Source organism: Coregonus clupeaformis, chromosome 8 (genome assembly GCF_020615455.1).
Source record: "Coregonus clupeaformis isolate EN_2021a chromosome 8, ASM2061545v1, whole genome shotgun sequence".
NCBI classification, from domain to species: domain Eukaryota; kingdom Metazoa; phylum Chordata; class Actinopteri; order Salmoniformes; family Salmonidae; genus Coregonus; species Coregonus clupeaformis.
Genome location: NC_059199.1, coordinates 48,067,321 through 48,211,499, shown reverse-complemented (window position 1 = coordinate 48,211,499; position 144,179 = coordinate 48,067,321). Strand labels below are relative to the sequence as shown.

Below are 144,179 nucleotides of genomic sequence, written 5' to 3'. Positions count from 1 at the left end.
TGTAGATTTCAAAGAATGTGCAAAAGCTGCAGCTGCTGATGACGATGACAATGATACTTGAGTTATGGGACAATATCACTTTGGAAGGTTTCCTTTCAACAATACAGAGTTGATAAGTAGACACCCTTAGTGAACTGTAATGTTTAAGTGCTGATCAGTGATATCGCTGTTTACGGTCATGGCATGAAAGGATCTATTCATTTCAGTTACAGGTTATTCTTATTACTTCTTTGCTGAGTAAGAGACATGAGAGGGATCATCTAATGTTGCAATGTCTACATTTACTACCATGCTTACATTTGACTTATTATTTACATTTTATTCTGAATAGTCACAATGTTTCACCTCTAAAAGACTAATAACATATTCATAAGTGGCAAAAACGACAGTAAAAAAAAATATCATATGGAATAAGGTTTTGAAGTGTCTGTCCTATATGTTTTTTTGGACACATATTTAACCCCTTATTTTTGTTGGCACAAAACTACCTCCATACTTCCATTCGTTTGAATGGGTTACCTTACCTGGGAATGTTTCCTCAAGAATCAGGCATGCCTTTTTTAAATATTTTGTTTTTCTCTTCCTTGATCTTTTTGGTAACCTGAGATATATATATATATATATATATATATATATACAGTGTGGGAAAAAAGTATTTGATCCCCTGCTGATTTTGTACGTTTGCCCACTGACAAAGAAATGATCAGTCTATAATTTTAATGGTAGATTTATTTGAACAGTGAGAGACAGAATAACAACAAATAAATCCAGAAAAATGCATGTAAAATTTTTTATAAATTGATTTGTATTTTAATGGCAAAGCACGAGGTGTTGCAATTTTGATTGCTATAAATATCCATTTTGTTACATCAGAAACCATTGTAGACCCAAATCGTCGTTATGTTATTGTTAAAGGTACTTTACAGAGTAACCAATTTACTCTAGCTAACATACAGTATAGGCTCCCAACTGGGATGATCATATGTTTAAATCTAGAATAATCCCTTTATTGTCTGATCCACCTTCAAGTAATCTTATTCTGGGCAGAGACTTAAAATGCATTTTGGATCCAGTTCATGACAGATCAAGCAACAAGCAAGCTACATTGAGTAAATCAGCCACTGACCCATGGCGATTCTTACATCCAACAAGTAATTAATACTCTTATTTTCTCTTCTGTACACCACACTTATTCGCGAATTGACTTATTTTTATTAGACAATCGACTCCTACCCAACATCCAGGCATGTTCATATGAGGCCATTGTGATTTCGGACCATGCCCCTCATATGATGACCCTCAAGTTGCTTAGACCGAGCAGTCCCTCTAATTCATGGCTTCTTAACCTTCTGACCTTAGCAGATGACGAATTTGTAAAAGTCGTCGCCAATCAAATTAATCTATTTTTAGAAATAAATACTTCTCTATCTCCAATGGAACCCTGTGGGAGGAAGGAATCCGAAAAACAAATACTGAAATCTAGATATAAACATTAGGAATCTGGAGAAAAAAACTAGCTCACCAACTACCGTCGATCAGCTGTATCGCATACAATTGGACAAATAAATGACAGTGATGGTATGCCCACCTGTGACAACAATGAAATAAACAGAATGTTTAAAAACTTCTATCAATCAGAATCCATTGGAAACACTCCCCTAATTGAATCATTCTTGAACAACCTCCCATTACCCACTCTTGATTCTAGAGAAATAGATACAGAGGTTGTAATATCATTAGATGCCGAAAAGGCATTTGATCGTGTAGAGTGGGATTACCTCTTTGCAACGTGAGGAAAATTTGGAGTTGGCTGCAATTTCATTTCCTGGGTAAGATTATTGTATGCTTTACCATGTGCTTCAGTAAGAACGAATGGCTACGAATCACAATATTTCTCACTAAAACGTGGAACTAGGCAAGGGTGTCCACTCTGAGGGCTTTTATTTACCATTGCGATAGAACCCCTAACCATCTCCATCTGGGCTAATGAAAATATTAGTGGAGTGAAAAGAGAAGACCGAGAACAGAAACTGTCTCTATGCAGACGACTTGCTTTTATACATTTCAGACCCGGTTGCTTCCATTCCTCTGGTGCTTAATATTTTAACTACATTTGGGAACATCTCAGGATACAAACTAAATTACAGCAAAACTGTACCCAACTGTACCCAATTACAAAAACTGCTCTCTCTAATACTATTCCTATTTCCCATTCAAAATTGTTACAGATCTTTTAGATATTACTGTTAGGAATTACTGTTACGCGTTCCCCTTCCGACTTGCTGAAAGAAAATCTCATGCAGAAATTGGAAAAGACTAAGAAAGATCTGATACAATGGTCAACCCTGCCAATATCACTTATGGGTCGAATAAATTCCATTAAAATTCCTCAATCTTTTCCGGTGTATCCCAATTGCTATACCTAAAACGTTTTGATCTCAGAGTTTATATAGTATACTAAAAAGCAACGGATCCGTAAAGCCATACTGCAAAAAAACAAAAGATCTAGGGGGTTTTGGGGGTTTTGGGGCTCCCTCATTTTCGCAAATATTATTGGGCTGCAAACAATTGTAATATCATGTTTTGGATTCAGCCTCCGGAGTGGGCAATCATAGAATCAAAATCCTGTATGACCACATCGTTAAGAGCTATCGTATGCTCTCCCCTTCTAGCTCCATTCGCTACCTTCAATAAGAATGACCTGGTCAGACAGATATGGAATAACCTAAGGCTGAACCTACACTGAACAAAAATATAAACGCAACAATTTCAAAGATTTTACTGAGTTACAGTTCATTTAAAGAAATAAGTCAATTGGAATAAATTCATAAGGCCCTAATCTATGGATTTCACATGACTGGGAATACATATATGCATCTGTTGGTCACAGATACCTTTTTAAAAAAGTATGGGCGTGGATCAGAAAACCAGTCAGGTCTGGTGTGACCACCATTTGCCTCATGCAGCGCGACACATCTCCTTCGCATAGAGTTGACCAGGTTGTTGATTGTGGCCTGTGGAACGTTGTCTTAAACTTTTGACCGGTAGTGTGTATATATACAGTCGTGGTCAAAAGTTTTGAGAATGACACAAATACTAATTTTCACAAAGTCTGCTGCTTCAGTTTTGATGATGGCAATTTGCATATACTCCAGAATGTCATGAAGAGTGATCAGATGATTTGCAATGAATTGCAAAGTCCCTCTTTGCCATGAAAATGAACTTAATCCCCCCAAAACATTTCCACTGCATTTCAGCCCTGCCACAAAAGGACCAGCTGCCATCATGTCAGTGATTCTCTCCTTAACACAGGTGAGAGTGTTGACGAAGACAAGGCTGGAGATCACTCTGTCATGCTGATTGAGTTAAAATAACAGACTGGAAGCTTTAAAAGGAGGGTGGTGCTTGAAATCATTGTTCTTCCTCTGTTAACCATGGTTACCTGCAAGGAAACACGTGCCGTCATCATTGCTTTGCACAAAAAGGGCTTCACAGGCAAGGATATTGCTGCTAGTAAGATTGCACCTAAATCAACCATATTTATCGGATCATCAAGAACTTCAAGGAGAGAGGTTCAATTGTTGTGAAGAAGGCGTCAGGGCGCCCAAGAAAGTCCAGCAAGCGCCAGGACCGTCTCCTAAAGTTGATTCAGCTGCGGGATCGGGGCACCACCAGTGCAGAGCTTGCTCAGGAATGGCAGCAGGCAGGTGTGAGTGCATCTGCACGCACAGTGAGGCAAAGACTTTTGGAGGATGGCCCGGTGTCAAGAAGGGCAGCAAAGAAGCCACTTCTCTCCAGGAAAAACATCAGGGATATACTGATATTCTGCAAAAGGTACAGGGATTGGACTGCTAAGGACTAGGGTAAAGTCATTTTCTCTGATGAATCCCATTTCCGATTGTTTGGGGCATCCGGAAAACACCTTGTCCGGAGAAGACAAGGTGAGCGCTACCATCAGTCCTGTGTCATGCCAATAGTAAAGCATCCTGAGACCATTCATGTGTGGGGTTGCTTCTTAGCCAAGGGAGTGGGCTCACTCACATTTTTGCCTAAGAACACAGCCATGAATAAAGAATGGTACCAACACATCCTCCGAGAGCAACTTCTCCCAACCATCCAAGAACAGTTTGGAGACGACCAATGCCTTTTCCAGCATGATGGAGCACCTTGCCATAAGGCAAAAGTGATAACTAAGTGGCTCGGGGAACAAAACATAGACATTTTGGGTCCGTGGCCAGGAAACTCCCCAGACCTTAATCCCATTGAGAACTTGTGGTCGATCCTCAAGAGGCGGGTGGACAAACAAAACCCCACAAATTCTGACAAACTCCAAGCATTGATTATGCAAGAATGGGCTGCCATCAGTCATGATGTGGCCCAGAAGTTAATTGACAGCATGCCAGGGCGGATAGCAGAGGTCTTGAAAAAGAAGGGTCAACACTGCAAATATTGACTCTTTGCATAAACTTAATGTAATTGTCAATAAAAGCCTTTGACACTTATGGAATGGGGGGGGAGTGCTGCATCAGATGACCTGGCCTCCACAATCCCCCGACCTCAACCAAATTGAGATGGTTTGGGATGAGTCGGGCCGTAGAGTGAAAGCAGCCAACAAGTGCTCAGCATATGTGGGAACTCCTTCAAGACTGTTGGAAAAGCATTCCAGGTGAAGCTAGTTGAGAGAATGCCAAGAGTGTGCAAAGCTGTCATCAAGGCAAATGGTGGCAATTTGAAGAATCTCAAATATAAAATATATTTTGATTTGTTTAACACGTTTTTGGTTACTACATGATTCCATATGTGTTATTTCATAGTTTTGATGTGTTCACTATTATTCTACAATGTAGAAAATAGTAAAAAAATTAAGAAAAACCCTTGAATGAGTAGGTGTTCTAAAACTTCTGACCGGTAGTGTATACTGAAATATCTTGAGTCAATAAATATTCAACCCCTTTGTAATGGCAAGCCTAAATAAGTTCATGAGTAAATAATGTGCTTAACAAGTCATATAGGTTGCATGGACTCACTCTGTGTGTAATAATAGTGTTTAACATGATTTTTGAACAACTATTTCATCTCTGTACCCCACACATACAATTATCTGTAATCTTATCCAGAGCGACTTACAAATTGGTGCATTCACCTTATAGCCAGTGGGATAACCACTTTACAATATGTTTTTTTTATTTTTTATTTCTTTGGGGTGGGGTAAGGGGGGGTAGAAGGATTACTTTATCCTATCCCAGGTATTCCTTAAAGAGGTGGGGTTTCAAGTGTCTCCGGAAGGTGGTGAGTGACTCCGCTGTCCTGGCGTCGTGAGGGAGCTTGTTCCACCATTGGGGTGCCAGAGCAGCGAACAGTTTTGACTGGGCTGAGCGGGAACTGTGCTTCCGCAGAGGTAGAGGGGCCAGCAGGCCAGAGGTGGATGAACGCAATGCCCTCGTTTGGGTGTAGGGACTGATCAGAGCCTGAAGGTACGGAGGTGCTGTTCCCCTCACAGCTCCGTAGGCAAGCACCATGGTCTTGTAGCAGATGCGAGCTTCAACTGGAAGCCAGTGGAGTGTGCGGAGGAGCGGGGTGACGTGAGAGAACTTAGGAAGGTTGAACACCAGACGGGCTGCGGCATTCTGGATGAGTTGTAGGGGTTTAATGGCACAAGCAGGGAGCCCAGCCAACATCGAGTTGCAGTAATCCAGACGGGAGATGACAAGTGCCTGGATTAGGACCTGTGCCGCTTCCTGTGTAAGGCAGGGTCGTACTCTCCAAATGTTGTAGAGCAGGGGTGTCAAACGTCCGGATCAGGCCCGCAAACAGGTTTAATCCGGCCCGCAAGATGATTTTGAAAAAAATATATATATATATTATTTTTTTTGTGTGTGGAAAGTATAAAAATGCGCCGCAATTTTTCAATAAAATAAACTGCTGTTCCAATTGCGTCCACTGGATGGTGCAATAGCAATTGTGTTAAGCAAGCAAACTGTTTATACCGGGGCAGAGCAAGTAGGTCAAGCACGTGCAGCCAATGAGCTACTTTGTTTTGCCCGCGATATTTATTACGGCTTCTACTTTTAACATTATGTGCTTTGGCACCCTCATTGCCCCAATTTGTCTCTGTCAAAAAAGAGAAAAGTGGACGCAGAGTGCAGAGTGTTCCAAGAAAAATGGTCATCCTATTTATTCACGGAATTGAATGGGAAAGCTGTATGTTTGGTGTGTTCAGAGCATGTTGCAGTGCTGAAAGAATATAACCTTCGTCGCCACTATGTGAGTCTTCATGCCGACAAATATGACAACTTTTAAGGACAGCGGAGATGAGAGAAGGTGAATGAACTGTTGGCGGGTCTGAAGAAACAGCAGTCTGTGTTTACTCACAGCCGAGACATCAGTGACGCTGCAGTGAAAGCTAGCTACCTCATTGCTAATGAAATCGCAGTGGCTTCAAAACCATTTAGTGAGGGTGAATTTGTAAAAACATGCATGATGAAGGCAGCGGAGATTGTGTGCCCTGAAAAGCGGCAGGCTTTTGCAAATATCAGCCTGACAAGAAACACAGTTGCAGACAGGATTTCCGATCTTTCAGTGGATTTGGACAGCCAGTTGAAGCAAAAAGTAAAGTCATTTATTGCGTTTTCGGTTGCAATTGATGAAAGCACGGACATTACAGATGTTGCACAACTGGCCATTTTCATCCGCCGAGTTGATGACACATTGACCGTCACCGAGGAGTTCGTGGAGTTGGTGCCGATGACAGATACAACGACAGCAGCTGATATTTTTACCGCACTCGTTGGCGCGCTGGACAGGGTCGGAGTGGACTGGTCCCGCGCTGTCAGCATGGCTACAGATGGTGCGCCCTCAATGATCGGGAAAAAAGCAGGCGTTGTGACAAAGTTCAGAGAGAAAGTGCAATCTGCAAATGGAGGACGTGATTTTTTGACTTTTCACTGTATTTTGCACCAGGAGGCTTTGTGTTGCAAGTCATTAAAGATGGATAACGTCATGAAGGTGGTCATCCAAACTGTTAATTTCATCCGATCCAGAAGCCTGAATCACCGTCAGTTTGACAGCCTTCTCAGAGAGAAAGACCACATCTATGGCCTGCCATACCACACTGAGGTAAGATGGTTAAGCCGAGGTGCTGTGCTGAGGCGTTTCTTTGATTTACGAGAAGAAATTGAACAGTTCATGGAAGAAAAGGGCAAACCAGTGTTAGAATTTCATTCCGCAGAATGGATGCCGGACCTTGCATTTATGGTGGATGTTACAGAGCACCTGAATAACTTGAACAAACAGCTGCAAGGGCGCAACAAAGTTGTCACGCAGTATTATGACAGCATACGTTCTTTCAAGTTGAAGCTGTCATTGTGGGAGACGCAACTTGCCGGTGGTGATGCAGCTCACTTCCCCTGTCTGAAAAATGTGTGCGCGACCCAACATGTGGCAGACATGAAGCGGTTCAAAGATAAAATAACGGGACTGTTACGGGAGTTTGAGCAACGCTTTCAGATTTATGTTTATGTTTTTATGTTGATGTGCCATTGTTTTTAATTGATTTTATTTTATTTGTATATTTTTAACCTATTCTTGACTTTGTGGTTCTTGCACTTGTTTGGGGAACAGGATTTCATTATTTTTATCTACATTTCTGCCTGAGAAATGACACCCTGATATAGTTCTGTGATCTGTGATATACTTCTGTGAATCACTGAGGCATTGTGTGTTTGTGTGTTCTTTGTCCTCAGAACTTTCAAATAACTTGAGGTGTTTTATGATTAATAGTGATGTTGTGCTTTTGGACACTGTCCTCAGGCTCCAGCTTTATGTTTATATGTTTTTATGTTGATGTGCTATTGTTTTTAATTGATTTTATTTTATTTGTATATTTAACCTATTATTGACTCTGTGGTTCTTGCACTTGTTTGGGGAACAGGATTTCATTATTTGTATCTACATTTCTGCCTGAGAAATGACACCCTGATATAGTTATGTGATCTGTGAAACAGTTCTGTTAATCACTGAGGCATTGTGTGTTTGTGTGTTCTTTTTCTTTAAAATTTTCAAATAAACTTGACGTGTTTTATGATTAATAGTGATGTTGTGCTTGTACTATTTTGGACACACTGTCCTCAGGCTCCAGCTTTATGTTGTATGTTGATCGTATTAAAACAAAGAAAACAATCTGAAGTTGTTGTTTTTAAGTTATATATACCATGATTTTTCCGGTCCGGCCCACTTGGGAATAGATTTTCCTCCATGTGGCCCCTGAGCTAAAATGAGTTTGACACCCCTGTTGTAGAGCATGAACCTACAGGATCGGGTCACCGCCTTGATGTTAGCGGAGAACGACAGGGTGTTGTCCAGGGTCACGCCAAGGCTCTTCGCACTCTGGGAGGAGGACACAACGGAGTTGTCAACCGTGATGGCGAGATCATCGGCAAGACGGGAGGAAGAGCAGCTCCGTCTTGCCGAGGTTCAGCTTGAGGTGGTGATCCGTCATCCACACTGATATGTCTGCCAGACATGCAGAGATGCGATTCGCCACCTGGTTGTCAGTAGAGGGAAAGGAGAAGATTAGTTGTGTGTCGTCTGCGTAGCAATGATAGGAGATGCCATGTGAGGATATGACAGAGCCAAGTGACTTGGTGTATAGCGAGAATAGGAGAGGGCCTAGAACTGAGCCCTGGGGGACACCAGTAGTGAGAGCACGTGGTGCGGAGACAGATTCTCGCCATGCCACTTGGTAGGAGCAACCGGTCAGGTAGGACGCAATCCAAGAGTGAGCCGTGCCGGAGATGCCCAACTCGGAGAGGGTGGAGAGGAGGATCTGATGGTTCACAGTATCAAAGGCAGCAGACAGGTCTAGAAGGACAAGAGCAGAGGAGAGAGAGTTAGCTTTAGCAGTGCGGAGAGCCTCCGTGACACAGAGAAGAGCAGTCTCAGTTGAATGACCAGTCTTGAAACCTGACTGGTTTGGATCAAGAAGGTCATTCTGAGAGAGATAGCAAGAGAGTTGGCTAAAGACGGCACGCTCAAGAGTTTTGGAGAGAAAAGAAAGAAGGGATACTGGTCTGTAGTTGTTGACATCAGAGGGATCGAGTGTTGGTTTTTTGAGAAGGGGTGCAACTCTCGCTCTCTTGAAGACGGAAGGGACATAGCCAGCGGTCAAGGATGAGTTGATGAGTGAGGTGAGGTAAGGGAGAAGGTCACCGGAGATGGTCTGGAGAAGAGAGGAGGGGATAGGGTCAAGCGGACAGGTTGTTGGGCGGCCGGCCGTCACAAGTCGCAAGATTTCATCTGGAGAGAGAGGGGAGAAAGAAGTCAAAGCATAGGGTAGGGCAGTGTGAGCAGGACCAGCAGTGTCATTTGACTTAACAAACGAGGATCGGATGTCGTCAACCTTCTTTTCAAATTGGTTGACGAAGTCATCCACAGAGAGGGAGGAGGGGGGAGGGGGAGGAGGATTCAGCAGGGAGGAGAAGGTGGCAAAGAGCTTCCTAGGGTTAGAGGCAGATGCTTGGAATTTAGAGTGGTAGAAAGTGGCTTTAGCAGCAGAAACAGATGAAGAAAATGTAGAGAGGAGGGAGTGAAAAGATGCCAGGTCCGCAGGGAGTCTAGTTTTCCTCCATTTCCGTTCGGCTGCCCGGAGCCCTGTTCTGTGAGCTCGCAATGAGTCGTCAAGTCACGGAGCAGGAGGGGAGGGCCGAGCTGGCCGGGAGGATAGGGGACATAGAGAGTCAAAGGATGCAGAAAGGGAGGAGAGGAGGGTTGAGGAGGCAGAATCAGGAGATTGGAGGGCGAAGGATTGAGCAGAGGGAAGAGATGATAGGATGGAAGAGGAGAGAGTAGCAGGAGAGAGAGAGCGAAGGTTGCGACGGCGCATTACCATCTGAGTAGGGGCAGAGGGAGTAGTGTTGGAGGAGAGCGAGAGAGAAAAGGATACAAAGTAGTGGTCGGAGACTCGGAGGGGAGTTGCAGTGAGATTAGTAGAAGAACAGCATCTAGTAAAGATGAGGTCAAAAGAGGAGAGGAGTGGAAAGAAGGAGGCAGAGAGAAATGAGTCAAAGGTAGACGTAGGGAGGTTGAAGTCACCCAGAACTGTGAGGGGTGAGCCATCCTCAGGAAAGGAACTTATCAAGGCGTCAAGCTCATTGATGAACTCTCCAAGGGAACCTGGAGGGCGATAAATGACAAGGATGTTAAGCTTGAATGGGCTAGTGACTGTGACAGCATGGAATTCAAATGAGGAGATAGACAGATGGTTCAGGGGATAAAGAGAGAATGTCCACTTGGGAGAGATGAGGATTCCTGTGCCACCACCCCGCTGAGCAGATGCTCTCGGGGTATGCGAGAACACATGGTCAGACGAGGAGAGAGCAGTAGGAGTAGCAGTGTTTTCAGTGGTTATCCATGTTTCCGTCAGCGCCAAGAAGTCGAGGGACTGGAGGGTAGCATAGGCTGAGATGAACACTGCCTTGTTGGCCGGAGACCTGGAACTCCACGTGGGTCATGCGTGCAGGGACCACCAGGTTAGAGAGGCAGCAGCCACGCGGTGTGAGGCGTTTGTATAGCCTGTGCGGAGAGGAGAGAACAGGGATAGACAGAGGCATAGTTGACAGGCTACAGAAAATGGCTACAATAATGCAAAGGAGATCGGAATGAAATGAACTAAACATCTGGGAAAGCGAGAGAGCGGGGCCTCCCTCACTTACGTTTCACTGAAACACTCAAATATAACTCCCAACTTCCACCTCAGAAACTATAATTGTTGTAAACTACAGCGGTTCAATGTTTTCTAGGAATAGACTAACTTCGTTTATTCAGCTAGCTAACTTGGTACAGTATTCTTCCGTGAAAACCGTCCAGGGCACCTAGTCATATGATGCCACAGCCAACTAGCATGCCGGCCTCCAACAACACGGTTTAGCACCAATACTCAGCCACAACAAACCACCAGTGTGTCAACACGCCAAGCAGATCATTCGTGTCCGTGTCTAACGTTGTGGGTTAGTCCCGACAGCTTGAGCGAGTCCGTCGTCAACTTATTCAGCCAGTTAGTTAGCTAGAATAGTTAGCATACTAGCTAGCCATTGCTTTCTGCCAACGAAGCCATTGCTTTCTGCAATTCACCTTTCAGCAGCACAATAACCTAAAACACAAGGCCAAATCTACACTGGAGTTGCTTACCAAGAAGACAGTGGCTGAGATACAGTTTTGACTTAAATCTACTTGAAAAATCTATGGCAAAACCGGAAAATGGTTGTCTAGCAATGATCAACAACCAATTTGACAGAGCTTGAAGAATTTTGAAAAGAATAATGGACAAATGTTGTACAATCCAGGTGTGGAAAGCTCTTAGAGACTTACCATAAAGACTCACAGCTGTAATCGCTGCCAAGGTGCTTCTACAAAGTATTGACTTAGTGGTGTGAATACTTATGTAAATGAGATATTTCTGTATTTCATGGAAGGCTGGGTGGGAGGAAGAGAGGGATTTGGACACATGGTAAATAAAAATTTTAAAAAGATCACTATTTATTACTGGCATCTTATAGTAGATACTAATGCTCTGCCATAAGTGACTATCCAGTTTTTTTCTCTTTCATTTCTTGAATGCTAAGCCATCTTGGAACACATCAGTTGGGCTGCGTTTGGACGGGCGGCCCGATTCTGGTCTTTTTTTCACTGGTTGGTCTTTTGACCAAGCAGATCAGCTCTGAGAAAGATCTGATGTGAAAATGTCTGGTGTGGTTGGTCTGGGGACTGATTTGTGGAAAGGATATCAGAATTGGACTACCTATGTAAACGCAGCCTTTGTATCTAACTATTTATGTTGATATTATACATTGTTTATATATTTTGTTTTTGTAGCAGCTCTTCTACATACATATACAGTGGGGAGAACAAGTATTTGATACACTGCCGATTTTGCAGGTTTTCCGACTTACAAAGCATGTAGAGTTCTGTAATTTTTATCATAGGTACACTTCTACTGTGAGAGATGGAATCTAAAACAAAAATCCAGAAAATCACATTGTATGATTTTTAAGTAATGAATGTGCATTTTACTGCATGACATAAGTATTTGATACATCAGAAAATAACTTAATATTTGGTACAGAAACCTTTGTTTGCAATTACAGATATCATACGTTTCCTGTAGGTCTTGACCAGGTTTGCACACACTGCAGCAGGGATTTTGGCCCACTCCTCCATACAGACCTTCTCCAGATCCTTCAGGTTTTGGGGCTGTCGCTGGGCAATACGGACTTTCAGCTCCCTCCAAATATGTTTTATTGGGTTCAGGTCTGGAGACTGGCTAGGCCACTCCAGGACCTTGAGATGCTTCTTACGGAGCCACTCCTTAGTTGCCCTGGCTGTGTGTTTCGGGTCGTTGTCATGCTGGAAGACCCAGCCACGACCCATCTTCAATGCTCTTACTGAGGGAAGGAGGTTGTTGGCCAAGATCTCGCGATACATGGCCCCATCCATCCTCCCCCTCAATACGGTGCAGTAGTCCTGTCCCTTTTGCAGAAAAGCATCCCCAAAGAATGATGTTTCCACCTCCATGCTTCACGGTTGGGATGGTGTTCTTGGGGTTGTACTCATCCTTCTTCTTCCTCCAAACACGGCGAGTGGAGTTTAGACCAAAAGCTATATTTTTGTCTCATCAGACCACATGACCTTCTCCCATTCCTCCTCTGGATCATCCAGATGGTCATTGGCAAACTTCAGACGGGCCTGGACATGCGCTGGCTTGAGCAGGGGGACCTTGCGTGCGCTGCAGGATTTTAATCCATGACGGCGTAGTGTGTTACTAATGGTTTTCTTTGAGACTGTGGTCCCAGCTCTCTTCAGGTCATTGACCAGGTCCTGCCGTGTAGTTCTGGGCTGATCCTTCACCTTCCTCATGATCATCGATGCCCCACGAGGTGAGATCTTGCATGGAGCCCCAGACCGAGGGTGATTGACCGTCATCTTGAACTTCTTCCATTTTCTAATAATTGCGCCAACAGTTGTTGCCTTCTCACCAAGCTGCTTGCCTATTGTCCTGTAGCCCATCCCAGCCTTGTGCAGGTCTACAATTGTATCCCTGATGTCCTTACACAGCTCTCTGGTCTTGGCCATTGTGGAGAGGTTGGAGTCTGTTTGATTGAGTGTGTGGACAGGTGTCTTTTATACAGGTAACGAGTTCAAACAGGTGCAGTTAATACAGGTAATGAGTGGAGAACAGGAGGGCTTCTTAAAGAAAAACTAACAGGTCTGTGAGAACCGGAATTCTTACTGGTTGGTAGGTGATCAAATACTTATGTCATGCAATAAAATGCAAATTAATTACTTAAAAATCATACAATGCGTCTCTCACAGTTGAAGTGTACCTATGATAAAAATTACAGACCTCTACATGCTTTGTAAGTAGGAAAACCTGCAAAATCGGCAGTGTATCAAATACTTGTTCTCCCCACTGTACCTCCCGAGTGGCACAGTGGTCTAAGGCACTGCATCGCAGTGCTAGCTGTGCCACTAGAGATCCTGGTTCGTATCCAGGCTCTGTCGTAGCAGGCCGCGACCGGGAGACCCATGGGGCGGCGCACAATTGGCCCAGCGTTGTCCAGGGTAGGGGAGGGAATGGCCAGCAGGGATGGACAGTGGGGGGAAAAAGTATTTAGTCAGCCACCAATTGTGCAAGTTCTCCCACTTAAAAAGATGAGAGAGGCCTGTAATTTTCATCATAGGTATACGTCAACTATGACAGACAAAATGAGAAGAAAAAAAATCCAGAAAATCACATTGTAGGATTTTTAATGAATTTATTTGCAAATTATGGTGGAAAATAAGTATTTGGTCAATAACAAAAGTTTCTCAATAATTTGTTATATACCCTTTGTTGGCAATGACACAGGTCAAACATTTTCTGTAAGTCTTCACAAGGTTTTCACACATTCCTCCATGCAGATCTCCTCTAGAGCAGTGATGTTTTGGGGCTGTCGCTGGGCAACACGGACTTTCAACTCCCTCCAAAGATTTTCTATGGGGTTGAGATCTGGAGACTGGCTAGGCCACTCCAGGACCTTGAAATGCTTCTTACGAAGCCACTCCTTCGTTGCCCGGGCGGTGTGTTTGGGATCATTGTCATGCTGAAAGACCCAGCCACGTTTCATCTTCAATGCCCTTGCTGATGGAAGGAGGTTTTCACTCAAAATCTCACGATACATGGCCCCATTCATTCTTTCCTTTACACGGATCAGTCGTCCTGGTCCCTTTGCAGAAAAACAGCCCCAAAGCATGATGTTTCCACCCCCATGCTTCACAGTAGGTATGGTGTTCTTTGGATGCAACTCATCATTCTTTGTCCTCCAAACACAACGAGTTGAGTTTTTACCAAAAAGTTCTATTTTGGTTTCATCTGACCATATGACATTCTCCCAATCCTCTTCTGGATCATCCAAATGCACTCTAGCAAACTTCTGGACATGTACTGGCTTAAGCAGGGGGACACGTCTGACACTGCAGAATTTGATTCCCTGGCGGCGTAGTGTGTTACTGATGGTAGGCTTTGTTACTTTGGTCCCAGCTCTCTGCAGGTCATTCACTAGGTCCCCCTGTGTGGTTCTGGGATTTTTGCTCACCGTTCTTGTGATCATTTTGACCCCACGGGGTGAGATCTTGCGTGGAGCCCCAGATCGAGGGAGATTATCAGTGGTCTTGTATGTCTTCCATTTCCTAATAATTGCTCCCACAGTTGATTTCTTCAAACCAAGCTGCTTACCTATTGCAGATTCAGTCTTCCCAGCCTGGTGCAGGTCTACAATTTTGTTTCTGGTGTCCTTTGACAGCTCTTTGGTCTTGGCCATAGTGGAGTTTGGAGTGTGACTGTTTGAGGTTATGGACAGGTGTCTTTTATACTGATAACAAGTTCAAACAGGTGCCATTAATACAGGTAACGAGTGGAGGACAGAGGAGCCTCTTAAAGAAGAAGTTACAGGTCTGTGAGAGCCAGAAATCTTGCTTGTTTGTAGGTGACCAAATACTTATTTTCCACCATAATTTGCAAATAAATTCATTAAAAATCCTACAATGTGATTTTCTGGAGAAAAAAATTCTCTATTTGTCTGTCATAGTTGACGTGTACCTATGATGAAAATTGCAGGCCTCTCTCATCTTTTTAAGTGGGAGAACTTGCACAATTGGTGGCTGACTAAATACTTTTTTCCCCCACTGTAGCTCAGTTGGTAGAGCATGGCGTTTGCAATGCCAGGGTTGTGGGTTCGATTCCCACGGGGGGAGGGCCAGTATGAGAAAAAAAAATAATAATAATAATGTATACACTCACTAACTGTAAGTTGCTCTGGATAAGAGATAAATGACTAAAAATGTAAATGTAAAATATAAATGATTGTACCTTTTGTATGACCTTATCATAAAATAACATGTATTTTTTTAAATAAATAAAAATCAAATGGAAAGGTTACATGCATACATTTATAAGAGGGTATAACTAATCACATTAGAGACTTGAATTAATTTCCAGGTGTCCAGGTGAATCATCATTAAAACAAGCAGTACTATGCATTATAACCTGTAGGTGTCACTGTGTGTTTAAATACGGGTTTCTGAAAGGCCCTTCACTATTTTATTAAACTTATTGATGGGGAACAGACCCTTAGACAGAGCCAAGCACAGATTTTTCAGTAACCATCAGATTAGTTTATTCCAACTGCAACATGTAAAAGTTTTGCTTTCCTATTTAAACATGCAGTTAATATACAAAATACCACATAGTAGACAATTGTTTTACTGTTTGAAGGGAAGATTTGAGATTGTATTTATTGTTGTGGGGTTTTAGATGTGATTCTTCTTTACTGAGGTTGATTGGACAATAATTGCTTTTTAAAATCTCATTAATGTTTTTCATGGCATCTCTTCTTTATTTTTCCATTAGGCTCCTTGGGCTCCCCTTGGGGTTCAGGCCCAGGTCCTGCTGGTTCAGACTCTGCTGGTTCAGACTCTGCTGGTTCAGACTCTGCTGGTTCAGGCTGTTCTGGGTGTTCAGATGAACCACTTCCTGTTTATCTCAATGATGTTCTGGATGAGGTTTGGACTGGGAAAGTCCATGCTGATTACCCCCAAGCAGTCTGGTTTGTTAGAGCCTGTTTGTAGTTCAACTATGAGCTTATTGAGCTGACCATTAACCACTTTGGCCACAGTTTTAGGGCTTTTGAAAATGGCTGTGGCGGAGGAATTGGTCAGTGCCATTGCATGACCACAATTCCCTTCAGCTTCTTTCAGATGTTTTGTGATCTTCTTCATTTTGTTTTCAATGTCTTTGAATGTGTCGTCGCCTGTGACAAAAGTGTTATGGTTAAGGATTCCAACATTGAAATTGGTACTCTGCACAAAGATGATCTTCCCCCTTGCCTCTTGCATTTTGGGGACAAATATCTTTGACCATACTTTATCTTCAGAATTCTCAATCAATGTTTTGATCAATTTTCCAGCTTTTTTCATGCTCATTCCTTGCAGCGTCACTCTCAAAAGCACAGACTCACTTCCATGTTTGTCCAAGAACTCCCACAGAATGTTCAGCACCTCATGGAACTTGGTGTGTTTTAAATGCCCATCCATGACATCAAGGATGTCGTGGAACATACTGGCCTCTACACGTATATATCAAAGTACCGCAATCCTGCTTTCAGCTGGTACTCCAAGGTCCAAGCCTGACACTGTATAAGTGGTCCACCGTACAAAGTTAGGCTCTCATGAGTTCCGGGGATAGTAACAGCTGAAAGGAGTTTGTCATCAGGTATAGACTCCATCCACTTTTCCTTATAAGAGTTTTTATTAAGCTTTGAGTCGTCACTAAAACCTGAACCTGAACCACAAGCAGTTGTGAAAATCCTAAAAGGGAAGAGACATCATAACATCACATTTTTGTCAACCTACATTAATTAAATTATAATGTAATTTTGCTTTCTATGAAGAACAAATAACTTACTTACAAAGGGAGAAGACATAGGCATAGAGGGAAGCCCATGGTTGTGGTATTCCCAATAAAGCCAATCTGGGAAAGGAAAGAGTGGATGCACTTGTCCCATGAACTGTATAGTAATGACAAGCACCATACAAAAAGTTAATTTACAAAACATGCATCTTTTAATAACCATATCCCATTTTAAAATCCAAACTATATCCCATTCAAAAGCTGTTACAAACACTATGAAAGTAATCTGACTTATTAAAATATCCTGCTCAGTAATTTTCAATCAGCCAATTTGTCCATGATATATACTGAGTGTACAAAGCATTAGGAACATCTTCCTAATATTGAGTTGCACCCCCTTTTGCCCTCAGAACAGCCTCAATTCGTCAGGGTATGGACTACAAGGTGTCAAGTGTTCCACAGGGATCATGTTGATTCCAATGCTTCCCAAAGTTGTGCTGATAACCTAATACACACTGGAATGGAGTAAGGTTAGTGGAGGAGTGAGTTTTGGGCCATCTCTGCCCAGGGGAGGAAAACCGACCACTCCCCCCACCGGTCCTGGCAATACGACCTCAGAAACCTACCCACCTCCTGGTTGACTCTCTCCACCTGCCCGTTACTTTCGGGGTGAAACCCTGAGGTCAGGCTGACCGAGACTCCCAGACGTTCCATGAACGCCCTCCAAACCCTCGAGGTGAACTGGGAACCCCGATCAGACACTATATCCTCAGGTAACCCATAGTGCCGGAAGACGTGTGTAAATAGGGCCTCAGCAGTCTGTAGGGCCGTAGGGAGACCGGGCAGAGGAATGAGGCAGCAGGACTTAGAAAACCAATCCACAACGACCAGGATCGTGGTATTCCCTTGTGAGGGAGGAAGATCCGTCACGAAATCCACTGATAGGTGGGACCACGGTCGTTGTGGAACGGGTAGGGGTTGCAATTTCCCTCTGGGCAGGTGTCTAGGAGCCTTACACTGGGCGCACACCGAGCAGGAGGAAACATAAACCCTCACGTCCTAAGCTAAGGTGGGCCACCAGTACTTCCCACTGAGACAATGCACTGTCCGACCGATACCAGGATGACCAGAGGAGGGTGACGTGTGAGCCCAATAGATCAACCGATCGCGGACCTCCAGCGGGACGTACACACGACCCTCTGGACACTGGGGAGGAGTGGGTTCGTTACGCAACGCCCGCTCGATGTCCGCGTCCACCTCCCACACCACCGGTGCCACCAGACACGACGCCGGAAGTATGGGAGTGGGCTCCACGGAATTCTCCTCCGTGTCATACAGTCGGGACAGAGCATCTGCCTTAGCATTCTGGGAACCTGGCCTGTACGAAAGGGTGAGAAACATTGACCACCTTGCCTGGCGAGGGTTTAATCTCTTCGCCGCCCGGATGTACTCCAGATTGCGGTGGTCAGTCAAAATGAGAAAAGGGTGGTTAGCCCCCTCAAGCCAATGTCGCCACGCTTTCAGGGCTTGGACCACGGCCAACAGCTCTCGGTCCCCCACATCATAGTTGCGCTCCGCCGGACTGAGCTTCTTAGAAAAGAACGCACAGGGGCAGAGCTTGGGTGGTGTGCCCGAGCGCTGGGAAAGTACAGCACCTATCCCAGCCTCCGACGCGTCCACCTCAACCATGAAGGCCAAGGAGGGATACGGATGAGCCAGCACTGGAGCCGAGGTAAACAGGTTCTTCAGATGATTGAACGCCCTGTCCGCCTCAGCTGACCACCGCAGACGCACCGGTCCCCCCTTCAGCAACGAGGTAATGGGAGCCGCTACCTGACCAAAGCCCCGGATAAACCTCCGGTAGTAATTGGCAAACCCCAAAAATTGCTGCACCTCCTTCACCGTGGTTGGAGTCGGCCAATTCCGCACGGCCAAAATGCGGTCACTTTCCATTTTCACCCCAGACGCGGATATGTGGTACCCTAGGAAGGAGATGGACTCCTGAAAGAACAGGCATTTCTCCGCCTTGGCATACAGGTCATGCTTCAACAGTCATCCAAGTACTTTACGCACCAGGGACACATGCTCGGCCCGTGTAGCGGAGTATATAAGAATGTCATCAATATACACCACTACACCCTGTCCATGCAGATCCCTGAAAATCTCATCGACAAAGGCTTGGAAGACTGATGGAGCATTCATCAACCCGTATGGCATGACGAGGTACTCATAGTGTCCTGAGGTATTGCTGAAAGCCGTCTTCCACTCATCTCCCTCCCGAATACGCACCAGATTGTACGCGCTCCTGAGATCCAATTTCGTGAAGATGCGTGCCCCGTGCAGTGATTCCGTCATACATGCTATCAGAGGTAAGGGATAGCTGTACTTGACAGTGATCTGATTAAGCCCATGGTAATCAATGCACGGGCGTAACCCACCATCCTTCTTCTTCACGGAAAATAAACTTGAGGAAACAGGTGAAGTGGAAGGCCGAATGTATCCCTGTCTCAGAGATTCGGAGACATATGTTTCCATAGCCTCCTTCTCCGCCTGTGACAGAGGATACACGTGACTCCAGGGAAGTGCAGAGCCTACCTGGAGATTTATCGCACAATCCCCCGGACGATGGGGTGGTAATTTAGTTGCCCTCTTCTTACTGAAGGCGAGAGCCAAATCGGCATACACTGCAGAGACCTGGTTTGGACTCTCCACCGTAGTAGCCCCCAAGGAAACCCCTACACACCTCCCTGAGCACTGACTGGACCATCCCTTGAGAGCCCTCTGTTGCCAGGAAATAGTGGGATCATGAGTGGTTAACCAGGAAGTCCCAACACTACAGGATACGCAGGAGAATCAATCAGATAGAGACTAATCCTCTCCTCATGACCCCCCTGCGTCCTCATTAAGAGTGGAGCGGTAACCTCCTGATTAGACCTTACCCTAGCGGGCGACTATCTAATGCGTGGACAGGGAAGGGCACATCAACACGAACAGTAGGAATCCTAACTATGAGAATATTGACGATCAATAAAATTCCCAGCTGCGCCTGAATCTACTAGCGCCTTATGCTGGGAATGAGGAGAAAAACTCTGGAAACACAACCTCTATACACAACTGACCAACAGGGAGCTCTGGGTGAGTCGGGTGCCTACTCACCTGAGATGGTCGACCAGTGCTCTGTTTACTGCCTCGACTCCCTGGGGACCCTCCCCAGCACCGACCCACAGTGTGTCCTCTGCGGCCACAGTTGGTGCAGGGGATGGCCCCTCTCCTGGTCTCCCTAAGCGCAGCACCTCCGAGCTCCATGGGGGTAGAGTCGGAGGTGCTGGGGGATGGAATGAATGGGCCCTGATCAGAACGTCCGTGGGTCTCCAACAGGTTATCCAGCCTGATGGACATCTCCACCAGTTGGTCCAGGTTGAGATTGGAATCCCTGCAGGCCAGTTCCCGCCAAACGTCCTCCCTTAGGCTGCACCAATAGTGGTCGATCAGGGCCCTCTCATTCCTTCCGGCGCTGGCTGCCAACGTCCTGAACTCCAGCGCAAAATCCTGGGCGCTCCTCCTCTCCTGTCGTAGGTGGAACAGACGCTCGCCTGAAATCCTTGTAGCGGACCGATGCAGCGTCAATTCCTCCCCACTCGGCGTTGGCCCACTCGAGTGCCTTCCCCGACAGACAGGAGATGAGGGCGGACACGCTCTCGTATCCCGAGGGCGCCGGGTGAATGGTTGCCAGGTAGAGCTCTACCTGGAGAAGGAAACCCTGACACCCGGCTGGTGTACCGTCATATGCCCTCTGGAGCGAGAGCCGAATCCCACTGGGCCCAGGTGGAGAAGGGGTGGACTGTGGTATGGGTGGTAGAGTGGTTGGAGGAGGTGTGGAAAGGCCACCTCTCTCCCAACGGTCCATAGTATTCATCACCCTCTCCATGGCGGTGCCGAGCGCCTGGATGATACTCTCCTGTCGTTGAAATCGTTCCTCCATCGAGTCGGGCTGTACCTGCTGACTCCATAGATGGTGCGTGGTTCTGTAACGAGTGTCAGTGTAATGCGGTGGATCGAAGTCAGGCGCAGGACACAGAACTCGAAGAAACGTACTTTACTGAAAATGAGTAAAGAAAACAACACAGAAATACCTCCAAACAGGAAGGAACTAACCTGCTCACCAATGACACACGAAAAGAAAAACAACCACGCACAAAACACATTGGGAGCCACTGGGTTAAATAGGGAAGGCGTGATTACTATAATGGGCAACAGGTGTGTGACATTAGACAACAGGTGCAACATAGAAACATAGAACATAGATCGGCAGTAGCTAGTATTCCGGTGACGACGAACGCCGCAGCCTGCCCGAGCAAGGAAGAGGGGCAGCATCGGCAGAATCCGTGACACATACATATTCCATGTCTCAATTGTCTCAGGTTAAAGAAGGATTTTTATGCCTTCTCTCCTCCCCTTCATCTACACTGATTGAAGTGGATTTAACAGGTGACATCAATAAGGGATCATAGCTTTCACCTGGATTCACCTAATTTTTTGTCTGTGACATTTCCTTACCTGTAAAGGGTGTTTTATAGTCCTCTAATCCCCCAGTTTGTAGCAAAGGTTGACTGTGATCCTGTTTGTGAAACCGTCTCTTGGATAACTGACTGTAAGACTATTAGGAGTAAACCCACACTGCTCTGTGGCTCACAAATGTACATAAAATATATTAGGAATGTGCATCATTCACTGTACATGTCCCGCCCTAAGTCACACACTAATACGTTCCATGATACTGTACTGTAATAAATTAATATCAGTTCCAAAGAATGCATAAATGATGACTATGAGAGAGTTGTGGGACAATATGACTTTGGAATGGTTCCTTTTAGCGATACAGAAACATGATGAGTAGACAAAATAATTAAACTGTAATGTTTGAGTGCTGATCTCCCCTTTTATGATCATGGAAATACGAGCCAGTCATGAATGCAAGTATTTTCATATTGTAACACAGCCATCAGTGGCATGAAAGAAGCTATTCATTGCAATGTTTGATTTCAGTTTATAAAACTTTTCTGGTCATTCTTATGACTCCTCAACAACAGGGACCATGCTTATATTCAACTTGTATTTTATATTTCGAATAGTCACTATTTATAAGTAACAGTTTTTTTTTTAGGTTTGGCTAGATCAGCCCCCACCAGATAATGTCCTGTCAAAAAATTATCTCAATGGACAAATTTGTTTCAAAGGGCATATCATGCTATAAGAAAGCTGGATCATGGAAAGGTTAACCTCGTCCCCAGAGCAGGCTGGTGGGCGAGATTATGGAAAGGTTACTTGCTTCAGTGTTAGACTGCGTTATCATTTTTAACCTATATTACCAGTAAGTACATCAACCGTAATGTGTGGATTTTCATCCAAATATTGTTCAAAATCCTAGTTGTAACCACAGAGATCCTATGTAATTATATGGTTGTAACCAGCTCTGGTTGTAATCACTGGAAAGATGGTGGTTGGGCTATGATGTGGTTCAATTTGTCTGATTGGTTGTGTTCTGCTGTGCCACGTGATTTTGAGCGAATCAAGTAGCTACCTGTCATGCGCACATGCTCAATTTGTGATTGAAGAGGTTGAAGAACCCACCGACCACCTGGATTAAGCTAATTTAAACGGTCGATTTTAGCCTTTTGACATTATGCATTTACTACAAGGTTAGCAGATAGATAGTTATCCACAGTCTCAGTACAGCACGGTACACCAATACAGAAAGGGAGCTAGCTAGCTAGCTAATCCTCTGTTTCTACAAGATGTCTATGAGGACACTTCCTCTGGTTTTTATTAACCTCGGTGGAGAAATGCTCTATATTCTGGACCAACGTCTTCGGGCTCAGAATACCGCCGATGATAATACACAGAAAGGTAATCTGTAACTAGATTAGCATAGCTAGCTACTGAAGTCATGTTAGCAGCCCACACAGTAGGCTGGCAATTAATCCTGACCCTTTCTAATTAGCCTAACTAGTTAGATGACTACCCTCAACCACAGTAGTCACAGATTAATAGGGGAAACGTATTCATCTGTGCCGGGGTAGGCAACCCTGGTCCTGGAGTGCCGCACTTCATGTTTTGATTTAACCAACCTGGAATCTTTGAACTGATCAATTAGCTCAGTTGGTCAGGTGTGGTGCCTCGTTAAATCCTGCAGTACCTGCGGCCCTCCAGGAACAGCGTTGCCTACCCCAGATCTGGGCAATTCGGTAACAGAGTGATGCTGAGACTCAGATGTTTCACTTTTAAAATGTATGTCAAACAAAAACCAATGATTGCAAAGTTAAACAAACAGTAAAGCTCTATGCACAATGACTACTGTTAACAATTTCAACAGAACATTTTACAAAAACACATTTACTTAAAGAACAGTGCAGATGCAAAGTTTGGTAACAGAATTATGGTTTGGGCTGCCATTCTGTTACCAACCTTTGCATCTGCACTGTTCAAGTAAATGTTTTTTTTTAAATAGTCTCAGCATCACTCTGTTACCATGTCACTCTGTTACTTTGCCCATCTTTAAACCTATGAGTTAATTAAAGTATATTTGGTGTAGTAGCAGTTTGAATTTAACCATCTTCCCCCCCTTAACATATTATATTTGTCCCCTCCTTGACATGTGTATTTCCCTAAACATCACTTTATTGCAGGTGTATGGTCAGAGGACGACAGAAAAAGAGGTATCGTCCTAGCCAGTCAGATCCCTCTCCCCATGTATCCTAGCTGTAGCCTATATCCTGTACTACTGTATTATTAGTCAGTGTAGCCTAGGTCCAATACATTAGTGAAAGATGTGACTGGTTCAGAAAGCTTGTCATACAAGACAGCACTGCAATTATATGATGTTCAACAATCTTATATATTGGACATGCGTTGAATTTATAAAATTAATTATTGCTGTGTCACATTTGCTCAATTTTAGATTCCTTTCTGTACCTCCATTTTATCACCTTTTTTTAATCACCTAAAATGCATTCATAACCAAATAGTTTAACTTTTTTTTTTTTTTTTTATCCTTCATAAATTAACTGTGTTTCTGTCTCTGTCCTATCATGTCTATAGTTATGAATGACATTGTTGCCACCATGTTCAATAAGGCCTTTATGGAGGAACTGCTGAAGCCTCAGGACCTCTACAGTCATGGGGCTCTGAGAAGAGTGCTAACACGACTAGCCCATGCCTCCATCATGAGGCTCAACCCCCGCCAGCATGGATAGGGTAGGCAACATACTGTAGACTATAGCCCCTAATTCGAATAATCAAAGCTTAGAAATTACTTGGTGATTTAAAGCCTCCATGCAGTCTGTTTTAATGTAATTTTTAAATAATCGCTGTATGGCTAATAAATAACTTTATTTCATGAAAATAACGGCAAATTTATTTTCATTTTTTGACATTTAAATGCTTAGTCTGATCGTGTGGCCTTGTTGATACAAATTTAAATATATTTACATACACAGCCCTGATTGGCGGATAGAATTGACCCTACCCAGCTATCCCCTTCAAAGTAGGAGGATACATATGCAAATAAAAGATGACTGGTCATTGGTCAGAATAATCAGATCAGATTGTGATGTCATGCTATGGACCAAAAACCCCATCCCACCTGAACAAGCTGAAATTCCAGGAATTATTTTCAAAAAGCTCTTGCATTAAAAGGGCATTATCATTTTCACAATTTCAGAGTGTTACGTCGACCTCAGAGTGTAAATAATATATATAATAATCAAACAGGAAAAATACGTTTTTCACTGCACTGCCCCTTTAAATCAGCTGTGTAGTGCTAGGGGAAAAACTAAATGTGAAACGCTGCGTCATATCCCTTTTAGCCTCGACCCCTAGGCCCGTCAACAGGCCCCTTTCAAATATGAGGAAATTAGAAAGATACTATTCATCATATTTTGCATTTAACATGCTGTCATTTGTGTTTTCTGTTATCTGCTGTTTTCTGTAGCTTTATGAATTGATGGTGATGGCTTTCAAATACCAACTCCTGCTATGTCCACGTCCCAGAGACCTGCTGATTATTTCATACAATCACATAGACACCATCCGGGAGTTTGTGAGAGACACCCCCAGTGTTCTCAACCAAGTGGACGAGACACACCGAAAGATCATTGAGGTAGGGGCCTGTCACTGGCACTCTATTCCCTATATAGTGCACTACTTTTGATGAGGGCCCATATAGCCATTTTTTTTTTTACAAGCAAGTGTCATGTTCGAGTGATCTGTGTGCATGCTCGCAACAAAAAGCCCTGTAGCAGATAGCTATACACTGATGTCGGGACCTTGACAAACTTAGCACTGAGTGAGTGATGACCATGAGAACACAAGACTGATGGCTATAGCTATGCTCAACAAGTATTTTATTCTTCTGGCTTATCAAGCTCTATTTGTGATATTTTGCCTCGCTAGATTGCTAGGTAATCAATCCTCTGATTACATCTGTGATGTTGTAGACGATAACCATCTGATTACATGTTTCAAAACTTGCATGAGCTGCATCTGGAGTCAGATGTGATCTTATTTACTTCTATGTAAACAAAAATGGTTTCTGAACCGGAACTGCACACTCAACTTTTCATGACACGGCTGGGAAATGGGTCTATAGGGCTCTGGTCAAAAGTAGTGCACTATGTAGGGAATTGGGTGCAGCCTGATTCATTGTGCTCCCGAGTGGCGCAGCGGTCTAAGGCACTGCATCTCAGTGCTTGAGGCGTCACTACAGACCCCCTGGTTCTATTCCAGGCTGTATCACAACCGGCCGTGATTGGGAGTCCCATTGGGCGGCGCACAATTGGCCCAGCGTTCTCTGGGTTTGGCCGGTGTAGGCCGTCATTGTAAATAAGAATTTGTTCTTAACTGACTTGCCTAGTTAAATAAAGATATAAAAAAAGAAATGGTGACAGATTACATGCATGCTTTACCTAAACTACAGAAAGATGATGGCCTTCATCTGCTGTCTCACCCACGTCCTGCTTGTGATGCCAAGCTAAGTCTGATGTACCCTTTTTTTCTACTCTTCCTGTTTGCTAAAGGTGTACACACCCTTGTCTGATGGGGAATTTCAACTCCTCCGACAAACGCTTCTCATATTCCTTCAAGACATGCATGTCAGGGTAAGTCCCTTTTTATCTTTATCGGCTGTTGAAAACTAAAGAATGTTATTTCTGTATAAAATACAATTATTTCCATGCAAATAGAGTATTTTGACCGATTCTGCTGTTGAAAAAAACGAACGGAAAAAACATGAGTATTGTCTCTACCAGGTATCACTTTTCCTCAAGAATAAAGTACAGAATCCCAATGGACGCTTTGCTCTCTCGACCACAGGCCCAGTGCCCCATGGGATAGAAGTCCCTGGGTTAATCAGGTAATCTACTTAGCAGTAGCCAATGTGGAGTCGCCAGAAAACGCTAAGATCTGGTTTTCAGGGATATAGAATTTTCAACCTAACTTCCATTTCCCCTGAAAAACGGAAGTGGGAACTCCGCTCAGGCTTCTTTCCACACCTGCTACGTTAGGTTAACTTGGCAGTAACGCGACAAGGGGGTGTTAAACATATTTGAACCACTAGTTAACGGATCAACTCTATCTGGTCTCCATGAGTAGTGTTATGATGAGTTTCTCAGGTATCAAGTAATTTAGAATGTAAGGATATACTTATACACTTTTGGTGGGGAGGTCATATAAGATATTTAATAGGTACCATGGTTCGTTATAACAGAAGACATAGCTTTGCCTCTTGCTATTCCGAACTCACCTAGAACAAAGAACATATCTCAGCTTATATACACTCTGTTACACGTTTCTTCACGAACATCTGGTACCCATCAGTGGGCACTCCCTCCTTTGATGTTATTACCCTTTACCCCAAGTCAGTGTATCCTGTCCATCAATCATTCTAAGATCAACATCAGTAATCTCCTTTGACATAAGGAATGCAGACTCTGTGGCACCAAGTCACTTATCCACTAACTCTAACCTTGTTTCCCATAACACTATAAAAACCTCATCAAGTAGTGACTGAGAGGTCATATAGAAATGCATGTAAAGGCCAAGAGGAATTTTATTGACGGTCATGCATTGCATGCTACAGTTAGTGGTAGTATTTTTGATAGTCTGTTCCTTTTTCTACTAGCTCCCTTTTTTAGATGCGTTTCAACCTGAAGACATCAATGTAACCAATCTGAATTCAGGGTTTCATCTCTGACTTCCTGTTATCACAGGATGTTTAGTAGTAATGGGAAGGAGTGGAAGAGATGGGAGTTCCCCACTGGAGGCAGTTACACCAGCTCCATCCGAGTGGGCTCCTTTGAGCGGTTTGGGGATAGAGTCATCCGAATTGGGACAAATATGTAAGTAGCTACCTACTTCACCTGGCATGGAGGCTCGACCATTAAAATGCCTCAAAAAGCCTGGGTAGGGAGTTGGAAATCTATATTGGCTGTTTGTTTTAAAACCGATATGTATCTGTTGAATTCTAACAGGTACAGTGTGACTCAACCAGAAGAAACTCACACATCCGAGAACTATTCTCAAAAGGTAGAACCCTGAACACACTTCATTCAACTTAACATGCCCTCATTTTTGTCATCAGGGACAGTATGTATAATGTATCTGAGTAGGGGTGCTGATTTAGGATCAGTTTAGCCTTTTAGGACCTGATCCTAGCACTCCTACTCTAAAAGGCTTGATCCATACAGCCCCAGGTATGCATGCTTACAAGCACAGTAAAGACTGCTGCCCTCTTAAGGCACTAGCACTTACTGTACAATTATTTTACTTTTTCATACTGGTCCACCTTGGGAATTGAACCCACAACCCTGGCATTGCAAGGGACATGCTCTACCAACTGATTCACACGGGACTTACTCTCCATGGGGGGCAGTAAGCCCAAGTAACCCAGGATGCATCCCAAATGGCATCCTATTCCCTATATAGTGTCATTTGGGATGCATCCCCACTATATATATATATATATATATATATCTCTCGAACGAAAAAATTAAGAGACCACTGTAAAAATATGTTTCTCAGGTTTTACTATTTATAGGTATGTGTTTGGGTGAAATTAACAATTTTGTTTTATTCTATAAACTACTGACAACATTTCTCCCAAATTCCAAATAAAAATATTGTCATTTAGAACATTTATTTGAAAGAAAATGAAAACTGGTCAAAATAACAAAAGATGCAGTGTTGTTAGACCTCGAATAATGCAAAGAAAATAAGTTCAGGTTCATTTTAAACAACACAGTACTAATGTTTTAATTTAGGAAGAGTTCAGAAATCAATATTTGGTGGAATAACCCTGATTTTCAATCACAGCTTTCATGCGTCTTGGCATGTCTCCACCAGTCTTTCACATTGATGTTGGGTGACTTTATGGCACTCCTGGCAGAAAAATTCAAGCAGCTCGGCTTTGTTTGATGGCTTGTGACCATCCATCTTCCTCTTGATCACATTCCAGAAGTTTTCAATGGGGTTCAGGTCTGGAGATTGGGCTGGCCATGACAGGGTCTTGATCTGGTGGTCCTCCATCCACACCTTGATTGACCTGGTTATGTGGCATGGTGCATTGTTCTGCTGGAAAAACCAATCCTCAGAGTTGGGGAACAATGTCAGAGCAAAATGAAGCAAGTTTTCTTCCAGGACAACCTTGTACGTGGCTTGATTCACAAATACAAATCTGCCCGACTCCAGCCTTGCTGAAGGACCCCCAGATCATCACCGATCCTCCACCAAATTTCACAGTGGGTGCGAGGCACTGTGGCTTGTAGGCCTCTCCAGGTCTCCGTCTAACCATTAGACGACCAGGTGTTGGGCAAAGCTGAAAATTGGACTCCAGTCCTCTAAGGTCAAATCCTTATGGTATTTTGCAAACCTCAGCCTGGCTCTTCTTTGCTTCTCATTGATGAAGGGCTTTTTTCTAGCTTTGCACGACTTCAGCCCTGCCCCTAGGAGCCTGTTTCGAGCCGTCCCTCGCCGTGCACTTCACCCCAGCTGTCGTTTGCCATTCTTTTTTGTATGTCACTTGATGTCATCCTACGATTGTTGAGTGACATTCGAATGAGTTGGCGGTCATCCCGGTCAGTAGAGTCGTTTTCACCCTCTGCCAGTCTGTAGCTTTGTTGTCCCTAATGTCTGCTGCTTGACCTTGTTCTTATGAACCGCCGTCTTTGACATTTTAAGGATGGAAGCAACCTGACGCTCACTGTATCCCTCTGCCAGTAAAGCCAGAATTGAACCCTTCTTTTCCTCACTCAAAACTTTCCTTTTCAACTCTTTTGGCATGGTCAAAAGTAATTTTTTGATTAATATTACTTTTGAGGTACTATTAGCACTGTTTTTTCCATCCAGCTGGTCCTATTGCAAGAGGATAGTGATGACCACAGCAGTGGTTTTTATACATTTCCTTGTTAAATAAGATTTGGTTCAGGTGATCACCTAATCATTACCTAATTCAGTAGAATGAGGTGTGCCTGTGTTGGAATTCAACAGACACTGGAATGGCTGTCATGCATGTAGAGATGCTGATTTAAGAAACATTTGCAGTGGTCTCTTAATTCTTTCCAGATATACAGTGAGGGAAAAAAGTATTTGATCCCCTGCTGATTTTGTACGTTTGCCCACTGACAAAGACATGATCAGACTCTAATTTTAATGTAGGTTTATTTGAACAGTGAGAGACTGTCACACTCTGGTTCTAGGACTGTGTGTTAGAGCCAGGGTGTATCTCATTTGGTGGTGTTGGGGTTGGGTGAGTTTCATTTTGTTTGTGTTTAGTGGTGATTGGTCAATGACTCCCAATCGGAGGTAACGAGTGTCAGCTGTCGGCTCGTTATCTCTGATTGGGAGCCATATATATACTGTTGTGTTTCACTGTTTGTTTGTGGGTTTTTGTTCTATGTTCAGTCTATGTACTGAGGACGTTACGGATCGTGTTTTTGTTTTGTCGTTATTTCAACATTAAAGTCATGTTCACTCCCAACGCTGCGCTTTGGTCGTATTTCATAGGCGATCGTGACAGAAAAACCCACCAAGACCAGACCAAGCAGCGTGTCCAGGAGCTGAAGGGCGATAATTGGAAACAGAGGAGCGAGAATTGGGCGAGAATGATGGAGGCCTGGTCCACGGAGAGGAGAGACCCCCAGAAAATTTTTTAGGGGGGCTCACGACGTCGGGGCAGCAGGTGTACGGGTTGGAGGAGTGCAGGAGGTTGGCAGATATGGCCGCCAGTTTAAGGGGGCCACTGGTTACGAAGGGGATGGAAAGTGTGGAGGCACGGCGAGAGGTACTGGGGGTGTTTCCAGTCCGGTCCGGCCCGTTCCTGATCCCCGTGTAGGGCCAGGGGTGTGTGTCCCCAGTGCGGTTCTGCCTGTCCCTGCTCAACGCACCGAGCCTACGGGGTGCGTCGTCAGCCCTGTCCAGCCAGAGCCGTCCGCCAGACAGGATCAGCCAGAGCCTTCCGCCAGACAGGATCAGCCAGAGCCTTCCGCCAGACAGGATCAGCCAGAGCCTTCCGCCAGCCATGAGCAGCCAGATCCTTCCGCCAGCCATGAGCAGCCAGATCCGTCAGCCAGCCACGAGCAGCCAGATCCGTCAGCCATCCACGAGCAGCCAGATCCGTCAGCCAGCCATGAGCAGCCAGATCCGTCAGCCAGCCATGAGCCGGCCAGCCAGGATCCGTCAGAGCCGTCCCAGCCAGGATCCGCCAGCCGTCCAGCCAGGATCCGCCAGAGCCGTCCAGCCGGGATCCGCCAGAGCCGTCCAGCCGGGATCCGCCAGAGCCTTCCAGCCAGGATCCGCCAGAGCCGTCCCAGCCGGGATCCGCCAGAGCCGTCCAGCCGGGATCCGCCAGAGCCTTCCAGCCAGGATCCGCCAGAGCCGCCCAGCCGGGATCCGCCAGAGCCTTCCAGCCAGGATCCGCCAGAGCCGTCCCAGCCGGGATCCGCCAGAGCCGTCCAGCCGGGATCCGCCAGAGCCTTCCAGCCGGGATCCGCCAGAGCCGTCCAGCCAGGATCCGTCAGAGCCGTCCAGCCGGGATCCGTCAGAGCCGTCCCAGCCGGGATCCGCCAGAGCCTTCCAGCCAGGATCCGCCAGAGCCGTCCAGCCGGGATCCGCCAGAGCCTTCCAGCCAGGATCCGCCAGAGCCGTCCAGCCGGGATCCGCCAGAGCCGTCCCAGCCGGGATCCGCCAGAGCCTTCCAGCCAGGATCCGCCAGAGCCGTCCAGCCAGGATCCGTCAGAGCCGTCCAGCCGGGATCCGCCAGAACCGTCCAGCCGGGATCCGCCAGAGCCGTCCAGCCAGGATCCACGCACCAAGCCAGGGGCGCGTGTCGTCAGTCCGGTTCCGGCCAGCGGGGCTAGACAGGCCCAGGGGTACTTTGGGGGGTTGGAGAGGAAGTGGGGAGGAAGCCCGGAGCCGGAGCCGGAGCCGAGGAGGAATGCCCACCCAGCCCTCCCCTGTTTGCTTGTAGTTAGGCGCGGTCGCAGTCCGCGCCTTTGGGGGGGGGTACTGTCACACTCTGGTTCTAGGACTGTGTGTTAGAGCCAGGGTGTATCTCATTTGGTGGTGTTGGGGTTGGGTGAGTTTCATTTTGTTTGTGTTTAGTGGTGATTGGTCAATGACTCCCAATCGGAGGTAACGAGTGTCAGCTGTCGGCTCGTTATCTCTGATTGGGAGCCATATATATACTGTTGTGTTTCACTGTTTGTTTGTGGGTTTTTGTTCTATGTTCAGTCTATGTACTGAGGACGTTACGGATCGTGTTTTGTTTTGTCGTTATTTCAACATTAAAGTCATGTTCACTCCCAACGCTGCGCTTTGGTCGTATTTCATAGGCGATCGTGACAGAGACAGAATAACAACAACAAAAATCCAGAAAAACGCATGTAAAAAATGTTATAAATTGATTTGCATTTTAATGAGGGAAATAAGTATTTGACCCCTCTGCAAAACATGACTTAGTACTTGGTGGCAAAACCCTTGTTGGCAATCACAGAGGTCAGACGTTTCTTGTAGTTGGCCACCAGGTTTGCACACATCTCAGGAGGGATTTTGTCCCACTCCTCTTTGCAGATCTTCTCCAAGTCATTAAGGTTTCAAGCCTGACGTTTGGCAACTCGAACCTTCAGATCCCTCCACAGATTTTCTATGGGATTAAGGTCTGGAGACTGGCTAGGCCACTCCAGGACCTTAATGTGCTTCTTCTTGAGCCACTCCTTTGTTGCCTTGGCCGTGTGTTTTGGGTCATTGTCATGCTGGAATACCTATCCACGACCCATTTTCAATGCCCTGGCTGAGGGAAGGAGGTTCTCACCCAAGATTTGACGGTACATGGCCCGTACATGGCCCCGTCCATCGTCCCTTTGATGCGGTGAAGTTGTCCTGTCCCCTTAGCAGAAAAACACCCCCAAAGCATAATGTTTCCACCTCCATGTTTGACGGTGGGGATGGTGTTCTTGGGGTCATAGGCAGCATTCCTCCTCCTCCAAACACGGCGAGTTGAGTTGATGCCAAAGAGTTCAATTTTGGTCTCATCTGACCACAACACTTTCACCCAGTTCTCCTCTGAATCATTCAGATGTTCATTGGCAAACTTCAGACGGGCCTGTATATGTGCTTTCTTGTGCAGGGGGACCTTGCGGGCGCTGCAGGATTTCAGTCCTTCACGGAGTAGTGTGTTACCAATTGTTTTCTTGGTGACTATGGTCCCAGCTGCCTTGAGATCATTGACAAGATCCTCCGGTGTAGTTCTGGGCTGATTCCTCACCGTTCTCATGATCATTGCAACTCCACGAGGTGAGATCTTGCATGGAGCCCCAGGCCGAGGGAGATTGACAGTTCTTTTGTGTTTCTTCCATTTGCGAATAATCACACCAACTGTTGTCACCTTCTCACCAAGCTGCTTGGCGATGGTCTTGTAGCCCATTCCATCCTTGTGTAGGTCTACAATCTTGTCCCTGACATCCTTGGAGAGCTCTTTGGTCTTGGCAATGGTGGAGAGTTTGGAATCTGATTGATTGATTGCTTCTGTGGACAGGTGTCTTTTATACAGGTAACAAACTGAGATTAGGAGCACTCCCTTTAAGAGTGTGCTCCTAATCTCAGCTTGATACCTGTATAAAAGACACCTGGGAGCCAGAAATCTTTCTGATTTGAGAGGGGGTCAAATACTCATTTCCCTCATTAAAATAAACCTACCATTAAAATTATAGACTGATAATTTCTTTGTCAGTGGGCAAATGTACAAAATCAGCAGGGGATCAAATACTTTTTTCCCTCACTGTGTGTATATATATATATATATATATATATATATATACACACACACTCATTGTTCCACAGGTGAACTCCGAACCCAACCTCCTGGCTAAAGAGGAGCTGAACCTGCTGGCTCGACTGCTGGGTGGAATGGAGGTTCAGAACCGAAACACTGAAACAGGGTTCCAGGTCAACCTCTTTGACACAGACCAAGAAGAAGAGGCGTGAGTTCTATCTCTCACTACTAGTGCCTTAGTTCTTTGTTTAACAGTGATTGTGATACACATTGCAGCATCTTGATCATCTATAATTTGGTTTGATCAGAGCAAGTAATTGGTATGTGTGAAGGTATGATATTTGTCTTCTTCTACAGCGGAGCATCAGGAGGGAATGGGGATCAGTCATTCGAAGTGATTAATATTCAAGCAACACAGGTATGATGGTATTGAGTGATTTCATAGCTATTACACACACCGCACCAAACGCGATCTGCTGTTCATCTGGCGTTTTGTTCGCCGCAGTGTGTTTTAGGGACTGCTGACATTTTCGAGCGATTCTACATGTCGATCGGTTTGCACTCGGTTTGTAAATTACGGCTGGCACTCTGTTCAGAGGTGCTAAGTACTCTCGGCCAGCAAACGCTACCTGTGTGTCCGTGCCTTAAGTTATTATAACATATCTGTGGTGCACAAAATAGCCCGGCAACCTAGCATCAGACTGACAAACCAAAGATCACCATGTCATTGGTGTGTATTCCTGCTCAGCTCTCTTACAATCTCCACTAAACCCCATTTAAGCTAAACAGCATATCTGTATCAAGCAACAATTGTAGTTCATTATCGTACTGCTTATGCATCAAATTACGTTTTTTTTTTTTCTTCCTCTCAGGATGTACAGGTCAACACAGAACTGGCTCGGATCGCGGGAGAGTTTACCGGGGAGCCTGAACAGACTGAATCGCCGGAGGGACCAAGCAACAAGGGGGACGACCTGCTGGCCATGATGGATGAACTTATTGAACTATAATGTTGATTATGATGAGGTTTTGGTGGGTGGAGCTATACAATCAGTATTGTAGTTTGGGCAAGATACCTAATGTAGTTTGGGTGCCTAATGTTACTGTGGGTATCCACTATACTGCTGCTGGTCAATCAATGCTTACATACACAAACTCAACATTACCTCTTATGCCCGTTGTTGGACCAAAGTTTAATAATGTATTACTTTAGTCAACCTTTTCATCCATCTGGTGGTGCTATTCTGGTTTGTAGATTATATTTATACCGTATAATATTATATTGAGTGCAAAACCAAAAGTGAAGCATGAGGCTGTAAAAATAAATGAAAATTATTGTAGATATGAATAGCTGTTATGTTGTACATATCTCTGTATATTTGTAATGTAGATGATTCTATGAAGAAAATCTTGTGTGTGTGTGTATATATAGAATATTTATATATATAGTATGTATGAAAGTTTTATTTTCGTAATCAGTGGCACCAGTTTATTTTGGGGAATTATCTACCAGTCATTGAATATAAGAAGCAGTTGTCTTCAATAAACCAACACTCAAGCCTATTTTTCCACATTAGTATTTTTGTAGATTTTCACAGATCATGTTTTTTTCTGAAGGATCCTCAGATCGCCAGCAGGGGGAGTAGTAACATGCCAGCCCAGCAGAGCTATGTATTTCTAAATAAAAAATTTGTTCTTGTAAAGTCATGTTCTTATAAACACAGTTGGTGTTACAGTACAAAACAGCCTTTGTTTGTTACAAAAACAAGTGTAAATGCTTAAAATTGTGTTTGCTTGGTGTGGATGTAAAACTACTCATATGTTAGGAAACAGATGAGTAGTTTTACATCCACACCAAGTGCCTATAATTCTTTTTTTAAAATGTGTGCGTGTTCCTTTAGTAGGTGTGAGTCTCAGAGCTCTTTGAGAAAGTCACCCCACTGAGGTTTTTCCTGGTCTTCCAGCCAGTGTGGGGGCAAGGTAGATTTGACACTTGGACTGCCCTTCATCATAGCGTGGTATGCTCCAAGTTTGGGGTAACGCTCTGCTGACAGCCCAGAGTGGAAGGAGTAGGCAATGGTTGGGAAAACAAGGACATCAGCCAACGAGAAGGCTTTTCCTGACAGGTAAGAGCCTGCCTCCATCTTCTGAAAGTATCCCTCCCACAGTTTAATTTCAATGGCAAGGTTATCTTTGTTCCTCTTGATAGCAGAGTCGTGTCTCTTTCCCTTAGGGACATAATACTCATAGTAGACCACATCACTAAGTTTATCGTAGAAGGTTTGGCCCTCAAACATGCGTTGGTACATCAGGGCCTGTTTGGCTATATCCCCTCAGGGATCATCTGGGTCCCCTGGGACCTGAACTGGTTTTCCAAGTACATGCATGCTCTGATACTGCCCACACTGTAGCAATACATGCCCCACGGTCTCTGTTTCCTGACAATAATCACACTTTCCTGTTGGATGCTTTCCTATCACATTTAATGTCTTATTCAACTGGCTATGTCCCACCCTTAATCTTGTAAAAATAGCCTCCTCTCTTCTGTCCCTTCCTGCCGTCCTCCCCGACCTTCCTCTGTACTTGAATTAAATGCTTTCCCTTATTATCTCTATTCCACTGCTCCTGCCATCTCTGCACCATCACTGTATATATCAGTATTTTTGCCTCTGCCTTGCTCATTGAAACTTCAACATCAACATCCCCACTACTAAGTGCTTGTTTAGCCTGTTCATCTACTGCCTCTTTCCCCTCCACCCCCACATGGACTGGGACCGAAGATTGTTCAAGACCTTTGCAAGTTTCTAAATACATGGGCCCTGCATGCCAGTTGGTGGTGACTTAAACACAGCGGTGAAACGTCATCAAAATGCTCCGGCAGTTTACTTTCAAGTTTGTTGTGTTGACATGATTAGCTGCGAAGTTCTTCTCTAGGTACAGTTAACCTTGGTTTCTCCTGAATGTAAACGAATCAACCAAAATGTACGTTCGTTTGTTAGCTTTGATAAGCTTTGTGTAAAGTCCGTGCATGATATGTACGTTATCCAGCTTATTTTGCTAGCTAGTGAGCTAGCTGGCGTGTACCTCTGGTCCATCGCGCCACGACAACGAGTTATTTAGCTTTGTCCCCTTCCGTTTATCATTTTAGGGGATTTTTCTCTATGTTTAGTGACTTGACTTATATATACTTTAGTAACCCACCAAAGTAAAGATGTTGTTGTGCTGTACCGTGAGAACTGATTTCTTTGTGCGCACGGTGTCACGTTTTTCCAAAATACTAGCTCTGGTCCGCGCGCATGCGTCAGATGGGCATGCAGTTCGTTCGTAGTGCAGAGCCAACGCGTGCGACAGAGCCTTCTATTTAGAAATATATGATATGATAGGTCTACCCATAATGCCGTTTTTGCTAAATACGTTTTGGAAACGAATCAATATCAAGTTCTTACATTTTATCCACAAACCCTTTCCTCCCTCTCCATAGTCTTCCCTGGCTGTATCCTCAACCTAAGCAGGACCAATGGAGGTGTCTCATTCGATCAGGGAGCGGACCATAGCAGAGAACAGCCTGGTGATCCTTCTCCAGGGGCTTCAGGGGGAGGTGACCAACGTGGACCTGAGGGATGAGAGCACAGCGCAGGGACGTGTGGTCAATGTGGATGCCTTCATGAACTTGCGTCTGGAGGAGGTGAATGATTGGTTGATTTTGGGGTAAAACTGTTTTTTACAGTTAGAAACAATAATGTTAAAGTACAAATAACCCCAGAGGATGACACATGGAAGCGTTAAATACACGTATTTCCAATGTTCACTCCTCATAGTGATGTTGATATGTGTTGCACGATTTGATTTGATTTTATGTATTTATTTATTCTATGTGGAAGCAGCAGCACACTCTTCAATTGTCCAAGACGAATTTCCCCTTGGGGACAATAAAGTATATCCTAATCCTTCCAATGTGGTCCTCAACCACAGGTGCTGTACCGGGACCGTCGCGGCCGGCTCAGTCAGCTGGCCGATCTGTTTATCACGGGCAGGAACGTGCGCTACGTCCACATCCCCGACCACGTGGACATCATGGAGACCATACAGACCCAGCTGACCAGGATCAGACGCGTTCGCAACTTTGCCAGCGAGAAAGGGGGCAGGAAGGAGTATCTAAAGAAAAAGAACTGAACTTGGAAGTGTGGAGGACGTTGTGTTGGCCCCAAGGGGCTGACCTTCTCTAGCCTGAGTTTCAGCTCCTTGTCACTCATGGTAATGCCAAACGTGTGGCTTGACAATGAGCAATGGAGTTGGCAAGCGCACAAACAGATCTGGGACCAGTCTATACTGAATTTATAAAATTACTGAACTTGAAGGGTGGTAATCTCGTCCACCAGCCGTCTTTCGCTCTCTGTCTATATGCAGTCAGCTAGCAATTGAGCCTGGGGACGAGATTAGAAGGATGGAGTTTGTGTTGCCCCAAGGAGCCTTCCGTCACCGCTCATTTCAAATTGTGCATTTTCTCCTTGTTTCATTAATGACTTGTGACTCCAGAACAGAAGAATACAAATTTGAATCGATTCTCACAAGTTACAGGTGTCGTCCTTGCGTCTTTATGTTCTTAATTCTTTAACATTATAGTTTAGAGGGTGACAGGTTCTCCTCTTTGATTTTGTAGAAAAAAACAAGAATCCAAGGAAAGAAAACAACAAAAGTTTAAGAATGTCAATACTTGGCATTGTAAAGACTTTTCTTTGGTAAATAAAGACAATTATTTTGGACGCTTCAGAGTTCTTGATTCTCGTTTTGCTCAGGCCTTGTTCAAATACTTTGAATAAACTTTCCCTTTTTAAAGAAATCATTGCATTTTCAGAAAACAAAACTAATTGAATAATTCCAAGCCATGTAGTCTTAAGATGACAAGATGTGCTATATTTTGTTGGTTTGATGTGAGGTTGGCCTTTTGTCTTGGGGAAAACTGGTTTTGATATAGGCCCAATGCAATTTGGTTTATTGTGCATCAATCAATCAAATGTATTTATAAAGTCATTTTTACATTAGCAGATGTCACAAAGTGCTAGACAGAAACCCAGCCTTAAACCCAAAACAGCAAGCAATGCAGATATAGAAGCACGTCATGTAGGTTAGGCCTATGTATACCATTATTTCATTACGTATACCCTTCGTCCCTTCCTTGAAGTGATCACAGATGGTTGATCCTGTAAGCTACAGTACCAGCCAAAGTTTGGACACACCTACTCATTCCAGGGTTTTTCTTTATTTTTACTATTTTCTACATTGTAGAATAATAGTGAAGACATCAAAACTATGAAATAACACATATGGAAACGTAGTAACCAAAAAAGTGTTAAACAAATCAAAATATATTTTATATTTGAGATTTTTCAAATAGCCACCTTTGCCTTGATGACAGCTTTGCACACTCTTGGCACTCTTTTGGTTACTACATGATTCCATATGTGTTATTTCATAGTTTTGATGTTTTCACTATTATTCTACAATGTAAAGAATAAAGAAAAACCCTTGAATGAGTAGGTGTGTCCAAACTTTTGACTGGTAGTGTATGTATTGGAGTCCTTGCTTTCACCTATCCAACTGTGTTAGAGCCGTATTAATACATTCAAGGAAGCAAGGAAATGTTTTAATTGTGTAGAATTTGAACAGGACCCAGTACATACACTACACCACAGTGAGGGTGTGGTTGTGTGGGGGCAATGTTTTCTCTACTGGGCATGAACATGTTCTGTGTCCCAAGTGGCTCCCTATGTATTGCACTGAAATGCAATATCCCTATGAGCCCTGGTCAAAAGTAGTGCACTATAAAGGGAATAGGGTGTCATTTGGGACGCGAACATGGCCAGGAGCCTCGGCTTGGCATAGACCACAATGCACATCAGTCTGAGGAACCAGCTCTAAGTTCACGACTGGGCCGGTCTCCCTCCCTATCCACAGGCCAGCCAGGGAAAAGATTCCTCATGATCAATACCAGTCTGGAGGAGAGAAAAACAAACAGGGCTGTTTCCAAGGCTTAGCTCTCCCTCTCACAAATAGAACCCACTCATAAAAGCCTTTTGGATTACTTCACCGTGATTGGTGGACTGGCAGTCACAGAACCAGGATGGAACTTCTTCGGGCCAATGTCATGAGCAGACAAACTAAGAAGTGTTTCCCTTGGAAATGGCTATCCTAAATGTTCCGATGGTGTTTGGGATTTTGAGGAATTTCTGAAGGGGTATGTTATTTCTTAGCAGTGTCAGGAAGAGGACAGGTCTGTTGGCTGGAGAAGAAGATGAGTTCCACCATGACCAGTCTGTATAGACTACAAAGGGGTGGAGTTGAATTCAGCTGGGGTCAATATGTCCCTACAGAATGTGGTATATAAAGAATGTAGTTACGCCACTGCATCTCAGGAATTTCCCTATGCCGTTCCATTATTGTTAGTCGGGGACCTGTGGTATGATTTTGGTTTTTAACCTTCTTTTAAAAAACACATATTTTCTCTAAGACCAACCTTGAGAAACCTCTCAGTGACACAACCACATAATAGCTGCTTTTGAATACCACTGGACTGACTGCCACATCAACACTGTTTAGCTCAGAATAGTTCTTTACAGAGGAATTCAAAATAAACATTTTGGTTGTAAAAGCCCCTTGGAATAATAAGAAACAATGGTTGTTTACCCCACTGATCTGAAATATGTGGACAAACCACTATGGTTTACACAACAAACACAATTAGAACCGCATAAACACAATTTTATGATTTTAACAACTGGTTTAAATATTTTCCATCTGACTGTACCTGCTACACACTGGCGTGGTGTGAAACTGTTTATTTAAACCTTGCTAGGGACATATTGTTGAAGTCGATCCCTAAAACCCTGTGCCTGTCTTAAATGGCACCCTATACCGTACATAGTGCACTACTTTTCACTAGGGCCCATAGAGCTTATGTCAAAAGTTGGGCACTATATAGGGAATAGGGTGCCATTTGGAATGCAACCCTGAGATCACAACACATAGAGCTTAATTAATCCCCAGTCAGTCCCTCCTTTAGCAGCACACCAGAGCCCTGTGCCCACAGCAGTCTACTAGCTATTTCCTGTTCCACCCTCCTGGCTTAACACTGAACAGAGCTTCCACACTGTGGCATGGCCCAGAGCTAGAGATAACCTGGCCTCTGTGTGTGTGAGCTAACAGGACACTCACTACATCACAAGTATACCTCAGACTGAGTGTAAGTGTGCAGTGCATGTATGAAGATTTGGGAAAGGCAATTAATGGTGTTTTGGGGTTTACTTGCAGTACATTTTAGGGGTGTTTTGGGTTTCTGTCATGTCATTAATGTTACAGACTTGTGAATTTATATGCCAATGGTAAATGCTAATCAAGCTCATCACTCCTCTCTCTCTGTCTCTCTGGAAACAAACACCTCCCTTTTGACAGCGTGTCTCTCTCTCTCCTACCTCTCTGGAAACACCTCCCTTTTGACAGCCTCTCTTGGCCCAGGTTTGGCCGGTCCTCTCTCTCTGAGTAGAGGGAGTGGTGGTGTAGCACAGTTGATGTTGAGGAGAGAGGCAGCACATGTGAAGGCTGTTCTCTAACTGACTGTCTCCAACTTTACAGAGAGGCCAGGTCAAGCACCGCTGAGCCTTGGATCTTTCCCATCTTAACCAGGAGTACAACAGCCTGATCGGACTAACTGTTCCTACTCCTCTACGCCTCTGAGATCCTATAATATCTCCTCCACTTTTTTTCACAGCCTGTGGCAATATTTGCTTTACACATAGATGGACATAGAATCATTGTTGGATCTGTGGATTGACTGTGAAGCCACAAATTCAACTGACTTTATCAAGATTAAGGTGAGTGAGTGTGAGATTAACTTTGTTTCAATTCACTTGTGTTGTTGAATAGTGTTGTCACTATTTCTGTCTGTAGGACCTACTGTTGATGTCCTCACAAGTGATAAGGATGTGTTCTCTTGCCTTTTTACGTGTTATGTTTTCTGTGGAAGAGATTGATTTCCTAACAATTTAGGAAATAAATTTGAGTTTACCTAATAAAGTGATCATGTACTCTGAAAGTAACAAGATGACATGGAAGTTTATTAGTAGAGACTGTTCCTCTTATTAATGTCTGTACTTCATAATGCCACAGACTATAACACTCTTTATAGGCACAGTAGCGGCAACAGAAGCAGAGACCCAAACCACCTCTACATCCTCACTTTAACACGATCAGAGCAGTCTGTCTCCCAGCCTGTCACACATGTACAGTTGAAGTCAGAAGTTTACATACACCTTAGCCAAATACATTTAATCTCAGTTTTTCACAATTCCTGACATTTAATCCTAGTAAAAATTCCCTTTCTTAGGTCAGTTAGGATCACCACTTTATTTTAAGAATGTGAAATGCCAGAATAATAGTAGAGAGAATTATTTATTTCAGCTTTTATTTCTTTCATCACATTCCCAGTGGGTCAGAAGTTTACATACACTCAATTAGTATTTGGCAGCATTGCCTTTAAATTGTTTAACTTGGGTCAAACGTTTTGGGTAGCCTTCCACAAGCTTCCCACAATAAGTTGGGTGAATTTTGGCCCATTCCTCCTGACAGAGCTGGTGTAACTGAGTCAGGTTTGTAGACCTCCTTGCTCGCACACGCTTTTTCAGTTCTGCCCACACATTTTCTATAGGATGAGGTCAGGGCTTTGTGATGGCCACTCCAATACCTTGACTTTGTTGTCCTTAAGTCATTTTGCCACAACTTTGGAAGTATGCTTGGGGTCATTGTCCATTTGGAAGACCCATTTGCGACCAAGCTTTAACTTCCTGACTGATGTCTTGAGATGTTGCTTCAATATATCCACATAATTTTCCTTCCTTATGATGCCATTTATTTTGTGAAGTGCACCAGTCCCTCCTGCAGCAAAGCACCCCCACAGCATGATGCTGGCACCCCCGTGCTTCACGGTTGGGATGGTGTTCAACCGGCTTGCAAGCCTTCCCCTTTTACCTCCAAACATAACAATGGTCATTATGACCAAACAGTTCTATTTTTGTTTCATAAGACCAGGACATTTCTCCAAAAAGTACGATCTTTGTCCCCATGTGCAGTTGCAAACCCTTATTCTGGCTTTTTTATGGCGGTTTTGGAGCAGTGGCTTCTTCCTTGCTGAGCGGCCTTTCAGGTTATGTCGATATAGTACTTGTTTTACTGTGGATACAGATACTTTTGTACCGGTTTCCTCCAGCATCTTCACAAGGTCCTTTGCTGTTGTTCTGGGATTGATTTGCACTTTTCGTACCAAAGTACGTTCATCTCTAGGAGACAGAACGCGTCTCCTTCCTGAGCGGTATAATGGCTGCGTGGTCCCATGGTGTTCATACTTGCGTACTATTGTTTGTACAGATGAACGTGGTACCTTCAGGCGTTTGGAAATTGCTCCCAAGGATGAACCAGACTTGTGGAGGTATACAATTGTTTTTCTGAGGTCTTGGCTGATTTCTTCTGATTTTCCCATGATGTCAAGCAAAGAGGCTCTGAGTTTGAAGGTAGGCCTTGAAATACATCCACAGGTACACCTCCAGTTGACTCAAATGATGTCAATTAGCCTATCAGAAGCTTCTAAAGCCATTACATCATTTTCTGGAATTTTCCAAGCAGTTTAAAGGCACAGTCAACTTAGTGTATGTAAACTTCTGACCCACTGGAATTGTGATACAGTGAATTATAAGTGAAATAATCTGTCTGTGAACAATTGTTGGAAAAATTACTTGTGTCATGCACAAAGTAGATGTCCTAACCAACTTGCCAAAACTATAGTTTGTAAACAAGAAATTTGTGGAGTGGTTGAAAATCGAGTTTTAATGACTCCAACCTAAGTGTATGTAAACTTCCGACTTCAACTGTATGTTGTTAAAGACCACTTGCGCTTCTGGCAGTTTTGTTGTCACTATGTTTGTTGTATTATGACAACAACAACCTTATCCCTTAAAGTTACTGTGTTGTTGGATGATATCTGTTTTAAGGCACCAGTGACAAGAATAATACTTACGGGCAATTCCACGGTAACAGAGTGACATTGAGATTTTAACAGAATGATGGTTTGTGCTGTTGGTGCCGTCATTCTGTTACCAAACTTTGCATCTGCACTGTTCTTCAAGTAAATGTGTTTTTGTAAAATTTTCTGTGGAAATTGTTAAACGTGTTCCTTGTACATAGAGTTGTATGGTTTGTTTAACTTTGAAGGTTTTTGTTTGGCATACATTTCAAAGTGAAAAATCGGAGTCTCAGCATCACTCTGTTACCGTAGAATTTCCCTTAGGCATTCAAATGTTTAAAATGTCATTGTTTTAATCTGATTGCTTTATCTAAGCAGGAAATGTGTAGGGTTGAAGGCAGTGTTTAATGAGGTATATAAACACGCATGTCCACGGTTAATTCCAGGAGTTATTGAACTTGTCTGGTGTTAATGCTGTCCGTCTTAGAATTTGTTGACCAGAACTGTGTAACTTAAAGATCACCAGTTACCGCCAGTATGTAGCCTGCAGATATGTGCTTGAAGGAGAATGTGCTTGAAAGGGATTTAATTTCGAGATGCCAACAAGTAGGCTATAAACACACAAAAACCCTTTTCAATGTGCCTGACTCATGGGGAGGAAACTCCATCGTGATAATTTGTAGGATTTGGGAAATGAAAAACGAGGCCAAGCAAGGCCTAATTAAATGAAAATATTGTTTGTCTTTAAATGAACTGAAAACAAAATTACTCACAGCACTTATGTCATTAAAGCCTGAAGAAAAAAAACGAGGATGGAGTTGGTGAGCTATTTCCTTCCAAAAGTCAAATCAATTATCTAGCCAAGAGAACTATAAGCAGAGAACCCAGGGCCCTGATGGGGCAAGGCCCACCATCTCCCATGAGTCTGTGAGCCAACAAAGCAGCAACGCTGCCAATGGCGGCCACCATTTAATTGGCAAAATGTGCTTTTGAGAGTGAACAGGGTCAGGGTCTGCTGCCAAGAGTCAGTGGGATAAAGATCAGGGTGGGAAAACACAGGGGCCTGATGGGCCTGATGATAGCTGGCATGATTTTAAACTCCCCAGAGGAAAGAAGCAGCGAAAGAGCAACATTCTGCCAGTGCTTCGACTGTTGTTGAATTGCATGCAAGCGACTGACTGTTGTAAGGGAGGAAATCAGTCAGCAGTCATTGGATTTATGACTGAAACCATGGGATTTCATCAACACTTCGTTGTCCTATTCCCTCCCCCCAGTTCCAGTTTCACTCTCAACCTCTGTAACACTGTATAGTGTTGTATTTTTGTCTTCTAGATCTCTCCTTCCCTTTCTCTTTGGCTCCTCCTCTCTGTGAGACTCCACACAGACAGACTGTTAGTATGCATGAGGAGACTCCACACAGACAGACTGTTAGCATGCATGAGGAGACTCCACACAGACAGACTGTTAGCATGCATGAGGAGACTCCACACAGACAGACTGTTAGCATTCATGAGGAGACTCCACACAGACAGACTGTTAGCATGCATGAGGAGACTCCACACAGACAGACTGTTAGCATTCATGAGGAGACTCCACACAGACAGACTGTTAGCATGCATGAGGAGACTCCACACAGACAGACTGTTAGCATGCATGAGGAGACTCCACACAGACAGACTGTTAGCATGCATGAGGAGACTCCACACAGACAGACTGTTAGCATTCATGAGGAGACTCCACACAGACAGACTGTTAGCATGCATGAGGAGACTCCACACAGACAGACTGTTAGCATTCATGAGGAGACTCCACACAGACAGACTGTTAGCATGCATGAGGAGACTCCACACAGACAGACTGTTAGCATGCATGAGGAGACTCCACACAGACAGACTGTTAGCATTCATGAGGAGACTCCACACAGACAGACTGTTAGCATTCATGAGGAGACTCCACACAGACAGACTGTTAGCATGCATGAGGAGACTCCACACAGACAGACTGTTAGCATTCATGAGGAGACTCCACACAGACAGACTGTTAGCATGCATGAGGAGACTCCACACAGACAGACTGTTAGCATGCATGAGGAGACTCCACACAGACAGACTGTTAGCATGCATGAGGAGACTCCCACAGACAGACTGTTAGCATTCATGAGGAGACTCCACACAGACAGACTGTTAGCATTCATGAGGAGACTCCACACAGACAGACTGTTAGCATGCATGAGGAGACTCCACACAGACAGACTGTTAGCATTCATGAGGAGACTCCACACAGACAGACTGTTAGCATGCATGAGGAGACTCCACACAGACAGACTGTTAGCATGCATGAGGAGACTCCACACAGACAGACTGTTAGCATGCATGAGGAGACTCCACACAGACAGACTGTTAGCATGCATGAGGAGACTCCACACAGACAGACTGTTAGCATTCATGAGGAGACTCCACACAGACAGACTGTTAGCATTCATGAGGAGACTCCACACAGACAGACTGTTAGCATGCATGAGGAGACTCCACACAGACAGACTGTTAGCATTCATGAGGAGACTCCACACAGACAGACTGTTAGCATGCATGAGGAGACTCCACACAGACAGACTGTTAGCATGCATGAGGAGACTCCACACAGACAGACTGTTAGCATGCATGAGGAGACTCCACACAGACAGACTGTTAGCATGCATGTGAAACACGTGTTTCTGTGGGAAAAGTGAACCCCCCGCTCTGAGCACACAGGAAAGGGACAGCCGGGTCACTGCTACGGAAATACCATAAATACAAAGTAAGGAGTGGAGAGAGACGGAGCCCTCGGTTAAGCAAGCACACTGACTGACTCGTGTGTCTATGGTGTCCTTAGTGGGGCCCTAGTGACGATCTCACCAGGAACACAATGTTTACATTCCAGTGACCTCTGACACCTCATTGGACTGTAGTGATGATGGTTGGGTGGGGAATAGGTGGAGGCATTCTTTTACACTCTCCTCTAAGCCTTATGAGACTCCTAAGGACCAGAGAATGAGCTCAGACAGTCAGACACTGAGTGCTGGCTGTCCAAAATTACAGTCAGTTCCTCCCATTGGAGATGACACACGGTGTCATAGTAGAAGAGGAAATGTTGATTGTTTCCTGTCTGTGGGGGCAGTTCTAACGGTATGTTAATTATTTTTGAACTACAGGTCCTTGTATTGGAGACAGGCCTGGAACTGACACCATAGAGACCTAGAGATGTGATGACCAGAGAAGTCGGCAAAACAGAAGAACTTGTAATATTGTTGATGAATGGTGTCAACCAAACAGAGGTCAAAATGGAACCAATTAGAAAAGACATGGAGCTGCTAAGTAACAGCATGGCGACCTATGCTCACATCAAAGGTGAGACATCCGTATTTGTTCTGCTTATAGTTCTAGGACAAAGAGACCCTTTATTAATTCTAATGCTTTGAGAATGCCTTCCGAAAGAACCGTAACCTCTGTGTAGAACCACAATCCTTTCCAGGGACTTATGTGTTCTGTTTGCTTTGGCTTGAAAGTGTCTGCATGCTTGCCGTCTCAAATATTGTGTAAAGTTCCTCATTTCCTGCACTCATATTACAGCCAAAGGAAAGTGGCTTAAACAGTAAGACCAGGCAGGGGCCCTTTGTGAAGAGATTTGCCAAGAACTGATACCACACAAGGCATTGTTAAAGCACAGTCATTTCACATGCTGTTGTATTTAGTTTGAATAAAACTAAGAATTGGCTTGCTGAACCCCTGTCAATGTAGGTGATAGCCTTCAAACCAGCCTGATCCCACAAGCTCACACAATCTGTTTTCACAAGGCTATGTAAGTGAGTGATCTAACCAGTTTTTTTCCTAAACCCATCCAGCCAACCCAGAGAGCTTTGCTTTGTACTTCATGATGGGTGTGTGTTTTGGCCTGCTCCTGGCCCTGTGCCTCCTGGTCACCGGCATCGCCTGTAGCACCCGTCGTGGTCGCACCAAGAACAAGAAGGCTCCCCCCTCCCCAGAAAGGAGACAACTGAAGTCTAGCGAAGAAGATGAGGAACAGGAGAACGTGGATGTGGAAGACGGGGAGGAGGTTGAGATCCCTAAAGTGACTGTGGTGCCCATGAGCAACCAATCAAACGGTACTTTGAGGAGTGTGAACGTGTTTGCGTCGGCGGATGAGCTGGAGAGGGCGAGGCAACTGGAGGAGAGGGAGCGCATCATCAGAGAAATCTGGAGAAACGGGCAGCCTGATATACTGGCCACTGGGACAGGGACCATCGGATAGGGACACTACCTCTAAAGGAACTGAAGTGACTTAACATTTTCCTAACCCTGGTTTATCTACTACTGCAGAGGACTTTATTGGGCAGGCATAGATTTACCTTCATCTTTTCATTCAATGTGTTGTTGTTTTTTTACAAATGTATTTCATTATCATTCATGTATGACTATGACAAGTGTGTTGCACAATACAATGTATGCTTTTACATTTATACTTCAATGAGTATCCAGATACATTTTTTATTTTGGTAATAAAAAGTTTATTTCATAACCACTGGACATAAATTAGTAACTTGAAAAATACCCCAGATTGATTTACAATGCAGACAGCTTGGAGAAACAACTACCAATATCGCTGTCTCAACATGTATAATGTTAACATTTGCTTATTATTATTGACTCACATGGTTGTCAGACTGCTCCCACAGAGTCAGCTCCAAGCTCCAACCCTCCATGTTCATCTTAACCAGCTAGAAGTCTTCCCACAGAATCCCCCATCCTTTAACGCCTCGTTAGCCACCATCTCTGACCAGTCACTTCCTGTTTTCCTTTCCAAAGTCCCAGCAGTCGCTCTGTTACAGCAGCAGCAACACTGTGGTTGCGTAAATAGCACCCTATTCCCTACATGGTGCACTACTTTTGACCAGATTCCTATATGGTTCCATTTGGGACGCACACCCAATTTCCCTTTCCACACTCCCAGCAGTATCTGTTACAACAGCAGCAACACTGCAGCAGCTCTCTCCTCAAGAGGTTGTTTAGGACTTATGAAAAGGCCATTTGTCCCCAGGCAGGATACCTGGGCTGCACCCGAAATGGCACCCTATTCCCTATTACGTGCACTACTTTTGACCTGGGGCTCTGGTCAAATGTAGTGTACTATATAGGGAATAGGGAGTCATTTTGGACATACCCCTGTGCTGTACTGTACATCTTACCAAGGCACTGCTTCCCTTGTGCAAAGTCCAGTGCATCCAAGCTATGTCCCAGGGGGTCGTCTATTTTTGGCTTCCCTGGGTGAGTTTTTCCCCTCCAAACCGTCCTATGCTTAATGAAAAGGTTGCTTGTTATGACTGGAGTGTTCATGTCCAGTTAGAAATGTCACTACTTCAATTGGGGATTGTTACAACAGCCAGAGAAAACAAACCTGTGTGTCCCAAATTGCACCCTATTACCTGTATAGTGCATTACTTTTGACCAGGACCTTGGGCTCTGGTCAAAAGTAGTGCACTATGGGATAGGGTGCCATTTGGGACTTATTCCTTGAATGCAGCTTGAGTGAGCGACTTGTGTTTGCTTTTGAGGTTATGTAACTTCAGTCTGCACGGGATGGGTTATTAGCAATTGCAGGTGAACAAACAGCTGACCCGCGCACCACTAGTCTGCACAGTCACATATCGAGTATGTGCTCATTTCCAAATTCCTGCAGTACTTATCAAATAGTCCTAAGCAGGCATTCATAAAGTCTAAAATGAGTTAGAAATGTTGCAAAATATCTTGTAGAGTCCAAAGAACTGCAATATACCAGATACCGTGGATGTGTTCAACTTTTAGAGCGACTGACCTTCCATCCAGCATTTGATATCACAGGTCAAGCTTCAGGATGTTGAAAACGAATGGAACTTTAAATGAGAAGTGCAGAAGGAAAATGCGAGTAATAAATGACAAAACAATTCAAGTGAACCAGAGAAAATATTTATTGAAAATTAATGACAAGCACTTCAAATCTCTGAGGGAACAGTAGAAAAGACGTCAGCTTCTGTTTCGAGTAAGAGCGTAAAAACAAAGAATTAGAGTCCTACAGTTCTGCTCAATACATACAGTATGGACACATTGCAGTCTTGGGGTAGACTGCACAAAGCAGCACAGTCCTGTACTGTACCTCACTAAACCTGCTCCTTGACGTCTACTCACCTGTGTTCACCAACAAGTATACTTTGACAGTACTTATTTGCCACATACAGCGAAAACTTCTACTTATGTTATCTTGTACCATAACCTCAATATTGTAGGTTTAACTTTTGATGTAGAACATTACGGAAGGACTAAAATGATGAAGCCCATAAACTGCTATTCTAGACTGAACAAAAATATAAACGCAACAATTTCAATTATTTTACTGGAGTTAGTTGATATAAGGAAATCAGTCAATTGAAATAAGTTCATTAGGCCCTAATATATGTATTTCACATGACTGGGCAGCCATGGGTGGGCCTGAGAGGGCATAGGCCCACTTGTTTGGGAGCCAGGCCCAGCCAATCAGACAGTTTTTCCCCACAAAAGGGCTTTATTACAGACAAATACTCCTCAGTTTCATCAGCTGTCCGGGTGGCTGGTATCAGATGATCCCGCAGGTGAATAAGCAGGATGTGGAGGTCCTGGGCTGGCATGGTTACACATGGTCTGCAGTTGTGAGGCCGGTTGGACGTACTGCCAAAATTCTGTAAAACGACTTGAGGCGGCTTATGGTAGAGAAATGAATATAAAATTCTCTGGCAACAGCTCTGGTGGACATTCCTGCAGTCAGCATGCCAATTGCACGCTCCCTCAAAACTTGAGACATCTGTGGCATTGTGTTATTGTCCCCAGCACAAGATGCACTTGTGTAATGATCATGCTGTTTAATCAGCTTCTTGATATGTCACACCTGTCAGGTGGATGGATTATCTTGGCAAAGGAGAAATGTTCACTAACAGGAATGTAATTTTTTTTTTACACAATGAGAGAAATAAGCTTTTTGTGATATGGAAAATTGTGATATTTTATTTCAGCTCATGAAACCAACACTTTAAAATGTTGCATTTATATTTTTGTTCAGTATATTTAAACATCCAAGATAAAGGCCTCAATATCAATAATTTAGTTTTTTTTGTTCCTCTAATTATATTCATTTAAAAAAAATCTAAATAGTGATATACCTAAAACCCTCAAGCCCCCCAACAAGTAGAAGAGCAGAAGTATTGAGAATGCTTATGTAGGATATGATGGAGAATTCTCAACGTGGCAGGACATACTGGTGTGCGAGCTATAGCTGGGACGATAAACCTAAAATTAAATTGCAGGCGTTTTGCTGATATCGTTCATTACGATAAGTAGCCTATACTAGAGAAATGTGTTTGCTAATATGGGTGATTATTAATGGGACAATTGATGGCTACAACCATCAAACTAGTGGTAGTTTAAAGGATCATAAAAAAAACTGTGGTGCACATTAATGTTAGAAACGTATCGTTCTATTTATCATTATCGCATCAATTCAGGCAATCTATCGTGATATGGATTTTTGTCCACATCGCCCAGCTCTAGTATGAGCCCAGTACCCACAGTAGAGATTGGACTCTAACCTTCCCACCCCATGGGACCAAAGTGTCATGCAAAATAACATCAAAAACCTATCACTGCCCAAAACAACTGTTTAGCTAAAAGGCTTGTGTTAACTAGTACAGCAGAAAAGCTGTACGACGAAAGTATATAGAGCAATACATATCACTATGAATATCAATTTTAAGGCACAAATGCATTTGTCATTTCTATGTCTTGAGAAAAGTTACTTTGTCCTGGAAGTTTTAAATCAACGTAGCTACAATAACGTCACCATTTCAGAGGACCCAGAGGGGTATACTACAAAGCAAGATCAATGAGTTAGCCAGCTAACTTTGATAAACAACCAGAAATAACTACAGATATTCTGGATCATTAAGAAAGCTAAACTTCCATATGCGTTTTTGGTTGTTGAGTCAATTAGACCATGCCTATTTCAATCTGGGCATGGTCTAATTGACTCCAAAAATATATAAAAAAGTTATTTCATAATACTTAGGCAAGTTAGCTTACCAACTCCTTTATCCTGCTTTGTAGTATATCCCACAGGAGACGATTGGAAACCAGTCTGCTATTGTTCGTAACACAAACAAGCAAATACAGACAAAAGACAAACAAAGCGCATCTTTACATATCAAACACCCAGAAACAAAGACAAATTACTGGTAGTAATTAAAATAGCTCACCCCTTAATTCAAGTTCAATTAAAAAAAGTTATCCCATATAACCCTTACTGAAAGTGGCTCGAGTCAATACGAAAACGACCGTGTACATTCTGATGCTGTGACTGACTATGTGCAGGGCAGGTAGCCAGGGTTTAGGCTCTTCTAGCTTACACAGAGATGACGGCAGATAATCAGATGACCTCTAACAAACAGATGGACAGAAAGCTCTGGAGGAAGATGGCAGAGGAAGAAGATGGAGGAGGGTCTACTCCAGCTTGGATGCTGAGGGGTCTCCGGCCTGGATGTTGTCTTTCTGGTCCATCTCTGTGTGGTGCTCCTCCCCGTGCTCACCCCCCTCCTCCCCGTCCCCCTGGAACATGTCATGAGTCCACTTGTTGGGGCTGCTGCCCCCCTTGCGGTAGATGAAGCGTCCCCTGCTGCGGGGGAATGCCCCTCGGCCCCGGCCACGGCTCTCCAGCCACGTCTTCTCTCCCTCTCGGTCATCATGCTGCCAAATAAGTAGACAGAGGTCAGTGAAAAGGATACCACTATTCAGCAAGATTAACATGTCAGTGTTTACGTGTATTAAATTGTTTAGACCATATCAAGAGTCGAGAGAGAGCAGTGAAAAGGATTCCAAGACAGCATCAGCAAATGAAAATGTGTTCACATGTATTAATGTTCATTATTATAGCAGAGATCCACATTTGGTGAAACAGCGCCACTGGTCGCCCCAGGCACAATTGTTATTGTTTTCTTTTGAAACAGGGCAGAGGAGCATTCTGCATCGTGGTAAAAATATATAAATAATCATAGAACATACTCTGCTGTTCTATCGCGCGTGCAATGATGTCCGAAGGAAAACTATGTCCGTTGTTTGAGATAACGTCTTTGTTGTAATATCGCAAACGGACGAGGCAGTTTCACTGCTACAGATTCCAGATTTAACATGTATAAATATTTTATTTAATCTCACTAAGAGCTAAGATGATCACCTATCACAATACTGAAACAGAATCAAGACCATGTTTTCATATTCTAATCTGGGAAACCCAGAACCAAAATCAGATCAGAATGTCAGGAGAGACTATTTGGATTCAAATCCACTAGGGATACTGTGAAGAGAAGTACCCACACAAAAAAAGTCATTATGGTATACTCAAATCAAGGTGCTGAAACTTACAAAGTAATATTTCCTGCTCTTAGGAGTGTACTCTGGGTCCCACTCCTCGTCTGGCGGGCGTTCTGGGGGGGCGTTGCTCATATTAGGAGGGGGGTTGCTGTTGTTGTTTCCTTGGTAATTGCCCCTGTTCCAGCCCCTTCCACCTCCTCTCACTCTGGGGAGCTGAAACCAAAACAAACAGGGTCAGACTGGGGGTGTAGAGTGAAGTTGCCCCTAGACACTGATCTTGCATTTCCCCTACTAATGGTTAAGGTTAGGATTGAGGGAGGGGTAGCTGATCCTAGATATGTACCTAGGGGAAACTTAGTCCGAGCACAATCAACTATTATCATTACCATTATTCACAGGGCTTGGACTGAGGGCTTGGACTGAGGGCTTGGACTGAGGGCTTGGACTGAGGGCTTGGACTGAGGGCTTGGACTGAGGGCTTGGACTGAGGGCTTGGACTGAGGGCTTGGACTGAGGGCTTGGACTGAGGGCTTGGACTGAGGGCTTGGACTGAGGGCTTGGACTGAGGGCTTGGACTGAGGGCTTGGACTGAGGGCTTGGACTGAGGGCTTGGACTGAGGGCTTGGACTGAGGGCTTGGACTGAGGGCTTGGACGGAATTAAAAAGTATAGCTGCAGGAAAGCAGTCCAGAGATAAAGATCAAATACATCAAAGAGATGGAGAGAGTGAGAGAGCGAGCAAGCAGAAAGAACACCAGGGGCTCTCAGTTGGCTGTGGAGAGAAGGAGGAGGAGTCAGGCTTCTGCTGTGAGTATTGTGTTTCTGAATGTCACATGAGTATTACTTTACCTTTATTAATCAGGTATGGATTAAGAGTGAAATAGTATCATCATCCACCTCATTCTCCTTATCATCATCATCATCATCATTAGGAGGAAGGAACAGAGCAGAGAAGCACAGTCTATAGCGAAGTTATAAGGATAGAAAATTACAAGACAATCACATATCAGAGTCATTCCAATAGTGCACTCCAGTCCATACAGTAGGCTACATCACACAGAGAGCAGAACTTACAAATCCTCCTCCACGTCCCCGGCCCCTATCCATGTGGCCCTCATAATCCCGGGGGGGACCCCTCTCCATGTGGCCCTCATAATCCCGGGGGGGACCCTTGTCCATGTGGCCATCACAATCCCGGGGGGGACCCCTATCCATTGGGCCTCCGTAGTCCCGGGGGGGACCCCTATCCATGGGGCCTCCATAGTCCCGGGGCCCGAAGCGAGGCTTACTGTAGCCCTGGTCCATGTGCTCCACCTCCTCCCCCATCATGTGGTCTTTACCTCTGAACCCTCCTCTGAAGGGAGAGGGAGAGGAGGAGGAAGAGGAGGAGGATGGAGAGCGATCACGCTTCTTTTTGGTTTTTCTGTTGAGCGAGAGGGGTAAAATAGGAAATTACAATTAGACTCCATTTTAACTGGATCCATATTTTAAGTGCTGAACATGAAATCACAAAGAAATCTTTGGGTGGAAAAATGACATGCATATAGTTTATATAACCACATTTCAATGAAATAAACAATTCAGGGATGGAAGAGACTATGGGAGGTGATTTTAAAGTAAGCTATAATAAACCTACTTGGATTTCTTGTGGCGTTTGGCGGATTTCTCGGAGGACCCCTCTTGGCTGGGTCCTCGGGAGCCTCCGGAGCCCTTGCCCCCGTCACGTTTGTGCTGCCCAGGCTCCTTCCCAGTAAACCTTTTTCGGCGCTCTATATCCAGACGTAGGTCCATTGGGTCACCTTTAGGTTTTTTACCCTGATCCTGTGAAGATATGGATGTGCTGTCTATGTTAGTGGCCGCTTTCGATAACACAACTTAGAAGACACTACCACTTGTAAGAATGCTTCATTACATAATAAATGGGCAACATAATGAAGTAATGATGCTTTTCCATGTCATGGGTTGCACATGTCGTCACAATATTTGTTTGAACATTTGTTTTAGGACTGATGCCCGACTGAGCATTCTACTCAATGCATTGTCAATGAGCGCTGATGAAGATTTAATCAAAAGTGCATTACAGTGTCTTGGAAATACAATGACATTTTAACAGGAGGCAAAAAATTAGTAAGAAAACATTGTCATCATTGTGATGTCACCAGATTGACTTAGATGCAGTATAACATTAGCTAGCTAGCTAAGATTGAGGGGAGACCATCGGATTTTAGCTAGCTAATGTTAGCATTGCAAGCTATTTTTGAGAAACTTTGCAAGATAATGACATTTCTATCTGTCTAAGTGAATTTGACAGCATGATAATGATGGCAAAGTTGTTGCCTACAAAATATTTGCCTACTTTAGCAATGTCATCGTATTTCCAGGCCACTATAGTATAATGTAGACAAAACAGTAATTAGCCTCCATTCAGAATGACTGGGCTTATCATGAGGGCGTCTTGAGAATGTTCATAACAATGGCATGGCGTGACTGAGTGACAGGGGTGCAACCTATGAATATATATGAAAGCTTAAGTAAAACAATTACATGCAGTGAAAGAAGGACGTTGAGTGTTTGTGTGTGTGTGTGTGTAGTATTGCACCCCATCTGCTGGTGATGGCAATAAATGCATCCATCCAGAGCGCTAAGGCCATCTTGAAATCTTTTCTTCCAAATAACTTCAAAGTTCTATATCAAAGTTTTTTGAATTTATGTACTCAAGTAAACAGATCAATCACGTGTGTTAATGTAATCTTAGTTAATTTTCTAAGGCTTTATTAGAGTAACTTGGCCAAGTAACAGACATCTACACACTCATGGGGAACAGGAGCATGCTTTTAAGATATCCTTTAAAAACTAAATCATTTTTTACTGAACTTGAATACATGTTGCTTGTTTGTTTGAGGAGAAATACTTACAATGGCATTGCTTAGGGTCCCATGAGAGGCTTGGACACAGCATCTTAAGTCACCTCCTTTTAGCTTTTTCTTGGGTACGTACATACCCGCTCAATAACCATATCTCATAGGCTGGGGGGCTCGCTTGGGATTACAATACACAATTGGGCTCTTTTGATTTAGACTTATGCATCTCCTTTAAAAGAAAAGCACAAGCTGAACACTGCTGCTTTGGATCGTCTCAAATCACCTTCAATTTTTACATCAAATGTCAAAAAGGCCGTTCACCTTGTAGCTGCAGTCCTCCAGCTCCTCTAGCAGGTGAGAGTGTCTCTTAAACGCACTGGGGGAGACATCGATTCTCCTGTAGGGGAACACAAAAGTTAAAAGGCACAAGGTGAGTTGGATATGGCTACATCAAAGCATGTACTTAACTCACAATCGTCTCAAAGTATTTGAGAGTAATTCATTTGTTGAACACACAACTTTGCAGCGATATTGAATGTTTGACGTGAACTCATAGCAATCTGAAGAGAAGGCAGCCCATACTGGCTGACAGTTATGAGAAAGACTGCCTTACCTGTGGATTTCTGGACTCTTCCTTGGCTTCATCAATTCCATCTCAGCGGCTTTTCTTTGGTACATGGCAAATCGCTCACTTAAAGTCATGCCTGAAGAGCTGAAATGTTGGGCTGCAAATAGAGGACAGATATAATATTTATATAGTTTTTCTAGTCAATGGACAACTCTAACTCAGACCAGGGCCTAAAATTAACACCCGCCACCTGCGGGTAGATTTTGGCATTGGCGGGTAAGATGTCTATTTCACCTGCCACGTTGGCGGGTGGTCAGAGCTCCACAGCCAAGAGCTGAGTGAAAGATTCATTTTTAGAAGCCCTGCACACAGCCATAACAGTTGGTCTAATTTACTTGAAATGAAAGTCTACTGAAGTGAGTCACTGTCCTTGTGTTTCTTGGCTATTTACATTGTTTTGTTCACAAGCTAGGTTGTTTTTCTATGTTTGAGTTTCAACTGCTAGAGAAGAGAAGACAACGCTTCTACCAAAAAAATGTATAGCTAACCCAAGAGTGTCATTTTAGCAGAAAAAATATATTTTGGCTGGTAAAAAATCTGAGTGGCTGGTAGATTTCGAAATCTACCTGCCACAGTGGCTGGTAGACCAAAAAGTTAACTTTATGCCCCGATTCAGACAATTGTTTAATTCAAAGGACTTAAAATGATCTCACAATGACGGAATTACATCAAATCCTACAAAGGAACTAGTGATTGAACAGTCCATGGAACTATTGAATATTTCAAACCTACTGCTGTCCTTGTTGTGTCTGTGGCTTCATAGACAACACTTTATGGTCCCCAACAAGAGACCTTACCTTTGATGTAGTGCACAATGGTGACAATGTGCTGCGCAAACAGCTCCGAGGGGCTGCGTCTGAGCTGAGCAGCCTGAATATGCTGGAAGATGGAACGGAACTCTCCATGATCTTTCTTAGTGGGATGCACCAGATCCCTGGACATACCACGCTCCCTGGTCAGACCTCCAGAGCAGCTGAGAAGAGAAAGAGACCAGGTGGATCAAGCAGATACAAAACTGTTGTGTTCAAGACCGTGACGAGTTCCATAAACATGTTAACCTTCAAGCAGATCAAAAACTACCCAGTGTTCAAAATTATGTTTTCAGAAAATATTAACCCTCCAAGCTGTCTGTTTATGAACAGTATTGGTGATGCTGCTTACCTGGCCATCTTGTCAAAGGAGTTGATACTAAGCTCAAAGTCCTCCCTCTTTCCAGAGGGCCTGGGTAGGGGTGACTCCACCCTAGTGACGGGGAACAGGGCCAGGGGCCTGTCCTTCTCCCTGCTCCCTGAACCCCTAGGGACCATGGTTGCTGTGGCTGGGGACATACTGCTCTTCTCCTTGTCTTTCTTCTCCTTCTTCTTCTTCTCTTCTTTCTTGGAGGCCTGCTTGCGGCTGCGGTAGAGCTCCTCCTCCATGTGCTCCAGGTCTTCCTCCACGTCTTCGGCCGTGTCTCTCAGTCTCTCCTCGTCCTTCCCTGGAAGGTAGTAATGGGGCTCGTCTTCCCACTTCCCAAACACGTCCCGTGTCGTCAGGGTGGCTCCTTTGGGCTTGGCCTCCTCTTCCACCTCCCTCTCTCTCTCTCTCCCTGCAGCCTGAGACTTGAGGAAGGCCTCTTCAGCTTTGTCCAGGAAGGGAAGGGACTTATCAGCCTTGGAGCTGAAGGAGGCTGCTGTTATGTTAAAGAGGCCACTGCTAGTCCTGCTCTTGACTTTCTCTCTGCCGTCTCCGTCCGTGGTGCTCTGGTCCCTGTCCCGGCCATTCTCCCACTCTGCCGCCGCCTGCTGCTGCTTTTTGCTCTTGTTTTCTGCCAAGAACCTGGCCAATCAGACAGAGAATTAAATGGACCTTTACAACATGTTATACAAAGGAGAATGTTGATTAAAATCTAGTTTTGTTACAGGATCCCAGTTGTTTTCTAACAGGGCACTGATATTAAAATCAAATGCATTTCGCCACAAGGGGTACAAAATGTTAGATGATCAACAAACAGAAAATAAACAAACAAGACAGCACAACCATAGAGGTGACTATCACAACACCACAGAATGACATGTAACACTTACAATAGCACAGGACTGCTTTTGTAATAATTATACTTAATCACCACCTCCTAAATTAGGGGGATTTCATACAACTGAACCTCCTTTCAATGCATAGCAGAGGACAACAGCCAGCGACTTTTTAAATGTTGTCATTAGCATTTGAAATGAGAAGAAGACTGCTATTGACAATGGCATCCATTTTTAACTGTATTCTTCCAAGGATCTTTGCAGCTGGGCACAGACTGAACAATTTTGAAAGAAGAATTACAATCACATACTGGGATGAAGAAAACTCAACTTAAAAGAAAATAAAACAAAACATATGATGAAAGACAAATTTAGCAGAATGTAAAGGGAAGTATGGAACATACTTTTTGAAAGCAGAGGAAATGGCAATCTTATCGTCTGCCCTGGTGGGATCCTCCTTGCCAAGGAAGCCAAACCCGCTGAAGGAGGCGGTCGGCCCGGCCTTGGTGGAGCCCGGTGGGCTGTTGGTGGAGGGAGCACTGCCAGTGCTGCCGATGGTTCTCCACAACGGCCCTTTGGGTTCTGATTTTTCCTGGTTGGCACCAACAGTGGGACTGCTGCGTTTGGGGCTGGTGTCATAGTCACTCAGACCCTGCCATTTCCCAGCAGAGGTCTTATCATGACTACTGCCCTCTCCCCCCTTTCCTCCTGCCTGCTCCACAGCCCCTTCTCCTCTCTCCCCCTTGACCTCTGCTGGCGTAGCCCTGTCCTTTACATCCTTGGAGCCAGGCTTCCCCGAGCTAGGGCTGCTGCGGTGATGCCGCGGGGACGAGGAGCGGGAGCGAGACGAGCTGTGGCGCCCCCGAGACCACCGGGAACCCCTGGAGGACGAGCGGTCAGAGTATCGAGACCGCGAGTGGCTGCGGCTGCCCGAGCGTTTCCTAGGAGTGCGGGAGCGGGAGCGTGAGCGGCCTCTCCTGGGGCTGTGCGGACCGTGGTGATCCTGGTCGCGGTGTGGCCCGTCCCGGTAGCCCCCCCCCCGCCAGTTGTTGGCTCTGTAGCCGTAGCTGTTCCCTCCTCTCTGGTAACCACGGCGAGGGTAGAAGCCCCGGGTTCTACCACGGAAGTAGAAGGGTCTGCGGAAGCCGCGGTTGTAGCCTCTCTGGTAACCCTGGTAACCCTGGTTGTTCTGGTAGTCTCTGGTGGGATAGTTCCTGCCGTGGGACGGAGAGTGAGATCTGGAACGGGAACGAGACCTGGAACTAGGAGAGAGAAGAGAAGAAAACAGAAGACAAGAGAAGAGGGGCAAGAGATGCATGTTAAAAGATACTGTGTAGTCAATGCCCATACAATTTTCAGGAGGTAGCCTAAACATTGTAAACACATAAGTAGGCTAGATGTTGAGAAAATCCAGTCTGGTGTATTCATACAGAGAGGAAAAGTGTTTTGTTCCGCCAGCCTGCACTTTGCCAACTCAGGTGTGCGTTTGCCTGTCTCCAGACAATTCACTCAGAGAGAACATGAAATAAACCCCACAGGGATTGACATGAAGCTCTCAAAAGGCACTTGCCCGTCCGTCAGGTCAGGAGCAGTTTTTAACTTGCCTGAACATTATGGTCACTTGCCCAGAAAATGTAGTTGTCTAAACAGTAACACAACATTAACAGATCCGGAAAAAATTGTCCTATACTACGAATGTAGTTTGAGTTAGCTCAAGTAACTTTGGTCAACGAATCTTTCAGATCTAAACTGCTCTGGGGCAGGCTAAATCAGGGCTAACTACATTTATCCTAAATGAAGTGTCTGAGCCGCGAGTTGAGGATAAATTAAATCTGATTCCCTCCCTCTCGCAAACATTGAGTCATCATCCACTTCATTTGAGGAAGACAACGGATTAAATATTTTACTAATCAAATGTGTTTGTGTGCAAAAAGAAAAGTATGTTAAAATACCTATCACATTACAAATGTAGTAATGACAAATGCATTTGAAACTTCATGACCAGTAAAACTTTTGTATGACTTAACACAATTATTTTATCATAGGTGTGTGGGGGAAAAAAAGGTGCTCGTTCATTGATAACCACACCAAAGTAATAAAATAAAGACAGCACTTCTAAAAGTATTTTTCACACCATACCCTGCTGAATTTGCAAGATAACTTTTCTTTCATTTAGATTTCGGGACAAATGAATGTGACTTGCCCATGGATTGATGTTTCAGCATTGTCTCCATGAAGTGTTCGACTAGCCATGTGTGACATGCACTCGCAGTTACAAGCCTAAACTTAGCGGCAGGCGGACGAGCAATATCCACCGTCGTAGTATGGATGAAGCCTGAGCTGGAATGTGAAGCTAACTGAAGCTGGTTAGCTTTTGAAAAAACCCTGATTAGATCTAGCTTGCTTCGTAGTATACCCCTCAGGTGTATTCAATAGCTGGGAGTGAATTAAACAAACAGCACACGGTCAGGCTCAATACAAAAAAACTGACTGTAAATGAACTGGTAGTGGTCCAAGTGAATGGGACTGAGGGACTGTGTTATGGAGTATTCTGTCCACTCGGGGGAGCTACAAAACCACACACTATATCACCAATTACAACTCAGCCAGAGATCAACTCAGCAAATATCCTCCTCCTGTTGCCATTTTCCTCTGAACACTCAACATTCAAACAACTTCACTTCAAGGTGCCCTTTGACTGGATGGAAAGAGTGCCCATTCTAGCATTATATGGAATAAAATAACCAGTGTTTCTTATGAACAAATATAATGGAGGCCTACTCATGCAAATGTAGCCACTAGCCAATGCATTTGGTTAAATCCTGGAGGGTATAAAAGTCTGCTATCTAGGCCTAAACACCTTTGAATAGTTTAAGATCATGTCTTGCCTGTTACACACACTGGGAGAAGATTCTTACATCTGTCCTTAAAAATCAATGGAAATAATGTACAAAGAATGAAATAGAACACCACATAGTAGTAGCAGTAGAAGTACAATAACATTGAAAGTACCGTGCCTACAGTACATCAGCACACTTTACATATCCAGGAAAATGCAAAGTACCAGGCAAATTTTAAAAACGACTAATGCAAGTTGGGACTTACTATAAAACCCGAATTAGAACCCACGCAGCAAGCAAACCGGAGATTGGTTTCTACCCATGTACCGCAGAGGTGGCGGAACGGAACCCCCAAACAGCTAAATCCGTCATGTAAGCCTCTAATAAAAACCCCGATAACTTACCGCTTGCGCCTTTTCATTGGAATATTCTGGAGGTGATGTGCTAAGCAGTGAGCAACATAGAACACTTACAGTAGTGAGGGACTCCCCATGTCTGGTGAGAGCGAGTGTGTGGAGGAACTGGAGCAGTGGAAAGAGGCGGTACACATTGGGCCAAAACAGGAAGCGTTTTCACTCTAATCCTTCAAGAAGGGAGTGGGGGGGAGGGGGTTTGCCCCCCCCCCTTCTCTCTTTATGAAAGCACGCACTTCCAGCCATTTCTTTCCCTTTGGACAAATCACTAAAATGTATGTCACTTGTCTTATGCATTGCTGACCATTTAACTGAAAGAGGTCCCAAGTGTCTACATGGCCCAACAAAAAACAAAAACAAAAAAAATATCTCCTGCCAGACTGGAATCAAACTTTAACAATAGCCTACTTAATATCAATATTTTCAAAAATCACAAAGCTCAGTCATGAAAAACTAAGTTGTGACGTAACTAACCCATATAATTCCTCATGAAAGTCCTAACAGCCGAACACTTTCCCACAAAGTGCTGAACGCTGTCTAGCAGCCCTTCTCCTTCAGAGAAAATAACTAACCCAAATTATGAAATCAAATCAAAAGGATTTAAGTATTCCTCTGAAACAAAAGGCTGACTCAATAATTTATAAAAACTGATGGCATCACTCCCTACATGTTATGTAAGTGCAGTATTTTATTCTGTCTCTCACAAAATGTATAGTTCAACAGAAGACTGGAACGAGGTTGTATAATAGGCCCTATAATGTGTCATCTGGAAAAGAGGCTGTAGACTGTCCCAGAGCATTGATACTAGGGCCGGGACGATACCAGTATCGCGATACTAACGCGACAAGGAAACAAAACACTAAGCGGATTTAACTTCTTTAGGAAAACAGCCCTAATGTTGGAAACAAACATAATTACGGCGTCATTCAGAGTCACATTCATTTTTATATTTTCCAATCTATAGCACACAATATTTTACATACAGCAGGTTTTTAAAGAGTAACTTTCATGAAAAAACATTTAGGCTTAGTTTAAGTGACACACGTCAACTCCGGTCTTCATTTTGACAGTTTGTTGCAAAAGTGATATGCACTGACTGTACAAAACACCTTCCTAATATTGAGCCCCCCTTTGCCCTCAGAACAGCCTCAATTCGTCGGGGCATGGACTCTACAAGGTGTCGAAAGCATTCCACAGGGATGCTGGCCCATGATGACTCCAATGCTTCCCACAGTTGTGTCAAGTTGGCTGGATGTCCTTTAGGTGGTGGACCATTCTGGATACATGTGAAACTGTTGAGCATGAAAAACCCAGCAGCATTGCAGTTCTTGACACTCAAACCGGTGCGCCTGGCACCTACCATACCCCGTTCAAAGGCACTTAAATATTTTGTCTTGCCCATTCACCCTCTGAAAGGCACACATACACAATCCATGTCTCAATTGTCTCAAGGCTTGAAAATCATTCTTTAACCAGTCTCCTCTCCATCTACACTGATTAAAGTGGATTTAACAAGTGATATCAATAAGGGATCATAGCTTTCACCCGGTCAGTCGATTTGTACAGTGTATTTTGGTCTTTTAGTAGTAAATCTAATTAGTTTTACCCCTAGCGGTTCAACGCTACTGTTATAGTGTGGACACTATATAAATAATTACATTGGATAGGTGTTGTACTTACCTGCAGTATAGTATGATTGCTATTCATATGTGCATGGTTATTATTGGCATTAACTGTGACCTTTCCCCTTTGATGATGTCATCACCAAGAGTCAGATCTGTACAATGTGATTCTACCACAGGTTGAGTGGGCTATATCGTTCTGCTGTTTTTTTACCGTTTGTACACCTTTTATTTATTGGGTTGAAAGTAAAGGAAAGTAATATTGAAATGCGTGTGGCCATTCCTTGTCAAGTTACTACAGCTACCATTTAAATTGTGATGTAGAGGCACAGTATGAAATAGCCTACACTCCCTTCTAGATGTGCTTGGTGGTACCACCTCAAGGCTTACTATAAAAGCAGGTGACAGCACGCCTAATATATTTTGCATGATGCTTCCTTGACTAGACTACTGCCGTTACACAAAATTCTAAAGTCAGTAAGGTACATTTCCGCATATGACCAAATCCAACGTTTTTGCTTATCGTTTCATACAAATCTATGTGCTTTAAAAAATTCCCCCCACCCACAACTTCTCACCTGAATGCATTTTTTAACTATTTTAATGGGTTGGGCAAAGGCAGAAATTGGAGTTGAGAGTTACCCTTTAAAAAGGACCAAAGAGTTTGCTCTGCTTCGTGTTTTCATTTTTGCTATAAAACAAATAAGAAAAATTGTGATACTGGTATCGTCACAGCCTCAATCAATACAGCACATCAGCCTTAATGTGAAGAGAGGTTAGTCTTCTAGTAGCAAAAGAAGAAGAACAAGGGATAAAAAAGGACCAGTAGTAGGAAGTTTGTCTTACCCAACTATTCAAAGAACCGATATAGCCCAACTCAAGGCTGAAGAACAGGAAGTGCACATATTCAAATCTCATGGTGGGTAGGCTATACATCCCAGTAATCTTATGAAAAACAAGAATGGATGACAACTCTTCATACAGTAAGGCAGTGGTCCCCAAACTTTGAGCCGAGATCACTGAGTCAAAATAAAGGCAGAGATCTACCGCTCAGAATTTTATTAAACATTACATAAAAAAACATAAGCCTGTGCAATATTAACCTATTAAAACAGTTCTGTAGCAATTAGGTTTGTAGTAGGCTAAAAGCCCAATACATTATCACTGCATATTGGCTATGCTTGAACTGCCATGCCAATGTTCTTCTCAGACCATTTTAAAATTATATTTCAAAACTTGAGGTATATGATCACACTGGTAATAGATCATCATTTGTGGTATTACTTGTGAGGCACAGTTGAGTGAGCATACATTGAAATAATGTGCTTTTTTTTATTTTACTGGACTGATTGTGCCTGCATCTGATGGTCTGTATCAGCGGAGGGAGAGCATCAGAGGGTCCGCCTCTCACTGTCGGACCGTCCCTCAGCTCTCCTCCTCCGTGAAGACTGACCAAAAAGGGGACACCGTCTTCCAGCTGATGGCGAAACTCGAGTCATACCACATTATTTCTGCCTCATGCACAAATTCATGTTGTTACTCCTATGACCAGAGAAAGTGATATTCCTCTATATTAAAAAACTAATCTGTCAATAATAACTCAAGCCTACCGATCCATTTTGCTACTAATTTATTGAAGCTGCAACGCTGGCTGCAGCGCGAGTGGAGAGGCACATTTCATGGCTTAGAAAAGTGTTGAATAAAAACTTTAAACATGAACTCACTCAAAAACAGCAGCTCTGCTGTATTTGTTGAGTCTCTCTTTAGTCATGTTTTAGACGTTTTGAAATCACAGTATCAACTTACTTTTCTGTGCGTTTGAGGAAGCTGCAAACAGACACAGAGGTGTCAATTGGTGGCAAAAACAAGTTCACATTGGTTATACCAGAACTGTGCTTAGGTGCATGTCATTTTTCTTATTTAAATTGTTACTAAAGCCACAAACAATCTCATTAAATCATTGTTTAAAACAAAACAGTATTAGGCCTAGTTATTTCTTTTTTAATCTAGTCTATAGAATTATTTTCAAATTGGTAGGGCTATGTTTCTCTTATCCATAAAAATACTCAGATATCAGTTATTAGCCTACCTTTTAAAAACGAATATTATAGCCATACCAAGAGTAGGCTATTGTTATTTCATCTTGATCATCTGGGTATGCGCATTTGCAACATTCTTTCTTCCATTACGCCTTATGTCCACCAGATGCAAACTCTGTGTTCCGGCGGAAGTCATTCATTGTCAATGGAGCAGTCCGTAACGCTACGTTGGGGGTGCGGCACTAGGCTGCGGTGTGTTCTGTGTACATCATACATTCAATATTTTCAACTCATGCGTTGCTTTACCGCGCGGTGGTACAAACAGAAGTACACACAGACTCCAACTAGCTAGCTTTTAGCTAGTTGGAAAGTGAAGCACTCGGGCGTCAAGTACGGAAAATGCTGGCTAGACATCCAGCAAAACAAAACGCATCTGGTGGACATCGGGCATTAGGCTACATTTGCTTTTTGGTCGTAATTTAAAGGTTAGGCATAAGGTTAAAAGTGTGGTTAAGGTTAGGGTTAAAATCACATTTTAATAAGAGAAATTGTAGAAATAAGCTGGCTTTATGACTTTGTGGCTGTGGTAACTAGTGACGACTGCTACTTTCCAACATAACATTTTTTACATTTACATTTTAGTCATTTAGCAGACGCTCTTATCCAGAGCGACTTACAGTTAGTGAATACATTTTTATTTATTTTTATACTGGCCCCCCGTGGGAATCGAACCCACAACCCTGGCGTTGCAAACGCCATGCTCTATCAACTGAGCTACATCCCTGCCGGCCATTCCCTCCCCTACACTGGACAACGCTGGGCCAATTGTGCGCCGCCCATGAGTCTCCCGGTCGCGGCCGGCTGCGACAGAGCCTGGATTCGAACCAGGATCTCTAGTGGCACAGTTAGCACTGCGATGCAGTGCCTTAGACCACTGCGCCACTCAGGAGCTCATAAAAAGGAAGTGACGGGATTTCACTTAGTAACTATAGTATAGCCTGCCTTATGCTAAATCAGAAGAAGAAGAAAAAACGATGGCTGACTTGGTGGAAAAGAAAAGCAGGTCTTCGCTTTCAGGCCGAATGATAAAGGCGAGGGAGCAGCAGCAGACCTGACCGAAATCACTTGCAGAATATGCAAAAAAATGTATCAGGGCAAAGGACCTCCGTCAACATTTACATTTACATTTTAGTCATTTAGCAGACGCTCTTATCCAGAGCGACTTACAGTTAGTGAATACATATTTTTTTAATACTGGCCCCCTGTGGGAATCGAACCCACAACCCTGGCGTTGCAAACGCCATGCTCTATCAACTGAGCTACATCCCTGCCGGCCATTCCCTCCCCTACCCTGGACGACGCTGGGCCAATTGTGCGCCGTCCATGAGTCTCCCGGTCGCGGCCGGCTGCGACAGAGCCTGGATTCGAACCAGGATCTCTAGTGGCACAGTTAGCACTGCAAGGCAGTGCCTTAGACCACTGCGCCACTCAGGAGGTTACAAGTGCATCATCCTGCTGAGTGCGCTACTCTGGGGCAGAAAAGGTGAACATGCTTGTGTTCCTTGCCAGAAACCTTTAGGTAGGCCTAAGACTTGGCAAAAACTACACCTAATGGTTCCTCATTGTACTTTATTGTAGCCTATATTCAAAAGACATATCCTTGAAAGACATTTGCACCATTTGTTTTTTTGCACAAATGTAGGTTATTTTCGTCTTTATTTTATTTTGTAACTTGCATGCCTATATTTAGGAGTTTTACAGTTCGATAGGCAAAAAGGCATAACCTGGATTATAGGCATATTCGTTTTTACCCTAAGCCAATGTTCATTCAAGTGTTATAAAGAATGTTAATAGCTAAATAATAAATTAGTTATATCTGACTGTTGTCAACTTTGATATAAAATGCACAATTTGTAAGTTATTCAAAATAAAAAGTTGTTTGAGACAACTTTGACACCAACTCATCATTGATTGATTTTTTTGTTCCCGCTTATTGAAAGTGCTGCCCTGTTTCCCATTGCACAACTTACGGACATGAATAAACACTTCGTAAATATTAGTTTAACTTTTAGCCTACTTCAACTTTTATTGACAGTAGCCTATGTGTAGGTCTATAGCCTATTATTGGCTGTTTGGTTTGCAAGGAGGGGGATATCTATCTCTCAAAGAGTAGGCTAGGCCAACAAGACACATTCAAATCTAAATGGGTATTGGGGAGAAAAATGGGAAATTAAGATTTTAAAACAATAAGCCAGACAGAGTGTCTGCTGTAAAAGGCCCATGATCATCATCCAACATTGGAGAGAAAAAAAAAACACGTTAGGCCCCATCTGTCATTTAGCGCTGCTTTGGTGCCCTCCGCTCTGTCTACATTGTTCTCTTGCATTAGCAACTACCACACATGTATTGAACATTTTAGGTTATGACAAATAGGGAATAGGCCATTTGGCATGTCGCCCTGCTATGTGCTCGCTGCACTGCCAGACTCAAATACCCTAAAACATTGTTTGTGACATCACGATGTCATCCCCATCGACGATGCAATCGTAAAATCGTCCAACCGTAATGCAAGGCTTTATCGTAGTTTTTACAGAATTTTTTTGCGATTGACTAGGAATGCCTTGGAGATCGACCGTTTGGTGACCACTGCAATAGGGGAAGGAAGTTAAAATAAACCTCACCTGTAGCGGTGCTTCCTGGATCTGGAGCGGCTTCTCGAGCGAGACCGTGTGTAAGACCTGGATCTGGACCGGGACTTTGATCTGGAGCGGGACCGTGCAGGGGAATCTGGAGCCTTGGACATCTCCACAGTCACACCTGTCTAGAGGTTTACCTGTCCAACAACAACAGGGTGATATTAGTATGCACTGGGTAATACACTTGGGTGTTCTATTCAGTTCTCAACTTTCATGCCTGTTGAACAAAATTGATACGCCTAAAACCAGGAAGTTGCCATCCTTGAAATAAGCACAGATCTACAATAAAACTAGTTTATTTGCAAAAATATATATAAATCACATCACTACACAACTTCAAAAAAAACAATGTCCAAGAAAATCACCTCTACAAATTCACAAATCATGGCCCCCAGAGAATCTTGGAGCCTATCAGTAACCAGGGGCCTGGGGCCAGCAGGGAGCCTATCAGTAACCAGGGGCCTGGGGCCAGCAGGGAGCCTATCAGCAACCAGGGGCCTGGGGCCAGCAGGGAGCCTACCAGTAACCAGGGGCCTGCTGCTCTGTTGGCTTGTCCTCTGGGGACCTAATCACTGTCTGACTGTGTCCCAAATGCCACCCTATTCCTATGGACCATGGTCAAAAGTAGTGCACTATATAAGGCAAGGGTTGTCAACAAGCGAGCAATTTTTTGGGTGGGGGCCTAAAAAAATGTGTTAAATGTCTTTGGTCCAAAAATACTTTTAACCAAGAATAAAAGAGACATACAGTGGGGAGAACAAGTATTTGATACACTGCCGATTTTGCAGGTTTTCCTACTTACAAAGCATGTAGGTCTGTAATTTTTTATCATAGGTACACTTCAACTGTTAGAGACGGAATCTAAAACAAAAATCCATGCATTTTATTGCATGACATAAGTATTTGATACATCAGAAAAGCAGAACTTAATATTTGGTACAGAAACCTTTGTTTGCAATTACAGAGATCATACGTTTCCTGTAGGTCTTGACCAGGTTTGCACACACTGCAGCAGGGATTTTGGCCCACTCCTCCATACAGACCTTCTCCAGATCCTTCAGGTTTCGGGGCTGTCGCTGGGCAATACAGACTTTCAGCTCCCTCCAAAGATTTTGTATTGGGTTCAGGTCTGGAGACTGGCTAGGCCACTCCAGGACCTTGAGATGCTTCTTACGGAGCCACTCCTTAGTTGCCCTGGCTGTGTGTTTCGGGTCGTTGTCATGCTGGAAGACCCAGCCACGACCCATCTTCAATGCTCTTACTGAGGGAAGGAGGTTGTTGGCCAAGATCTCGCGATACATGGCCCCATCCATCCTCCCCTCAATACGGTGCAGTCGTCCTGTCCCCTTTGCAGAAAGGCATCCCCAAAGAATGATGTTTCCACCTCCATGCTTCACGGTTGGGATGGTGTTCTTGGGGTTGTACTCATCCTTCTTCTTCCTCCAAACACGGCGAGTGGAGTTTAGACCAAAAAGCTATATTTTTGTCTCATCAGACCACATGACCTTCTCCCATTCCTCCTCTGGATCATCCAGATGGTCATTGGCAAACTTCAGACGGGCCTGGACATGCGCTGGCTTGAGCAGGGGGACCTTGCGTGCGCTGCAGGATTTTAATCCATGACGGCGTAGTGTGTTACTAATGGTTTTCTTTGAGACTGTGGTCCCAGCTCTCTTCAGGTCATTGACCAGGTCCTGCCGTGTAGTTCTGGGCTGATCCCTCACCTTCCTCATGACCATTGATGCCCCACGAGGTGAGATCTTGCATGGAGCCCCAGACCGAGGGTGATTGACCGTCATCTTGAACTTCTTCCATTTTCTAATAATTGCGCCAACAATAAGCTGCTTGCCTATTGTCCTGTAGCCCATCACAGCCTTGTGCAGGTCTACAATTGTATCCCCGATGTCCTTACACAGCTCTTTGGTCTTGGCCATTGTGGAGAGGTTGGTCTGTTTGATTGAGTGTGTGGACAGGTGTCTTTTATACAGGTAACGAGTTCAAACAGGTGCAGTTAATACAGGTAATGAGTGGAGAACAGGAGGGATTCTTAAAGAAAAACTAACAGGTCTGTGAGAGCCGGAATTCTTACTGGTTGGTAGGTGATCAAATACTTATGTCATGCAATAAAATGCAAATTAATTACTTAAAAATCATACAATGTGATTTTCTGGATTTTTGTTTTAGATTCCGTCTCTAACAGTTGAAGTGTACCTATGATAAAAATTACAGACCTCTACATGCTTTGTAAGTAGGAAAACCTGCAAAATCGGCAGTGTATCAAATACTTGTTCTCCCCACTGTATGTGATTGTGTCTCAAAGTAATCAAGGTATGAAATTGTTGTTTTAAAACACAATCTGTAGTTGTGTGTCCAAATGATTATAATCATGTTCTGGTCCCTCGGCCATCCGTGCTGACAAAAATCGTCCCACAGCTGAATTTAGTTGCCTACCCTGATATAGGGAATAGGGTGCCATTTGAGACACAGCCTATTTCTAGAGCTGTTGTGACCTCAGGTCTGGAACAATGACTTGACACCTTGTCCCCTGTCTACAACACCCACTGCCTAGCGGCCCTCACCCGCTTAACCCCTGCCTGTCACCGCCAGTACCCCTAAAAGCCCCCCCACGAACTTCACGGCGAGTGTGGTAAAAGGCTAAACCTGGCACTGGATAAAATTAGAAACTACACTGTCAGAATATATAACAAGACCATTGAGAGAATGGCGAGGAATGCTTTTAGCACCGGCTTTATCCTGCAGCTATATCCATAGTGCATGATAGTGCAGGTGGGGGCAGTGAATAGAGCAGCACTATTTCGGACACAAGATACACAGCCTGTGGCAACTCCATGGGGGTAATGGCTGGCTCTGCTTCAGATACACGCAACCTAAATATTCAGCCCAAAGGACAGCTGCCTCCATCAGAACAGAAAGGCGGGATGGGGACGTAGTCCAAGATCAGACATAACCCCAAGGATTTGAACATAGCTTTAAAAAGCCTGACAGAAATCTGGTGCTCCGGTCCAAACAGCATCCTTCTGAAAATCAGGCAGCACAAACGTATTCTATATTGTTTTCCTTGTTATCTTTTCTCGTAACTTCACGTTTACCTTCCAGCCACACATCAATCATCTCAGGGGTGTCAAACTCATTCCATGGAGGGCCTAGTGTCTGCTGGTTTTTCCTTTCAAATAAGACTTAGAAAACCAGGTGAGGGGAGTTCCTTACTAATCAGCTACCTTAAATCATCAAACAAGTACAAGGGAGGAGTGAAAAACCACAGACACTCTGCCCTCTGTGGAATGAGTTTGACATGTGATCTAGGACAAGTCAAAGGCAACAGGCCCCCTCACACGCATCAATATAATTGGACACAATGTACCATTATTTAACAGTGCAGTCTTCTCTGGAAGAGCACAGGAGGAAGAAAAGTAAACAAAATGATGCAACTTGGTACTCATTGTATGGTCAGGATGTCAAATTTGGTATTCAAATGTATTTTGGAAACATTAAACCGACCCAACACAAACTCAGGACCTCTTAAAACAAAGGTTGAGTTAAGAAACACTTTTTCCAATAATACACAAGTATTGCAATGATTTTTTTCTTCTCCGATATAACTGTTAGCGATGGAGAAAAATTGACAGTAGAGAGGACACTATGGCCCAAATGGGGTCAAGAGAGTGGCAGAAGTCAGTGGTCAAGTGCTCTGCATTTTTCTATTTAATCGCTAACAAAACAAGATTCTTTCAAATATTTAGAGGAGTTAACTTTAAGGTAGCCTACATACATAACACTAACTAGCATAATGCATAAAGAAGCTGTTAAACAATTCGCCCTAACCTTTGTATTTGCTCACAGCGCATGAGGATGCACCGCACAAACCACCAAATAATTAATCAATTGAAATCGATTACAAGCATTTCACACCTGCAATAACTTCTGTAAATCTGTGTACGCGACCAATAAACTTTGATTTGATCAGAGAATCACCTTTATATAATACTGGTAGGAATGCAGTCTCACTCATGATCTGTGCAGTAAAAGTGGTTTTTCCTGTCCAAGCAGTCTTTCAACCACAAACAACTGTTTTCTTTCAATCAACTGCCTAAACATGATTCACTTGTTCTCACAGGTTGTACCTATTCATTGTAATCAACACAATGACGAGCATTTGCAATTTTGCACTTGTAGGCCTATTTCTTGCCTATTGTTCTCACTAAACCAGTTAGAGCCCAATGTTGGGCCATAGGCTATAATGAGCAGCCTAATACAGAAAAGAGAGAGGTAGACCTATGATAAACAAGGCTGTCTACTGGTTAATAATTAGCAACGGAAGGTTTGTATGACCACAAATACTGTATTTTTCGGCTGTTTGAAACTGGTGTACAAAACCGAAAGTAAAAAAAAACAACGAAAAAACGAAAGAACTGGAAGCATAGAAATGGAGCACATAGAACAAATCTACCGCTTCTTCCCATTTCTATGTGAATGTTGGTTGGGTCGCCCAAAAAGTGACATATTGCAGCTTTAAGTTATGAAAGACAAATTCAATGGAATAGCCTGTGGTTGAACATCTTCGGTAAATCATGATATTAAGTTGTAAGCCTCTATTCCTTATTACTGATTAATGAATCCCCTGAGTCGGGTCCTCACTAGTTACCACAACGTCATAATTATGACTAAACCCATCCTATATCTACAATTAATCTTCATAAAATCTGATTTTAAACCTAACTCGTCACTGGAGATAGGGGATAACACACTATCATATTTCATAACGCTTTCAAAACAATTACCTGCACACCAGATCGCAAAATCAGCCAATAGATGGTATGGGCATACTTGTCTAGAACACATCCATCCGTTTATATCGTCATGACAATAACATATTTCACTTAGATGTGCTCAATCTAAACAGTGTACCAAATTATTCAACTCTGTTTCTCCTTCAAGTACCATGTCGCAATGCACACTGTGTCTGTGAAACAGAGATATTGTATAAAGGAGATAGAAATCACATTGGTCAATGAATGGAGAAACCCCCCACCCAACTGACTGTCGACCCATCACATTCACGTTGTCATGCTGACTCACGCGGTTGCTAAACTAATCGGGGTAAGAGTCAAGAAACCTGCCCATTTTCCTCCAAAGTACGTAATTTCATGATTCCAAAGATATACGATATTACAGAGAACAAGTTAATTATCGCACACCTTGGAAAATATTTCCAACATTGTACTTCTTGTTCACGAAATTCATGCTAATGTTAGGTTTTTGAGCTAGGGCCCAATTGACTCCCATTCACTCCTTTGAAGGAGCCCTCTACTTGTCCCAGAATGCACCGCGCGGCACATTGACGACTTATAGGTAATTGGCGTTAATACGATTCTAATGGATTTTCCCCATCTCCTCAAAAGTATTTCTGTGAGAAAGCAACGTTACTCTGCTCTCGCTCTGGGTTGAGACGCCGTTTATAGCTCAGTGGCAGAGACGAACTGCAAGTTGAACTCGGTGAGTAAGACTTCTAAATTGATAGTGCAGTTTGTTTAGGCGATTTTGCAGCTAGGTAGCTACTTCACATGCTGATATTGACTTTGGTATTATTGTGTGTAGCTATGTTTTCTAGCTGCCTAGCTAGCTTGCCAGCCGAGAGAGAGAGTTGCATTGTTGTTTTTTTTGTAGACTTGAACTGCAACAGATTTCCAAAAGGGATTTTTACATGTTTCTACCAACCTTGTTATAACGACAAAATGAAACATTTGTTCACAAAAAGTGGTTTGGGGTGGATTATCCCTTTAAGACAAAGCAAATGTGTTATGAATTTTTATGATATAGCAATTTTGACTGTGGCTAGTGACAACCCCGGAATCGTCTAATCTAGAACAATCTCATTTAAATATTGACATGTGATCGGTCTGCTTTTGGTCTATCATGAAAACGCACATAGGCCTAAAAAACGAATTACTGGTTGCATTAGGCAAAAGCCAATAAACCTTTGGTGTGTGTTAAAGTAGCCTAGTAACAGTATCCTCTGATCAACATCAAACTCTGGTTACCATTTAATTCACACAATACTTACTAGCCTATATTTCCAGGATGTATTGCTACTCACATGATTAATGCTGGTGTGGAGTATTCTTTGTAAAATCCTGGCTACAATACTGTAGGCTATTGTTGATTTCACTTGAGGCTACATTATACAACCCAAAAAAACTGATGACAGCAACTGTTTGATGCCTAGTTAGGTCATTTAACGGTTGGTGAATACATCTGTTTTTGCACTCATTTAGCTGTTTAATTATCCTAATGTGCTTGGCAAACATAGCTATGTTTACAGGGGCAAACAGATGCTCTAGTTTGTAGTGGAATAATGGGCATGACAACATACATTGTGGCTAGTTAGTTAGCTAAAGTCAAGGCTAATAATAAACAAGATTAACTATATATAATCAGGTAGCTTGCTAGCTAGAATGGCTTTTTCTGACTACCTAGTTAGGTAGTCAATTATTACAATAAACTGGGTTACACTTCAGTTGGTTAACTAGCTAGTTAACGTTAGCTAGCTACACTATTTTAGTATTCAAGTGATAATTACCTGGCCGGAGAGCAGGGGGTGGGTAGCCGACTAAACTCGAGTTGAGTTTAATCGGCTAGGGGGTGGGTAGCTAACGTTAGCTAGCTAACTAGCTTCACTGGCAGACGTCAACAGGTAAAACAAAACAGGTTTATAAAGCAACATGCCCTTTCACTTACCTCAGACTGGTTTCACAAAATTAGCTAGTTTGTTTGTTAATACAAATAAAATGCTAACAACAGTTAGCTAGATGGCTGTGTTGCTAGCCACACCAGACCAACGCGCTCGTGCTGCCTTCCGACAAAGCAACTGAATGCCTCTGATTTGCTAAGACAAGGACGCAGTTGCAAGATATTTAACTTAACTACCCGAAGTCATAAATGTAATTTTCTGAAAAATACATACATATTTCTGAGATATCGTAGCTAATGTATATCCACAAGTGCCGTACTCTAGCTACCAAATGTATTGAGTCATTTGGTCGCCTCACCAGCGAGTCGTAAGTACAGTACGCAGCAGCAGTAGGCTAGTGAAGCAGGGATCGGTATATAATGACGAGATGCTCATGTCTCCGCCCCAATAATGGAGTCGTTGTCCCAAAGGCAGGTGATTAGGTCCAACATAAGCCCATAGAAACGCATTCTGCTTATTTTACACAGATTTTGGCGAGAGTGTAACCTCTCGATTCGCCTCATCCTCTTTGACCGAGGTCAAATTTCCTTCCTGGATTTCCCTGTCAAATCTTTATGGCTTGCCCCCACCTCATTTGGTTATTCAAATCATGCTGCCAATCAATCATTCAGTAGCTACTGTAGGCTACTACTGTAAAATGTATTACCTGAAAATCTGCAGTGGATTGTGCTTACCTGGTGAGACGCATTTTCTTGGGCTCGAAATAGCCTACAGGATGCACTGTTTCCTCTACCAGTATTGACTCAATGAACATGCGCCCAACCCCCTTTTGCGTCATGATACTCGAAAATGTTTCTTAAATTTGGGAAGCAGTTAGCTACCTGTCCAAACTATCTGTCCCTAATGAGAAAGAAAGTATGACTTAATTGACCATCCTTTTTACTTAGCATTAAAAATGCAAATGTACAAACTGTTTTAATCATACAAATCATTTAATGTATTTACTCTATCAACACAATAACAAGCTCTCCAAAGGGGGTCATCTCAGCAAAGGATGTGAGCATTCAGCCTGGTCTCATAGACTAGGTGTATCATAGTACACTTCAATCTGGATCGGGACACTCAAATTAGTATGATATGTTGTTTGGTATTGTTACATAAGACAGAAGGTTACTTAAAGGGATACTTTGGGATTTTGGCAATGAGGCCCTTTATCTAGTTTCCCAGAGTCAGATGAACTTGTGGATACAATTTTTATGTCTCTGCGTGCAGTTTGAAGGAAGTTGCTAACTAGCATTTGCACAATTGCTAACTAGCATCAGCGCAATGACTGGAAGTCTATGGGTATCTGCTAGCATGCTATCAAATACCCATAGACTTCCAGTCATTGTGCTAATATTAGTTAGCATTGGCCCGCAAAACTACCTCTAAGGGATGGATAGACATTTACAGAATGGTTACCTGGAGGAAAATGGGGGAGGGTCATGCTTTTTCAATTTCAATCAAGGGGAGGGTTTAATATTTTTTTAAATCTAGTCCAGGGGAGGGTCATGTAATTTCTAATTGATGAAATTTCAATATTTCTCAGTGTTTTAGAATTAGTTGCTTATTAGGCTATATATCGATGTGTGCTCATCTCTGATTCTCCACTGGGTGGGCAATATCAAGTGCGCTTATAGGCTATTTAGAAGGGTCTCAATCAAATTACCCATAGGCTACAGGCTAAGAAGTGCATGCACGGAGAACAGTGGCGGTCGATGCCATTTAAAATGAGGGAGGACAAGGTTTTTTTAATGAGCATGGCCTTATTTCTATTACAGCATATTGGATGACTGTCATTCATATTCCATTCACCCAGCTCAATGTAACATCGATAGGTTTAAGATACTACATGATACTAACATTTTCCCTATACTCATCATAAGGTTGCTACAACCTAGCCAATGAATGAAAGTTTACAACATAGGTGCACAGGTCGAGAGAGAATTTGAGTAACCAAGGTGACAGACATTGACACATTCAAAACCGCCTTGCACACTCTTGCCTGCATCTAGCAGATCTAGGGTGTAATCATTAGTTCAACAGTTGCAAACAAGAGTTTCTATTGGACAAGTTCCGTTTGCTCAGTTTAAGAAACGTTTTTCAACAGAATCAGCGGAATGAATACATCCCTGATCTCATGCAAACACAGTTCACTTTCATAGCAGCCACATACAAACAGCATGATCACTGCTTGTTGTATAATTCCTTCTCACATCTACGCGCTCTCCTCCTCTCACCTTTTCCCTTTGCTTGTGGACTTCAGTGCACAACACATCATCTGTCTGTGACCAGGTGAAAAAACCTTTCCAAGCAAACCTTTATATCATAACCGCTGCACACAGCCTACATCATTGTCAGCATATTAGCTAACGTCATAATCAACATAGCTACTAGAACTAACACGTTAGTAAACCCGCTACAATCATGCAGTACAGTGTACACTCAGGAAGCAGTTTAGCAGTTACACCAGCGGGCCCCATTGGGAATAAATTACCTTGACTTGGAAGAGTTCCAGTGTTGGATAGCCATATCCATCTAGCTAACATAGCATCCCTTACAATGAAATATAGCTAGCTCTCTCTCCCTCTTGCTTCTCCTTCATTTTTAACAAAGGATGGAAACTAGATATCATCCAGCCACACCATGGTGCTACCCTACAGAGTGCTGTTGAGGCTACTGTAGACCTTCCTTGCAAAACAGTGTCTTTAATCCTTAAGAGTCTATTGAAGCACCCGTAAGTCAATAAAAAAAAAAGAACTTAAAAAAAGATCCCCATCAAAATCTGTCAGTTTAAGCTAGAGATATCAGTTTTTGCACGGGCTGAGTCTCGATCCACCGCATCCGCCTATGGTGGCCGAGCTACAGCGGTGTTTGTCAGACCATGAAGAAGCATGCTTTGGGTCATTGTCCATTTGGAAGACCCATTTGCGACCAAGCTTTAACTTCTTGACTGATGTCTTGAGATGTTGCTTCAATATATCCACATAATATTCCTTCCTCATGATGCCATCTATTATGTGAAGTGCACCAGTCCCTCCTGCAGCAAAGCACCCCCAAAGCATGATGCTGCCACCCCCGTGCTTCACGGTTGGGATGGTGTTCTTCGGCTTGCAAGCAGCCCCCTTTTTCCTCCAAACATAACGATGGTCATTATGGCCAAACAGTTCTATTTTTGTTTCATCAGACCAGAGGACATTTCTCCAAAAAGTACAATCTTTGTCCCCATGTGCAGTTGCAAACCGTAGACTGGCTTTTTTATGGCGGTTTTGGAGCAGTGGCTTCTTCCTTGCTGAGCGGCCTTTCAGGTTATGTCGATATAGGACTCGTTTTACTGTGGATATAGATACTTTTGTACCTGTTTCCAGCATCTTCACAAGGTCCTTTGCTGTTGTTCCGGGATTGATTTGCACTTTTCGCACCAAAGTACGTTCATCTCTAGGAGACAGAACGCATCTCCTTCCTGAGCAGTATGACGGCTGCGTGGTCCCATGGTGTTTATACTTGCATACTATTGTTTGTACAGATGAACGTGGTACCTTCAGGCGTTTGGAAATTGCTCCCAAGGATGAACCAGAGTTGTGGAGGTCTACAATTTTTTTCTGAGGTCTTGGCTGATTTCTTTTGATTTTCCCATGATGTCAAGCAAAGATGGACTGAGTTTGAAGGTAGGCCTTGAAATACATCCACAGGTACACCTCCAATTGACTCAAATGATGTCAGTTAGCCTATCAGAAGCTTCTAAAGCCATTACATCATTTTCTGGAATTCTCCAAGCTGTTTAAAGGCACAGTCAACTTAGCATATGTAAACTTCTGACCCACTGGAATTGTGATACAGTGAATTATAAGTGAAATAATCTGTCTGTAAACAATTGTTGGAAAGATTACTTGTCATGCACAAAGTAGATGTCCTAACCGACTTGCCAAAACTATAGTTTGTTAACAAGAAATTTGTGGAGTGGTTGAAAAACAAGTTTTAATGACTCCAACCTAAGTGTATGTAAACTTCCGACTTCAACTGTATGTTTGGACATCACAGTACAGCACATCAGAGCACAGTAGAGTAGAGTACAGTAAAGAAAAGTAGAGTATAGTTCAGTAGAACACAGTACAGTATGGTAAAGAAAAGTATAGTTCAGTACAGTAGACTGCTGTACAGTCTAGAGCATATTACATTATACTGTACTCTACTCATGTGTGCGCTACTGTACTGTACTGTACTGCACTATACTCTGCTGTATTTTACTGTGATGTGCTGTACTATACTGTGCTCTACTGCAACTGTAGTTTGACTACTATGATTTCACATTGTGGACAATTCAATTGCAGTCATTCTGTTACAGATTTGTTGGTCACTCTGTTAGCGATTTGGTAACAGAGTGATGCATTTTAATCACTTAGTAATTCATAAACAAAATTGTTATCAGTAAAAACACTATAACTAATTGGTAGGTCTAACTTTACTTGTTACTTCTGTGAATGTTCATAATCTTCCCCCCTCATGAGGGAGAGAAATGTGAAAATATCTTAGATATGTGTGTTTTTGGTAACAGAATGACTAGACAATATCTCTTAAACTTACAGAAGGCAAATAATTTCTGCAAAACTAAATATAAATGTCGATATTAGTTGGCAGGGGCCTTAACTTCAATGTTATTGTGTTTTGATATACTTCAAATACATTTTAAAGACTTTGTCTAGTAGATGTTTTTAATACGCCTTTTGTGTCTGTGTGACAAGAAGTCAAAGCCTTTGCTTATTCTTAATTATGATGGAAAACATTTTTGTAAATGTATCTATGCCTTCATTTTCCATAAAATATAGACTCTTAGCTTTCATTCGACGCCAGATTTGATATGCACCTATAAACTTCCCATGTTAGTGCTCATGGGTCCTTTTACATGGAAATGACCATATATTGGCTCCTTCCACATTTTTGGATGTTATTGTAATCTAATTAGCGGTCTAGAATACTGTTTCCCATAAGTGGGTTTACATGGCAGTGTGTGTGTGTGTGTGTTTAATCATCTGTAGAGGATTGTAGTAGCCAGTAGTAAATGTGTAACAGATTTTGGTAACACTTTATTTGGATAGTCCCTAGTAGATGTTCAATAACCGTCAACAACATTTCAACTAACTATCCACTAACCCTAGCCCTAACCCAAACTTTAACCCTAAACTGAACCCTAACCTTAACCCTTACCCTAACCCTTATTCTAAACCTAACCTTAGCAAGTATTTGCTTATCAACAGGTAGTGTGTTGATAGTATGACCATCTGTACATCATCTAATTGATATGGGACAATCCAAATAAAGTGTGACCCAGATTTGTATAATCATTGTCCATTCACAGAGAGATCGCATTGTGGGAATCTGGAGTCATTTCACTGTTGGACATGTTATTCCCCCCTGAAGTGTTTTCATTAAATCTTTGTATTCAATGGAATACACTGCCAATCTTTATCCAAAGCCAAGCCAAGGTCTAGCCAGCCAATTCAGTAAAACCCCAGATGTGTTATGGAACAAAACAGCTCTTTTCCATTCAGAAGAAGGCAGATAAAGGCACTCTTTTTGCACTTAGGGGAGGAAATCCCCATTAAAATCCAAATGAATAAGAATTAAATTAATCCAGCAAAAATTACTGCATGAACTTTAATAATGCAATTGTATTTTTGTGCATCTAGTAAAAAAGACCAGATTTGTGTAGTTATGCGCCTCTGTAGTCCCCTTTTTGTTCTATGCCATGTGTAGATCCCAGCAGCATGTTCTGTATTTTGAGTACCTTCCATTTTACAGGGCAGAAAGGTGGCAGCGTGCAACTTGTTGGCAGATGATGCCTGTGTTTTTATGGTCTCATAAACCAGCATCTTTGCTCCCTGCTGAGACGTCACAGTGTGTTGACTATATCACTGCTACAATGCAGTTGAGGTTTGAACAGTGCTTGGCTGCTGGCTCCTGAAAGAGAACCTGATAAGATCAGGTGTGTTTGATCTAAAGCATAAATTAACACGCATAATTACGCTGGAAACTAAATAGTGAGATATGTCTTGCCCTGAGAGACTTCAGCAGCAAAAATGCGCTCGGCTTCAACTCCGTGCAGCGAGAGTGACTCCGTTTCTATTCACTGTGTTCTTATCATGCTGCTTTGACATGTGTCCCATACTTGATAGTCTATAAATAGGCTAACTGTCTGTCCACCACATACATACAGGGTATCATCATAATGGTTGTGGAAAGGAGACAAACCCGGCTGTGCTCTAAAACCATCTCAAGGACGAGGAACTGTCTATCCAGATGGTTTTAGAAACTATCTCTCTCCTACTGCATATATAATCTACTGTATAACAACTCATCATAACTAACCACTACCATCTCCAAGATGCATCCTTTTTACAAGCACATCTCTCATCTGCGGTAGTCAATTCACCCCCCTTTGACCTTAGAGGCCACAGAGACAGTGATGTTATTTTTGAAACTCTACCTTCCCTCCAGGTGCTTTTGGAACGCAGGTGTCCCTAGACCTGGTGGTGCCAAGGTAAAATTTAGCCCATGCCCAATGTCCTGTCGACACATTGTGTAGTGCCACATGCCTCCTAGACCTGTCAATCTCTATTATAGACTGTTTATGGTCTCACTCTGGCTTTACGTTCCATGAGGGAAGGGACTAAACAGGCAAAAGGAGGGTGACAATGAAAATTGTTGCCACTAAGGTTTTGACCCTGTAAAAGTAACATTAACCCATAAGATGAAGATATGGCAAGGATTGTTGTAAACCTTAGGATATGTCCGTCGTAACATCCCTTCGACAACTCATTTACTAGCTTCTGAAGTTTCATATGTCTAAAGTCTTGATATTCTGAGCATTTTTATGACTCTATGCCTACAACCAGTCAACTAAAGCCTTGCCCTATGTGAAAAAATATTGGTGCTGTGCTTTAAATGCAAAATCCTTCAGGAAATGTGCTCCTTTTATGTTAATGGAATTGTTGCACACCACATAACTGCAAGCATAAAAGTAAATGGGTAAAGTTGTTATGCCAGTACTTGAGTCATCCAGTCATAGGCCTTCCAGGTTACGGGATTAGTATACTTGCTGTCTTCATCCCACAAAAAGGCAAAACAAACAACCAATGTTGCGTAATTTGGTGAGATAGGTAGTCTGTCCACAACAGATTAGGAAACCGCTGGCTTTAGCAACAGGACTCTAAACCAACAGAACAAACACAAGGTGCTGCAATTCATTACAGTTTGTGTGTTGTAGTGCATGACTGGCTGGCCACCATAAACGCAACCAAACACTGAAGTGGAAGACAACGTCTTTTGTCAGTACCTGTTTCTATTTAAAGCAGCCTTGATCATTGCCCTTCACTTTCATAGGAGACTAGAGGTACATATTCTGTGGGAATAAGAGGCTACTGCTGCAGCGGTGATGCAAACGATTTTGTGCTCTGACCCATTTCCTGCTCCTGCTTCTGGCTGAGAGCGGTCCACAATGTGTCCCAAATGGCACTCTATTCCCTTTATAGTGCACTACTTTTGACCAGGGCCCATAGGGCTATGTAGGGAAATATGGTGCCATTTGGGACTCAGCCTATGTGGCTCTAGTTGTGCAGAAACACACTGTCAAGTTTGAGGGTAATTCTGCTGAGTATTTCCCCCCTTATTTTGGCCTTGTTGCACCAAGTGGCGTGTAAGGCCTCCACAAGGTCTCTCTATCTCTTCCTGTCCCCCTTAACTTTAACTGGGGTGAACTGTGCACCATGTCAACAACTTCAAACGCCTCAACTTCAAACACCTCAACAGCTTAATTAAACCCCTCAACAACTTCAAACCCCTCCTGCTATTATTTTGTTGGTGGACATATTGCCTCCCCTCTGTGGTCATGATTGATGATATAGATATAGTCAGGTACTATATGCAAAACAAAAATAGGGACATTATATAATTGTATTAATACAATTGCTCAGAGTAATAAAACAATTATTGGCACCCGTTTTCAATACTCCGGCACCCTCCCCTTGTATCTTTCTTTCAACGCCAAACCCACCACTGGTGTGCGTGGTCAAAGATATCTATGTTTGTGTCATCTGACCATAGCACTGGTTCCATTCCAAGTGCCAATGTTGTTTTGCAAACCCCAGGCGTTTACATTTGCTGGATGACATGAAAATGGAGTTCTTTGGCCATGCACACCAGTGGTGGGTTTGGAGCCGAAAGAAAGATGCATATGCAGAAAAGTACCTCATATCTACTGTAAAATATGGTGGTGGATCTTTTATGTTATGGGGCTGTTTTGCTTCTACTGGTCCTGGGGCCCTTGTTAAGATCAACGGCATCATGAACTCTACCAAGTACCAGGACATTTTAGCCAAAAACCTGGTTGCCTCTGCCAGGAGGCTGACACTTGGCCGCAAGAGGATCTTCCAGCAAGACAATAACCCCAAGCACACATCAAAATCCACAAAGAAATGGTTAATTGACCACAAAATCAACATTTTGCAATGGTCATCTCAGTCTCCAGACTTGAATCCCAATGAATATTTGTGTTTTGAATTGAAAAGGCCAGTCCCATAAGCGCAGACAAAGGATATCAAGGATCTGGAAAGATTCTGTATGGAGGAATGGTCTAAGATCCCTCCCAATGTGTTCTCCAATCTCATAATTTTTTGGGGAAAAAAGCTCAGTGCCGTTATCCTCGCAAAAGGATGGTGCAGGAGTATTGAAAACAGGAGTGCCAATCATTTTGACTTTTTTTTTTAAATAATTGTTTTTCATTACTTGTTAAACAACATCTATTTCTCTGAGCAATTGCATTAGTATAAAATATAATTTTCACACAAATAGCATTGTATTTGTATTATTTATTGTATACAGTCTTTTTTGCTCATCTTTATCAAGGGTGTCAATCATTTTGGACCTGACTGTATGTTGTATAAATCCTAACCAGCTAGAAAGGAATATATCCAAGAACTACATAGTGTGTACAAGCTGAATCAACCTACCAGGGATTTAAAAGCATTTGGAGAATAAGGAAATACTTTCCAGTATCTCACCATAGGCTGTTGACTGTTGGCTCACGGCAGGTTACACAGCTATTACAAAATCTAATACAGATCTTAAGGTAATATTTGGAGTACACTAAGGTTTACATCAATGTTGTATCTTTCTTTTTATATGGTCGACACTTGACACGCAAGTACAAAGGTCATTACAGAATGCCTCCCCACTGGGCACACACTGGTTGAATCAACGTTGTTTTCACGTAATTTCAATGAAATTACCTTGAACAAATGTGGAATAGACGTTGAATTGACGTCTGTGCCCAGTGGGTCATTGTATGTCCATTAACTCATTGATCTACTTTTAAATTATTTCAAAAACGTTTAAATAATTGGTTTCAGACATGCATACCTACCATCACACAAGATCTGTCTAAAAACAAGGGCTAGGTAAGCATGTAAAAGTAAGACATAAAAAGAGAACTCACCTCGAGTCTGGCAGCGTGAAAAAGAGAAAGTAAAAATAAGAGCAGGAAGCCCAATGAACCATGGGGGAGGAATACAAACCCTGGTTCTTATCCGACATGTGCTTGATAAAAACGTCAACGTAAAACAATCTGTATACTGCACACATTGTTAGTTGTATTTAGTGCAGCATTGTCTGTAGTTATGTGGGATTATGTGTTTGTATATGATATGTCTTCAGCCTCAAGGAAACCATGTGTTCAGCAGGTGGAGTTGACTTTAAAAATAATGAAATGGTAGATTTAATGAGGACGGAGACAGAGGCAAAAGTCAAAAGTTTGTTATTCATGTGTAAAGGATGGCCTCATCTAGATGCTAGTTCATTTCAATGGACTCCGTGTTGTTTTGTCTGTAGGAAAGGAAAACACTGTTGTGGAAAATGTGTCCTGTAGTTTTTGGTTAAGACCCAAGGTAAAGTTAAGCAGAAGCCCTGCCTCCCCCAATCCAGATTATGGACATTTTAAAATGCAACATGCCGTCCATACCGCTGTGGCCAGCATGGAACCAGAGAGGAAAAGGCCCTGACATAGAGGTTTCAAATACCTGTCAGTCTTTCTGCCATTTTGAAAAATGACCAACACATCAGTCACTAGAGATACTGTAGCATACATAGTCGAGACATTTGCATAGTTGTATAAGATTCAAACTATCCATGGTCAAAGGTGTCATACCACATGAAAATGTACAGACAGTTATGCAAATAGCCCACCCTAGCTAGCTTTCCAGAAACCAAAGGGAAGTGGTTCTGTGGATTATCATATAGTGCAGTAGGCAGCTCTTGACCTAGCTACAATACCATCCCCCACATCAACCTATTCCTCAACCTAGAGCCTACCATAGAGATCCTATTCAATTACTAAGTATTCCTAATTCTATGGCGCCTACACTATAGACATCATAACCTAGCTTTTTCCCAGAACACTTGACATGATCAGCTGGGACCCTGGTGACATCACCTTGTAAATGGGAATCCACCTGGTTCCAGTGAGAACACCCAAGGAGTCAATAGAAAATAAGTGAAGGGAAGGCTCTTTGTCTACCTCACTGCATTGTACAAGGGAAACAATGGAAATAAACCTTTTAATATACCGTATGTATTGCTGTCTCCAGCTGGAGTGCCTTTTGTATGTATTTTTAATTGTCAAATAAATCACATGAAATGGATGTATTGTAGTCCTGAGGTACGCAGTGGTCTAAGGCACTGCATCGCAGTGCTAACTGTGCCACTAGAGATCCTGGTTCGAATCCAGGCTCTGTCGCCGCCGGCCGCGACCGGGAGACTCATGGGCGGCGCACAATTGGCCCAGCGTCGTCCAGGGTAGGGGAGGGAATGGCCGGCAGGGATGTAGCTCAGTTGATAGAGCATGGCGTTTGCAACGCCAGGGTTGTGGGTTCGATTCCCACGGGGGGCCAGTATAAAAAAAATATGTATTCACTAACTGTAAGTCGCTCTGGATAAGAGCGTCTGCTAAATGACGTAAATGTAATGTAAATGTACTGCACTGAGGACTACAAGTGTTCCTAAAGACCAGGGGTGTCAAACTCATTTTAGCTCAGGGGCCACATGGAGGAAAATCTATTCCCAAGTGGGCCGGACCGGAAAAATCATGGTGTGTATATATATATATAACTTAAAAACAACAACTTCAGATTGTTTTCTTTGTTTTAATACGATCAACATACAACATAAAGCTGGAGCCTGAGGACAGTGTGTCCAAAATAGTACAAGCACAACATCACTATTAATCATAAAACACATCAAGTTTATTTGAAAATTCTAAAGAAAAAGAACACACAAACACACAATGCCTCAGTGATTAACAGAACTGTTTCACAGATCACAGAACTATATCAGGGTGTCATTTGTCAGGCAGAAATGTAGATAAAAATAATGAAATCCTGTTCCCCAAACAAGTGCAAGAACCACAGAGTCAAGAATAGGTTAAATATACAAATAAAATCAATTAAAAACAATAGCACATCAACATAAAAACATATAAACATAAATCTGAAAGCGTTGCTCAAACTCCCGTAACAGTCCCGTTATTTTATCTTTGAACCGTTTCATGTCTGCCACATGTTGGGTCGCACACACATTTTTCAGACAGGGGAAGTGAGCTGCATCACCACCGGCAAGTTGCGTCTCCCACAATGACAGCTTCAACTTGAAAGAACGTATGCTGTCATAATACTGCGTGACAACTTTGTTGCGCCCTTGCAGCTGTTTGTTCAAGTTATTCAGGTGCTCTGTAACATCCACCATAAATGCAAGGTCCGGCATCCATTCTGCGGAATGAAATTCTAACACTGGTTTGCCCTTTTCTTCCATGAACTGTTCAATTTCTTCTCGTAAATCAAAGAAACGCCTCAGCACAGCACCTCGGCTTAACCATCTTACCTCAGTGTGGTATGGCAGGCCATAGATGTGGTCTTTCTCTCTGAGAAGGCTGTCAAACTGACGGTGATTCAGGCTTCTGGATCGGATGAAATTAACAGTTTGGATGACCACCTTCATGACGTTATCCATCTTTAATGACTTGCAACACAAAGCCTCCTGGTGCAAAAATACAGTGAAAAGTCAAAAATCACGTCCTCCATTTGCAGATTGCACTTTCTCTCTGAACTTTGTCACAACGCCTGCTTTTTCCCGATCATTGAGGGCGCACCAACTGTAGCCAGGCTGACAGCGCGGGACCAGTCCACTCCGACCCTGTCCAGCGCGCCGACGAGTGCGGTAAAAATATCAGCTGCTGTCGTTGTATCTGTCATCGGCACCAACTCCACGAACTCCTCGGTGACGGTCAATGTGTCATCAACTCCGCGGATGAAAAAATGGCCAGTTGTGCAACATCTGTAATGTCCGCGCTTTCATCAATTGCAACCGAAAACGCAATAAATGACTTTACTTTTTGCTTCAACTGGCTGTCCAAATCCACTGAAAGATCGGAAATCCTGTCTGCAACTGTGTTTCTTGTCAGGCTGATATTTGCAAAAAGCCTGCCGCTTTTCAGGGCACACAATCTCCGCTGCCTTCATCATGCATGTTTTTACAAATTCACCCTCACTAAATGGTTTTGAAGCCACTGCGATTTCATTAGCAATGAGGTAGCTAGCTTTCACTGCAGCGTCACTGATGTCTCGGCTGTGAGTAAACACAGACTGCTGTTTCTTCAGACCCGCCAACAGTTCATTCACCTTCTCTCATCTCCGCTGTCCTTGAAAGTTGTCATATTTGTCGGCATGAAGACTCACATAGTGGCGACGAAGGTTATATTCTTTCAGCACTGCAACATGCTCTGAACACACCAAACATACAGCTTTCCCATTCAATTCCGTGAATAAATAGAAGGATGACAATTTTTCTTGGAACACTCTGCACTCTGCGTCCACTTTTCTATTTTTTGACAGAGACATATTGGGGCAATGAGGGTGCCAAAGCACATAATGTTAAAAGTAGAAGCTGTAATAAATATCGCGGGCAAAACAAAGTAGCTCATTGGTTGCACGTGCTTGACCTACTTGCTCTGCCCCGTTATAAACAGTTTGCTTGCTTAACACAATTGCTATTGCACCATCCAGTGGACGCAATTGGAACAGCAGTTTATATTATTGAAAAATTGCAGCGCATATTTATACTTAAAAAAAAATAAAATAAAATAAAACATTAATCATCTCGCGGGCCGGATTAAACCCGTTTGCGGGCCTGATCCGGCTCGCGGGCCGTACGTTTGACACCCCTGCTAAAGACGCAGAACAAGCTTTCCTCTCCAACAGAGAGTAAACCGATACAGAGGGCATAGTGAGAACTTTCTGTGAGGAATTACATCTCAGTACCAGAAAGCCGTCATGGCTGCTGTTTCAGTAGGCCCAGTTTATTTAGCTGGATATTCAATATGTTAGCCAGGGCATGAAATAAGCACCATGACCATAGCCGAGGGGAATTTGTTGTAATAAAGGCTCCATTAAAGGTTAGTGGGCTGCCCAGGGATGCTGAAAAGAGAGTGACCACAAGTCATATTATGTTTGATTGCAAAGGGAAAGGGCTAGTAGACACACAGGCACATACGTACACACACCTGTTGTAGTGTCTGCTTTCATTACAAGGGTCAGTCATCATGGGGCTGTAACCCAGAGCAACCGCTAAACAAATACAGCCTGTCCTGCACAGATAGCAGGTGTCTGACTTTTAGTGCGGCAATTTTTGTCCTTTATATCGACCGTCTAATGTCCAATGAATCAAGTTAATATGCTACCACGGTTCAATGACCTTTTATAAGTTAACATTTTACCCACAGTAAAAACCTGAGATGTATAACACAACTTGAACACAACCAATGGCCACCAAAGATCAATGGTTTTAGCCATAGCAACCAAAACCCTGAAAGATTCACTGTATAATATGTTAGAATGAGGATTAGACATCAATAAGCAACCAACAGGGTTGTTGTGTAGGTTACTTTCTAAATGGAATCTGTTACAGTTACTACATGTCCAAAATTGTAATCAGTAGCGTAATCTGATTGCTTTTAGATCACTTTCACCTTAAGAGGCATTAGAGGAAGACAAAACGGATCCATCAAACGCGTTTGGTGTGTCATCACAGTGGTCTCTGATTTGTGGTCAGAGTTGCTCCGGTGAACAAATTTGAAATTGCGCCTTTCAATGCTGAATTGAACGTCATTGAGAAAAAAAGAAAGGTGTCAATGTGTTTTTTCTGAATTTAAGTGATCCAAGAAGTAATAATATTTTTTCTACATGTATTCAGTTACTCCCCAACCCTGGCAACCAATCAACACCGCAGTAAACGATCTGTAATGTAATGAATTAAATACATTATCTTCAGTTGCCACTTTGTGAACCTTCAGCGTTTCAAATGGAGGCAGAGGCGGCTCAATCCATCATAATAGATCCTGTCCCCCCCTGGGACCATGTCTGGTAATGTCACATTACCAAAGAATCAAGTCCCTGTCTGCGTCCCAAATAGCACCCTATTCACTACATTGTGCACTACTTTTGACCAGAGCCCTATGAGCCCTGGTCAAAAGACGCAGACCCTCTTTGCATAGACCATGGCTGAAGCCTATGTCATTTGACTGTCAACACTCTCCTATAAATAAATAAGAGAGAGAGAAGCTCCTTTCTTCAGCGATTTCATCAGCTGCAGATGATCCATCACGGTGGATCAGACCTGTTTTGGGAACGCTGGTGGTGCCTGGATGATGATGATGAGAGATTAGTCATGTTTTTGTACTTTTGAGGGAATAATAACAGCAAAAATCTCAGTTGCATTGTTTGTTTTTGGAGGCTGTACAATCATTGTATTGTACACAAGGCATTCGGCAAACATGTGACATTTCCTATCAACAACAAGACCTTTTACTATCCTTGTGACCTTTGATTAAATCCGATCCTAATGATCTTTCTTCTACTCACTGGAGTATCTGTGATAAAGATAAATATGGATTATAAAAGTCCAGCAGGAGAAATCTGAACAGTTGTTGAACGATCCTCTTGGATCCGCATTGTGTTTGTAAGGTAGTGCTGCCACCTTCTGGCAAAATGAGCTTATGCTTGTGCCCCAAATAGCAGCTCATTCCCAATATAGTGCACTCCTTCAAAATAGTGCACTATAAAGGGAATAGGGTGCCATTTGGGACGTAAACAATGACTTATCCTATCAAACTAATAACCAACAAACCTACTCACTGTTACCATTGTCCACTGAAGCACTGGTGTGTCAGAAACCATATCATTTGCACCAACAACCAAAACACAAACTTGCACAGGCTCCTCTTGAGAACATAAGAAGTCATTCTTGTCTGTAATGGAGGGTTGAACCTGACTCAATTATTCACATCTCCAGCTGCTACTCTGGGTAAACAGGCTGGCAATCATACCCCTGTGATTTCTAGTGAAGTGTGTTGTGATCAGAGAGAACAGCTGTAATGCTGCACTTAATGCATCTATCCATCTCGCTCTCTCCTTCATTCGCCCTCTCTCTCTTGCTCTCTCTGTCCCCTGATCTGACAAAATCTCTTAATCGCCCTCCTCTCATTCCCCACTTTAACATTTTGAGAGCTTGGGACTATGAGGTTCTATCTGCATTTTTGTCAAAATTGAGTTATTGACATAGCCTCGTTCTGTTCAATGTTCTCTACTCATATAGTACTCTAAGTATCCAAATTCATGTTGTTAAGTTCAAAAGAATACTAGAAAAAAATTGCTGACACCATTCAAACCAACGAGGGATAGAACCTTATAGCCGTATAGAACCAGCAGCGATATAGAATAGCGGATTGATACTGTTCTGTCCTGATTTTCCTCACTGTCTTGATGTGATCCAAATGCGACATGGGAAAACACTGAAGAAACCAACTGTAAAAGATTGTGTTTAACAACAGCTGATCAAACACCTGGCAAATGTAAGACTGTGACAATGTAAGACTCAAGTGAAATGAATGTATGGGAAGTATCAGACATTGAGCCAACAGAAATGTACTCCTTAGTCTGTATCATACCATACTTAAACAAGAGACCAGAGTGACACACACAGAGACACACACACACCCACACAGACAGACAGAATGAAAGGAAACAAAAAGTAAGTGAAGTGTAGACAGAAGAAAGACAGCCACTCTCCATTTCATAAAGCTTTATCCCACAGCTCCCCCATGGCTGGAGGCCTAGGTAGCCAGGCTCATATACATTTACACACTGCTCTTGCTCCCTGCCCTAGTTAAATAACTCAATTATTCAAGACAAAAAGAACCAACACACACTTTACTCAACTTAAGATAACAATAGCAATAGAATAACAACGATAATAATAATAACAACCATAGTCAAATATTGTATATTTCCAGGTCTTATAATTCTCTAAAATTCCTAATATTACATTGTCAGTCATTTAAGGTGCACCATAACATCTGCATGTGACATTTTCAATAAAACTCAACACATGTTGCACCGTAACACACCGTGAAGAAGACACATATTTTTGTTGCTTTTTTTTTTTTCATTTTTCAACAATTATTTATTCGCAGAGTTTTCTTCCTTCTCGAAATCTGCGGCATTAGATATATGTTTTTAGTGATTTTAAAAGCAGTCCGTAGTTGGTTTCTTTATTTGGCACACTTTTTATTTCTAAGCTGTTGCGTCGTGTGACTCAAATGGATTGGATCAACCGGTGGTGTAAGGCCTGGTGTCTCAGAGGACTTCTGGAGAGAGAGAGAGAGAGGGGAGAGGGGGAGAGAGAGAGATTAATTAATTTGTGCTTCAATAGGGAATATGAGCTACACTACTGTGTATGAATCCTTGAGGACATAATGTAAGATGTAATTGGTCCCATTCCTATTGCTTTCTTTGTTTGTTTGCTTTGCTTGGGTTAGGCTGTCTTCGAGACCGGCTGTGGGGGTCTTGGCATGATGAAGGGGGACTCGCTTGCCAACCTAAGGGGCATGCACAAACAGGACTGGGACCCTATTTTCCAGTCTTCAACGTCAGCTCTCCCACACAGGGAGCTTGGGCAGCATGCCCAGAGGCTGAGACCCAGGCTTGGGGATAGTGGTAGAGGTTTGGAGCCCCTTCTCCGCATACTGTAGTAATAGTTCTAGCTAATTACAGCATAATTAGGCCTACATTGTAGTTATTTAGCAGACTCTCTTATCCAGAGCGACTTACAGTTAATGCATTCATCTTAAGATAGCTAGGTGGGACAACATATATCACAAGCATATAAAGTAGCTCAGTAGAGTCAGAACTAGAAGGGGTGGGAGGGTCGAGGCCTTCCTTTAAGGTTGGCTTTAAGTTCTAGCTAATTACAGCATGCCTTTTGCACTGTGCTGATCTATACACATGCTGGTATTTTGGTTATAGAGCAATGGATTGCTTAAAGTGATAGAACACCTTCATTTGTACTGTTAAAATAAGCATTTTGATCATAAGGCATGTATGTGGGTCTTAATCCTGACCTGCATAGCTACCTGCAGCATGCTGAGGCTTCATTGGACCTGTTTTCATGAGGAAGGGCTCTCCGCTCTCGAAGGCCAGGATTGGGTCACTGACGATGTCACTCCCCAGTTGCCCTGGCCCACCGTTGCTGCTCCCACTGTGATTGGGCATCTGGATGATCTGCTCAAACTCAGCAGCATCCCCATTGGCTGAGAGACCGTTCTGGTGCTTGGCTGGCTGGACACCGTTCAGGACAGGGGCAGACTCTGCTGCACTCTGCTGGCTCTCAGGAGCTGCAGGGGGAAAAAAGTTCCAAGTAAAAAATGGAAAATGGTCCCTGACTGACTGACTGACTGACTGACTGACTGACTGACTGACTGACTGACTGATTTTATCACATGTTGGAGCCTGTAGAGTGACACTCTACAAATGTAATGGATATAATTGACTCTTAAACAAATACTGTACATAGCCCTTAACAGACTGGGTTTTCAAGGATGGAGGGAGAACATTTACATTTACGTCATTTAGCAGACGCTCTTATCCAGAGCGACTTAAAACAAAGTGGCATTGCAAGTTAGATCGCAGCCAACATACCTTTACTTCTCTCCATAGTCTCCTTGCCATTGGCCTGTGCTGGGGAATTGGAATCCTTCGGCAGTGTTGGCTAGAAGAACATAAAATGGCACAAATTGGCACAAATGGTTGCCGTGCATCACCCAAGGGTGCTACACATTGGTGGTGCTTTGATCATCTGGAAGAGCACTATTAAATGCAATCAATTAAATTATTTAAAAGGTATGATCTTTAATCTGAACAAAGAGGCGAGGTAGGTCTATACGAAAAAGTAAGAAAATGTATACACTCACTACTGTAAATCGCTCTGGATAAGAGCAGCTGCTAAATGACTAAAATGTTAAATGTATAAATGTCTTTAAGGTCTATAAAGCACTATATACATATCATGTATTATTATTATTATTATAAGGGTTTAATATGAAGCATAGGCCTTACACTACTCACCTTTTCTCCAGCATCACTACTCTTACGTGTCCTCTTCATGATCTCTTCAAGGCGCTGTGGAATTCAACAGCAGAGGCAGATTAAGTCATCATCATTTTATTTTTTACAATAAATTAGTTGTATCTGCAACATATTTTATATAGACCTAGAGATTTTCCATGTAAGGTTACATGATAGGTACTTTGAAACACACTGAAAACTGCAGACATGTTTGACTTCTCCACTTTGCTTCCCCTTCCATCCCTCATCCCTCCATCCTTTTCTACCTTCTTTCTCTCCAGGCGCGCCTGCTCCTCCTTCTGGAAGTGCTTCTCTCTCTCCAGGCGCTGACGCTCCGCCTCCTCACGAGCTCTGGCGTCAGCCTCTTCCCGCTGACACAGACAGACAGGGGAAAACAACATTATCAATACATTATCAATACTATGATTGAATAGGCCTACTATACGCATCCATTTATGCACATATAGGATGCTGTTATTATGATAACAAGGAAATGAATTGACAAAGAAATGGAACCATTTCAGTCTTGATTAACAAAAAATAGAAATAGGATACATTCTTTCAAGGTCATTTAATCCAATTGGCAAGATAACTACAATAGTAGATTCCCTGTTTTAACCACTAGGTGGCAGTATACGCCTAGTCTAGACCACAGTAGGCAGGGTTTGATGTCTCTCTAATAATAATTCCCTTACATGGCTCACTGGGTAGTTTGAGTAACCAGTGATAAACAGATGTTGTGGATGGAGGAATGAAAACCAAGCTATGATATGTCTGAATCACACCTGTCATTAATTAGACCAACCAAGGGATATACCACAGGCAGCAAGGAAGTAAATGGCAACATCAATAACAACAATATGCCTGTAATGCTTCACAGTGCAAAAAACAAAACTACATCTGTTTGCTATGGCATTTCAATGTTCAAAGTTGCCTGGAATATAAAACTTGCTTTGTCATGGTTCATGAGACCGCTGAAACTACTGTATGATGCCTGACTATCTTGACACACACTGCACGGGAGATGGCTGGCAGTGTTAGACAAATGGCAAATTGAAACTGGGCTTCCCTAGGGGCAGAAGGCATGGGTAGTGGGTACACTGTCGCTCCCTATCCCCTGTCAGCCCACTGCAGTGCGGAGACAGAGGGAGGACAGAGCTGTCACTATCTCACAGTCACAACGGCCCTCTCAGCTCCACTAAATGCTGGGCCAACACTATTATGAAGGTCACCAGCTGGCATCTGCCTAGACTGCGCATGGAGGCTGTTACATGCTGATGGTAGACCTCACAGTAACACACATTCTCTCCCATACCTAGACGTGCTTAGATGGTACGGCTTCAGAGGATAGGTTTCAGAGTTGGAAATCAGACTATATTCAGTTTATGTAATCCTTTTCTTGTTGTGGTTGCTATTGAAAATCCCTGGGGTGGCTGGCATGATAAGATGTGGACTATGAAGAAACCAACTGTGAAGGCTGCCTGTGTCATACATCTTCTTCTATGTCAAGACTCCATTACCCATAATGCTGCCCTCACCTGTTTCTGCAGGCGTTCATTCTGCTCCTGTTCAGCCCTGGCTCTCTCCCGCGCCGCCTCCTCCTCCTCCAGACGCTGTGCCTCGTCTCTCAGACGCTGATCCTCTGCCATGAGGCGCGCCTCCTCCTCCCTGCGCCTCCTCTCCTCCGCCTCCCGAGCCATGCCCTCCTCACGAGCAATCCTTCATGGGGAGCACGCTCCATTAGGTCTGCACATTCTAAGATGCGCTCATACTGGACAGCATTCTCATATCAACACACAAAATGGTTCAGGCCAATGCTACACACTTGTCTTGTACATTCAGCAAACAGTAAACCTTTCACATGTCTATAGACAGACATATAAATACACTCCAGTCTATAACACTTAAACATTATACAGTGCTATAATATAAACAGAATGACATGTTGAATCACTCCAGCCAGTGTTTGACTGACCTTATCCTCTGCTCCTGCTCAAGGCGCTCCTGCTCCTCTCTCTCCCGTTGCTCTCTGGCCTGTCTGCGTTTCTCAGCCAGCACTCGTGCTGCTTCCTCTGGGTCGTTGGTGCCGGCTGAGGGCCTGGAAGCTGGAGTGGCTGGAGTAGATGATGTAGCTGAGGCAGCCGGGGCAATTGGGGCAGTTGGGGTAGCCAGCTCTAGGGTTGAGGCAGGAGTGGAGGTGGCCACTGTGACTGGTGCACTCAGAGATGGGGGTGTCACCGGTGCCGAAGACACAATAATGGCAGGAACATTACTGGAGCCTGTAAGAGCAAGAGGGACAGGAGAGGCCTCTGTTTCAGATCAGAAGCCACATGATAGACCATGACCCTGGAAAATGCTTCAGGGCTCATCTGACGCAAACATCATGAAGTATAAACAATCTGCGTGTTTTCTCCAGGCAGAGAGAAGAAAGACTAAGTAGCAGCTGAAGAGAAACATGAGACCCACCTGATCTTGGACAGTGGGACCACATTAATAATGTACGGACTTTACGGTAGAGTAACTCTTGATAATAAAAGATACATGAACTCCAGAGAAACAAATAGATCATGGAAGATAGATATATGTAAGTATCTAGTCTGTAAATGTCACAATATACAGTATGTGCTTGTGCTGAAGGCCACACTCAACCACAGGAGGTTGGTGGCACCTTAATTGGGGAGAACGGGCTTGTGGAAATGGCTGGAACGGAATATGTGGAATGGTATCAAATACATCACATGTTTGATGCCATTCCATTTGCGCCGTTCCAGCCATTATTATGAGTGTTCCTCCTCTCAGCAGTCTCCACTGCATTCAACGTGTGTACTCCAGTAACACTACTGGTGTGGCTGTAGGCCAAAACATTTAAAAGACACTCTGGCGCTTGGATACAGTATCTATGGCGAACACACTTACTCTTTTTCTCCTCAGGAGTGATGGGCTGATGGTGCTCGCTGTTCGTTTCCACGGCGACGGCTGCGACCGGCTGGGGCTGTACCCTGGCAGGTGTCAAGGCTCGTTTGGGGCGGGTTTTGGTGCCAGAGGGGGTCTTCTTGCCCGTGGAGGGGTTCTTGGGGGCCATTGGAGGGCAGGGGGACAACGGTCTGCTTTTGGGGGCCGCAGGCGACGGAGGTCTGTTTTTCGGTTTGGGGGTACTGCTGCAGGAAGGGTGGAAAGAGGGATGGAAAAGTGAGAAGAGTAAATAAAAACAGCAGTTGAAATCATAGTATCTCTAGCTTTCCTTTCAGACAGGTTGCAGGTTATTTAATTTCATATTTCAACATCACTCATCAACTCTGTGGTCTAGAACTAGGTCAGAAAAAGTACTATTGAGAATGACTGAATCTCTACGTAAACTTTCAAAGCTCAATAATGCTGCCATGGTCGCATGGCCCTGTTGTAGTCAGATGTGAGATGAGACCATGTCTGAGTCCCAAATAGCACCCTATTCCCTATGTAGTGCACTACTTTTGACCAGGCCCATAGGGCTCTGGACAAAAGTAGTGCACTATATTGAGAATAGGGTGCCATTTGGGACGAAGTCCATCCATGGTTCTCCTCGGTTTCCCAGCGCTGAGCAGCACCAGCATCACTCAGGGAACCCCCATTCTGTCTGAGTGTTGCTGCCTCCCTCCCACTCCTGGTGTTGGCAGACAGAGCCCTCAGCTGAATGGTGTCCAGCGGCTCTTTGGGCCAAGTTAAAACAGTCTGGACCATCTGTCAGTGAGACAGGCCATTTAACCTGGCCCGGGGCTGAACCTCCCTCCCTCTGCTAAGCACTAAGCTAACCCCATGCAGATCTCTCTTCAGTAACACACTCTATTAGCATCTAATACATAAAGGTCAATGTCTTGTCTTGGTCAATGATTATAGAGAGAGATAATGTTGCAGAGGGGAAAATAAAACAGTTTGACAGTATATATAAACTGTAGATCAATAGTTTTTTTGAACTCAAAAATAGGATTTCTAACTTGAAAGGCTTACAGTATAAAGAAGACAGTGTACTACTATAGGGCCATGTGGTATAGAACAGTTTCGAGTAGTTGTGCTGTTAAGTCTAAGACAGATTGGGGTCAGATCTGGGTCAGATCTGTATCTAACAACACCTTGACTCCGGCCTGGATCTGGTGGTGGTCGGGGTCGTTGTTGGGGTCTTCTTCTTCTTCTTCAACACGATCTCTTTGGAAAGAGCATTCTTCTCTTTTTCGTTCTCCCTCTCCTTGTCTTTCTTCTCTTTCTTTGTCTTATCCAACTTTGAGAAACAGAGAGAAAGGAGGGACCAGTTAGGGCTAATGACATCGCGTTGGGAGGCTGTGCGTGTGGATGTAAGCTAACCGGCGTTGAGCTCCGTCGACGTTGGCGCTGTGTGATATCAGGTGTGCTGGCGGACACTCCTCCCCTCCAGCGTTCGGAGGTGTTCCGGTGAGGATGGTGGTGGGAGCAGGCGTCCAGTGGGCTGGCTGAGGCTGAACGGGAGCAGTGGTGAGAGTCTGAGTACAACACAGAGATGAAGAGAAACTGGCTGGATGGACTAGGTCAGGTCAAGACCCCTATTACAGTCATGATAATAATAGACCGCTTAGGCCAGCTACTGAGAATGTAATGGTGGCACATACAATCATTCAGGGTGGCTGTCTGGCTGACTGTCAGCCTTGGGGGCAATATTAGGTTCTGCAGGATTTAACCACTCATGTTCGTGGCTGAGTGAGTTTACTTCCTCTGTCTAAAATAAGGCATGAAATCATGATACTGCAACTAATGGGAGTATGGTGCATATCATACATGCTGTATGTTTTCCTCTGAAAGAAAGGAAGGAAAACACTAGAATACCCAAGCTTCAACCCTGTAATTGTAAGTTAGCAACAAACAAAAGGAGAGAAGGTACATTTCATAGTTTCCATTTCCTGTAATGTTAAGTTCTACAATGAAAGGAGAGTAAAGAGTCCTAGAGAGGGGTGACTCACGGAGGTCCCGGGAGTCGCTGGAGTTGAGCAGGGTGACGGCGCTGCGGCTGCGGGCCAGGAAGGACAGGGTGGGAGTCATGAGCCTCTCCACGATGCGGCTCTCCCACGGGCTCAGACGCAGACTGCGGGCTGGCAGACACAAGAGAGAGCTGTTAATACCTGGGTGTGCTTACCCGCCCCCCCACTCACACTCACACTCAAACACTGCAGACTCCCCAGAACCAGACACTGCACCACCACCAGGTTCAGCCACCGTTCCCCAGTCACTCACTGACGACACTGCAGCACAGCGTTTCATCCCCCAACACAAACTGGCCACTGTCTGACCACACTCTCTCTAACTGCACCAACCTCACTCTGACCACACAGAGACAGTCACAGACTTCACTCCAGTTGTACATTATGATGGACAAGTGGAGAAATCTGGAGGTGTTTCACCTACTTTACATGTCACATATACAACTTTACCAATCACACATATCAACAAACCGACTCAACTACTTCATTTTGAAAATGTTACTTCTTTCTAGATGACTTACCATTACAAAACACACCACCCAAAAGCCACGGCTATCTAGTAGGCCATGCAAAGGCAGGTTAAAGTTTCTGATCAATTCAGCATTATAGCCTGCACTACCCAAATGCTATGTGTAAGGCTCACTCTTATGATACTGGCCTAATTACATTATGTTTGTTTGTCATATGATGTTTAGTGTTACATTAGTGTCATAAGATGAAGACTGATCCATATGAAGTTCAACAACAGGAGGATGTGTTTGATGCATTGTAATGGGCTGCTACACAGACATTGGTTGGCACCCTATTCCCTATATAGTGCACTAGTTTTGATCAGGGCCCATAGGGCTCTGGACAAAAGTTGTGCACTACATAGGGAATAGGGTGCCATTTGGCACGCTGAATTCTGACAAACACTCTCAAGAACAATCATAACTGGAACAAATGTAATGTCCGAGCAAATGTGTTTCGAACGTTGTGAGAGCCTGAAATCATTTGTCCCTAAAACTACACCAATATCAGAAATGAAGAAAGTTTCAAACACAGCATATGAGACAAAGAAGCAGTAGAAGTTGTAGTGAAAGAACCAGACTGGTGGATTTGTGAAAGGCCTCTTTGAGAGAGTTCTGTGTGGAGGAGAATTTGGAGGATAAATGACCCAAACCTTTTGAAGATGAGTTGAAATGGGGACAATGTGCAATGCAGCGTTATGTAATACTGTAACATACATAATACAGTACCTCCCGTTCCTCTCAACTCTCAAACTGGGGTAACGAGTCTGACCCTCCCCCCTGAGTTTACTGGTGTCTCGTAAACTTCCTTCTAAGTAATTGCCAATTATCTGACTAGAGTTTCAGCATCTTCAATGGGCCATTTATAGTATCTCACAATGGAATATTTACATAGGCTTCTCAAGTTCAACTCCATCACAAGGACGTTTGACAGTGGAATGTCGCAAAATGTAAAGGCCTAAAATACCATTCTGTTAAGTCTTCCTGTACATTGCTTCTCTGCTGTACATTTTAGCAGACACTCTTATCCAAAGCGCCTTACAGGAGCAATTAGGGTTAAGTGACTTGCTAAAGGGCACATTGACAGGTTTTTCTCCTAGTCGGCTCAGGGATTCGAACCAGCGACCTTTCAGTTACTGGCCCAACACTCCTAACCGCTAGGCTACCTGCCGCCTACTGGTTTATTGTGTGGCCCCAAGTCTTTAGGTGAAGTCGGCTATGCTAATGAGCGTCCCAAATGGCTCCCTATTTAGTGCACTACTTTTGACCAGGGCCCATAGGGTGCCATTTGGGATGCGACCTTGATACGGCTCCTTAGGACAAGTCAGCTATGCTTGTGTAGATCAGTCAGCTCTCTGTATGCTTTAACTAATTACACACACACACACACATTCACCCATGTAAGGTAAACTCATAACAGCAACAGCAAGAAGCTCATGATAAGCGTGATGTTTAAATACTGTTGATGCATGTAAAGCACATTTAGGATGTCACCTATCAGTGAATGGAAAACCCTGAAAAGCATAGACAGATATACTAAGTAGCTAATATAATCGAATGGTTCATATTATCTAATGGACCTGGGGTCACCTTTTTTGGACATATCATTTTCACAAAGTGTTTTATGGTTGATAACCCAACTAGGCCCAGGCCTTGTTGCTAAGCAACAGAAAGGTGGAATTTTTTTTCTCCTTCAATGCGGCAAGACATTTGCTGCGTTGCAGCCTGATAAAATGTACACCTGGTAGTTGGGATCCTGGGTCTATAAAACGCATCTGGCTATTATAGGCATACTTACTGTATATCCTGAAGCCAGAACATTGTTGCTGCTAAATTGACTGGATTTTATATGGAAGCTTCTGGAAAATGTAAGTCTGCTGAGGGAGGACATTCTGTGTATCCTCATGCAAGTATTGACTATTGACTTCAGAATATTGCATTTGAACAACCATTACAGGGGTGTGGTATTAGAGATCAATTGAAGCTGACTGTAGTCGGTTATGAGAGACATGACAACATCTAAAAGAGTGGATGACAATAAAGCTGAATATTAATATTGTAGCAACTTATAAACATCACGACCTCTCTATCTGAGATCTCCTGTCCACATATTATAATGTAATAAGTAAATAAAGAGATCAGTCATGACTATCTGACCATGGACTTGTACATTTACACTAGTCTTCTTTTAATCCAAAATGGAAAATCCTTAGCATTAGAAACATTAGCCACAGTCACATTTCAATGATACCACACCACCACTACTGACCCCAGCACCATTATTGACACCACCAACACTGACACCACCAACACCATACCACCATCACCGACGCCACACCACCACCATTGACACCTCACCACCACCACTGACATCACACCACCACCACTGACACAGCATATCACCAACAGCAGAGTGGAGGACAACCAAAGAGTGTGGAAGAGGCGGGTGTTGTGACAGAAACCTATATACACCAATATAAATAATCAGCACAAAATATGGAATAGACATGTCAGGGCTGATCAAAAATGCAAAGAGAAGGTAAATCAATCAACAACAAATCAACAGAACCACGATGCACACGAGACCTGGGGTGTGAGGGGGTAATGTAGTGTTATAGGGATAGGAAATGACCGGTCACCAAGCAGCAGGCAGGCAGGCAGGCAGGCAGGCCACCAGCAACAACAGTTAAAATAAAAACCAAACACCAGATCGGGGTAAGGTACGGAGATCTGAGAGGGAGGGGGTGGGCAGAGGGGAGGAGAGGGGTTGACATAGAGGCCTGGTGGACATTGACTCGGGTCAGTCGTCCTTACTTCTGTTGGGGGAGTTCCAGAGGGTGGCAGAGGACTTGGACAGCCTGTTGTTAATGACAGGGTCCACCTGTCTCGGCAAGTTGACGGTGGAGGCCGAGCATCTGCCTGCACCGGAGAGAACGCAACAGACAACAACTGTTCACAAGGCGGGCGGGGTGGGGACCCGACGAGGCTGTGCTGGACTCGTAGGGGAGAGGAGCGTCCGAGATCGCTGAGCTCAGATATATAAGACCCCTCTTCAAATGAAATCCCAAGTTCATGTCATTGTGATACCTAAATGCTATTTTTAAAACTTTATTCTGCTGATCTGTGTATTTGTTTATGTATTTGTATGTATATTGTAACAATTGTTGGTTCACTCATGTTTTTATTACCATCCTCACACAGGTGTGGCAATTGTAATTATCCCCTAGGCACCTGCATATTAAAAAAAACTATGGCTTTGGCACATCTCTTGATGCTCTGAAGGCATAACTGCCGAAACGCATTAGCCTGCCCGGCCGAAAATAAAAAGGTGAAATGAGGTGCCGTCTTTTTTTGTTCCTTTTTTTTTTTTTTACTTTTTGGAGTGTCGCCTTTTCTCAATGTTCTTGAACTTCAGATTTCATTTGAAGTCATTGTCATTATTGGCAGAGCACCCAGCTATTAAAGCGAGATAGCGCACCTGTTACCCACTCCCCAATATAAGACCCCTCTGCCTGTCTGTCTCCCTGGATCACCCAGCTGATAGAGCTAGACCTTCTACAGGAGAGTAGGACCACTTCACCATTCACTGATTCATTGATTCACTTTAGGCTGTCGGTTCACACAGACCTGATTCACTCTTATTTAGACAGGGCTAACTCTTTGATTCACCTCATTCATTATTAAGCCGTCCACTCTGACAGATTCAGAGTGCTTTTAATGTGGGGAAGGCTGGGGAAGGGGTTAGGGTACTGGAAAAAGTTTGGGGTAAAATTGGGAAAGTTAAATGACTGAAGTGACTGGGTTTATGAATGGCATCTAAAACCCAGAAACAAATCTTTGTATATAAAAAAGAAAATTGATTGTCTTTGTTGCTCAGACCAAAACACATCCACACACACACTCAATTTAATTTACACTTCAGAGAGGAGAGAAGGTTCTTGACCTCAAGGTCACAATCAAAGAGACAGCCTTTCACAAGCTTGCGTCATTGTTGGACTGAGCAGCATAGGAGAGAGTTGGCACACTGAACACTGAGTCGCTTCCTCACAGCTCTCTGATCAACTCAACACCTTGCAGTTCATGCAGCAAGTCTAATGAAACATATACATGACCCCTTTTCCCCTCTGTCTCCTATTTCTGGATTCTACTGAACAACGAGAATCTGGAGTGAAGAAAACGGTACGTTAAGAAGGATCGATACAAATCTAGTCTAAATCATAATGGTACTCAGTGATTCAGTGATACCTGAAGCCAAGTAGAAATAGTGTGCCAATGTTAGGCAAAATAATGTTAGTAAACCTGAATTATACTGTCGAATGACTAATCTAGCTATTCTAATAGTACTCAGAACTTTACCACCCCAACCAAATTACAGTGCCTGACGATGGCCTAACACAACCCAGGCAACACCCAAACCTTAGGACTGTAAATAATTAACATCAGTTAGACTAGAAAGTCAAGTTTCTGTCCTGTTCCATGAGGGAACTGTGTATAAGCAGTTCATTGAGGTTCTGGGTGGTTCATGTCTATGCGGTCCTATGAGGTTCTACATGGTTCTATGAGGTTCTACGTGGTTCCAGTGAAACTCACTTTGCCTGCGGGAGGTCTGGTTGAGGCCGCCGGCCCAGGACCATCTCTGCTGACGGATCTCAGCCCACGTCTTTTTGGTTGACTTCTTGATGGCTGCCTCGTAGCGCTCCTGTGGTGGGGACATAAGGAGACAAACTGTGGCTATCTCCAGAAGCTACACTTAGCTGAGAACAGTGATATGTCATTTTTACTAAACCCCAAACCTCTGCGTGTATGTGCCCTCTCCACCCAAAGCAAACGCTTAGAATTGAATATTATTCTAAAATGTTTATTAATGAAAGCTTAGATCAGGGTTCTTCAATTCCGGTCCTGGAGGGCCGAAACACTTCTGTTTTTTATTTCTACCTGGTAGTTAATTGCACTCACCTGGTGTCCCAGGTCTGAATTAGCCCCTGATTTAGAAGGAGAGGATGAAAAACAGAGGTGTTTCGGCCCTCCAGGACCGGAATTGAAGAACCCTGGCTTAGATCATTGATTGTATGTGTACCCTAGACTGCAACCAAGCTGATAACAAAACTGCACACAACACTTGAGCAACAGAGAGCTATTGAACGTGACCCTCCTCCAGTCCTCTACTTCCCACCTTGTTCTTCTCTAGTTTCTGCCTCTGTTTCTCCTCCAGGAGGGCTCTGCGTTTCTCAAGCTTCAGTCTCTGGTCCTCCAGCCTCTTCCTGCGCTCCTCCAGCTGGCTCTCCCTCAGACGCCTCGCCTTCTCCTCCTTCTCCAGCCACTGGGCCTTCTTAGCCGCTACACAACGGGAGGCAACGGGTACAGGTTTAGTTTAGTTTTATTTGAGTATACATGGTTTAGTTGAGTTTAATTTCACATGGTTTAATTGTTTTATTTTAATATACATGGCTGCTATGTAGGTGAATTGCATTCACATCAGGAAACTCAAAGAAACATAAATCAATAAATGTGGTACAGTTAGCTAATCAAGAAAGCTCCGAAGTCATGGATGGGATAATGGAACATTCAGGGTTGTTGAAGCACTTGTTTGGGATAGTGAGCAGAGTAAACATCAGGGTTACATAGCTAATACCTTAGACCTGTTCTCTATTATCAGACTGGCTGTTACCAGCCTATTACCTAACTGGGATATAATCTCTCCATCTCTTTCTATCTCTCTTTGTCTGGCTCTCTCTCTCTCTTTCTGCACTACCTGGTCATAAACAACTCTGAATGACTGAGCAGCACATCATTTGTTGTTTGTCCACTGAGAGGAATTCTGGCCTGGTGATCTGTTAAAGGCTGTTTAGACGCACACAAGTCTCATGGCTTCCTGGAACCAGATTGGAAAAGGAAGAAAACTAGAATGGGAAGATGAAGACATATTGTTTACATCCTCCCAGAGTTGTAATCCTATTCGAAGAATTCTAATAACAGTAAACAAGTAGTAGTAGTATCCTACTGCGTTTTACTAGTGCCCTCTAGCAGACACTGAGTTTCACTCCACAGATTCTGTGGCTCATTTCTGACAGCCACAATTAAAATGCAATCACTCGGCTTTATTTAAAATCTCAGCATGCTGTGCACCAGCTGTGTCCTCTCAGCTCATTAAGCCTCATCTGAGGTAGACGCCACATGTGTACTGTGTTTCAGAGTGGCATTTCATGTTTTGCAGTCCCTTGCATGTGGGCCCACTTCCACAACACACATGTTGTTTAGCATGGTGGGGGCAAGCTACGTTTGTAGAGTTTTGGGGGGGCTCAGTTTTTTGGGGCCCACTTATACTACCCACGTTTTGTTTAGCACTAAAATGGTGGGGTCTGGATACTTTTGAATCGTTTTTTTTGTTCAAGATAATGTCTCAGTGTTGATTGGGGGAAAATGAATGTGAGATGTCTTTGATAACGCATGCAATCCTCATTCTGAAATATTGAAAACATTAAAAGGATTTAGTCAAAATCTGAAATGCATGAGTGTTTGATGTTCTATGTTAAGGACCTGATTTTGTATTCTGTTAACATTCCCTAGCCCTTCTCTATAAATAAGTAAAGGGCTAGAATACTCTAGTCCAGGGGTTCTCAAACTTTTTGGGTCCGGGGACCCCTTTTGTGATAGCAAAATAATCAGGGACCCCCTCATAATCAGAACACAACTCGAGTGAGATAAAAAAATGCACATAAGGAGTTTTACTATGACTTCGGCAGTGCATGGCCGGACGAACCAAGTCTCCGGCCCTGGCATCGGAGAGAGAGTCTGTTTTCAAGCTAATTTCCTGCAATTCTACACATTTTGTCATGGGGAAGAGAGAGAACTTTGCCGTTTTAAAGCTTAAATTACAGTGCATTTATGTAAAAAATATATATATCATTTTGGGGGAATACAAGAAGTATTGAGTTGAAAAATGTATAATTGGTGGATTACTGTGGATACCAATATTTCTGTGAGCCTCCCAGGCCCATGTTTCCCAGGGTTAAGAACATACATTGTAGATTAATAATATGACATTGTATTTTGTATTAAACGTATTCCACGGATCCCTTGGCCAAAATTAATCTGTTGTTGTTAGTAATATTCATTAAAAATAATAATAATAATTCAGATATGGCCGCGGACCCCCTGCAGTATCTCAATTGGAGAACCCCTGCTCTAGTCTGCACCCCATCCACAAAGAAAACACTATCCCATTTCTCCATCATGGATACGAAGAAATTATATTGATTGAGTGTCAGAAATACAATTAGCTAAATACGTTCCTTACATAACAACCCTGCACTTTAATATATGTTCCCAAAAAAAGTGTATGTTTTATTGTCACGTACACTGGGTAGGTGCAGTGAAATGTGTTGTTTTACAGGGTCAGCCATAGTAGTACGTTGCCCCTGGAGCAAATTAGGGATAAGTGCCTTGCTCAAAGGCACATCAACAGATATTTCACCTTGTCGGCTCAGGTATTCAAACCAGTGACCATTTGGTTATTGGCCCAACGCTCTAACCACTAGACTACCTGCCACTTTAAAGGGATAAGTACAAAAGATAATCACATGCAGTATAGTATATATATTGCCATAAACTTTAGAACATCCAACCATAAAAGCTTGATGCTGTGATATCTAAACATGTACAATATCTGGTCCATAGGAGATTCCTATCTTACATCTGGACAGACAGAGGTCAGCCAAAGGTTTGCCATTTTCAGTCAAATAAAAGGCTATGTCCATTGGCTGGCTGGCTGTCTGCTGAAACGATTCCTTGGCATGGCAATTATAATGAGACTAATGAAATAAGTAATTACATCTAATCTGTCTGAGAGGCACGTCGCGGTTGGTTCACGGTAATGACTACACATTTTTCACGCCGCGCCCCAGGGGGACTATGGAACGGCTCAGTTGGATACGCCCGCCAAGTCCTCCTCTGATTGGCTCAGGATTTGGCCTCCGTGCAGAGAAAGAGGGGCTTAGGCCAATGTTGTGGGAGAATAGGACTGGGGGAAATACTAGTCTACTGCATGTCTCTGAGTTGATAATAAGATCACAGAGTAAAATGACATGAAAAATAGACCCTGAAAGCATCTGTCGAGAAAAATCTATATTGGAAAGAAATCACTAATGATCCATCAAATGGAAGCAAAGTATACATGCAAATATGGTGAAATAAAAATATCTGCACAATGAGAACTGGAAAGAAAAAACATCATGATGGGATCATATATTTTATTGTTGTCTCTACCTTCTTGCCCTTTGTGCTGTTGTCTGTGCCCAAAAATGTTTGTACCATGTTTTGTGCTGCTACCATGTTGTGCTGCTGCCATGTTGTGTTGCTACCATGTTGTTGTCATGTTGTGTTGTCATGTGTTGCTGCTATGCTATGTTGTTGTCTTAGGTCTCTCTTTATGTAGTGTTGTGGTGTCTCTCTTGTCGTGATGTGTGTTTTGTCCTATATTTTATTTTTATTTTGTATTTTTAATCCGAGCCCCCGTCCCCGTAGGAGGCCTTTTGCCTTTTGGTAGGCCGTCATTGTAAATAAGAATTTGTTCTTAACTGACTTTCCTAGTTAAATAAAGGTTAAATAAAATAAAATAAATATAACTGAACTATCTAATCGGTTCAACCTTCAGAGAAAAACAAGACATTCTAAGGTTCCCAGTGAAAAACAAGACATTCTAAGGTTCCCAGTGAAAAACAAGAGGACAACAAACAGAAGACAAAACAACTGATTCATGGAGGAGGTAGAAACAGGAAAGGACTGTTGAGAAGCAGACAGAGGGAAATAAAAACACATTGCATCACCATCACAAGGTGGAGATGTGGAGAATAATAGCATGACTGTTGCTGCTAGCAAGTGATGTTACCAACACTGCTCTTATAGCCTTACCTTGCAGCTGAGTTTGCTGTTCTGAAGCAGCAATACGAGAGGGAAGACAACAGCAAGTGTCAACAAGCATCAATCATGCAAAAGCAGAACCCATGGCAGAATATTCTAAATTCTAAAAGATCGTTAAAGACAGGAGATCAGTTAAGGGTTGAGTAATTGAACATATTGAATGCTACAGTGTCTAATGGGTTAATAATCCCTACATTCGGCATCACTGTCTAGTGTCAGTGTCAGAAACGTAGGCTACATCCCAAATAACACCCTATTCCCTTTATAGTGCACTACCTTTGACCAGGGCCCATATGGCTATGTCGGGAATAGGGTGCCATTTGGGACACATACCTAGACAAGACTAGATACATCTCTTTGCCCTCCACAACAGGCAAACCCAACATGTCACATAGGATACAATGAAATAATTTCTCTATAGCATCTTTTCCTTAATGGCTTACCAATGTATTTGGCCCTCTCCTCCCTCCGCTCCTTGGCCTGCTTCTGTCGTTGCTCTGTGCTCAACCCATCTAGGCAAAGAAAGATACACTTTGCATCAGATATACACTAAGTATACCAAACATTACGAACACGTTCCTAATATTTAGTTGCACCACCCCCCCTCCCCCCTTTGCCCTCAGAACAACCTCAATTCATCAGGGGATGGACTCTACAAGGTGTTGAAAGCGTTCCACAGGGATGCTGGTCCATGTTGGCTCCAATGCTTCCTACAGTTGTGTCAAGTTGGTTGGATGTCCTTTGGGTGGTGGACCATTCTTGATACACAGGGGAAACTGTTGAGCATGAAAAACCCAGCAGTGTTGCAGTTCTTGACACAAAAGCCTGGCACCTACTACCATACCCTGTTCAAAGGGACTTACATGTTTTGTCTTGCCCATTCACCCTCTGAATGGCACACATACACAATCCATGTCTCAATTGTCTCAAGGCTTAAACATCTTCTTTAACATGTCTCCTCCCCTTCATCTACACTGATTGAAGTGGATTTAACAAGTGACATCAATAAGGGATAATAGCTTTCACCTGGATTCACCTGGTCAGTCTATTTCATGGAAAGAGCAGGTGTTCCTAATGTTTTGTATACACAGTGTACATTTCTTTTGACCTACAATATCAATGCCAAGAGTGTGCAAAGCTGTCATCAAGGCAAAGGGTGGCTATTTGAAGAATCTCAAATATAAAATATATTTTGATTTGTTTAACACTTTTTTGGTTACTACATGATTCCATATGAGTTATTTCATAGTTTTGATGTCTTCACTATTATTCTACAATGTAAAAAAATAGTAAAAATAAAGAAAAACCCTTGAATGAGAAGGTGTGTCCAAACTTTTGACTGGTAGTGTATATGTTGCAGAAAAGCTGTAAAAAAACAAACAAGAGATGTGTCCTCCGAAGAGGGGGGGTGGTGGATGGGTTAATACAAATAAAAGAATGCACTGCAGAGTCCCAGTGCACAGAACAGCTGATCGCACCTGTCATGTAGAGTACAATAGCATAGCAGAGGTCATGTACTTGAAACAATGATTGTATAAATTCTAAACTACAGTGTGTATTCATATATTCAAGACCAAGGTCAGGAAGCTACGTGTGCGTCCCAAATGGCACCCTATTGCCTATACAGTGCATTACTTTTGACCAGAGCCCTATGGGCCATGGTCAAAAGCAGTGCACTACATAGGGAATAGGGTGTTATTTGGGACGTAGCCTACATCTCCCACTGCAATGCTATAATGTTATTCACTCTATGGTTTAACAGTTTCTGTGAACCCGAATGGAACTCATGTGATCATGTATTTTGCACCCTTTCCTGTCTGCAGCAATTATCAACGTTAACTCTGATCCACTTTGATAAACGTAAACAGCATCAGAGGTGGTCCTCTGTAGCTCAATTGGTAGAGCATGGCGCTTGTAACGCCAGGGTAGTGGGTTCGATCCCCGGGACCACCCATACGTAAAAATGTATGCACACATGACTGTAAGTCGCTTTGGATAAAAGCGTTTGCTAAATGGCATATTATTATTATTAGGAAGGATTTTTGTATGAATTTCAAATCCTGTTTCAGCCTAGGCACAGATGTACTGTATTTTGGTGGCTCTGGCTGTGGAATGGGCTCTGCTTTGATAAAGCTGTATGCATTGGAAATGGGGCCCTGGGTTAACTCCGATCTCCTTCTGAGGAGCTCCAGCTTCATGCTATATAATATGTATGCCAAGTTTTCCCTGCCAATCCAAGAGGACCCTGCACAAAGAGCCCCGGCCATCACTATAGCAACCGCTCTTTCCTCCCACCACCAGCAAAGGGTGAATTTCAGTACTGGAGTCTTATAAGGCTGGTGTCTGAAGAGATAGGCTGGAGAGTGTTCAGGAAAACTCCCTGAGCCTGAGGTCCTCCTGTCCCAACACAAGGCCCAAGTACACCCCTCCTCCTCAAACCCCACCTCATTACTCCTGCATATCCACCCCTCCCCTCACAAACGATTTGGGGTTCAGCCACTGCCATCTGTCTGATTGGGTATGTAATGACTGAAGATCCATTCGATTAGACTCAGAGAATATAGAAACCTTTCACCAGTCCACAGATAAGAAGCACTGAATGGTTCTCACCTCTGTGTACAGGGATACTAGCGTCAATAGCTCTCTTACTGTACACCTTACACTGGATATCTAACCCCATGCTATTTCCTTATCCTCCTGGTTCTCTCTCTCTCTGTGGTGCTTAGAGGTGAGACGTTGTATACCGTACCTCCTTTTTTAGGCTGGGGGCTGGTACTAGACCCAGGGGTGCCAGGTCTGGCATCTGTCTTGGTGGAGGACTCTGTCTTTGAGGTGGGCTCTGTTTTGGGACAGAACTCTGTGTTTGGGGAGAGGTCTGTTTTGGGACAGGACTCTGTGTTTGGGGAGAGGTCTGTTTTGGGAAAGGACTCTGTGTTTGGGGAGAGGTCTGAAATGTCTGAGTCGTCTGGTGTCAGTAGGTCCTTGATTATCTCCTTGTCTTCATTCTGGATGCGCCGAGGCTCTGGTGTGGATGGGAGACCTGGAACACAGAGATAACGTTCATCAATGAACGGAAGTAGAACACTATGTATAAAGGGTAGAAAAAGAGAGAGAGGGGGGGAGTAGACTAAGAAAAATAAATAGAGAGGGTGGGAGGGAGGGTAGAGAGAGAGAGAGAGGGGTAGAGAGAGAGAGAGGGCGGGAGAGAGAGAGGGGGCGGGAGAGAGAGAGAGGGGAGAGGGAGATGGTGAGAGGAGTGGGGGTGGGGGGGGTGGAGAGAGACTAAAGACAAGCACCATCAACAAATGAAGAGTCTATTCAGCATTGCAGAGAAAAGGCTCAGTCGTAGAGCGCCATTTTGAGGGGAAAAACGGGCCAATTTCAATGCAGGCCTTTTCTGAAAAGGAAAGTGCTGACGTAACATTTAGAATGGCTAATTAATGCTGTGCCAACCACTGCAAAAGCTCTTAAAATGCTAAATATGCTGCTGGGGCAAAAAATATGAAACATATGATTACTCAAGTTCTGTTCTGGAAATTGAACATTATCCCTCTGAGTGGGGGATGCAGTGTTTCTCCTAGGATTTTTTTCAGCAGCCGTAGCAACATTTTGCGTGGGAAGGGGGTGTCCTTTTGCTGGGGGGGTCCGGGGGCATGCACCCCCGTTCGAAAATTTGCCAACATTTCTAAAAACATGTTTTTACTTCGTCATTATGGGTTCTTGTGTGTAGATTGGTGGGGAAAAAATATATTTCATCAATTTTGAATTTGAGGCTGTAACACAACAAAATGTGGAATAAGTCAAGGGGTATGAATACTTTCTGAAGGCACTGTACCTCATAAAAAAAAAAACGAAAGACTCAATGCATCAAATGCTACAAATATATGTTGCAACTTGTCATTCCAGGTCTTTTTTCTGGAACAAAATGGGGTTTAGGAGGTGGGCGTAGCGGGGGCATGGTAGTGGGCGTGGCCTGCCGCTGCTAAATGAATACAGGGGAAACACTGGGATGTATGAGTCGACAGAATGTGACGTGTGCACATTGACCATTGGAATGAAATACCATACCATCAGGCAGATACATTGCAGTATCACATAACCAGTAGCACTCAAAGTCAAGTTACAGTACATATCATGTTCTCTATAGGATTCACCAATAAAAGCATGATAAAGCATAATCAGGCTTTGCTCTGATCTTCAGTCCTTGGGCCAAGCTTCTTAACCTCTGATCTTTGGAAGAGTGACAGAGAGGTCACAGGAAGACAAAACATATCCTGTGTTAATACCTTATCAGACATTGTTTTTACACTTGGCTCTCCTCTTTACTGTGTGTGCGTCCCAAATGGCACCCTATTCCCTATATAATGCACAACTTTTGACTAGGACCCATAGGGCTCTGGTCAAAAGTAGTGCACTGTGTAGGGATTAGGGTGCCATTTGGGACACAGCCTGAGTCTCTCTCTGTGGGCTGGGCTATTCAGCTGCTGTCTGGGCCTGGCTGTCACACCAACACTGGTGCTCACAGTGACAAACTGCACTACGCCATAATGAAGCATGGCGGAGGAGAGAAAAAGGAGAGAAAGAGGGAGAGAGAGTGGGGGAGGGTGAAGAAAAATTGTACACCTCCACAAAGACCTATGGAGAACAGCGAGAGAGGAGAAGAGAGAGTGAGACAGAGATTGATAGACACAGAGAGGGGGGAGGTTCAGTAGAACAAGGGAGAAGAAAAATTGTGCATCTCTATAATGATTCAAAGGGCAATGAAAGAAAGACAGAGAGACAAAAAAAGGAACAGAAGGGGGGAGGGAGAGAGAGAGAGAGAGAGGAAAAGAAAGAGAGACAAAGAAAGAGACGGATATTGTTGTGTGATATAGGTGTGAAGGGATCCAGGCCAGCTTTCTGACTCACATTAAGCTCACAGTGGGCAGATGGAGCGTATCCCTCTCTTCAGACCCATCCAAGCCTGCATCCCAAATGGCAATCTATTCCCTGCTCATAGGAATCTGGTCAAAAGTAGTGCACTATATAGGGAATAGGGTGCCATTTGGGACAGAGTACAAACGCTCACCGAACCCCATAAATCACATATTAACACTGGGCCTCTCTCCAGCTGCCTCCATTTACAGTACACACATCCAGCCAGGGATGGCAACACAGTGGCGAAATCATAGCAGGTTAATGAGAGGATAATTAAGAAATAAGGCCTGAGGGGGTGTGGTATATGGCGAATATACCACGGCTAAGGGTTGTTCTTAGTACGACACAATGTGGAGTGCCTGGATACAGCCCTTAGACGTGGTATTTTGGCTATATACCACAAACCCCTGAGGTGCCTTAGTGCTATTATAAACTGGTTACCAACGTAATTAGAAGAGTAAAAATAAATGTTTTGTCATACCCGTGGTATATGGCTTTCAGCCTATCAGCATTCAGAGCTCGAACCACCCAGTTTATAATGTGCATTGAATCAGCTGTCAAGATGACGGAACAACTGCAGGTTTCTGCAAAGAGAATCACTCCACTTGTAACTGCCAGAAAATACAATGTGATTTGGCAAGAATAGGACAATAAATCTTCCCAGACAGTAAACTTGGACTATTTGAACGTTACATCACAAGAGACGCAAAATATGACCTAAATGAGAGTGCCATACATTGAGGGGGAAAAGGTGAAGAAACACCCCGCAGTACTACATTGACAGTGTGAAGGACTATCATGAGTTCAACAAGCATATCCAGGTCTGCTGGGTAACTGGGAGGAAAAGGTTCAAGACACCTTCCAGCTATTATGGTGTCATGAGAGAAAGGTGAGAGAGCTCACTTCTGTCTCTGAACTATAAGCCCTCAAGCAACTGGGAAAGACATCAAAAGACAAAAGTTCCAACTTTCCAAACGCTAAAATAGAAGCTATTGTGAACTCTCTGCATAGAAACAGGAACTTAGCCAAAACCACACAACAGAGGGAAAGAGGATGACGGAGTCTGACTTCATCCCAAGTCAAATTTGGGGGTGGTTTTGAAATTGTGCTATGGGGTTATTACAGTAATAAGTATGTATGTGTGGCTGTCTGTTTTCATGTGTGGGCTTTAATGACGTTGAGGGAAGGAACCAAAAGTGGAAGGAGGAGCAGGACAAGGGGAAGGAGATAACAGAAACAAACACCAAAAGGAACAGACTGTGTGGAAGGAACGTTGTGGAACATTCTGTTAGTAAAACCCTAAAGTTGTTTTCATTAGTGAGTCAATCTGTGAGTCTGGAACGGTTGGCTTGTTTATAGGAAGAGTACAAGCAGGTCCAAAATAGTTTCAGATCATCATATTCATTTAAGTCACTCTCATAATATTGTAACAAAATACTGTACGTTACAATTTCATAGGGACGTAGTCAAACACAATTAATCTTAGTAACTATAAGGAGCTCCGGCTCCATGTCTTAAAGGCCTAATGCAAACATACATACAACATGTGTAGGACTCATCAACTAGGCCTATTCATGTGACAGGCCCCCAATTAACACACAAACACATATCCGGCAGATTCACCCTCCTCCACCCTTCTCCACCCTCCTCCACCCTCCTCCGCTCCATCCATTCCTCCGCTCTGCTCCCCTCTACTAAAGCCGGCAATCTCAGGTTTCTGTGCCACTCTGACAGACACAGGAGTTAAAAATAGTGACGAGCTGCTCAGAGCACAGTGCACCCTACGGAGAATGTGAACCATAAATGGGACTGGGCCTCTGCTGTGGCACCTTTGGAAAATCACAGAGGCTGGAAGCATGCTCTGATGGTAATAATCCAAAAGATAAATAAAGTAAAAAAGGAACGTAAGTAGGTGGAAATTATAAGCAAATTAGAAGGAGAGTGTTAACAAATCCATGTGAGAACTGCTTTATACAGGCAAGGACAAGATCATGGTTGCTACATAAGAAATGTGATCAAGTCAAGAGAAGTCCGTTCTGGGTATGTTGCACACTGCATTAGCCTAAGTACTGTAAGCGGAGCTTGCGATGTGGGCTGCGTTTGACAGAGGCAGTGTGTGTGCAGTTTAGGGTCTGTCTGCTGAGGGAGGGAGGGAGGAGCACCAGCATATTGGATCTGGGTCAGGCTGACCTCAGGCATCCCTGGTATGTGCGCTTCCCCTGTGTCTCAGTGTTTGTGTCTCAGTGTGCGTATACAGTGTTTGTGGATGGATGGCAGAGAGAGAGAGAGAGAGATAGAGAGAGGAATAAACAATATATCAATAATAACTCAACCGGGACAAGAGACAACATGGCTCCAATGAGGCCTACATTCAACAGTCTTTCTTCTACAATCACTTTCCCAGCTCCATCAGTAGCAGACAGTCTCTGACCACTATAGAATCAAGTAAACCAGAAGGTCAGGGAGTCCAGTCATTCACACAGCAACCTGTGCAATAAACATCCCCTCTGGGCCCATCCATGACTCTCAGACTTCAATAACACCTTAAGCATCTTAGAACTCCCTCACAAGCATCTACAATGGGAACGGAGCAATAAAACAAACATTGTCTGAACCTTTGAACTTTTATAATCATCACCCAGCCACCTCAGTAGCTATTTAAAGATGCCACCAGATGGTCAGTCCTTGCATCCATAGCTCTGTCTATGAATTTGAGAGAGGTTACATTTCTCCAACCCCATCCCTCAGCTGTTTATCAAAACAGTGGCAGGGTATCCACTTGGTTGTTGTTTGAACTGCAGACTGCCCCTGTAGAGAGGCCACCAGATGAACACAGCCACAGCAGTCCTAGAGAGACCAGAAAGACCAACAACAGCTACGAATCACTGTCTCTCTGGGAAAAACACTACTTTTAGTTTAGTTCAATGAAAGGGCATTTTCAGAAAATATTTTCATTCTAAAGCAGTCTTTTAATTACAGGGCACTTGCTCTCAAAGCTATGCTCGCTATGTGCAGCGCTCCACAATCTTTAATACATTTCTGCCTTCATTGAGTTTCAACTAACTTCTGTGGTGCTGATGCAGCATTTAGGCTAACTCAGACATTTGGACTATGTTAAAACAGTAATGAGAAGAAATGAAAATAATGTTTTTCACAGAGTTCATTCTGCTGTATAGCTTCTTTCAATAGCCATATGTCTGTCTATGGGACAGCCTAGAGGCTGAGCACGCAAGGCTAGCCTTCTCATTATGTTACAGGGCCTAGGCTACTGCAAAAGTGCTGTAATCCAGGTGTCTTTACTGACAATCATGGCTAATGGCTCCTCCAGCGAGCTTCGTTTTGGTATCATCACATGACCTATATCAGAGCTGGAGATGCTGCTGTGGGACCAACACTTTACATCAATATGGAATATGGAAGCCCAATATGGAATACCCCCATCCATCCCATCCATCCCATTCATCCCCTGCCATTAAAAGAGTCAGAGAGCCAGAGCAGTTATAGGGACTTGTGTGAGGGAATCAGCTGAATGCTAAGGTTAGACTGCCTGCCATGGATCTCTACTGATGGTAGGAAACTCCTCATCCCTATCCCCTGCCATTAAGAGCCAGGGAGGTTACAGAGACTGATGTGAGTGCTAAGGTTAGAATAGACTGCCTGCCATGGATCTCTATCTAGAGGGAATGGATACGAAGGCAACTATAAGATGAAACTGTAGACGACAGCTGGCTAGAGAACGTGACTCGTCAGTCCTCCTGTGGAACGAACAAGGGCAATCTGACTCCAACTCCGCTGAGGCTTTTAGTCAGCATGAACTGGGTTACACAGTCACACAGACAGACAATATAGAGAAAAGCATGAATCATGAATGGAATCATCAATGATTCAACATTTTCCTGCTCTGCATTCACCAGATGAAGTATGATTAGAATAAAAGTTATGGAAGTGTTGGCAAACATTAAAAGACGGAGATAGAGAACAGAGGTGAGGCGTTAAGATGGATGGAGCAGAAGGAACCTTTTACAGGATGCTGCCGTGGGGTGTAGACAGGGGTTCCATCCCAAATGGCACCCTATTCCCTTTATAGTGCACTACTTTTGATCAGGGCTGGTCAAAAGTAGTGCACTATGTATGGAATAGGGGGCCATTTGGGAGGCAGCCAGTGAGAAAATAGACTGGGTGTGGTGACTGTAGAGGAGCCATGGAGGCTGACAGACCATGACCTCATCATTATGTCACACATCCTCCATAGATGGGATGTCATTAGTGCAGTGCATGATGGGAATGAAAACAAGGGTTGCTGCATGAACATAATACTAGAGAGAGATACGAATTCAAGAGAGAAATATGGGACTTTGAGTGTGTTTGGTGAGAGAGAGAGAGAGAGAGAGAGAGAGAGAGAGAGAGAGAGAGAGAGAGAGAGAGAGAGAGAGAGAGAGAGAGAGAGAGAGAGAGAGATACTGAAGTGTATTTGAAGAGTTTATTCAGTTCCTGCTGACATGCTATCAGGTCATGGGGCACATTCCAGAGCAGTTGCTCCAGCTAGCTCCTATTTGTTTTCATATAAACAACATTAGCCTTATTATAAATGAGCGTGTTAAAGCAGATCTGGGCCCTGCCTGAAATGCATCAGCATGGCTTCTTCCCTACTGACACAAAACACACACACACACACACACACACACATCCACAACACATATACACACACACATCCACAATACATACACACACACACAGCACAAAGACCAAACTGCAGGAGGAGAGGGGAGGGAACATCTGGACTGGTGGGGTTCAGTCCTGCAGAATCAGCAACATACATAGAGTAAAGCCTCCACACATTCTCATACCAACACTTCCTTGATCCGCCTGGGAGCCCTCACTCACCGCAGGTGTGTGTGTGTTTGTGTGTGTGTGTGTTTGTGTGCGCACGTGTGTGTGTGTGTGTGTGTGCGTGTGCGCATGCGTGTGTGTGTGTGAATAAAAGCAGGAGAACTTTGCTGTGCGCCATACCAAGTATAGTATATCATGTGAGGTAAAAAGCTGTGATTCATGTGTATACTGTACAATATGCTATACATGTGACACTATGCAGGCACATATGCCATAGCTTATCACAGCCCATTTCACAGTCAGGACTAATAGAACATGCCATGTGAGAAGCACATCCCTAGACAATGAGAAACATTGGTTGTCTAGTGCCACTGCCTCCGGATTACATCATATACCGCTGCAGCATGGGTTCGAATCGGCACACTCTCTCCTCTATCTTTCATCTCTGTCCTGTCCAATAAACAAAAATATGTGAGGAGTGGTACTGTCCCACTCCTTCGAAAATAAACATTGCCTTAGGTCTTCTAAACACAGTCAATATACAGTGGACCTGCTTCATAGAGACTAGCTACAGCTGATACTCCCTAGAGTAATGCAATCAACGCTGTTGTGTTTTTGGACTCATTAAGTAGGTCATACTGTAGCGAACAGAGAGCAGCGCTAGCTAGCTAGCAGAGTGATGGTGACTTGGCAGAGTGTGGAGGGTGAAAGATGATGGGACATGTTTAATGGTATCAAGTGAGGCCATATTGGGCCAGGCCAGCAGGGCAAGCCAGTCTCACTGCTCAACATGGCTGTCTGTCTGATCACACAGTGTTGTCTCATCCTAACTAGGGAGCGAAGTATGATTAAATCAGTGTTCCATCTTTTATGCCAAAAAGAGGTGATATTCAACATAGTAAAAACAGCCAAGGGAAGCCTTTTAATATATTAAAACAGACCACTGAGATGTAATATTAAACATCAGACAGATACTCAATACTAATGATTTCAATAAGATGAGAGGCCCCAAGTTGAGAATTGACATTCAATCAATTCAAATGGGAAATTCCGCTCAACATCCTTTTAACTGTGTGTGTGTGTGAGTGTGTGTGTGTGTGTGACTGTGTGTGTATGTGTGTGCTTGTGCATGTGCAAGTGTGTTTAAAACCATAACTATGTTGAATTGACAAGACTGTTAGGCATATGAAGATCAGCACACGCCTGAGGGGAAGGTGAGACAGGGGTCAACAGTCGACACAACCCAACACAACACAGCAGAGCCCATATGATTCACTGCAGAGATGATCAGATCTAACAGATACTGTATCTCTGCAGGACAGACAGAGGAGGACAAAGGAGGCCGCATAAGGTGGCTGGTGAGTGTTTGTACCGTTTTCCTGGAACACAGACAGGAGGTGACCTTGTTCCCTAGGCTGCCAGGGAAAATGAGTACCAGGAAGGAAAGAGACAAAGGCTTTGCATCCCAAATGGCACACTATTCCCTATGTAGTGCACTATATAGGGAATGGAATAGGGTGCCATTTGGGACGCAATCAAAACCACAGCGACACAGGAGGCTAACCTAGCAGTCATAGTAAAATCATTGTAATGGAGGAAGCATCGTGGCATCATTAAGAGACTGAAGAGGGAATCGATTGACTTATGGAATGGAACGGAAGGAGGCCATGTTGCAGTAGCTCTCTGTATCAGTGCTGCAGCCTGCCTGCTATTCTGTTGTGATTGAGGAGAGAAGAACATGTTATCTATAGTAAGTGGGGTTTCTTTCATTATCAGGAAGGAGGAAAAAAATAAATGTAGGGGAAGAAAAGTACATTCAAGGGTCAAAGTGACATTAATTATAAACAAGACAACAGTAAACATGTTGTCCCCCACGAATGATGCCTTGGGCCAATTGAGATAACACATTCAAGTTAATTACTGTAGTAATTTTGTAAATGCCGGATCTCTATTGCAAGACGCATCATTCACCCAAGTTTCGTCAAAATCGGGCCAGTGCTGTCTGAGATATCGCGTGTGACTAACATACTAAAGGACGGAGACAGATCCACAGTCCCCTCCCCGATTTCATCGTGGGGGACAACAACTGACACTACACAGTCACGGGTGGATGTTATGGGCAGGTTATAGGTCAAGATAACTATCAAGACAAACGATCCTCACCCTGTGTCGTCTAGTCCTGATGGGAATAGAGCTGTAGACATACAGTCTGTTAGACCTAAACCTAGCCCTTCAGCTGTGACCTAATATTAGTGTCCTGAGTCCTGTGACCAAGAGCGGTGTGTGTGTGCATGTGTGTGTGCTTTAAATGAGACACAGATAATGGTCTGGGGGTGGATAGCCTAAATCTGGAGTTCATGTGCACACTTCCAAAACACACACACACCTTCCTTCAAAGCCAATAGAAGCTGCAGCTCCTGGTGACTCCACTGGGGCTGAGGCAACAATACTTCAACAATAACCACCACAGAGAAATGCAACATGGCTACAGAGGAGCAGGACAACAGGAAGAGGTATTCTGGTTCACAGCTGGAGAGCACTTCCACAGAGCAACACTACAAAGCTCTAATAAGACTGTGTGGACCATATATGGAATGGGGTAAAAAAGACAATTAACTTGCGTAGAACTGAAAAAAGATGTGTCAGATTCCTGTATTTCACTCTTATTTATGCATATATCAGTAGCTGTGTTAAACATTACAGAAAATGGACTGCTTGTTGTAACAAAGACTATTCACGTTTAATGCGAGGTCGATAGACGCCATCCTACCAGCGTGCACAGCAAGAAATTAAGTAATTAACACATAAGATGGTTGTGCCTCTGGTTGTGGTATAAAAGCTAGTCATTAGGGACTTCAGTAACGAACAGTGTCAACAGGTTCTATATCGCCTTACTTCCTGGATCTACATCTAAATGCAGAATCCATGTAGAAGAGGATTGGTTATTCCACCAATAGAGTGCCTGTCATAAAGAGCACATGTTCAACTTCATAAAATATATATTTTCTAGAGAATGATTAGATTAAATAAAACTAGGTCAGATTGAACACTGTTGTATCAAAAGTAAAACAGAGGGCCAGAAACACAAGGACAAAATTGGGAATTATGAAACTAACTAACTAATATATTCAATAACTAGGCCTACAGTATGTTTGTACAGTAGCTAAAGTTAAAGCCTGCAAATTAAACACTGTACTGTGTATTTAACAACACTAATTAGTGAGGAATCTGCATAGATAAGCAAGGAGACACAATTTAAAAGCAAATTCACATGATAAGCATGGAGTAGATCAAATGCATTTTCTTGTTAAGCATTGTCTTACCATCTTAATTATTCAAATTGTGACCCCCTTTTTCCTGCTACCTCGGATTACACGCACCCTGTTATTAACTATAAATACATTTACTTTAAATCAAAATCTGTTACAGTTTTCTGTTTAAAAACTGAATTGAACAAACACACCTTCATCTGTTAAAATCGACCAAATGTATGCCTTTTGTAGCTTAGATACATAACCAATCAAAAAGTGCAATCAGGGTAATGAGATATTTTGTCATAGAATTCCATTGTTTCTCCCTTCCTGTACAGTGGAAACACATGAGAAATTGTAGAATTTCTTGCCACAGTAAAATTGATCTCTGTAGAAAATGTGAGAGGACTACAGACATGAATTAGGTTCACAGTCACACATTCGTCAATAAGGCAATAATAATTTAAAACAGAGTCTTAGATGAGTCATCAATGACCAGTGTTTTACAATCGGAACGGAGTGGAATGGGATGGAAACGTGAGCCAGTCTCTGGATCTAGGATCTAGTATACTAAGTTTGCATCCCAAAAAGCACCACATTCCCTACATAGTGCACTACTTTGGTCTAGGGTGGTCTAGACCAGGGCCCATAGGCCATTTGGGACGCACCCTAAGGCGATAGCCTCGTCCGCCTCTAGACCCTACAGGATGGAGCACTTCCTCTAGTTCCTGTGTGAGTGGTCAGTGGCCCTGATTTATACCAGCTGGATCTGCACGCGGCGAGGTACGGCTCTGTGTGTGTGTGTGTGTGGGTGTGTGTGTGTGTGAGGCTGCTCCTGCTCGCTGACGTGGAGCGCTCTGTTTGGTCTGCCTGAAAATCACTGCAGACACCTCCCTCCCTCCGACGACCACGGCCTAGCTAACACCACAATAACACCCCTCGCTACCCTCCTAACCCCTCACTCCCCCCTGCTCGCACGCTGCAGATACGGGCCTCTGGAAAAGAATGCCTCACATTCTAACCAGGCCCTTCCACACCCATCCCAACCCCTACTCTCTTCTCTCCACCCGCATGTACAAACTGAACACACAGTCCAGCTGGCAATAGGGGAGAGACATTAGGAAAAGCTGTCAGAACTTCAACATGTCTGACTAAGGAGAAATGGGAGAAGGTGCTTTCCTTTTTTCTATTCTCACTCAGTCCCCCTTCTATTTCTGCCCCTCCTTTAGCAGGAAATCTTATGAAGTCCAAGGAATAAGTACAGAGTAATCACAGCTGTCACGACCTCCTCTGAAGCTGCCTCCTCTCCTTGTTCGGGCAGGCTTCAAAGTTCAAAGTCCTGAGGAGGATCAACAAGGTTACCTATAGGTTATTACTCCCCCATGATTATCGTATTAACCCCTCGTTTCATGTGACTCTCCTCAGGCCGGTGGTGGCTGGTCCGCTCCAGGAGTCTGAGGTGTGGGAGGTCCCTCCGCCTCCTCTGGACATCGAGGGGGCCCCGGCGTACTCTGTCCGTTCCATCCTGGTTTCGAGGCGTCGGGTGGGGGAACTTCAGTACCTCGTGGAGTGGGAGGGGTACGATCCGGAGGAACGGTGCTGCGCGTCAAGGGGGGGGGTACTGTCATCGACTTCCTCCGAAGCTGCCTCCTCTCCTTGTTCGGGCAGGCTATGGCGTTCGTCGTCACCGGCCTTCTAGCCAATGCCGCTCCTCATCTCATCATTCCATTTGTTTTGTCTTGTCTATTACACACACCTGGTTCATATCCCCTCATCAGTACCTGTATAAGTGTTCCCTCTGCCCCCCTTGTCCTTGTGGGTGATTGTTTATTGTGAGGTGTATTCTGTGATTTACCCTCCTGCGCCTGACTCCTTCAAATCACGCATCACAACAGCAGTTTATCCAGGATGTGAGCCTCATTATGTTTATTCATCACACATGATGACAAAGAAGTAACCTGTTTTTCAACTGTTTTTAATGAGAGAGAATGGGGAAACTTCTGTGGAGAGGGATCGTGCTGGGCCCAAAATCTACAATTGCATCCCAAATGGCACCCTATTCCCTATAGTGCACTACTTTTGACGGGCCCATAGGGCTCTGATCAAAAGTAGTGCACAATATAGGGGATAGGGTGCCATTTGGGATGCAATCTACACTTCCAAGCGTACTGTAATCTTGAATGTGGGCCAGGAACATTACATTAGGAAAACTTTGGGATAGTGGAAGAGCGTCCACGTCAGTCCACGTCCAATGATTACTTCCACAGAAGAAGAACACTTTTAGCTCTATACAAAATCTCCAGTTTAAAGCTGATTTGCAACCAAGAAGTTAAACCTAGGGCTAGATTCCATCCGTATTGCTGAAGATCAGCGTTGTAGCACGGGGGACTTTTCGATTGAGCCGACATATGTTTACCGTTTACCATGAACACAGTCTCCGCGGAAACATTGCCTTTAAATTTAAATCACGCTACAACGCTGATCTTCAGCACTACGGATTGAATCCAGACCCTAGTTCTTCTGAAGTTAAAGGATAAAATCAAATCAAATGTTATTTGTCACATGCGCCGAATACAACAGGTGTAGACCTTACATTGCAATGCTTACTTACAAGCCCTTAACCAACAATGCAGTTTTAAGAAAGAATACCAAAAACAAATAAAAATAAAAATAAAAATAATAAGAAGAAGAAATAAAAGTAACAAATAATTAAAGAGCAGCAGTAAAATAACAATAGCGAGGCTATATACAGGGGGTACCGGTACCGAGTCAATGTGCGGGGGCACTGGTTAGTCGAGGTAATTGAGGTAATATGTACATGTAGGTAGAGTTATTAAAGTGACTATGCATAGATAATAAACAGAGAGTAGCAGCAGCGTAAAAGAGGGGGGCAATGCAAATAGTCTGGGTACTGGATTAGATGTTCAGGAGTCTGGATTAGATGTTCAGGAGTCTTATGGCTTGGGGGTAGAAGCTGTTTAGAAGCCTCTTGGACCTAGACTTGGCACTCCGGTACCGCTTGCCATGTGGTAGCAGAGAGAACAGTCTATGACTAGGGTGGCTGGAGTCTTCTACCATTTCTAGGGCCTTCCTCTGACACCGCCTGGTATAGAGGTCCTGGATGGCAGGAAGATTGGCCCCAGTGATGTACTGGGCCGTACGCACTACCCTCTGTAGTGCCTTGCGGTCGGAGGCCGAGCAGTTGCCATACCAGGCAGTGATGCAACCAGTCAGGATGCTCTCGATGGTGCAGCTATAGAACCTTTTGAGGATCTGAGGACCCATGCCAAATCTTTTCAGTCTCCTTAGGGGGATTATATTTTGTTGTGCCCTCTTCACGACTGTCTTGGTGTGCTTGGACCATGTTAGTTTGTTGGTGATGTGGACACCAAGGAACTTGAAGCTCTCAACCTGCTCCACTACAGCCCCGTCGATGAGAATGGGGGCGTGCTCGGTCCTCTTATTTTTCCTGTAGTCCACAATCATCTCCTTTGTCTTGATCACGTTGAGGGAGAGATTGTTGTCCTGGCACCACACGGCCAGGTTTCTGACCTCCTCCCTATAGGCTGTCTCGTCGTTGTCGGTGATCAGGCCTACCACTGTTGTGTCATCGGCAAACTTAATGATAGTGTTGGAGTCGTGCCTGGCCATGCAGTCATGAGTGAACAGGGAGTACAGGAGGGGACTGAGCACGCACCCCTGAGGGGCCTCCGTGTTGAGGATCAGCGTGGCGGATGTGTTGTTACCTACCCTTACCACCTGGGGGCGGCCCGTCGGGAAGTCCAGGATCCAGTTGCAGAGGGAGGTGTTTAGTCCCAGGGTCCTTAGCTTAGTGATGAGCTTTGAGGGCTGAGCTGTAGTCAATTAATAGCATTCTTACATAGGTGTTCCTTTGTCCAGGTGTGAAAGGGCAGTGTGGAGCGCAATAGAGATTGCATCATCTGTGGATCTGTTGGGGTGGTATGCAAATTGGAGTGGGTCTAGGGTTTCTGGGATAATGGTGTTGATGTGAGCCATGACCAGCCTTTCAAAGCACTTCATGGCTACAGAAGTGAGTGCTACGGCTCGGTAGTCATTTAAGCAGGTTACCTTAGTGTTCTTGGGCACAGGGACTATGGTGGTCTGCTTGAAACATGTTGGTATTACAGACTCAAGACAGGGAGAGGTTGAAAATGTCAGTGAAGACACTTGCCAGTTGGTCAGCGCATGCTCGGAGTACACGTCCTGGTAATCTGTCTGGCCCTGCGGCCTTGTGATTGTTGACCTGTTTAAAGGTCTTACTCACATCGGCTCCGGAGAGCGTGATCACACAGCCGTCCGGAACAGCTGATGCTCTCATAAATGTTTCAGTGTTACTTGCCTCGAAGCGAGCATATAAGTAATTTAGCTTGTCTGGTAGGCTTGTGTCACTGGGCAGCCTGCATGATTTTACATTTTAGTAGGTCCCTATATGGCATGAAGCACACTTACAAACAATTGCAGTGTACTACCAGCCCTCAAGATAATATAGAGAACCACACAAGTTCAAACACTTTCTGTCTGCCTTAAACAAAAAGAAACGGGTGCCTCACTTCCTTTTGTATGCTGCAAACAGAGCTCCTTTGAACATGTTATATCTTGGAGAGGGGCTTGGTCTCTTAGCTGCCTCATCAACTAAAAAGCCACTAATGTTGCTCTACAACAGGACTCTGGTGCTTGTCTCTCTGTCTCTGTCTTTGTGCCATATGGTCCCGCTAGCCCTAGCAGCTTCACACTTCAACCCTAAAGTGTCCAGTCTACATGGCATCATGGGTGCATCCCAAATGCCACCCTATTCCCAAAATAGTGCACTATTTTAACCAGAGCCCTATGAGCCCAGGTCAAAAAGTAGTGCACTATGTAGGGAATAGGGTACAATGTGGGATGCATCCCATGTCACTGGTTTCAAGGGGCATGAGAGGTGACAGAGGGTCAATGGGGGAGTCTAACTGTATTAGGCCTCAGCCAGCGCTCTGCTAGACGTTCTACCAGCCTCACCTCTGTCTAAATGCATCACATTACAACACAAAGATCTGGGATTAGAATTCCTTTTCATAGACCAGGCCAGGCGTGTGAGTCTGTAGGAGAAAAACAAACCTTTACAAGGCAGAGTCTGTCTTCAGAGGAGTCAGATAGAAGGAATGTGTCTGTTTATTTAACATCTCTGCCTGTCCGACACGGACATTCCTGATAACGTCATACCGACCAATCAACACTGTGTATAAACTGACGGTACCGAGCCCACTTCAGTATCGTTGAAAAATCTCCAGAACCACCTCACAGTAACTGTATTTAGTGTCTGTCTGTCTGTTTCCATTTTGAAACCTTTTCTATGGGAAAGGTAAACTGTCATAAAGGCATAGAAACAGGGTTCTCCTGTTCTGGTGATGGGGTAAAATCAGACACCAGCCACAGGAGAAGTGTAACACTTCAGACCCGAAAAAATCTGGTACATGATGACAATGCAAACCCACTTCTCGTGTATCCCAGTATCTGCAAGTATTGGCCATAGTGCTAACCAGTCCTCCCACACAAACTGTGGATGTACAATGTACTGCTCTACATGACCTTCTACACTGAACAAAAATATAAAGTAAAGTAAAATGTAAAGTGTTGGTCCCATGTTTCATGAGCTGAAATATAAGATCCCAACATTTTCCATACGCACAAAAAAATAATTTCTCTCAACATTTGTGCACAAATCTGTTAACATCCCTGTTAGATGAGCATTTCTCCTTTTCCAAAATAATCCATCCACCTGACTGGTATAGCATATCAAGAAGCTGATTCAACTGCATGATCATTACACAGGTACACCTTGTTCTGGGGACAATAAAAGGCCACTCTAAAATGTGCAGTTTTGTTACACAACACAACGCCACAGATGTCTCAAGTTTTGAGGGCGCGTGCAATTGGCATGCTGATCGCAGGAATGTCCACCAGAGCTGTTGCCAGAGAATTTTATGTTTATTTCTCTACCATAAGCTGTCTCCAACGTCGTTTTATAGAATTTGGCAGTACATCCAACCGGCCTCACAACTGCAGACCACGTATATGGCGTCGTGTGGGCGAGCAGTTTGCTGATGTCAACATTGTGAACAGAGCGCCCATGGTGGCGGTGGGGTTATGGTATGGGCAGGCATAAGCTACAGACAACAAACACAATTTCATTTTATCCATGGCAATTTGAATGCACAGAGATACTGTGACGAGATCCTGAGGCCCATTGTCATGCCATTCATCCACCGCCATCACCTCATGTTTCAGCATGATAATGCACTGCCCCATGTCGCAAGGATCTGTACACAATTCCTGGAAGCTGAAAATGTCCCAGTTCTTCCATGGCCTGCATTCTCACCACACATGTCACCCACTGAGCATGTTTGGGATGCTCTAAATCGACGTGTACGACAGCATGTTCCATTTCCCGCCAATATCCAGCAACTTCGCACAGCCTTTGAAGAGCAGTGGGACAACATTCCACAATCAACAGCCTGATCAACTCTATGTGAAGGAGATGTGTCGCGCTGCATGAGGAAAATGGTGGTCACACCAGATACTGACTGGTTTTCTGATTCACTTTTTTTTTAAAGGTATCTGTGACCAAAATATGCATATTTGTATTACCAGTCATGTGAAATCCATAGATTAGGGCCTAATGAATTTATTTCAATAGACTGATTTCCTTATATGAACTGTAACACAGTAAAATCTTTGAAATTGTTGCATGTTGCTTCTATATTTTTGTTCGGTATAATATTACTAGGGCGGCAGGTAGCCTAGCAGTTAAGAGCGTTGGGCCAGTAACCGTAAGGTCGCTGGTTTGAATCCCCGAGCCGACTAGGTGCAAAATCTGTCGATATGCCTTTGAGCAAGGCTCTTAACCCTATGATATAGTGGCTATTGCCACTGTGATGTATAGGCCTAAGGCCTAGACAATAACAAGACACAGTGGCAGAATAAATTCAACCACACCTTTGTTTCATCACAAAACCGGAGAGCAACATCTGTCCGGTGGAGTCCACAAAGCATATTGCATGACCTACAGCATCGTCAGTCAAGTTAATATTTTCGGACTACTAAACAACTATTGATTTAGAACACCGGAGAGCTACCACAAGTCTAGAATTGCCTCCACTTTTCCAGCACCATTTCAACTTTAACATTTCAACATCATCAAATCACCTATGCTTAGTCTAATACAGTGACAACTAAAAGATACCAAAAACAATTTAGTCCAATCAACGTAAGTTAAATATGATGTGGCTGTCCATGGTACTGATTTCTGTGTGTGTGTGTGTGTGTGTGTGTGTGTAAGTAGAAAAAACGTGTTGACTCACCCTACTTCTAGAGAAATGTCAATGCCATCCTCCTCTCTTTCATGTTGCTCAAACGGTCTATGACTCTGTCATACATGTACTGTAGTAGCTACAAGCTTTTAGTTTTTGTTGTCCTAGGCTACCTGGCTAAAATGCTTGCGCGCTAGCCTAACTTCCTTTCATGGGTAACGATGCGCCAGCTAGTTAACGTTAGCCTCTGTCAGAGTGCGACGGAGAAATGCGGTAGGCGAAGTCTAACGCAGGACACAGAGCTTACTGGAAACGTACTTTACTCGAAAGTAACCAGAATAGAAAAACAATCTCCACATAAGGAGGATTAAACAACCCGCACACGAAACAATGCCGATTACGAATACAATAACACACAACACACAATGAACGACAGAGGGTTAAATAGGGAATACAATACAACATAATGGGGAACAGATGTACACAATCAGGACAAAACAAGTCAAACACCGAAACATAGATCGGTGGCAGCTAGTACTCCGGGGACGACGAACGCCGAAGCCTGCCCGAGCAAGGAGGAGGAGCAGCCTCGGCTGATTCCGTGACAGTACCCCCCCCCTTGACGGTGCGCCGACCCGCCTCGGGACGGCCAGAGGAGCGGAGCAGGCCCGAGTCGGATGACTCCGGTGGAAGTCCCTCAACATGGAGGGATCTAGAATGTCCCTCCTGGGGACCCAGCACCGTTCCTCCGGACCGTACCCCTCCCACTCCACGAGATACTGCAGGCCCCCCGTCCGACGCCTCGAATCCAAGATGGAACGGACTGAGTACGCCGGAGCCCCCTCGATGTCCAATGGGGGGGGAGGAGCCTCTCGTACCTCACTCTCCTGGAGTGGACCAGCCACCACCGGCCTGAGGAGAGACACATGGAATGAGGGGTTAATGAGGTAATTAATGGGCAGTTGTAACCTATAACATACCTCGTTCAATCTCCTCAGGACTATAAAGGGCCCCACAAACCGCCGACCCAGCTTCCGGCAGGGCAGGCGAAGGGGCAGGTTTCGGGTCGAGAGCCAGACCCGGTCTCCCGGTGCATACACCGGAGCCTCACTGCGGTGGCGATCGGCGCTCGCCTTTTGCCGCCTGATGGCCCGCTGCAGATGGACATGCGCAGCGTTCAAGTTTCTTCCGACCGCGAAACCACTCGTCCACTGCAGGGGCTTCGGTCTGGCTCTGATGCCAAGGTGCCAGAACCGGCTGATAACCTAACACACACTGGAAAGGCGTAAGGTTAGTGGACGAATGGCGGAGGGGAGTTTTGGGCTATCTCTGCCCAGGAATATATCCCGACCACTCCTCTTGCCGGTCCTGGCAATATGACCTCAGAAACCTACCCACATCCTGGTTAACTCTCTCCACCTGCCCATTACTCTCGGGGTGAAAACCTGAGGTAAGGCTAATCGAGACCCCCAGACGTTCCATAAATGCCCTCCAGACTCTAGAGGTGAACTGGGGACCCCGATCAGACACTATATCCTCAGGCACCCCATAGTGCCGGAAGACGTGTGTAAACAGGGCCTCAGCAGTTTGTAGGGCAGTAGGGAGACCTGGCAGGGGAATGAGACGGCAGGCTTTAGAAAACCGATCCACAACGACCAAGATCGTAGTGTTCCCCTGGGAGGGGGGAAGGTCCGTGACAAAATCCACCGATAGGTGAGACCACGGCCGTTGTGGAACGGGTAGGGGTTGTAACTTCCCCCTGGGCAGGTGTACACTAGGCGCACACCGAGCAGGAGGAAACATAAACCCTCACGTCCTTAGCTAAGGTTGGCCACCAGTACTTCTCACTAAGGCAGTGCACTGTCCGACCAATACCCGGATGACCAGAGGAGGGTGACGTGTGAGCCCAGTATTTCAAACGATCGCGAACCTCGAGCGGCACGTACCTCCGACCCTCTGGACACTGTGGAGGAGTAGGGTCGGAGCGTGCTGCTCGCTCGATATCCGCATCCACCTCCCACACCACCGGTGCCACTAAACAAGACTCCGGGAGTATGGGAGTGGGCTCAATGGACCCTCTCCTCTGTGTCATATAGTCGGGACATGGCGTCTGCCTTAGCGTTCTGGGACCCTGGTCTATAGGTGAGCTTAAATACAAAGCGCGGAAAAAAACATTGACCACCTTGCCTGGCGAGGATTCAGCCTCCTCGCTGCCCGGATGTACTCCAGGTTACGATGGTCAGTCAGAATGAGAAAAGGGTGTTTAGCCCCCCTCAAGCCAATGTCTCCACACTTTCAGGGCTTGAACCACAGCCAGCAGCTCCCTATCCCCCCACGTCATAATTGCGCTCCGCTGGACTGAGCTTCTTAGAATAGAAAGCACAGGGCGGAGTTTGGTGGCGTACCCGAGCGCTGAGACAGCACAGCGCCCGATCCCAGCCTCGGAAGCGTCCACCTCCACCTGGAATGACAAAGAGGGATCCGGATGCGCCAGCACCGGAGCCGAGTAAACAGGTCCTTCCAGACGTTTAAACGCCCTGTCCGCCTCAGCTGACCACTGCAGGCGCACGGACCCCCCTTTAGCAGAGAGGTAATGGGAGCTGCTACCTGTCCAAAGCCCCGGATAAACCTCCGGTAGTAATTGGCAAAACCCAAGAAGCGCTGCACCTCCTTTACCGTGGTGGGAGTCTGCCAATTACGCACGGCAAGCGAAACGGTCAATCTCCATCTCTACCCCTGACGCGGACAACCGATGTCCCAGGAAGGAGATGGACTCCTGGAAGAACAGACATTTCTCCGCCTTCGCATACAGGTCATGCTCCAACAGTCTACCAAGCACTCGACGCACCAGGGACACATGCTCGGCTCGTGTAGCGGAGTATATTAGAATGTCATCAATATATACCACAACACCCTGTCCATGCAAGTCCCGGAAAATCTCGTCCACAAATGATTGGAAGACTGAAGGAGCATTCATTAACCCGTATGGCATGACGAGGTACTCATAGTGACCCGAGGTGGTACTGAATGCTGTCTTCCACTCATCTCCCTCCCTAATGCGCACCAGGTTGTACGCGCTCCTGAGATCAATTTTGTGAAGAATCGCGCCCCGTGTAATGACTCCGTCATACTAGCAATCAGAGGGAGAGGATAGCTGTATTTGATGGTGATCTGATTTAGACCACGGTAATCAATACACAGGCGTAAACCCCCATCCTTCTTCTTCACAAAAAAGAAACTCGAGGACGCAGGGGAAGTAGACGGCCGTATGTAACCCTGTCTCAAAGATTCGGTGACGTAGGTCTCCATAGCGGCCGTCTCCTCCTGAGACAGAGGATACACGTGACTACGTGGAAGCGCAGCGCCTACCTGGAGGTCTATCGCACAATCCCCCTGTCGATGAGGTGGTAATTGAGTCGCCTTTTTCTTACTGAAGGCGAGAGCCAAATCGGCATTCTCAGGTGGAATGTGCAAGGTGGGAACTTGGTACGGGCTCTCCACCGTCGTTGCCCCTACGGAAACGCCTACACACCGCCCAGTACACTGATCAGACCATCCCTGGAGAGCTCTCTGCTGCCATGAAATGTTGGGGTCATGAGATGTTAACCAGGGAAGCCCCCAACACCACGGAAACGCAGGAGAATCAATCAAATACAAACGTACTATCTCCTCATGACCCTCCTGCGTTTTCATCCGGAGAGGCGCCGTGACCTCCCTAATCAATCCTGACCCCAACGGGCGGCTATCTAGGGCATGAATGGGGAAGGGCACATCAACAGGTACAATAGGAATCCCTAACTTATAGGTGAACTGGCGATCGATAAAATTCCCAGCTGCGCCTGAATCTACTAGCCCCTTATGCTGGGAGTGAGGAGAAACCTCGGGAAACACCACTTTAATACACATATGATCAGCAGAGAGCTCTGGGTGAGTTGGGTGCCTACTCACCTGGAATGACTCATCAGTGCGCCGCCCACTGCCTCGATTCCTAGGAGACCCTCCCCAGCACCGACCAGCAGTGTGTCCTCTGCGGCCACAGTTGGTGCAGGGGACGGCCTCCCTCCTGGTCTCCCTCCTGGTCTCCCTAGCACCAGCACCCCCGAGCTCCATAGGGTTCGGGTCGGAAGTGCTGGGGGATGGAATGGACGGCCCCGAATCCGGACGTCCGTGGGTAGCCAACAGGGTATCCAGGCGAATCGACATGTCCACCAGTTGATCAAAGCTGAGGTTGGTGTCCCTGCAGGCCAATTCCCGACGCACGTCCTCCCTCAGGCTGCATCTGTAGTGGTTGATGAGGGCCCTCTCATTCCATCCCGTGTTGGCAGCTAGCGTCCGGAAGTCCAGCGCGAACTCCTGCGCGCTCCTCCTCCCCTGTCTAAGGTGGAATAGACGCTCACCCGCCGCTTTACCCTCTGGGGGATGATCGAATACTGCCCGGAAGCGGCGGGTGAACTCCGCATAGCTGACCGTAGCGGCGCATAGCCCACTCCAGCGCCTTGCCGGACAGACAGGAGATGAGGGCGGACACGCTCTCGTATTCCGAGGGCGCCGGGTGAATGGTTGCTAGGTAGAGTTCAACCTGGAGTAGGAAACCCTGACACCCGGCCGCGGTGCCATCATAAGCCCTCGGGAGCGAGAGCCGAATCCCACTGGACTCCGGAGATGGAACGATGGCTGATGGTGGTGGTATCGTAGGAGGAGGTGTGGGCAAACCTCCACTCTCCCATCGCCTCAAGGTGTCCATCACCCCTTGCATGGTGGTCCCCAGGTTCTGGATCATGGCCTCTTGGTGGATTACGCGCTCCTCCAGTGATCCCCTTGGCACCGCCGATCCTGCTGACTCCATGGTGGTGTGTTATTCTGTCAGAGTGCGACGGTGAAATGCGGTAGGCGAAGTCAAACGCAGGACACAGAGCTTACTGGAAACGTACTTTACTCTAAAGTAACCAGAGTAGAAAAACAATCTCCACATAAGGAGGATTAAACAACCCGCACACGAAACACTGCCGATTACGAATACAATAACACACAACACACAATGAACGACAGAGGGTTAAATAGGGAATACAATACAACATAATGGGGAACAGGTGTACACAATCAGGACAAAACAAGTCAAACACCGAAACATAGATCGGTGGCAGCTAGTACTCCGGGGACGACGAACGCCGAAGCCTGCCCGAGCAAGGAGGAGGAGCAGCCTCGGCTGATTCCGTGACAGCCTCCTACATCTTGCTACATGTTGAACTTCCATCCTCTCAGGCCAGGGGCACAATGTATGAATTTATGGTTGGATCAGAATCACCGTTATAATCATTGGCCAGTTCAGAGAATTAAGTAAAACCACGAGTCCAAATCCCTACCTCCATCCATGGCTAATTTTGTAAAGGGAAGATTTTAGCAAGCTAGCTAGTCAAAGGAGAACAACGACAACACAACGAGATGCAAGAATTCAAGTTTTTTTCTGTCAAATCATTTGGCTTCTGATGTGATGTGATACATTTACATTTTTGTCATTTAGCAGACGCTCTTATCCAGAGCGACTTACAGTTAGTGCATACATTTGTATTTTTCATACTGGCCCCCCGTGGGAATCGAACCCACAACCCTGGCATTGCAAATGCCATGCTCTACCAACTGAGCTACATCCCTGCCGGCCGTTCCCTCCCCTACCCTGGACGACGCTGGGCCAATTGTGCGCCGCCCCATGGGTCTCCCGGTCACGGTCGGCTACGACAGAGCCTGGATTCGAACCAGGATCTCTAGTGGCACAGCTAGCACTGCGATGCAGTGCCTTAGACCACTGCGCCACTCGGGAGATACATAGGTGTGAAGCCAAATCCAAACTGGCGTCCCTTTACACTTTTTTTTGGGTGTGCCAGGACCATTCACAGTTGAGTTCACTCAGTTTAGCTCAACGGTGATTGGCTATTATTTTATTTTTTTTTTATCAAGGGAGGCCAAATGCTCACTGGATTCCCTTGCATTCAGTGCCACAGGCGGCAACAATGTCCCACTCTTTTTGACCACTGACCATGAAGCATCAGATAGATGGGCTACACATACTAAGACAGAGGGGCGCTGTTTCATTCGCTCGGCTTTCTCTGGTGAGTTACATTCAGCCTCTTGCGTATTTAAGGGAAATGTATGAAACACAGCGAGTCGAAAGATACATTATCTTGTTTATTTTTTTTCTTGGTCAATGTTTTGGGGAAGTGTGGCTTCCCTTGGCATCCATGAATACACGCCACTGCATTAGGTAGAGAGAAAAAAACACGGATACGTGTTTCGCAAGAGGCGAGGGCTATGACAGCCAGATTGTGTGCTTCTGGGATGATAAAGAGCTGCAATGGTTCTCTTCTCACTCCATCAAGTGCCTTGCTCACCAAGAGGAGGGGGAGGGTTACCAGCCTCATCCTCCAGTGACCAAACCATGTCAACGTGGCTGGAGGAGGGGTAGACTAGAGGAATACGGCAGTGGATTACTGTACATCTCAATATGATAGCCTATTGTTTACACCATCAAATCAGATTCATACACAAGTGTTATTATTACAAAGCAGTATGATGACCCAGATAACAGCAGTCACTGCTATAAGCTGGTTTATAACTAGATGGTGTAGTCAGACCAGACTAGACCACAGCATGTGCCAGGTTTGCTGATGGAATATTATTGTGGTTGTTACCATGCTGGTTCGCAATGCAATGGTCATCTATTTTGTGGTATATGGTTTGACACTGACAGCAGCTGGACACTGTAGAGTCAATACCAGCAGATTTCCAATGTCAGGATAAATGTGATTACTGCCATGTTTGTTGTGCCTGGTGCTGTGGGCCATTTAACCCTTCCTGTGCAGGAATGGTTGGTAATGGAGAAAATAGGACAGGCTGCAGTATTTTCCAGCTCTCTGGTCAAGGAAAGCTGTCAGAGCATTTTAAACTATTATGAATATGCATCTTTCTGGTAATTTAATTGGAATAGCAGTTTGCCAAAAGGCAACAAAAACCCTCATAGGCTCTTTGGGGTAAAGAGTGTGATGCGCCAGTCTGATGATTCCGTTAAGAACAGTACGCTATCAATGACGTTTTTTGCAGTAATGTTTTTGTGAATGGATTTTCAAATGGTGGCCTATTGATTTTAATAGAACATATAAAACAGAACGCTTTGGCAAGCACACATTGCGCAGGCACCCTTATTTCATCAACACGTCGAAGAATACCTACACATTCACTCCAAGCCTTCAACTGTTGAAATGTTGAATGTGCATTTGATCATTTAGCAATAAGTACATGATTAATCCTCTATCTGTTGCTTATTTCTTGTCTTATGTAGGCATTAATAAAATAACTTACATTTCTCTGTTAATGTCAGTTTCTCCTCAAAATTGTTCTCAAGATCGTTGTATTCCATTTTTTCACTTCAAGCGATTCGCAGTCCTTTTCCAGTTGCAGTCATTCCTCAAATATATCGAAGGACAGGAGAAAAAACTCCCGGTACAGTCTGATCACCAATACGCCCTTCGTAAATCCAAAAGGGAACGGTAGGGATAAAAAGATAATAGAATGACTGGGCAGAAATCCAGTGAAAAACGTGTGTGAAAAATTACATTCACAAGTAGTCGATATAAATCTCTGATATTTCCTCTTGAGGTAGAGACCCTGTCAGATCCTATTCTATTGCAAATTCTAATAGATCAACTCCGAAATCGAGGAGTCCGGGCTGGGCACAGGGACTTGCCCGTAGCAATAGAACTGCTTGACGAATATTTATGTCCGACAGCCGCTGCCTGCCTCTCTGATCGACTCTACCATCTGGGCTACCGGGGGTAAGCAAAACGCGGTGCACCTACTTATATAAAATATTTAAGGGATAACATGCTATCACGTCTATAAATGTTAAACACGTCTAGATCACTTGTTTTACAGTTGCATTTGTGTACTATAATGTGTGTGTTTTTTTATGGGGAAAATAGGAGAATATATCGCGCTTTGCGAAAGGTTGACCCCCGTGTTAGAAATGGTTACATCCATCAAGAATCCATCCTGAACACTCCAAGCAAGGTGAGTTATCTATCCAAGGAGCCCACAGAAATCTGTGCTATAACCATAATAACACTTAGGCTATTACAACCTTATGAACAGGTAATTAATCAAAGGGGGTAACATGGTCACTTGAATTCATATAAAATGTCTCACTGCTTTTTGTCTGTCTTTTTTGTGTTGCTCTTTATTCCTTATGTAAGAGGCAAACAATGAATGGAAACAGCCTGCAACATAGGCTACAGGGGAATTAATGTTTTAATTAAATCAGTCTATAGTGTGACACAGTGAGAGAATAGTGGGAATGATTAGGTAATTCATAATTAATACGACCATCCTTCCACTGTAGGGGACACATTTATCTTTCAGATGATGGAGTCTGGTGTCTATTCCGATTAGATGAGGCACGGCGAGCATTAAGCCTGCTGGACCGGGCCTGATTGTCAAGGGCTGAGGTGTATGGAGTGTGGAAGTCAGGCGCAGGACACCGAAGTTTAGTCCAACAAAGTTTACTGTGAAAACCACTGGGCAAAAATACAGTAAACGGCCTCAACAACAAAACCGAGGCGAGCAATACGCAAACCATGCGTATAACAAATAAACAAGAAAACAAATACAAAACACGCAGCACTACGGACAGGCGGAAAACAACACACAACCTAACCAATACAACACAGGCAACTTATAGAACACGTAATCAGACACAAACGGACACAGGTGTGACAGACAGACAAAAGCAATCACACATAGAAACATTCAACGGTGGCAGCTAGTACTCCGGGGACGACGAACGCCGAAGCCTGCCCGAACCAGGAGGAGGAGCAGCCTCGGCAGAATCCGTGACAGTACCCCCCCCCTTGACGCCTCGGGGACGGCCAGGAGGACGCGGACCCGGGCGCGTGGGATGCCCACGGTGGAACTCCGTCAGGAGGGATGGATCTAGGATGTCCCTCCTAGGCACCCAGCACCGTTCCTCCGGACCGTACCCCTCCCACTCCACGAGATACTGGAGACCACCCATCCGGCGCCTCGAGTCCAAGATGGTCCGGACTCTGTACGCCGGGACCCCCTCGATGTCCAAAGGGGGCGGAGGGGTCTCTCCTATCTCATGTTCTTGGAGTGGGCCAGCTACCACCGGCCTGAGAAGAGACACATGGAACGAGGGGTTAATATTCTTGTACTCAATAGGCAATTGTAACCTGTAACACACCTCGTACAATCTTCTCAGGACTTTAAAGGGCCCCACAAACCGCCGACCCAGCTTCCGGCAGGGCAGGCGGAGGGGCAGGTTTCGAGTCGAGAGCCAGACTCGATCTCCCGGTGCGTATACCGGTCCCTCACTGCGGTGGCGATCGGCGCTCGCCTTTTGTTGGACGGATGGCCCGCTGCAGATGGACATGGGCAGCGTCCCCACGTCTCCTCCGAGCGCCGAATCCACTCATCCACCGCAGGGGCCTCGATCTGGCTCTCGTGCCATGGTGCCAGGACCGGCTGATAACCTAAAACACACTGGAAAGGTGTTAAATTGGTGGAGGAGTGGCGGAGAGAGTTCTGGGCCATCTCTGCCCAGGGGATATACCTAGACCACTCCTCCGGCCGGTCCTGGCAATAGGACCTCAGAAACCTACCCACATCCTGGTTGACTCGTTCAACCTGCCCATTGCTTTCTGGATGGTACCCCGAGGTAAGGCTCACCGAGACCCCCCAAAGCGTTCCATGAACGCCCCCAGACTCTGGAGGTGAACTGGGGACCTCGGTCAGACACTATATCCTCGGGGACCCCATAGTGCCGGAACACGTGGGTAAATAGGGCCTCAGCGGTCTGTAGGGCAGTAGGGGAGACCCGGCATTGGGAGGAGACGACAGGCCTTGGAAAACCGATCCACAACGACCAAAATGGTGGTATTCCCCTGGGAGGGGGTAGGTCGGTCACAAAATCCACCGAGAGGTGGGACCATGGTCGTTGTGGAACGGGCAGGGATGTAACTTTCCCCTGGGCAAATGTCTAGGCGCCTTACACTGGGCGCACACCGAGCAGGAGGAGACATAAACCCTCACATCCCTAGCTAACGTTGGCCACCAGTATTTCACGCTAAGGCAGTGCACTGTCCGGCCAATACCTGGATGTCCAGAGGAGGGTGATGTATGAGCCCAATAAATAAGGCGATCACGAACCTTGAGCGGAACGTACGTCCGCCCCACCGGACACTCGGGGGGAGTAGGGTCGGTACGCAGTGCCCGCTCGATCTCCGCATCGACCTCCCACACCACCGGAGCCACCAGACAAGACTCCGGCAGTATGGGAGTAGGCTCAATGGACCTCTCCTCTGTGTCATACCGCCGGGACAGGGCGTCTGCCTTACCGTTCTGGGACCCTGGGATGTATGTGATCTTAAAAACAAACCGGGTCAGGAACATGTTCCACCTAGCCTGACGAGGGTTCAATCTCCTAGCTGCCCGGATGTACTCCAGGTTACGGTGATCAGTCAGAATGAGGAAAGGGTGTTGAGCCCCCTCAAGCCAATGCCTCCACACCTTTAGGGCCTGGACTACAGCTAACAGCTCCCTGTCCCCAACGTCATAATTACGCTCCGCCGAGCTGAGCTTCTTAGAGTAGAACGCACAGGGGCGGAGCTTAGGTGGCGTGCCGGACCGTTGTGACAGGACTGCCCCAATGCCGGCCTCGGACGCGTCTACCTCTACTTGGAATGGTAAAGAGGGATCCGGATGCGCCAGCACCGGGGCCGAGGTGAACAGGTTCTTCAGTTTGACAAATGCCCTGTCCGCCTCAGCTGACCACTGCAAACGAACCGGACCCCCCTTTAGCAGGGACGTAATGGGAGCTGCAACCTGTCCAAAGCCCCGGATAAACCTCCGGTAGTAATTAGCAAAACCCAAGAACTGCTGCACCTCTTTTACAGTGGTTGGAGTTTGCCAATTACGCACGGCCGACACACGGTCTACCTCTATCTCCACACCAGACGCGGACAAACGATAACCCAAAAAGGAGACGGACTCCTGGAAGAACAGGCATTTCTCTGCCTTGACATACAAGTCATGCTCCAACAGTCTTCTCAACACTCGGCGCACCAGGGCTACATGCTCGGCTCGTGTAGAAGAGTACACTAGGATGTCGTCGATGTATACTACCACACCCTGCCCATGCATGTCCCGGAAAATCTCGTCAACAAAGGATTGGAAGACTGAAGGAGCATTCATTAACCCGTAAGGCATGACGAGATACTCGTAATGACCCGAGGTGGTGCTAAATGCAGTTTTCCATTCATCCCCCTCCCTAATGCGCACCAGATTGTACGCGCTCCTGAGATCCAACTTTGTGAAGAACCGCGCTCCGCGTAATGATTCTGTCATAGTCGCAATCAGTGGAAGAGGGTAACTGTACTTAACCGTGATCTGATTGAGACTACGGTAATCAATACACGGGCGCAAACCCCCGTCCTTCTTCTTCACAAAGAAGAAACTCGAGGAAACCGGGGAAGTGGAGGACCGTATGTATCCCTGTGCCAAGGACTCGGCTATGTAAGTCTCCATAGCCGCTGTCTCCTCTTGAGACAGTGGATACACACGGCTCCGCGGAAGTGCCGCTCCTGTTTGGAGATTTATCGCACAATCCCCCTGTCTATGAGGTGGTAGCCGTGTTGCCCTCGTTTTGCTGAACACAAGTGCTAAATCCTCATACTCAGGGGGAATGCGCATTGCGGGCACTTGGTTCGGACTCTCTACCGAGGTCGCCCCTAAGGAAACACCTAGACATCTCCCCTACACACTGGGCAGACCACTCCATAAGAGCCCTCTGTTGCCACGCAATGGTAGGATCATGGGCGCTTAACCAGGGAAGCCCCAACACCACGGGATACGCAGGAGAGTCAATCAGATAAAACTGAATGATCTCCTCATGACCCCCTGCGTCGTCATCTTAAGTGGTGCTGTGACTTCTCTGATCAGCCCCGACCCCAACGGCCGGCTGTCTAGGGCGTGAACAGGAAAGGGGGCTTCTACCGGCCGAAGGGGAATTCCTAACCTAATACAAAATGCACGATCAACAAAATTCCCAGCTGCGCCTGAATCTACTAGCGCCTTATGCTGGGAATGAGGTGCCACCTGTGGAAATCTCACAGGTATACTCATGTGACCAACAGAGAGCTCTGGGTAAGTGGGGCGCCTACTCACCTGAAATGACTCCCCAGTGCGTGACCTGTTGTCCCCTCTCCCAGGAGACCCTCCCCAGCACCTGGCCGCGGTGTGTCCTCCACGGCCACAGTTGGTGCAGGGGATGGCCCCCCTCGGGTTCTCTCTCCTCCTCTCTCTAGCGCCAGCACCCCCGAGCTCCATGGGAATCGGCTCGGAGGTGCTGGAGGGTGGAATGGACGACCCCCACTCGGGACGTCCGCGGGTAGCCAGCAGGGTGTCGAGCCGGATGGAGATGTCCACCAACTGGTCGAAGGCTAGGTTGGTGTCCCTGCAGGCCAGCTCACGACGAACGTCCTCTCGTAGGCTACACCGGTAATGGTCGATGAGGGCCCTCGCATTCCACCCCGCATCCGCCGCTAGAGTCCGGAACTCCAGGGCGAACTCCTGTGCGCTCCTCTTCCCCTGTCGGAGGTGGAACAGACGCTCCCCCGCCGCCTTCCCCTCAGGTGGGTGATCGAAGACAGCCCTGAAGCGGCGGGAGAACTCCGCGTAGGTGATGGTAGCTGCGTCTATTCCCCTCCATTCGGCGTTGGCCCACTCCAACGCCTTGCCGGATAGACAGGAGATGAGGGCGGAGACGCTCTCGTATCCCGAGGGCGCTGGGTGTATGGTAGCCAGGTAGAGTTCCACCTGCAGGAGGAACCCCTGACACCCTGCTGCAGAACCGTCATATGCCCTCGGGAGCGAGAGCCGAACGCCACTGGGTTCCGGTGCTGAGAGAGGAGGACTGGCCGTTGGTGATGGGATGGTGTGAGAAGGCGTGGGCACCTCTCCAGTAACCAACCGGCGCAGAGTGTTGGACACCTCGTTCATGGCGGCCCCAAGTCGCCGGATCATGGTGTCTTGGTCGCTGATCCGATCCTCCAGCGACTTGGGTGCCGCCACTGCTCCTGCTGACTCCATAGTGGTGTGTTGTTCTGTCAAGGGCTGAGGTGTATGGAAGTCAGGCGCAGGACACCGAAGTTTAGTCCAACAAAGTTTACTGTGAAAACCACTGGGCAAAAATACAGTAAACGGCCTCAACAACAAAACCGAGGCGAGCAATACGCAAACCTTGCGTATAACAAATAAACAAGAAAACAAATACAAAACACGCAGCACTACGGACAGGCGGAAAACAACACACAACCTAACCAATACAACACAGGCAACTTATAGAACACGTAATCAGACACAAACGGACACAGGTGTGACAGACAGACAAAAGCAATCACACATAGAAACATTCAACGGTGGCAGCTAGTACTCCGGGGACGACGAACGCCGAAGCCTGCCCAAACCAGGAGGAGGAGCAGCCTCGGCAGAATCCGTGACACTGATACACAAAGCCAATGCGAGTGTATATTCTATTAGGTTCACTAACTTTTGTGAATAGTCGTAGACCTACAATTTAGTGCAATTATATTTTCAGGATATATTTTTTTTTAAACAATGTCCCAGTGTGGTTTGGTCAGTATGTGTGTGGAGAATTCATTCATTTTTTAATGAGCCGTTAAAAAAATTGCTTTAACCTGATTCACACCTCCACCCCTTGCCCTTAGGACACTTTCGATTTAAAATCAGATAAATAATAGATGTGTCAAGATAATCTGCATCATACAGTATAGTAACTCTCTGTACATCAACTATGAAAAAGTTGAAGAAACCATCCACAGATAGGATAGCAAATGTCAGAATTATATGACGTATTTCAGTATTCTTAGGCTAGTGTAAATAATAAACCAGTACAAATTAATGCTATAAACCCGCATGGGAAGTACATTTCAATACCAAATAGTTTAATGATTTACCTTCGCTTCACTTTTCTAAAACATTCAGTATTTCGCATCAACGTCATGCAGTACATTCTGGTATCCTCTGCCTGGTATATTAGGTGTACTCCACATCAGAGAATCAGGACAGTTCATGTAACATGATGTCAGGATGCTTTGAATACAGAAAGGCAAGATGCATTTCTAGGTGTTGAGACAAATATAAAATGCATGACCCACTTACGATAGAAGAAACAGCAATTCAAATATTCCAGAAAGTTTTTACAAGCTTGAGAATTGCAACTGAAGGCCCATCTCCAGTTTGAATGCTAGAATCTCTTTATTTTTCAAGTTTTCCTGACACATTATTTTTCGGTCCTCTCTTTTAAACCATTGCACTCCGTTGAATCATGACAGTTCAAAATCATACTATTTCAAGACTGCAGAATGACAAGACCAGAAAATACTGACAAATCCAAACATTATGTGACTGTTATTCAGGTTAATCAAAACATTGTTTAATATCCTTCACTCTACTCGTATTTCTTGCTCCCTGAAAGTTCCTGGTTTGAGAATACCATATATTTAACAATGCAGTGCAATCAACCAGGCTCCAACTCATGTGTGTGCTGTTTTCAGTATGAAAATATAATTGATAAGTCATGATTCCTGGGGGCTTGTGTCCCCTGCTGATACAAACAGCCATTACGAAGCCTATTCTTCCACAAATCATCCAATTTATGTTTTACAGCTATACAGAAGGAAGCTGGATCAGTAAAGAGGTTCTTTGTTGAGTTGATTACAATTTTAGGTCACTGATGATGAAGAAAGAATAACCATGCTAAGTTCAGTTTGCTAGGTTCAGTTTGGGCTAAATCTGAAAGTTCACTGTAGGCCTACTTGGTGGTAAACCAAAACCTAAACCATTATCTACCAGCCAGCCAGCCAGTCTGTCTGTCTGTCTGACTGACATCTATTCTATCCATTCACTCTTCTATCCCTCGAGGCATCTATCTATCCATCATTCAACCCATCCATCCATCCATCCACAGTTATTGATTGAGGTTATTTTTCCTGGAGCATTTTAATTTCTGTGGTATTGTCTGTAGGCTATTACATATTCATAATTAAAAGCAGAGCTGCCTAATTCAACCGATCAAAGGCTCTCACAATCCCACCAAGAGGCAAACCATAACTGACAACAAAACAGAGGTTCTAATATTTCTCTATTTTTTTACCATTTTTTGTCACATGGTCCCTTGAAGCAATCTGAGATGTAATAAAAACATGTCTCCACGCTCCTGTAAATATCTCTGGCAATCTTTAAACATCTTATGCAATCTTTATGAAATAATAGCACCATATTCTGCCCCTAATTCCCTGATGTACTACCAAATCAGAGAAATAAGCTTAGGTTGACACGATTAGCTCTACCATTAATTTAATTGACGATGCCCTCTGCCACCCCATCACTTTAGCAGCCTTCTGTGGATACTCCAAATGATGAATCCCAAAATCCTATTGGATCTCTCGTTCCTTTATTTTCCAGATGATTATCAGTAACTTCAGAGCCAAATATAATTAAAGTGATGAGGGAGTTATTGCTCTTTTATTTGATAAGACCTCATAAATTTACTTTTTAATTCAAGAAAGACTGATAAATGGTTTATGTTGATAATGTAGCATGCCTGTCAGCGCACCAATGCTTATTTAGATTGGCTAAGAAGTGTGACAATAAAGAGATTATAGATATCAGTGTTAAATCAGAAATTCATTTTAGGGTCAGGCAGGTGTCTCACTACACAGCTACTCACTATACAGTACATGGGGAAAGGGGAAAATAAACATTTTGATCTCACAATACACACAAATGCAAAACGTTGCACAAATGTATCTTCTCTCACAACAAAAGGATGTATCAAGGGAAGGCTCTTTTGAATGAACACGCTTATCCTTGCCCAATTTGAGTACAAGCTATAATAAACCTCAGACAGCTCACATACAACCACAGAGGTATGTGTTTTAGTGTCTCTGCCCCCTGTGGAACTACAATTACAGCACCAGTGGCCTCAGACAACAGCAGTTAGTTGAGCCAATAGTTTAAATTCCAGGAAATTCTGTCACAGGGAGCTCCAGATCTCAAAGCTTCCTAAAGGACTAAAGCAGGGGTGTCAAACTCATTTTGCCCCGGGGGCCGCATTCAGCCTTCAAGGAGGTCTGCAGAGCCGGACCGAAAATTGGCTATATTTCCTCGCCGTCAAAATGTACCTAAAGTAGATGCTCCCTGACTGTCTAGCTTTCATTTAGCTTTTTATTAGCGAGCTGGACACAGTCAAGAAACAGTATGAATGTAGGTCCATTATCATTTCTACACAGTTTCGATTTGGTTTTAGTCATTTAAAAGTGATAGAGTTTGTTTCCCCCCAACCAATT

The 144,179-nt window shown here is 44.4% G+C and overlaps 5 protein-coding genes, 1 long non-coding RNA gene and 1 pseudogene across 21 annotated transcripts; 4 read left to right on the top strand and 3 right to left on the bottom strand.

The window, feature by feature from the left end:
- Positions 1–22,519: 22,519 nt before the first annotated feature.
- LOC121571868 (protein OSCP1) lies at positions 22,520–34,724 on the top strand. The gene is given in 12 exon segments (XM_041883629.2): positions 22,520–22,846; positions 23,626–23,655; positions 24,038–24,174; positions 24,176–24,193; positions 24,930–25,097; positions 26,014–26,094; positions 26,245–26,348; positions 27,205–27,333; positions 27,466–27,520; positions 33,329–33,468; positions 33,618–33,678; positions 34,133–34,724. Coding segments are annotated over 12 exon segments (1,173 nt in total). The 5' UTR covers positions 22,520–22,734; the 3' UTR covers positions 34,271–34,724.
- Positions 34,725–35,165: 441 nt separating this feature from the next.
- Positions 35,166–36,355, bottom strand: LOC121572548 (annotated as a pseudogene).
- On the top strand, positions 36,087–38,023 carry lsm10 (LSM10, U7 small nuclear RNA associated). 2 transcript variants are annotated; one of them, XM_041884911.2, is made up of 3 exons: positions 36,087–36,242; positions 36,742–36,945; positions 37,233–38,023. In XM_041884911.2, exons 2-3 carry the CDS (start codon positions 36,778–36,780, stop codon positions 37,431–37,433), a joined length of 369 nt encoding a protein of 122 aa, XP_041740845.1. In that variant the 5' UTR covers positions 36,087–36,242; positions 36,742–36,777; the 3' UTR covers positions 37,434–38,023. The 2 variants fall into 2 exon arrangements, with proteins under 2 accessions (XP_041740845.1, XP_041740844.1); XM_041884910.2 differs by having other exon boundaries at positions 36,089–36,194.
- A 2,375-nt stretch (positions 38,024–40,398) lies between these two features.
- On the top strand, positions 40,399–47,957 carry LOC121572877 (protein eva-1 homolog B-like). Its single transcript, XM_041884908.2, has 3 exons — positions 40,399–41,128; positions 46,460–46,655; positions 47,150–47,957. Exons 2-3 carry the CDS (start codon positions 46,514–46,516, stop codon positions 47,554–47,556), a joined length of 549 nt encoding a protein of 182 aa, XP_041740842.2. The 5' UTR covers positions 40,399–41,128; positions 46,460–46,513; the 3' UTR covers positions 47,557–47,957.
- Positions 47,958–51,279: 3,322 nt separating this feature from the next.
- Positions 51,280–84,043, bottom strand: thrap3b (thyroid hormone receptor associated protein 3b). 7 transcript variants are annotated; one of them, XM_041883618.2, is made up of 11 exons: positions 84,019–84,043; positions 67,766–67,917; positions 58,575–59,432; positions 57,320–57,976; positions 56,956–57,131; positions 56,144–56,255; positions 55,852–55,927; positions 54,306–54,490; positions 53,744–54,092; positions 52,722–52,883; positions 51,280–52,046 (listed from the first exon to the last, which is right to left on the bottom strand). In XM_041883618.2, exons 2-11 carry the CDS (start codon positions 67,885–67,887, stop codon positions 51,804–51,806), a joined length of 2,940 nt encoding a protein of 979 aa, XP_041739552.1. In that variant the 5' UTR covers positions 67,888–67,917; positions 84,019–84,043; the 3' UTR covers positions 51,280–51,803. The 7 variants fall into 7 exon arrangements, 5 of the variants coding, with proteins under 5 accessions (XP_041739552.1, XP_041739550.1, XP_041739548.1 ...); XM_041883616.2 differs by lacking the exon at positions 84,019–84,043 and adding an exon at positions 75,224–75,307; XM_041883614.2 differs by lacking the exon at positions 84,019–84,043 and adding an exon at positions 74,537–74,894.
- LOC121571867 lies at positions 73,213–96,047 on the top strand. The gene is made up of 3 exons (XR_006001775.2): positions 73,213–73,294; positions 95,445–95,526; positions 95,960–96,047. It is a non-coding gene; the product is annotated as an uncharacterized LOC121571867 (long non-coding RNA).
- Positions 90,693–135,518, bottom strand: map7d1b (MAP7 domain containing 1b). Of its 9 annotated transcripts, none has more exons than XM_041883619.2 (18): positions 135,097–135,518; positions 110,188–110,478; positions 107,882–107,950; positions 107,430–107,450; positions 103,693–103,856; positions 103,110–103,218; positions 101,334–101,438; positions 97,993–98,121; positions 97,364–97,518; positions 97,135–97,280; positions 95,945–96,186; positions 95,004–95,307; positions 94,567–94,747; positions 93,295–93,399; positions 93,029–93,082; positions 92,603–92,672; positions 92,026–92,298; positions 90,693–91,272 (listed from the first exon to the last, which is right to left on the bottom strand). In XM_041883619.2, exons 1-18 carry the CDS (start codon positions 135,152–135,154, stop codon positions 91,262–91,264), a joined length of 2,487 nt encoding a protein of 828 aa, XP_041739553.2. In that variant the 5' UTR covers positions 135,155–135,518; the 3' UTR covers positions 90,693–91,261. The 9 variants fall into 9 exon arrangements, with proteins under 9 accessions (XP_041739553.2, XP_041739555.2, XP_041739556.2 ...); XM_041883621.2 differs by having other exon boundaries at positions 90,693–91,269; XM_041883622.2 differs by having other exon boundaries at positions 95,945–96,183.
- Positions 135,519–144,179: the final 8,661 nt, after the last annotated feature.

Coding starts and splice junctions, on each gene's coding strand:
- thrap3b (XM_041883618.2), bottom strand. CDS start 67,887: ATGTCCAAGGCTCCAGATTCCCCTGCACGGTCCCGCTCCAGATCAAAG. Junction 57,977..58,574: donor ATTTCCTCTGCTTTCAAAAA/GTATGTTCCATA, acceptor CTGATTGGCCAG/GTTCTTGGCAGAAAACAAGA. Junction 54,491..55,851: donor TGGAGGACTGCAGCTACAAG/GTGAACGGCCTT, acceptor ATATCTTCACAG/GATCAGGGTAAAAAACCTAA.
- lsm10 (XM_041884911.2), top strand. CDS start 36,778: ATGGAGGTGTCTCATTCGATCAGGGAGCGGACCATAGCAGAGAACAGC. Junction 36,946..37,232: donor TGAACTTGCGTCTGGAGGAG/GTGAATGATTGG, acceptor CCTCAACCACAG/GTGCTGTACCGGGACCGTCG.
- map7d1b (XM_041883619.2), bottom strand. CDS start 135,154: ATGGAATACAACGATCTTGAGAACAATTTTGAGGAGAAACTGACATTA. Junction 98,122..101,333: donor CTGGAACTCCCCCAACAGAA/GTAAGGACGACT, acceptor TGTGTCTGCCAG/CCCGCAGTCTGCGTCTGAGC. Junction 96,187..97,134: donor AGATCCAGGCCGGAGTCAAG/GTGTTGTTAGAT, acceptor CCCTTCCTGCAG/CAGTACCCCCAAACCGAAAA.
- LOC121572877 (XM_041884908.2), top strand. CDS start 46,514: ATGACCAGAGAAGTCGGCAAAACAGAAGAACTTGTAATATTGTTGATG. Junction 46,656..47,149: donor GACCTATGCTCACATCAAAG/GTGAGACATCCG, acceptor AAACCCATCCAG/CCAACCCAGAGAGCTTTGCT.